General features: G+C 52.6%; 7 protein-coding genes across 16 annotated transcripts; 4 read left to right on the forward strand and 3 right to left on the reverse strand.

Moving 5' to 3' along the window:
- Positions 1–697: 697 nt before the first annotated feature.
- On the reverse strand, positions 698–39474 carry SGSM1 (small G protein signaling modulator 1). 3 transcript variants are annotated; one of them, XM_030501890.1, is made up of 25 exons: positions 39445–39474; positions 39320–39363; positions 29345–29420; positions 23599–23761; positions 22673–22825; positions 22073–22140; positions 21463–21608; positions 20907–21038; positions 20268–20392; positions 19837–19904; positions 19260–19423; positions 18684–18813; positions 16283–16421; positions 15841–15905; positions 15508–15653; positions 15040–15168; positions 13903–14085; positions 11735–11806; positions 10392–10976; positions 10140–10264; positions 8617–8699; positions 8191–8300; positions 7851–7947; positions 7292–7459; positions 698–6957 (listed from the first exon to the last, which is right to left on the reverse strand). In XM_030501890.1, exons 1-25 carry the CDS (start codon positions 39461–39463, stop codon positions 6869–6871), a joined length of 3279 nt encoding a protein of 1092 aa, XP_030357750.1. In that variant the 5' UTR covers positions 39464–39474; the 3' UTR covers positions 698–6868. The 3 variants fall into 3 exon arrangements, with proteins under 3 accessions (XP_030357750.1, XP_030357751.1, XP_030357752.1); XM_030501891.1 differs by having other exon boundaries at positions 6869–6957; positions 19260–19420; XM_030501892.1 differs by lacking the exons at positions 698–6957; positions 7292–7459; positions 7851–7947; positions 8191–8300; positions 8617–8699 and having other exon boundaries at positions 10146–10260.
- A 5103-nt stretch (positions 39475–44577) lies between these two features.
- Positions 44578–50825, forward strand: LOC115614461 (sodium-dependent serotonin transporter-like). Its single transcript, XM_030501405.1, has 13 exons — positions 44578–44773; positions 46142–46276; positions 46372–46591; positions 46820–46958; positions 47189–47323; positions 47895–47998; positions 48174–48301; positions 48394–48506; positions 48734–48865; positions 48980–49079; positions 49270–49370; positions 50061–50228; positions 50745–50825. Exons 1-13 carry the CDS (start codon positions 44578–44580, stop codon positions 50823–50825), a joined length of 1752 nt encoding a protein of 583 aa, XP_030357265.1.
- Positions 50826–54829: 4004 nt separating this feature from the next.
- On the reverse strand, positions 54830–67778 carry ANKRD13A (ankyrin repeat domain 13A). 2 transcript variants are annotated; one of them, XM_030501664.1, is made up of 17 exons: positions 67655–67778; positions 66911–67018; positions 65331–65384; positions 64565–64697; positions 64306–64430; positions 63865–63910; positions 63051–63194; positions 62439–62634; positions 61320–61386; positions 60470–60551; positions 60208–60266; positions 59439–59575; positions 58933–59090; positions 58344–58457; positions 57512–57663; positions 57228–57292; positions 54881–56476 (listed from the first exon to the last, which is right to left on the reverse strand). In XM_030501664.1, the coding sequence occupies exons 5-17, from the start codon at positions 64393–64395 to the stop codon at positions 56278–56280; spliced, it is 1509 nt and encodes a 502-aa protein (XP_030357524.1). In that variant the 5' UTR covers positions 64396–64430; positions 64565–64697; positions 65331–65384; positions 66911–67018; positions 67655–67778; the 3' UTR covers positions 54881–56277. The 2 variants fall into 2 exon arrangements, with proteins under 2 accessions (XP_030357522.1, XP_030357524.1); XM_030501662.1 differs by lacking the exon at positions 65331–65384 and having other exon boundaries at positions 54830–56476.
- Positions 67779–68292: 514 nt separating this feature from the next.
- On the forward strand, positions 68293–96444 carry GIT2 (GIT ArfGAP 2). Of its 6 annotated transcripts, XM_030501087.1 has the most exons (21): positions 68293–68414; positions 72588–72721; positions 73417–73529; positions 74265–74370; positions 74667–74753; positions 74883–75013; positions 75169–75263; positions 76028–76073; positions 76597–76602; positions 77635–77683; positions 78537–78609; positions 78931–79028; positions 79315–79426; positions 79932–80074; positions 80880–81029; positions 83860–84108; positions 85474–85563; positions 88391–88473; positions 88577–88759; positions 92423–92486; positions 92961–93439. In XM_030501087.1, the coding sequence occupies exons 1-21, from the start codon at positions 68363–68365 to the stop codon at positions 93171–93173; spliced, it is 2277 nt and encodes a 758-aa protein (XP_030356947.1). In that variant the 5' UTR covers positions 68293–68362; the 3' UTR covers positions 93174–93439. The 6 variants fall into 6 exon arrangements, with proteins under 6 accessions (XP_030356947.1, XP_030356950.1, XP_030356948.1 ...); XM_030501090.1 differs by lacking the exon at positions 85474–85563 and having other exon boundaries at positions 92961–96444; XM_030501088.1 differs by lacking the exon at positions 76597–76602 and having other exon boundaries at positions 77632–77683.
- A 276-nt stretch (positions 96445–96720) lies between these two features.
- Positions 96721–101529, reverse strand: TCHP (trichoplein keratin filament binding). Its single transcript, XM_030501407.1, has 11 exons — positions 101062–101529; positions 100896–100952; positions 100666–100734; positions 99718–99891; positions 99420–99532; positions 99177–99243; positions 98725–98897; positions 98151–98232; positions 97730–97915; positions 97493–97636; positions 96721–97248 (listed from the first exon to the last, which is right to left on the reverse strand). Exons 1-11 carry the CDS (start codon positions 101527–101529, stop codon positions 97216–97218), a joined length of 1566 nt encoding a protein of 521 aa, XP_030357267.1. The 3' UTR covers positions 96721–97215.
- Positions 101530–102777: 1248 nt separating this feature from the next.
- Positions 102778–105604, forward strand: GLTP (glycolipid transfer protein). Its single transcript, XM_030501093.1, has 5 exons — positions 102778–102980; positions 103725–103786; positions 103994–104127; positions 104384–104534; positions 104812–105604. The coding sequence occupies exons 1-5, from the start codon at positions 102878–102880 to the stop codon at positions 104992–104994; spliced, it is 633 nt and encodes a 210-aa protein (XP_030356953.1). The 5' UTR covers positions 102778–102877; the 3' UTR covers positions 104995–105604.
- A 636-nt stretch (positions 105605–106240) lies between these two features.
- TRPV4 (transient receptor potential cation channel subfamily V member 4) lies at positions 106241–114776 on the forward strand. 2 transcript variants are annotated; one of them, XM_030501094.1, is made up of 16 exons: positions 106241–106302; positions 108701–109113; positions 109955–110127; positions 110287–110439; positions 110733–110873; positions 110949–111247; positions 111738–111917; positions 111994–112152; positions 112281–112373; positions 112548–112621; positions 112705–112870; positions 113035–113101; positions 113288–113604; positions 113743–113870; positions 114049–114170; positions 114329–114776. In XM_030501094.1, the coding sequence occupies exons 2-16, from the start codon at positions 108740–108742 to the stop codon at positions 114469–114471; spliced, it is 2589 nt and encodes an 862-aa protein (XP_030356954.1). In that variant the 5' UTR covers positions 106241–106302; positions 108701–108739; the 3' UTR covers positions 114472–114776. The 2 variants fall into 2 exon arrangements, with proteins under 2 accessions (XP_030356954.1, XP_030356956.1); XM_030501096.1 differs by having other exon boundaries at positions 106284–106347.
- Positions 114777–117084: the final 2308 nt, after the last annotated feature.

Consider the following 117084-nt stretch of genomic DNA (forward strand, 5'->3'; position numbering starts at 1 on the left):
ACACGTTTGCGAGGGCTGGTTGAATCTCACCCTGGCACTTCACAAACTATGTGTGTTTGGGGAGTGTCTTCAGCAGCCTTTTGAAACCCTTCACTGTGAGCTCCGTGGCAATCACTGAGCCTGCTCTGAAGCCTGGTGCTGTGCCATGAGAGCAAACATGCCCCAAGAAGCAAACATATTAAGGATTAATTAAATACCAGGTTTTATTTAATTAAGCCTCTTCTCATACTCAGTATGTCGAGGCAGGAATCTGGAGCTCGCATCCAACCCTGCTTCACTCCCATCCCATTTTTAGAAATAAATGCATTGAAACTTGCTTGGTGCTGCTTAAAACATGACGTTGGGGCTGATGCAAATCCCTCCTGTCTTCCCAGGGCAGGCACAGGAGCCAACGGCACATCATGAGAAGGTGGCTGATGGCACCGGGTGCTCCTGAGGCCACCGTTCACACCTCCCCACGCACAGCACCCTCCCCAGGGAGCACCCAAAGACCTGCTGGAGGCTGCAGGATGCCAAGTGCCAGCCCCGTGCACAGGCAGGACCCTGCTGCCTTCTCGGTGCCCTCCGCATCCTCTGTGTGACCAGGGACCGGCGCAGCCGTAAAGAACCACCAGGATCGTATCGGTTTGAAAATACATCAACCATAGAGAATAGAGCTTTAATTCCTCTTTCTGAACAACAATAAGGAACAGTTGACATAAAAAACAAAAGCATGGATAAAACAATATAAAACAGATATTGTACCACAGAGTGGAATTCAAATCATCCAAGAACATTAGCAGCACTTCTACAAATATATTAAAAGCTATAGTGCTTGTTAAGCTCAATAGAGCAACTCCCAGAGACCAAAATGGCATCAACAGATAAAAGCAGCAATTCGGTGTAGGGCAACATAAAAGTCTAATGCCAGGACATCAGATACATTCATAACCCTGCTGTGGAGAGGTAATCCCGTGTCCCACAGAGCTTGGGATGGTTCCTGGCATCTCCCCAACGGCTGCAGCAGGGCGACAGCCCAGCGCCAAGCTCTGCAGAACACACCTTAGCACGAGGGAGGTGGCAATCGTGGGTCTATGACTGGATTAACAACACAGGTTCTCATGAATTCTGTTTGTGAGGAACAGCTCTCTCCTTCCCCGGCTCCTGGGAATTAACCTCCAAGAGCAGACTGAACTTCTGAGAATTTAAGTGGATCTTACGTGTTGTGAAAAGGAAGTTTTTAGTACCTCAGTGTCCAGGATTTGGCTTTTCAATCCTTTCTCTTCCTCAGCACTGCAGCCACACCTATTCTCAAAACTTCCAGGTATTTTAAACATCTTGTGCATAGTTTAAATTTTAGCATTGATTTATTAAAAACTAAAGTAATTCTTTAAATCATAATCGAGCCGCCGACCCTCGGTGCGGCAGCGGCTCCGGAGGCACCACAGCCTGACACGGAGCAGGGGCTGGGACCTGCAGCTCCATCCCCGGGCTCCCCGCTCGGTCCCCATGTGCAAAACTCATTTCAAAAGGGAAGTTATTAAAGTACTGAACGGGAATTTAAGGTTGAATATGCTTATCACTAATCTAAAATTAGACACATTAACAGACTGCTATGGCTATTCCAGCAACGCACATTCTCCAGGAAATTCGGGATTCGGACAAAGCTTAGAACAAATCTGAACACTCCAAACCACGGAAACGGCACCAGAACAGCTTAACTCAGCCCTCACTGCCAGCACCACACACAAAGGGGGTGTCAGTGGGACCACAAAGACTTCAGGTGCCTTCATCAGTGATAATGTGCTTACTTCAGGGCAAGCACCGAGGATCATGACCTTGAGAAGAGGATCATTGGGGTGCCTGAAAGCGCAGGCAGCAGGAAGCGGCATTTTATCTGCTCTGGGGTGTCTGGAAACTGGTTCTGGTGAGTTACAACCCTTCGGTCCCGCTGGAGAAGTGTCACTTCATCCGCAGGTTGTGCTCTTTCACTACCAATTTGTGCTCAGGCGATTGTAAAATGCTGAAACCCCCTCCCCAGGACTGCTCGGCCCACGTGGGAATTCCCAAATGGAGTGAAAATGTTGGACAGATGTTGGATGAAATGCCAACCATCTCAGCCCTCCTGACACACAGGCTCTGAACAGCAATGCCACAGGAGAGAGCAGAGATCTAAGACATTAGAAGAGATTATTAAAAGCAAATTTAGGTGATGAGGATCCTAAATTGGTTTCGCACCTATTTTGAGGACTGTCACCACAGCGGCTCCCAGTGCAGAGGATTAAATAGCTACTCCCAGTAAATGAGGAGAGAAAGGAAAACCAGCCAGCTGGATTCAAATAAGAAATAAATACACGAGAAAGAAGAAGAACCTCATCCCATAAACTGCTCTTGGCCACACGGCTGGTGTCTCTGAGGTGGGGATTTGGGATGGGCTCAGCTTGCCCACGGATGGGTTGTGGCAGAACCGCAATTCCAAGCTACCACGTCAAGAATGTCACTTCCCTTGATCTGGTTTTATCTTCGCAGTGATGGAAAGGTCCATGTGGGTATGTGAAGGGATGTTAAAACCATAAGAGGCTGGGTGAGAGCAGAACAGGGTAGCAGCAAAAAGTCCCCATGCAAAAAGCCCTCTCAGTCTTCATGAATCACACTGATAGCAAAGCGCTTCAGAGACCCAACACAGTGAGAGAAAAACTCCTGCAAAACCCACACATTCAGGAACAAAGACAACTTCTAAAGGGTTTACATGAGTAACACTGAAAGGGATGGGTACCAAGAGTTATTTGGTAGGTTGCATCAGCAGAAAGCTCAAATGCAGAAAGGGAATCCATTAGTAACTCCCTCGGGGAACACGGGGCTGGGACATTCACTGTATTTAAAGATACCGAGATGACTGAGAGCTGAGCAGCACATAAAGTGAATCCCTCATGCCTCTGAGGATGCTCAGCATGGGTGCAATGTGAGTTGAGCATCTCAGCCCATGTCCATCCTTCACTCCCGCTCGGTCTGGAGCCACCTGGAGCAGGGAATACGGGCTGGGACAAGCGGGATACTGTGCCCTGGGGCAGGATGCAGCAGTCTCAAGCCAGAAGGGGCAGCAGCTCCAAGTCCCTGGTCCCATAGACCAGGCTAAAGATAGTCCCAGCCTGAAGTGCCATTGCAGGGGGTGGATTTCAGCAGCACGGAGCCGCTGGGATGAGACATTCCTCTCCCCAAGGAGCCAGACAAGATGACTGTATATGGGCAAGAATTCCCCTGCCATGGGCTTCTCCCGCCGTGGTAAACACGATCCTGTGGCGGCACAGCTGGGAGATCTGCGAGTCCCACAGGACCACGGGATCCTCACTGTCAGGAGCCCACAATAGTGCTTTATCCCAGCAGAGGGGCAGAGCAGGACAGGAGAAGTGCTACAAGCAGCTGCACAATGAGAACCTTTGCTTAAATTTAGCAGGATTTAACCATCAAACAGACATGGAGCCCCAGGCTCCTGGTGCTGCTTCACTGGGGTATCCACAGGCACCTAAAGCTGTGGCTGGCAAGGAGCAGAGCTGCCACCCTGCCACTGCGGATCTGATGATCAAACCGAGCTGGGACCACGCGAGGAGAGGGGCTGGGGAAGGGCAGAGCACAGGGACTACCACAGCCTGTTCCTGCCCTGCCTGCTCCTGTGCGGGCAGCACGGCCAGGGCCCGGCAGGGTGGGCAGGGGGAGCCATCCACCACTGCAGGGCATGGAAACGGCTCACGTCTTCCCCTCAGGCCTGCACAGAGCTGCACCTCCGAGCCCAGACTCGAGCTCTCACAGGAGCACGGGGGAGCAGATGGTTTTCACTGACTTGTGTAGGAACTGGAGCAGAGCAGTGCATTTGGGCACTGCCTTCAGCCAGGAGAGCAGATCAACTCCCCAAGCATTACATGATCAAGTATGGATCACGTAATACTCCTTTCCTAACCAGAGGTATGATCAGCTGTGAAGCAGAATGACTTTACTCCCACGTTAAATGACATACCGTATTCTTTGGACTATCCAATTTCTTTGCAACCCACACCAAGCCTGGACCCTGCAACTGTCCTTGCACAAGCTAATCCCAGGGCTGGCACAGAACCCGTTCGAGCAGAGGTCTGCTCTGTGGAACTCAGCACTACAGCTCGAACAAAGCCTTTGCTAATGCTTTTTCCTCTTTTCTTACTTCTTTTCCAGTTTTAAGGTCAGAACTAAACCCAAGCCAAGCTGAGGTCGTGATGGTGGTTCTGCTCTGAGCTTCCTGTTGCTGTACCAGAACAATTCTCGCAGTACAGGGACAGTGGCAGATTGGCACATCATGGAATAGGTGCTATAGGAACCACACAGTTCTTAGAAGCAAAAGATTTCTTCTCCCTCCCTCCCCCCTCAAAAAATAACCCACTTAATTCACATATTTCTCTCTATACTGTATATATATTATATATAGACACATTTTTCTGGTAAACATTTACAAGATATTGTAAAGAACATTGAAAAGATAGATCTCCATTTGCATAACAAAGCACACCCACGTACTCCAGTGTACAAGGACACACAGTAAAGTACAATCAATAAATAAATACTTCTTTTCCCCCCGAAGTTACTCAAAAGACACTGCTATCGAGCGGCCCAGAGACACTCTCAGTCAACACACAGCAAATATTGTGCAGAATTTCTTGGCTGTTTCTGTGTAAAAACCAAGGAAAGAAAACCAGAAGCTTGAAAGATAAAGTGTCAGCGATGCTGCTTGGTAAGACTGTGTGTAAGCTGACCTATTGGTTCTGGTCCCTCTGAACGGGGAGGATGGAGCATTTCCCTTCCCCTCTGGAGAAGGGGATGCCCGTGCTGGGAGGCAGAAGGGAACAGGCACAGCCTGGTGGGGAGGGCAGAGCCTTTTGCTCTGCTTTGTGGATAGATGGAAGATTCCCACACCGACTGGCAGATCCAGAGCTCACGGGCCTCTGTTCCCTGTGCTGCTGCAGACCAAGCACTCTTTGGAGACTTAATGCAGACAACTGCTTCAAGGAATCTCCTAGATTGTTGGTACACCTCTGTTTGTTGGGGTTATGGGAAAGAAAAAGCTCCCCATTGCCCTCACCCCCTGCTGCAGCCTCCAGTGGGTTCAGTACGTGCTACTGGCCCCCTGTTTTTCCAGCTGCAGCCTCCATGTCCCAGCACTACAGAAGGACCAGCCGGTTTGCTGGGGAGCTGCAAAGCACTTCAGCACGCTCCACAGAGCTGCTCCGGAGCAGCAGTTTTCCCTGCTGCAGATTCACATCCCTCTTTACGCCTGCAAGCAACATCTGACACACACCACGAGTAAATACGGAACACGGCACAGACAGATGCTCCATAGAAGGGAGGGCCCCTTTCCCCTTCCAGCAGCAAGAGCAGGGCCTTACCTTGCAGAGGGGAGGAGGAGAGCACACACACACACATCACACACATCACATTGCATGGAGGGGGAACACGGATTTTGCAGCAAAACTTGAGAGCAAGTGCCCGTAGAGAGAGCTACAACCCAGCACCCTCCCCAGTGCTGCAAGCACGGCTCCTGGCAGCTCCTGTGGCCATGACAAAGCCCTCCCTGGCTGCACCAGACCTACCGACCACCCACCCCTCTCCTTTGCCTTTAGTGTTTTTACCTGAGTTGAAGAATGAATCCAAACCCTCCGTAGTGCAGCCTTAGCACAGTGGGCATCCCCGCGCTCACACTGGCAGTGCTGGAGAGGCACTTCATGCAGCGTGCTCCAGGGGCCGCAGAAGTGCATCTTCCAGCAGCAAAGCCCACTCAGGGACCTCGGGCTATTTTCCTCTTCACAGGCATGTGAAAGAAGCCCACCAAGACCTAACTGGAGACTTGCAGTGGACTTTAGGGGCTTTGCAGGCAGCCCCAGAAGCACACAGAAACCGCACAGACACCAAGGGGATTGGCTGCACTGTCCTGCTTGGAGCAGCTGGTCTTTAAATGAACAGAGGAGGAGACAGGCACCTTCAGAGGGACGGTCAGGACAGACACCCACCCGGGAGCTCTGACTTGCCCACTGAGGAGCTCTCCTCTAACAGAGGAACCAGACTCCTACCACGAGCAGCTAGAGTAAGGCAGGTAAGAAAACCTCAAGTCTGGAGTTCCCAGAGGAGGTTCGGACCAGACTTTCCAGTGTTCAGAGAGCATCAGACAGGCTGGATTTTGAAAGAAAAGCCCAATGCTGAATTTGGAGCGATTCTGAAAACCCACCCGGAGATGAAACTCTCGTGTGCTCAGATACTGTAGTAGCAAACAATGTAAAAACCCCAGGGAGAACAGAGCCCTAAAAATAATCCTACAGGGGATGCATCGAGGGACGAGATCAAAGGGGGAATCTGTGTGATCAAAGTCCCTCTCTGTTACTGGCAGAACCTTGTGATGTGGGTCACAAACTGAGCACTGGCAGCACCGGGCTTGTGGGGCTGGTTCCTGGTGCCACAGGGCAGCGCCTGCCCAAGGAGCAGCTCTATCCCATTGCAGCAAAGGCTGCCAAGCCCGAGGCAGCCCCAGGGAGGGGGGGAGCTCCCGGCTCCCCTCTGCCACACCCCCAGCTCTGACATGGATGCTGGTGGCTGCCTCGGCAGTTTTTGTGTGCTCTCAAAGCAAGTCCTCAGCAGTAAGATGCAATTGTACAGATCTTTGGTTAAGTCACTGAAGAAGGCTGCGAAGACGTGAGCCAGGACCACTGGACCTAACACTGAACACAGCACATGGAGAGCTAAGGGTACTTCCAGCTTAGACAGCAGCATGTGTCCCACTACCTTGTTTCCACAGGCACGGCACCTGGAGAAGGGGAGGAAGCGTTGAAGGGGAGTCCCGGCTCGTCGTCTGGATGTCTCGTCTTCCCCGTGTCCTTCACTTGTTCTCGATCAGAGTCTGGACTTTATAGACGAGGTCCCGAGCCAGCTTCAGGATCTGCTTGGTGTTGTGCCGCTCGGCCATCTCTGGAACACAGACAGGAGGAGGATAGACCCGAGCACTCTGCGTCTCGAGGAGCCCCCCAGCCCCGAGCTCCAGGCAGGAGTTGAAGCCACAAATCCCTGCCCAGGTTCCCAAGCACCATCCCTCACAGACACCTGACTGAGGAGCCATCACTAACAACCCATCTCAGGGTGATTACAGCCCGCAGGAAGCACAGCCTGCACCCACAGCTCCCCTGAAGCACAGCAAGGTGGGCTCTGTTTTGAACATCTACCAGTATAGCCCAGATACGACCGACTATAGTCAGACATGTGCTGCCTACATCCGAGTGGCTGCCCAAGAGAACACAAGCTGTACCATTGAAAAACTTGATGATGTCTGTAAAATCCATGTTGTTCTCCAAGATTATGTCCCGGTACATTTCCACCAACGCCAGGGCTATGAAGAGCACGTAGTGAGCAGAGGAAACGTGTGCAGCTGCCCAGATGGTCTCCCAGACAGCAAAGACATCGTCATACACCAGTTCTGTAACAGAGGAGAAAGCCCCGCAGTTACTGCACCAGCCTGAGTTCACAACCAGCCTGTCTCACAGGGCTCACAGCAGCATGGGGAAGACGCTGGTGGTTCCTTCCCACAAGAACCTGTTCCAGTTGGAAGCAATAAGCAAGTCATCACAGGGACAGATATCCTGGCCTGCAGCGGGTGGCGCAGGCTCAGGACGCAAGCCCAGCGGGGGCTTAGCAGCGGCTCTGGACCAACAGGTTCTGTATCTAAACAGAAAAGTCAGCCCCGGATCTAGCAGGGAAAAGCAGGACAGGAGCATGTGGTAGAGCTCAAACAACCGGGGCTGCAGAGGGCACACGGAAGCACGGCAGACCTTTGCCTTCCCTCCCCGTTTGGTGGGCTCGGCACACACCTCTCTTGAAGTCCAGGAGAAACCACCGGTAGCAGAAGTAGAAGTGAGTGTAGTCACCGTTCTGGTGCATCAGCTCGAAGAGCTCAGAGTCCAGAATCTGTCAAGAAAAGAGAAAGGAAAGTGAGCAGTGACTGGAGGCAGCAGCCATTCCCTGCCTGCTCTCCCCCAGTCCCACTGCAGCTTCCACCCAGCTCCTCCCTCCTTCGCAATCCTGGCACACGTTACTCCAGGCTGACTCTACAGCCTCCTGCTTCCCAGCACCGAATGAGACCCCCCCTCCCAAGAACAGCTTTCCCCCCTCTTGGTTTGAGGCTCTGTCCTCGTGCCAGGACCCCGTTACCTGGATCAGAGATCTCATGTTGGCAAAGTGGGTGTCCATGGCTCCTCCGTGGGGGAAGTTCTGATTCATCCTCTTCATCAGCTCAGTGAAACAGCTGAAGGCCAGAGCCTCTGTGCAGGGAAGAGACAGTCTCTGGGGCTGCAGGGACACTGCTGATTCCACCCCATCGCAACCCACCCGCAGCGGGGACATCCCTCCTGCTCCACACAGCGCCAGGGCCTCGCTGCCTTGGACAGACAGCTCAGGCTGCAACAAGGACACACTGGCCCCAGGCTGGGCTCCTGGGAGTCACTCAGCATCAAGCACAAATGGAATCCTGCTGCTCCACACCTCTGAGCACAGGACAGCTCAAAGGGTCACCACCCACCCAGCAGATCCCCCCTGTGCTCCCACACACGTACAGGGAAAGCAGAGGCACCCACTCACCATCATCCAGGATGACCAGGAGAGGGGCCAGCAGGTCACACATCCCCTGCACGTAGCCGATCTCAATGTGCTGCCAGATGTAGCTGTGTGAGAGAGCAGGAGAGGAGGCCTGTGAGCCCTCCCCATGCCACAGCCTCACACCTCCCCATGTCACAGCCTCACACCTCGCTTCCCAACTTGCCTCCGTTCCCAGGACACCAGCGTTTCCTACACGCTGCCATGAGCACAAGGCAGTGTTCAAGGCCAGGTTGGACACAGGGGCTTGGAGCAACCTGCTCTAGTGGAAGGTGTCCCTGCCCGTGGCAGGGGGTTGGAACTGGATGAGCTTTAAGGTCCCTTCCAACCCAAACCAGGCTGGGATTCTATGGTTAAGTTCCCATGGCGACTTTAATAAGCCATGCCTGGCACAGCCCATGGCCATGGCGTTGATCCAGGGCTGTGCCATGGCCATTGCATGGAAGTCGGTGTGGGGAAAAGCAGCATCAGAAAGCACAGCAGGGTGGGGTGGTTGGCCAAAGGGCAGAGACCGACAGAGTGTGTTAATTCACCTCATTCTCACTCTTCCCCCTCAATTCATCCTCTTGCCTCTCTCTGCACAACATTGCCTGTTTCCCCTCCCTGGACCCCATGTCCCAGGAAGCAACCAGCCTGTGGATATCTTCCCATATTTGGTAGCAAGTCAAAATGTGTTCAGAAAGGGCTCACATCCACTGCTGGCACAAGGGAACAATCTTTTCCAGCCTGCCCGCTAGTCCTCCAAAGTCTGCTGCATTGTAGCTCTTATCCCAGCAGAGATCTCCAGCGCTGGCTGTCAGATACAGCGACAGCCCTAATGAAATAGCAGCTTCTCTTCATATTTGCAAGATGAGTAATGATATTTCAGCTTTTGCTGCGCCAGCTGCTGAGCTGGAGCTGCTCTGAGCTGGTGAATGTCACACAGCAACCCCTTAGTCACAGGGACTGAGCAAAGAGAATCAGATTCCCTGGGATCGCTGTCTCTGGTTCCTGGGTAGGCACAAACCACTCGCTGCTTCAGGCACATCCTCATTAGCACCACAGCTCTGCAGGCTCATCCTCATTACAACGTTTTCCAGACATATTCCAGGGAGCAGGTGGGCTACACCGGGTTTGGAATGCCGGAGCAGCCCCAGGGAGCCTCTGCTTTGGCCAGGAGGCTCAGACACAGCAGTCACCGGGCAGAGCACAAAGGGCAGATGCTGGTCTCCTCAGCGTGGTAACTGTGAGGTCCTGGGGCTGTGGCCCAGTTCTGGGGTGGGGAGAGGATGGTCTTGGTCGATAAAAAGCTCCCCATGACCCATCAGTGTGCCCTTGAGCCCAGAACCCCCCCGTGTGCTGGGCTGCACCCGCAGAGCCTGAGCAGCAGGTTGAGGGAGGGGATTCTCCCCCTCTGCTGCGCTCTGGGGAGACCTTAGAGCAGCTCCAGTGCCTAAAGGGGCTGCAAGAAACCTGGAGAGGGGCTTTGGACAAGGGCCTGTAGGGCCCCCCGGCCCCGCAGCTCCCACCTGCACATGATGTTGCGCAGTTTCTCCAGGTTGGCAGGGGTGAAGTACCAGTAGTTGCGGTCGCAGCGCTGCACATCCTTCTCGATGCGGTGCAGGTTCACCGTGTACATGTCCAGGAGCTCTGGCTGCCCAAAGCAAAAGCCAAGTTGGTTTGTTTTCAAATGAAAACCAAGAAGAAAGTTGCAGGCGGAATGGGGACTAGATAGTGAGGCCCCCAGGAAGAACCCGCTCAGTGAACAAGCCCATACTCACCGAGTAGGTGACACCCGTTGAGGAGACAGCAGACGTTTCACTGTTGGCCAGATCAGCTACAGCCAGAGAATCCAGCTGTGGGTACAGGCTCTCCATCTCCGGCTCCTCGGAGAGGTTATCTTCACTCTCCACCAAGCTCTGCTTCTCAGCTTCGCTGTCTGCCCAGCTCTCTACCACAGTCAGGGCCACACAGTCACCATCGCGCAGGGCCCTGGCCGAGCTCTCACCCGCACGAACAAAGTCCACGTTTCCACCGGTGGGAAATTCCCCTTCCAGGCTGTCCTGGCCCCGCAGCTTCTCCTCGTGCCGGGCACCACCGGGGTCCTGTGGGGCTGGCACGTCCGAGCCACCCGCCTTTCCCTGAGAGCTGGCCGAGGACTTGGTGGTCTCCAGGGCACTGTCCTCGTTGCTGAAGCTGCGCTCCGAGAACCCCGATGCGATGGAGAAGTTCTGGGACGAGGGGTGGCCAGAGTCAGGGGAACACGTGCCGTTGGGCACCGTCCCGTTGGGGATCTTGCTTTGTTTGCCATCTTCCAGCTGAGCATCTGCTTCAGGCTGCTCCGCTTCGTCAACAGACTCAAACACCTGCAATGCATGAGCAGAGAGCCCCGCGAGCATGAGCAAAGCCCCTGCGTTCAGCAAACTGCTGGGAACATGGGCATTATGTCCCCAGGAGCTGCATTCAGACAACAGACAACAGTGGGGAAGGAGGGAAATCTGCTCTACATGTGCAGGGCTCCTACAAGCACCCAGTGGAAGAAAGCTCAGAGGACTTGAGGGCATTTTAATTTGCCAATGCTGTGCCTCGCTGTGGCTCCACATCTTTGCTATAATAAAGAGAACTCCAGGCTGAGCGTGGAGCTCTCTGTTCCATTTGAACCAGTCTTGGAGGATATCTGGGCACAGAGCCTTTAGGCTCCCCTGCCTGAATTTTGGCAGGTCAGTGACCGAGAGCACCGCTCAGAGCCCACAATCCCTGCTACAAAGGGCTGTGCTTTACTCAGCATAATATAGTGGGCAGAACATCGTCTACACAGGTTGTTAAACACATGGTCACAAACATACGGAGCAGTTAAGGGCCTTCAAGTGTGAAGGCCACATGGCGGTTGGTCCTTCAAGCCCAGGCAGAGGCGGCTGGTGAACATTAAACACACCAGCGCTGCGTGGTTCTGAGCTGGGTGTCCCCAACGGCAGGGCTGGGCGTCACTTACCTTCCCCACCTACTGCTCGGTTTGCCAGAAACCACTTTGGTTATTGACCAGTGACCTGCCCGAGCTGGGGCTGAGCGCCACAGGCTGCCGGGTGGCCTGGAGGAGCAGAGGGGACAAGGTGCTGCTGCTCACCTGGGTGCTGGAGCTGGAGTCGCTCTGCAGCCGGGCGTGATTCTGTCGGCCGGAGCTGCAGCTCTGCGAAGACTGCAAGAGAGGGAAAAGGCCATTGAAAAGGCAAAGAGCAGGGGGAGAGGCTCAGGCCACGCTGGCAGAGGTGGGCACGTCTGCATGTACAGAGCAAGCTGAAAATGCACCCCATAAACTCTCATATCTGATCCCTGAAAGCCGCTCACACCGCACAGCTCTGCCCTGCGGATGCATCCCAAGCACAGCGCCCTGCCCCAGCCTGCCACTGACTGACTGCTGGAGATGACAAAAGCAGAGCCCCCGGCCAACCCGGCACGTGTGGGTCTGGGGCTTTCTCCTGGCCCCTGGAGAGCTCACGCTGCCTCCCTGGAGTGCAGATTCCTACAAACCCCTGTCCTAATTTAGCAGCAGTACTGCTCCCCCATCCTGGTTTACATAAACCATGAAGTCACAGGCTGTAAAACCATCCCTCCAAGCACATTAATGGCTTTTTCCTTCTCTTAAAGGACAAATATTAATGTTTTAAGCCAGACTCAGCTGAGGCAGCCACTCTAAAAGCCAACAGCACCCTATTCTGGCTTCCAGCTGAAGCACAGCAGGAAGAGTGGGGCTTTGCTGTGACCAGTTCAGTGCTCTGCCCCATGGATTCCCTCTGGGCAACCAGCCTTTGCTCACAAGCGAGTCCTCCCTGTTATCCGAGCCATCCCTGTGCCAGGTTTATCCCAGCGCAGGAGCCCGTGGGGCTCGGGATGCAGGGAGCACTGCAGGGACATCAGGCACAAGCAATAGGGCTCTCAGCAAGCACAGCACTGCGAGCTGGACTTGTCCCACCCTCGTGCTGTGGGTGTTCACTGGGCAGGGCTCTGCTGGAGAGAGGAAGGGCGACAGTTTTCCTCCATTACCATGGGAGCGCTTTCTAACAGGAAATTTCGGGATGAGATGGGAAAAGGGAGAACCTTTGTGTGTGTGAACTCTGGCAGCTCCCCTCCCAGCGCCTTCCCACAACAGGCAGAGGTGGATATGAAAGAACAACAGCAGAGGTGCAGCAGGGATCATAGAATCCCAGCCTGGTTTGTGTTAGAAAGGACCTTAAAGCTCCTCCAGCTCCAACCCCTGCCACGGGCAGGGACACCTTCCACTAGAGCAGGTTGCTGCAAGCCCCTGTGTCCAACCTGGCCTTGAACACTGCCAGGGATGGGGCAGCCACAGCTTCTCTGGGCACCCTGTGCCAGTGCCTCAGCACCCTCACAGGGTGCAGCCCCCTCTGCTCATCCCGTGGGGGAGCTGAGCCATCAGTTCTTCCACACGGACCCTGGCTCAGACCCTCCATCTCCCCCTCCCTGCACACACATACAGCCTGACTGACGAGCTGAGCTCATCTCTTTCCCAAAGCATCCACACGAACTCCCCAGGGGACTCCAGAGCTGCACCTACTGAGCCGGTTTCAGCTTGGCCCCCCTCACAGCAGCACGAGGTCAATAACCCAGCACTGCTGAGCCGCGCTGTTCTGCTCCAAGGACAAAACCCACACGGAAACACTCCCTGGATTCTGTTCCCGGAACGGCCTTTCCTTTAACAGGCTTTTCCCTCCACACCCTTTGGTGTGGGCTGTGGATCTGACTCCTCACTGCACTGCTGGAAGCCAGACCCATGCAGCTGGGTGCCAGCAGAAAAGGGAACATGGAAAAGGGAGCCAAGAAGCCCACTGAGCTGTTTCACAGCCCCTCAGTGTCACACATCATCTTCCTCCCTGGCTGACCCCCTGCCCTCTCCTCCCGGCCACTCCTGCTTCCAGGCCCACTGTGCTCAGCACAGATGCAGAACTGGTCCGTGCTGCTGCAAGAACCAAAGCACATGTGTTAGACCTCCAATACACTACTCAGGCTGCAGACCAAAACCTCCTGGTCAGTGCAGTACCACACACCATGGAAACAGGGGCCATGCTGCAGGAGATGCCTCCTCCCGCTGCTAAACACTGTGGAAGAGCAGATGGAAGATGGATAAGAAAGCTCCAACTTGTTTACAAGGATTACAGTGAGCAATGAGGTGTGGAGGCAGCCAGAGGGCAGGGAAGGAGGCTGAGCAAGAACCACATACCCCATAGCACAGGCCATCACGAAGCTGGGTGAGCAGAGCCCGCCCCAAGCCCTCACCTCGTTGCTGATGGTCGAGTCCCTGTGCATCATCCTCTGGAGGTGGGAATCCAGGCTGGCCCCCGAGGAGCACTTGGCCAGAGCAGCCGCGTGCGACTCCTTCTCCCGCTGGCGGACGATGGCCTCGCAGCCCAGCCACTGCGCCATGGTGTGCTCGTAGCACGTGCGCGTCTGCTCGTCAGCCTGACGTGGGGAGGTGAGACACAGCATCTGGGAATGCTGTCCTGGAGGAGCCCAGAGCCAGCCCCTCCTGCACCCCCAGCAGCCCTGCACAGGGAAGTGCATGATCCCATGAACTGCGGCTACACGTGGCAGTCGCCCATCCCTGCTCAGGTTTGGTCCCTGCTGCACAAAAAACTTGTGGATGGGATGGAGAGGGCCCAGAGAAGGGCCACAAAGATGGCCCAAGGGCTGGGAAGCCATGTGAGGAATGGCTGGGAGAGCTGGGTTGGTTCGGCCTTGAGAAAAGAAGGCTCAGGGGAGACCTTATCACCATGTTCCAGTATGTAAAGGGCAGCTACAGAGAATACAGAGACTCTGTTTTTACAAGGAGTCACATGGAAAAGACAAGGGGTGACGGGCACAGGTGAGGTTCTGACTGGATAAAAGAGGAAAATTTTTCACCATGAGAACAATCAGCCATTGGAATAATCTCCCCAGGGAAGTGGTGGATCCCTCAACACTGGACACTGTTAAGGTTCAGCTGGATAGTGTGCTGGGACATCTAGTCTAGGTCATGCTTTGCCTAGAAAGGTTGGACCAGATGATCCTTGAGGTCTCTTCCAACCTGGGATTCTGGGATTCTATGTCTGCACAGTGCCAGCCAGAGCCTGACCCACAAAACCTTGCACAATTAGGATGGAAAAATGACCACTCAGCTCCTTCCTGCCTGGTTTTATTGGAACACAACCAAGCAGCAGCTGCACAGGGGAGCCCAAACTTGGTCCTATCAATTCCTGCTTATCCAAGCCCTTCTCCCACCTCCTACCAGCACATTGCAAAGGGGACACAACACCCAGTGGGTTCACAAGGTGGTCTCCAGCATAGAGACACTTCAAGCCGTGCAATACCCAGAGCACACCAATGCAATGCACCAGGCTGCTGAGCATCTCCATCCCCTCCTGTTCCCACACCAACCTCCTTCCTTTCTGCCTCCGTCATCCCGAACTGGTAATGGCCCAGCAGGAAGGGCCAGACAGCCTTCCTGATCTCGTGCTGGATCCCACCATAGTAGATCAGCCGCAGCAGCTCCTGGTCCTCATAGCTCTGTGGGAAGAGCTCCGAGTCAGTGCACACAGCCAGGAGCACAGCCCATCAGCTGCCACACACAGGGACAGCCCCAGCCCAGCCGTGCTGCCTTCCAGCACCCACAGCACTGCCCGGACTCTGAGCACCCACTGCCCATTCACCGCAGATGATCTCTCAGATCTCTGCTTGGGCTTAAGCAGAGCCAGAGGCTCCTGTGGGTGGATATTTTGGGAAAGACTGGCCACCACAGCCGGGAAGTGGCCCACCAAAGCCACCATGCTACAACCACTGAAGTGATGCTGCCCTAGACACCCCAAGGCCACCACAGCAGGTATGTCCCAGGAGTTCCGGCCCTACCGTGCTGTCCTGCAGGTATCTCTGCCAGATGTCCACGGTGAGCCCCGAGCTGGCGTTGCAGGGCACATCTGGAGACACGATGTTGTGGTTAACCAGCGCCGAGAGGTGGGTTCGCACCGTGGAGAGGTGCCTGCAATAGGCCAGCCCTGCATCGGGCAGAAGCAAACATTCAGCCACAGAACTCGGGGAGCCGGGAGGAGGAAGTGCAGGAGAAAGCTCTGACCTGGTTGGTCCCTGAAAGAGACCCTCAGCACCATTCCCAGCCCAGATCCCAGGACCTTGTCCCATGCCCATCACACATCTCAAGGCATCATGGATGTGACAAGTACTCACAGCCATAGAAGGCCCGGGAGAGGATTTGGTACTTCATGTTGTCACACAGGAGCTTCAGCGGAGCTCTGCCAACACAAACACATCAGTGTGAGGAGAGGAAATGCTCCATGTGCTCCCTTGGCCCCTGCTTTGATCTGACTGCTCCAGCTTTGCCTTCAGAGGTGACCACAGGCGCTCTGCTCAGCCTGAGAGCAGCAATTCTTGCTGTCAGGACATGGCCGCAGCACAGCTGAGACATCCCAGATGAGGGAACAAGCCCCACTTCAGCCTGGACACGTCCCACTGGCCCCTCAAATGGTCCCAGGACAACCAAGCCAAGCGTGAAGCTGAAGGCAGCATTTGCACCACAGTAGCTCTAGTCTGGCCACGAGCTGAGCTGTCTCCTGTAACCCTGCTCTGTGTCCCGTGTTCCCCAAAGCAAGCAGCAGCAGAGCTGCGGTACCTTTCGTGGCTGCAGCCGTTGGGAGGCCCACCATCGGAGGAGCCGCTCTGGGAGCAGGAGGAGCAGGAGGACTTGCGGGTGCTGGGTTGCCACATGGGAGGCAGAGCAGCGCCCGGCGTGTCCATCAGGTCCTGGGGCACTGGGAGAGGGCAGAGAGAGGAGCATCAGCTGCTGCCCGGCACGAGCCAGGCGAGCCACAGGAGGCCAGAGAGGAGAGCTTTGACCAGCACACGCAGCATCCCACACTTCCCAAGGAGGCTCCAGCCACCAGGTAGGACCCACACCAGCTAATCACAGCACCAGCACTGGTGAGCTCAGGAGAAAGGGAAGGAAACAAAGAGGATTGATGAAAGAGTGAGAGAATCATCTGCTAATTAACACAGTGCCTTCAGCAAGTTCATCTTGAACTGCTGGGTGCTGGTCCAGGCAGAGAACAACCACCCAACCCACAGAGACTCAAGAGAAGGGGCTGCAACAGACTGTCACAGAGATGAGGAAAAGCAGGACTGAAATCAACCACTATCCCAGGAAGAGTGGATCACTGGAGGGGAAGAGCCCCATCTCTCAAGGATTCGGATCCCATCCAAGATGCAGGGAAAGAAGGGAGCATCCAAATCACACAACAAGAGAGAAAGATTTGATGAAGAGGTTGAGAGGAAAGGCAGGAGCAAGTAGCTCTTCATGTTGTCACTTGCTAAATCCCTGCTTAAACTCAGCAGTGCTATTGCAATGGCCTTGGGCCCGGCTCAGGTACCGCCTCACACACTGGCCCTGCTGAGCAGCTTGGCTGCTGGCCCGTTGGAACAGCCCCTGCCCTTCAGTCTTGGGCCTCCCTAGGAGGAGGTGAACTGTGGGATGCAGAAAGATGAATGAAGAATAATCCTATTAACTCCTCCTCGGAAATTAAATCATGGCAGAAATTCCATCTTCCAGGTGGGAGAAGGGTTCCTCCCGCACCCTGGCTCTCACCAGCTCCCTGTTTGTGATACTGAATAACTGATCCTGGCACGAAAGATGTTGAGATATCCCTACGAAAGCCTCTTCCCTTTCCCTGTGAGCCGGTGCTGAGGGGTTGGTGACAGCCAGGACACCTCTGCAGGAATTGTCAAGTGACAACACAGGCGAGCAGCAGCACCAGACACGAACAGCAGCCGCATTACACTGATGCCGAGTGGTCCCCAGAGGGGCAAAGGGAGGTTGGGACGTGATGGGGAGCCTCAGAAACCACTTAGGGATCACCACCATCCTGCTCGCAGCTGCAGTCCTTGTGATCCTCCCTCTCATTGCACTGATGGAGATCACAGACACGAGGAATGGATGAAAATTACCATTAATGGGAACTAGAGACACAGAGAGAGGACAAAGGCACAAATCAAAGGGGATAAAGGCAGAATCCATTGAGAAGAAAGAACTGATGCAGTTCCACCCCCCTCTAGGAAGGTCCACAGGAACCTCACAGACTCGGATGATGCAGAGGAGATTGCAGCAGTTCATTTCACAGAAGACTTGGCCCCCAGCATGGAATTAAGGGGTAGATCAAAAGGCAGCTGCAGAAAGGAGCATCTCCATCTGGTATTTTAGCCTCAATCAGATTTTGATCTGACTCACTGAATAGTGTTAGTCAGCTAAAGGCAGGGAGAACTAAGTATAATCTTAACTGACGTTATGGAGGAGTCACAGGAGATGTGATTGCTCCCTTCTAGCCTCAAAATTATAGGAACAAGTTTCTGATCCAATTTGGTAGCTTTTAAAAAACCCTCCACAAGTTCTATCACACTCTTGGTTTCCCCCCTTATAAAGTCACCCACGATGTTCCCAGAAGTCAAAAATTGCTTCTTGGTATCCCACGGAAGAATGAGGACAAATGTACAGTCATTTCAGCAGGCACATTGCTCAGATCATTCCCAACCAGACAGCAGCATCCTCTCCTTTGCCCTGTGAGCCAGGGAGTGAAAAGACATGGCTCAAGCCTGGCAGCACACTGAGAAGGTGCTGTCACCTCTCCTTTGCACTGCAGAAGGAACACAGAGGGATCTAATGCAGCACTTGCCGAGCTGGTCTGGTGATAGCAAGAGAAGGATCAGCCCTGGAGGCTTGTGATGGTGAACAGTGACCCCCAAGGAACATGACCAGAGTGCACCTTCCTACTGAAATGATGTGCAAGGATTTCTTCTGGCCATTGGGGCAGTCGTGGCCTGTTGGGCAGCTGCAGGTGAAGGACTCACCAGCAAGTGAAAGGTTAAAACAAACCAACCCCCAACCCACACATGATTAAAGGCAGCAGTGTTACAAGCAAAGCCCCCTGCCCTAGAACCACCTCCTGGCATGATCTGCAATGTGCCTGTCAGTGCTGCCCATGCATCCCATGATAACCCACCCAGAACGCTGCCAACACACTCACCAAATTCAGCCTGTGTCCCTGGGTAGATGATCCTGAAAACATAATCTGTGGCTTCATCATCTTCCTTGTCGGAGGCAGACTCCGAGGAGCCCTGTGGGCTTCGCTTCCTCAGCTTGGGAAACACCTTTCCCTAGGAGAACAAAACCTGCTCTTCACAGGCTGCCCCAAGCTCAACCGCATGGGCCAGGGTGGTCACTTGCCAAACTCCTATCCTGAATGATGTCTGCACCTTCCCTGTGCTGCAGCAGCCTTTGGGTTGTGCACAGGGTGTGTATAACCCACACAGCACGGCCAGCTCCATGAGAACCAAAGCTATGAGGCCTCATGGCCAGCACCATCTCCTTCTGATTTGCCCAGGAGGGTCTGTTTAGCTGGTCAAGGCCATGAACTAAACCAAATGGACATTTCAAGCCCATCTTCCTTAGTTTCGGAAGGAGGATTGTTTAAGATGCTGCAGCCACTGATGTTGGGCCGAGGGTCCTCCCCATCATCCCTGCCCCAAGACACCCCACAAGGGAACACCAGCAGGAGCCGGCAGCGTCCTGGGCTCAGAACAAGCCTGTTTCGGGTGCCTACCTTTCCCCGCTGTGACCAGAGGGGTGGATCCAGCTGCCCATGGGGCAGGAGCCCGTTCTCCAGGCAGGACAAGAACTGCAGCAAGTGTCCTCCTCTGGGAAACCGCAGCGGAGGCCTCTGAATCCCGTCCTGGCTCACCAAGACAACCGTTCCACCGCTGTCTACTATTAACAGTGACAGCAGAGAGAAGAGAGACATCAGTGAGGGACACACGACCAGTCAGAGATGCAGAGGGCAGCCAAGGAAGTTCAGGGAATTGTCTTTTTGGTACAGAGAAGAAAGACTCTTCCTTGCCTGGATTCCTCTCTGAGTCCATTACAAGTCTGGGGGCCTGGAGAAGGTTTTCCTGGGACATCCCACCCTTGAAAACCACAGAGCATTGCTCTGCGTGAAGCACTCCCCAGCCAAGGAGCTGGCTTAAAGGTTCTTCTAGAAGCACTTACATAGCAGTGACCACCCAGAGCTCTGGACATCTGCCCTGGAGCTGAACTGAAACATCCCCATAAGGCACTCCCCAGAGATAACAAAGCCAGTGCTGGGGTACTAACACCCTCCAGCACCCTCACTCCAGCCTTACCTTGCTGGTGACAGTGCAAATACACAATCTCCTCCAGGCGAATAGTCATGGCATAGTCCCAGTACACACTGGAACAGAAAGAGAGGAAGTTGTGAGCTTCAGGGATGCAAGAGGCAGCTCCAGATCCTGCCTCCAGCTATCCTGGTGCCAGGGGAAGCCACAGAAAGGATGAGGTCCCAGCAGCAGCGCGACTGCCACAAAGCCAACCTGAGTGACAACATCCCTCCAGAAGAGCATCTCACACCCCCTCCTGCAGCTCACCTCTCCCACCACCTCAGGCCTCCTTCCCCATCCCCTGTTACAGACTCAAGGATGATTGTTTTCTCTGCAGTCAGTGGGAAAACTCACTGACGGGCTTGAACACCAGATCCAACCCCTGAACCTGGGGAACATTTCCCTCCCCTCTGCCCCACACACCAGGAACCAGTCACCTCTTCTCGTAGTCCAGATCCCCCACTGTGCCGTTCATCAGCTGGTTGGGTGTCCACTTCAGTGCCATGATGTCTGCAGTCTGGTGAAGGGACAGATACCCTGGGATTGCCTCCATGTCATCTCGCTTGAGGAGGGAAACACAGGGAGAGAAGGAGCTGGTGAGAGCAGGCTGGAAGATGCCAGAAGCACGAAGCACCAACCACCTCAGGCTGCCAGAGGCTGAGCCTCTGAGCTCTTCAGGTTTCCGAGTAAGAAACCCCCAGGGGCCCTGCAGAACCTCCCAGCAGAGCCAACAGGACACATCTGAGAAGGGTGAGGAGCAGCAGCCCAGCTGAGGCACAGTTAGCAGCCCCACCGAAGCCATTTGCGCCTCATTTGACTGCAATAGGCAGGCAGGGACAGGAGGAGGCATTTTGTGGCCTCTAGTCATGAGTGGGCAGGAGAGGAGCCTGTTTCTACTCAGACAGAACCAGAGCTCTTCCATTCCACTTGAGAGGATCCGTATCACCAGGACCTCAACAAACCCAGCCCAGTCACTGCCCTCCCAGATGAGCCTGTGCTTTAATCCATCAAAGAGTTACTTGGCATAGATGGGGAGCAGAGCATTTTAAAGCCCAGGTGCCCCAGCAGGTACTCACCGGCTGCACCAGGACGTTGTTCTTGCCATAGAGGAGCGTGGCTCGGGAATTCTGGTGCAGTGACTCCACGTAGTCCCTGGCAGACAGCGACGGCCGATCATCCATGCTGCCACTCGAATGCCTCTTCTGGATCTGGAAGAGATCCACCTACAAACATGAGCTGAGCACAGACACCTCTTGCTTTCATAAAGCTTCTCTTGAAGCTCATTCACTCCTCACTTATAAAGTCACCACTAGAAATCACAGAACTATAGAGCTGGAAAAGACCTTCAAGATCATCAAGTCCAACCTTTACCCCTTTACTTTTCCCCTGTGTCCTCTAAGAGGATTCCTGGCTCTGGCCAAGCTCAGTTCTATACTGCGAGAAACCCCAGGAGGGTGCTTTGTTTGCAATGAACAGAGCAGACTTCAGCTGCCTTTGGTTTTTGTTCACACATGGTGCTCTCAAAGGGCAGAGCCCCCAGGATGCAGTGCTGCGGTGCTCCCATAACCTCCCCAGGCCACGTTCCCAGCATTCCTGGCTGGAACACTTGCAGGGCTGCCCTGCCACACTCACGCAGAGCGCCGGGCGCTTGGTGGGCGAGTCCTGGCGGCAGTGGGAGCTGTGGATCCGGTGCCTCTGAACCAGCTCGTCAGCAGAGGGGTCTGTCCAGAAGTGGTCAGCGGTCTTCATCTTCGTGTACTCCAGCGCGCAGGGCCCCACTGAGCAGAGAAACCACAAACATGAGGAAGTCATTGGTGTTGTCCCATGACTGTGGTCACCTCTTGGAGCTGCAGAGCCCAGGGTGACCATGTAACAGCAGCAGAGAACTCAGAGGGGTCAGGCAGCCCTGGCAGTGAGCGGATAACCCACTGCGTGACAGGTCCTGTGCCTGCAGAGCCCTGCACTGCAGCACCACAGAGCTCCCTGGACCCCAGCCCCAGCCCTGCCTCAGGCCCATGAGTGTTACTGAAGCTTGTGCAAGCTCAGCCTTGCCACTCTCCATCTCTATGCACGGCTCAGCAGCAGCACACCAGGAGGTCTTGAGAAGTGCTCCCTGCCCAGGGCTGTGAAGTTTTCTGAAGTTCTTACCAGAAAACAACTGGATTTCACATCCCAGATCACAGAACTGGGAACACGGGTTTGGAAAGCAAGCTATCAAAGTAGGGCAAGACAAAAGTGTTACCCAATAAAGATGCAAGAATTGGCCCATCCACAGGATCCATCAGGAGAGCTTCTTTCTCGTAGAATTTACTAGAAGAAATAAAAGCAGGATCTGTAGCATTTCAATCCCCAAGGACTATGCAATGGTTTTAAATCACTGTGATGCCCTTCTCTTTCTGTATCATTCCTCGATGGTGAGAGGGCAAGAAGCCCTTAAGGGGCTGTTTCTGCTGGCTGTGAAACTCCTGGGGAACAGATGCCCACAGCAGCACACTGCAAGCACCACCATCTCCTAACAAAACACCCCCAGGACTGGAGATGACGCCTCCCCAGGACAGGACACCCCAGCATGCAGCTTCCAGAAGACAAGGACAACGCAGTCCCTGACGACCCAGTCACCAGAGAACAAGTGTGGCCTGTGTTTAACTGAGGGAGCGTATGGTGGCCACCAGCAGCAGGTATCAGAGCCCCCGTGATGGGCACAGAGTGACACAACTGGCCTGTCCCATTCTCTGGCCCACTCGGACACAGCTCAGCCAGCAGCACCTCCAGCCCCATCAGAAGGGGCAGATGCTGCTGTTGAGTTGGGACGGGCAAACAGTGGGTCTTTGCCAGCACTCACCTGCTGTTTTCTACCAAGTAAAGGACGATCTTATCCAGGACCTTTTCAAAGAGGGCTGTGCGGATCCAGAGGTGCTTGATGGCTTGAGGAGACAGGTTGGGCAGCTTCGGCATCTTGCGCACATTCTCCGGGATGCTCTGGACTTGATTTCGTCTTTAGAGGTACAAGGGAAAAGCCAACAACATCACTGAGCACTGCAGGAGCCCAGGGCACCCACAGCACCCTGAGGGACATGAGGCCAGGGTCTCAGTGCTGCTGACTGTGGTGCTCAGGGAACCGCAGGGGAACAGGGCTCTGGACACCACCCCTTCTATTCCACCCCCTACTCCAGAAGACCCACATCTGCCTTTGAAAACTGACTTCACTAAATCAGTTTCCTACTGTACAGGCACCTTCGAACAAGCCTCTGCCTCAGCAGAGTCCTCCAGCCCACACTCCTTTTCCACTGGTGCCTCAGGACAGTAGTTCACAAGCAAAACAGCTTATCTTAGGACAGCATTAAAGATTTCTGTCCCCGGGTAGCTGCTCCATCCATCTCCCTGGTTCCTGTCCAAGGATGAGTAAGGAATTCCCAAACAGAAGTTGAATTACCACAGGTTCAAGCCCTGCACACCAAGGCAGACCAAATTTGGTTCCAGCTGGCTTAATGCTCTGGTCCATCAACTGTGACAGTTCAGGAGCAAACAGGCTGAGCCGTCCCTGAGCATGAGGAAGTAAGAACTTGCCCATCCCAGCTTAAACCACAACCACAACTCACAGCCTCCTAGGAAAGCAACTACTTCAGTCAAGTTATCAAAAGCCCAGGACAGGGCCCTGCTCCACTGAAGGAGCAATTCCTCCTGCAGAGGCTGAAGTTGGACACTGCGATCCACAGCCATCCCCAAACCACAGCGACCTGAGGGACAGCAGCAGTGCTGGTGCCTTACGCGTTCTCGATGAGCTGCTCCAGGTCCTGCACTTTCCTGCAGAGCTCCTCTGCCAGGGGAAAGCTCTTTCCCACCTTCATGAAGAGAGCTGCTATCTTGTTGCTGCGCAGGAACCCCGCCGCGCGCCGCTTCAAGCCGAACAAGACACAGGCCTCCACCGCCGCTGCAACAGAGCAAAGGCATCACTGGAGCAGCAGGAGAAGCTGGAGCTCACACCACAACACTCGGTCTGTGCTGCAGCCGTGCCCTTACTCCACAGCAGACACGCTTCCCAAGAGGACACCAGTGCCATGTTCCACTCCCGCCTAAGCAGACAGGAGATTAGGGAACCCAGATGTCTTCTGGCCCAAGCAGCAGGCAGCAGCACGGCTTTTCTGCCTGCAGAGGCATCCGTTCTGCTGAACAGAGGCACCATTTTAGTTTTGCAAAACAGAAGAAGAAAACCTGAGGTTGGTGAAGCCTATTAGAAGTTCTGCTAATCTGAACAAAATAACTAGCTTGATGGAAGTAAGTGTGAACAGTGGATGTGCCAAGATCTAAGTACTTCAAAGGAGAGTTAACTTGTGCCTGCTAATGTAGATCCAGGGTCTCCATGAAATCACCTAAGGGACTAGTCAGGCAGCCTAAATTGTCTTGTATTCACTTATCTGACCAACCAACAGCTTAAAGAGCCCTTTCTGGGCCGGTGATGAAACGGGAACGTGCAGCTTTCAGACCACCTCCGTGCCACCAGCAGTGAGCAGCCTGGGTCAGGGCTTCTTGGGGCACTTTGCTCCTTCATAAAATCAGAGCTGGAGAAAGGACTCGGATCGCTGTGCTCCCAGCCTTTGTTCCAAAACACCAGGATCCGGCTCTGCTACACGACACCCTCAATGCAAACAGATCAATGCTGATGCTGGAGAACCTCAGCACACACGGAGGTGACATCCTGCTGCCAGGTCTGTGCCAGCACGATCGCTGTGGTGTCCCCAGCAGAGCAGGGACCAGCTCATGGTGTGGCCATAAGTGATCGCACAACCAGGAGCTGCTCACGCAGAGTCACTCAGGTTAAGCCTATGGGAATAAACAGTTTGTCGTTTAACAGCTTGAAGCTGAGTGGGGCCAGAGCCACTGGGCAGAGGGTGGCTTTCGCAGGGTCATTGTGGGGGACACCAGACTTGAGGTCCCTCTGCTCGCTCAGCACACGAGTCCCTCTGTTTCTCTCCAGCATGCACATCAGTCCAGCCACCATCCTCAATCAACATGCTAGATGGAAGGATGGGATGTGAAACTTCTCAGACATTTTAAGGCAGAGAACATCCCCACCTGGCCTTCAGGAAAGCATCCTCATCAGACATGCAACAACTAACGAGCAAGGGCACTGCCGATGCAGGGAGTTAGGCGAGGCCTTGCACTGGCACTTACCTGCGCTGTGGTTTGGGGAGTGCAGCAGGCACAGACCACAGCGAGTGCCCAGGAAGCACCAGCTCCCTGCCCGGCCCCACAGCGAGCAGCAGCCCAGGACCTGGCTCTGCTGGTGATGAGTGACGGCGATGACTCCACAGAAAGATAGGCACACGTCCAGGCTCCTCCAGCAGCCTGTTTGCTGGAGTCCCCTGGGATGCTAGGATGGATGTCTGGTGTCAAACACAGACTTATTAAACAGGCTGATCAAAGCCCTGGAAAATTACACAGACCCACAGCTCCGCAGGGTATTGATCTGGGTCTGACAAGCTCTCTGGTGCACCAGCACCCCTCCTTCCCCAGGACCAGGGCCAGACATGCTGAGCCTCCCCTGCAGCAGCCCAGCAGATGCTGATCACCTCTCGCCTGGACAGGCATTCTTCCTACAGCTGAACGACTCTGGAGACGTTAAAAAGAACCACTTCATGCAGACCCATCAACATCAGCTCCCAGGGCTGTGAGATGCTCTCATTATCCCTGCCCTGCTTAGTGCCATGCCCGAGTTCACCGCGGAGCAGGCAGCATCCGAGGTGCTGTGAGACACATCCTGATGGCCAAAAGGCCTCCCAGCTCGCTCCAGCAAGACACAGCAGCCATCAGCACCTCTGCTCAACACCATGGCCTCATCCTCTCCCACACTCTATTCCTGCTGGCAAAACAACACGCAAATGTGCAGTGTCCTTAGGAAAAACTCTCCCTGTGCTTTCCCAAGGCTTCAGCACATAAACAGAGCACCCTGTTCATGCTCAATGCAGCAGTAATGGTAGTTTCTTTCTTAACCCTGTGATTTTTTGAGCCTAGTTCATAACTCACTGTCATCACTGCAAACAGACACTGAAGAGATTCTCCCCATCCCGTAGGATACAAGTATAGCAGAGACACACGGTGCAGGGGCTCTGTGCAGCTACACATAGGTTGAGGTGGGAGTTTTGATTCCTGGCAAAAGACTAAAGCTATTTCTGAGAGCTCCCTGGCCCGGCACGATTCAAACCACTCGGATTGAGCAATAAGGCAGACCCAGCACGGATATGGACAACAGACCCCTCGGCTCACACAGGCTCCCAGCCCTGCCGCCAGCTCCTCGTCAGCATCCCAGAGCAGCGTGAACGTGACAGATGCCAACTCCTGTTTGTCTGCTTCAAACCCTTCCCTTGAGGCAGAGCGGGGCTGCTGGGGGCAGCTGCCCTTTCCTGCCACACCACTGGTCTCATCAAAGGGCTTTGCAGTTCACTGGCTGCGCAGAGGAGGAGGAGGAGGGCTCTGAGAGGAAGGCGGCTCTCCCCAGAGGAAAGGGCAGCTCTGCGCAGCCAGAGCCAGGCTCGCAGCACGCTCTGCTTGGCAGGGAGAGACGTTATTGATCTCTCATGGAGAGCCACAACACCGAGGAAAGTGCACAGACCATTCAAATGAGAGAGCAACAGCAGAAGCTGCAGACATCAGAAGCCACTGAAAACACAGCAGCATCATTAACAAGCCAGAAGGAACCATGGAGCCCCTCGTGCCTGGATGCCTCAGCTCCGTGTTGCAGGAGCCTATAAATAATTCCAGGCTGCGAAGCCTCGTGCTGCACAGAAAAGCAGAAAATGAGTCACACCTTGAAGCCTGTTCTGCTCTTTCGATGCCATTCTGCACACAAAGGCACATGGGCCTGAAACAAGCATCTGCATGTCATTTGTGTGAGGGCCCAGGAGAAAAGGAAGGTGGCAGCATCTCTGCTCTCCAAAGCAGGGAATGAGACCTCACAGCTCTCCTTCTGTTTTGTGCCTGTGTCTGTGGATGCTACAGCCTTACTCAGTGGTGACAGTGCTGCACGAGCCTTCTCGGAGCAACGCCTTCAAAAGGCAGTTATCATCGCTCCTGTCATTTTCCTCCCAGCCTCCACATCAGAAGCTGCCCTTCAGCTCTCTGTGAATTGAGGAGCTCTGGGCCCCTCCACACGCTGCTGGCAGTGTTTGCTCAGCAGCAGCCCCACGGCCCCAGTCTGGGTGTGCTGATGTGCAGGTGCCTGTGCCCCAGCAAACAGCTCTGCTGAGAGCGATGGGCACAGCAAGAGCATCAGGCTCCGGAGGGGCACATGCTGCCATCCCCTCGCCTGGAACCCAGGGCTCCTGGTGTTGGAGCAGAGGTTCCCCGGCAGCTTCGGCCTCAGGACAACAGGGAAGTTTCTTGCTTTGCCCTTTAAAGAAACTTGCTCAACCTGGAGCGGTCCCTCCCAAGGCCCTCTCAGGTTTGCAGGGACAGCCAGTATCCCTTCCTTAACACTGCTTCTCTTCAGAAAGCGGGGAGGGTTTCCCAGCAGCTCTGTGCCCTGCAGGAAGGAACACAGTTTGGTTCTGCCATCTAAGAGCTCTGCAGAGGCAACTGCTGGCCTGGGAAGGACCCTGGCCTCAGGGGTCCATATTGCACAGCACAAGGGACAAGGAAGTGCCTGGGATCTGCTCCAGGAGCACTCAGGCACATTGCAGTGCCCAGGAATTCCCTACAGACCTCCAGGACCAGGACAGCAGGAAGGCCGTGGCTGTTTGGAAGGCTCAGGCCATGGGAGAACACACCATCACCTGCACTCCATGGCAGAGCTCTGCAGCACCAGCACTGCAGCCTGCGTGCTCAGCCGTCGCCTGTGTTGCCATAGACACTACCAGGAGCCGGGAGCGCCGGCACCAGGCGGATAACACGGGAGCCACGGCTGGAAAACTGGTGAGCAGGCAGAGGGAACACAGCTTCCTCCAGCAGAGCTACAGGGAGGCCTCCTCTGGCTGAGCTCTCCGGGTCTCTAACTACTTCCATGAGCAGTCCAGTGTAGGATATTTGTCTTGCAAAATTCAGGGAACATCCCAAAGAGGGCAATTCCGACGGTTTTGGTGGCTAGAGCTTCATCTCACACATGCAAGCAGGGAAGCAGAAGAGGGTACAACATTTGGCCCTTCAGCAAACTGCCTCCAGCATTTGCCCAGTGCTGCCAGTGACCAGCAGTGACAGCTCCCACATCCACACCACCCCAGAGCAGCGCCTGGAGGGACAACCACCGTGTCTGGCAGGACAGTGCCCTGCAACCTGAGTGCTGCTCTACACAACATTGCCAAGGGAAGGGACTACAAACAGATCCAAAACCAAAGGCATCATTGAGCAAGGCTATGAGCAAGCCAGAGGACACCAAGGGACTTGCTCTTCTTCCATAGTGGTCATTTGTGTCTCCCAAAACCAGTATCCATCTCTCAGACAGCTTCAAGAGAGGAGGTAGAGGCAGATGGAGGGCACCATATGCCTTGTCAAAGCACAGTCTCAAGCTCTGGCTGAGCAGGTAAACACTTGACACTGCCAGAGCACAGAAATCACAGCTCACGTGTATGTTTTAATGTCCCCATGGCTCCAGCTCCATCCCACCTGCATCCATCCCCAAAGGGCTAAGGAATTTCCTTATCCATGCAGCACCTTACACAAAGGGCCTGTCCCATGCCCAGAGCTCCTGGGCTACAACCACCTCACTCACCCAAGGGACAGCAGGGTAAGCACTTCAAGCAGCAGACCCACTGGTTTGAATGCCATCACCCCCCCCAGTCTGACCCAGGCAGACTGGACGGCTGAACCTGCTGAAGAAGCTGCTTTACCTGGGCATTAACTATGTCTGAGGCAGACACTCACTCTGCCCTGTGAACGGTGACCAAAGCGCGCACAAGACACGTATCACAGGCAAAAGCCAGCAGCTCCTCGGGGAGGTTTTGAGAAAACATTCTGCCAAGATTTTGATGGATCCATTCTGAAACACTTCCACATTCACAAAACTGTCACATCAGTAGAAGAAACAGAGATGAAGAAAGCAGCTTAAGTGTGAAGCACAGCTGCCAGGGAACAAGCCTGAAACCGGCACAGTATCGGAGCACATCTCCCACCAACTCCACTTAAAATTCCTTAGCAGCCTCCAGCCCCTCTGCTCCTGCACTGAGGCAGACTGGAGGCTCCTTTCCATAAATTCCTGTTCTGTCACAGCAAAGAAATATTTAGACTTTCTGTTGAATTAGTTCTCAAGGGAATTAAAAATAAAACGTTATTTCTAGTATTTCCTAAGTGAGTGCGTACACTGCCAACACCCCACTCTCTTGTGACACATCTCCATGTATTTTAAGCACAAACCAAAGGCCTCAGGGACTCAGACCACTGCCAGGACAACAAACATCCTCCTCCAGCACCAACCACCTCCCCAGTGCTGGAGCGTGCCCCCAGGAATCACATGTACCACAGCCCTGGATCCCAGTGTGGAGAGGGTGCTCCAGCCCCTGCCAACATCCTGCCACCAGACACTCACCACAGAAGGAGATGATGTGGCTGCTGTCCTCATGCACAAACTTCCTCGTCACCGCCTCCTCCATGATCTGTTTTACCTGTTGAACAGAGGTCCCGTTAGAGAAAACATTGAAATTTCAGCCATAGACCAGAGTGAGGAGACGGGGTGGAGATGCTCTGCTTGCTTCGTGTCTGAAGGAAGCCTCCTCTGCTCTCTGACTTTCCTAATCGCCTCTAACAGCATGTGAGGTCTCATGTAAAACCAAAGCATCTTTACCTGAGGAGCGTCATTGGCTATTTCAAAAAGCCGAGTATAACAAAAAAGGGTTGTTTTGGGTTTGAGAAACTTCAGAGTAGGAAAACAATGAGCAGAGAACTAACTGTGGGAATCAAGCATCATTTAGGTAAGAGACGTCTTACCAAGGGTAACCAAATCTCATACTTAATGCTTTTACAGTAATGTTATATTCTTTCCTTTTACGGGGATTTGACAAATTCCACATGACAGCTCTCCCAAACGACTGCAACTACCCATCAATGCCAAATCCAGTGATCATCTGGCACCCAACACGACCAGGAATGCCATGTGCACAGCAGTGCCATCAGCACTGCCCTCCAACCGACCGGGCCTCCACTGCTCACACCACGTTACTGGCACTCATTTCAGTGCCATTAGTCAAACAGAAACTGTCACACCAGGGGCACAATGAGGGGAAGAAAATAAATAGGAACCCACAAAAATTGGGAGCTTAATTTTTGCACGGACAAGATGGGAGTTCGGATCAGCTGCAGAGGACAGACTGTAGCCTCAGAGGAGCTCCCAGGACTGCCTGGCTGCTCCACAGAGGAGCCTGAGGAGCCCAGAACCACTGCTCTCGACAGAAATGGCTTCTCCCAGTGCCCACAGGTTGGCGGAATTCTGGTCAGGGTGCTCTGACTTTCAGGGTGGGATTCCACATGAAACACCCTTAAAGCTGCATGATGGGGGGGAATATGGTCCTGTGATCAGGGCAGAGGTGAGCAGGGAACGCAGAGCAGCTCCGAGAGGTTACCCTCACACCTCTGTAGGATGTAGAGCTGCACATGAGAGATGCGGAGTTTAGTGTTCAGGGAGGTTTGAGCCTTGCTCAGAAAGTGCTGGAGAGGTAGGTGTTGCTAATGCAGGAGGCAGCTCTAAACTGATGGCCCCATGAACTGCCCTCGCTCTGCCCACCATGTTCAGTTCTCCACTGCTTCTCCTTTTAAATACTGAGCTGCTGGTGCGCCCGGACCTCATCTTCTGTCGCCTCTGTAACATCTTGCTTTTCACTCTTTGGTTTCAGAAATTACAGGGGAAAGGGTTCATGGTGCAGAGACGTGGGTGTAAAAGCAGTTCTGCTTATCAGGATGTTCTTTCTGAAGGCACAGGGAGGAGGGAAAAAAACAGCAGGTCCAGCCTTGGCCAAGCAAACCTTACATTTAATAGCATCATTTGGGGAATTCAACTCCTCTGCAAGATACAATCAAGGTCAGTTATGCACAGCTGACAGCTCAATAAAGGAAATCCTTTTACGAATATGGATTAAGGAAAAAAGTCCTGTCTAAAGCCAAAAGCATCTCCCCGCACGCCAAAGCCATCAGGGCAGCTCCCAGGGCGGCTCGGCTCCGGCGTGCTGGGTGAGGGACAGAGCCTGCCTGGGGGAGCAGGACTGGCACCATGACTTCCCCTGCATCCCGCAGCTCGGATGGGCTGACAGCGAGTCAGGAACTTGCAGCACTCCACGGGGATGCGGACCTCAGGACTGGAGGTAGCTCAGAGCACTGGAAAATTCCCCTTGGCACAGCACGATGCAGCTCCTGCATCCCGGCTCTGCGCTCGGAGCAGTGACTGCGGCTGCAGGAATGCTCCTGGCTCCGCTTCCATAAAGGTCCCTCTTCTACCTCAGTGCTTTAGTGTGGCAAGTGGCCAACAACTGAAGCTGTCCCTTACCAGAACACCCTCAGGCAAGGCGAGGTGAGAGCAGCAAGCTCTTGGTTTCGTTATGCCCAATGTACAGTTTTGCCCCTTGTACCGCTGCCATATGCTGAACACCATGGAAAGGAGTAACTGCAATCCTCATTCAGGCTTCACAGCTTTTAATTATGATTTGAATATTCTCATTTGAATATATTCCAATTTAAGCAGTGCAATATTTGCCAGCCACTTTTGGCACAAGCATCATCTCACTGTTGCAATGCAACACCCGTGCTCACAGCTACTGCAGGTCGAGGGACCAGCTGGTGAGTGAGTGCCCGCAGAGCACTTGGTGCCAACACAGCACAACCAACCTGTGCTCCCAGGGCAGTGAGAAAAACCTTCCAAGAGACACAGCATAGTGGAAAATTACCCACTGAAATTAAGAAATAGACCAAACCGCACTGTATTGACTGAGGTTATCACGCTAAACACAATAAATCAAACAGAGCTAAAGAAATAGAAGTGGAAGGAGCACTGCAACAAGGGCACTCACCAGACATGAAATCGTAGAATCATTTAGGTTGGAAAAGACCTTCAAGATCATCAAGTCCAACCATTCCCAGCACTGCCAAGGCCACCACTAACCCATGGCAGCGAGGCCTCGGCTACATGGGGTGTGAACACTTGCAGGGATGGTGACTCCAGCACTGCCCTGGAGTCAATGTTGGAGTCAAGTACCTGTTCCAATGCCTGAGCACCCTTTCAGCTGGCATCTGTAGGACAGCTCCAACCAGAGAACCCCAAAACTCCTGGCAGGTCTCCTACGCTGCTGTCTGCAGATAAACCCCAAAGGACTCTCCCACCCGGAAGCAGGTTTGTGGCAGTGTGGGGATGGAGAACTCCAGTGAACCCATGTTTGGCTCACTCCATAGAGAAGATCTGAACAGCCTCTAAATATGCTGCATTCCAGCATTTTAATGCTAATTCTCATATTCTAGCCAGAACAATCTCAACAAATGAGGCTGCCCGCTCTTTATCTAAAGCCAGCCTAAGGAAAATGAGATGTTTGCTCTTCTTTTATTAAGAAGGAAATTAAACCAGCAACTAATAATTTAGCTGTAGGTAAACTCCAGAGGAATATCATCAAGTATTCCACAACAACCAAAGCACTCCTCCTGGCTCCAGCTGTGAGCCCAGGACAAGCCACCCCTGCTCTGGAGAGGGGAACAAGGTGTCCACACAAACTCAGCAGTGTTAATTGCAGTTCCAAAACCACCACAGAAGATAAGCTGGTCTCATCATCACCCTCTGAGTCACTGGCTCGTGAACAAGTGAGCTCGTCCTTCTTCGCCTCATGTGCATGCCTGAATTACAAGGAAAACCATTTTCTCCTCCTTTCTCCGTCTCCAAACCTGGATCTAAGAGTGACAGGCATTGGGAAGAGTCCTTGAGTTATGGTGTTCGTCAGGGGCATCCGGAATCCTGATGCACCCACTTCAGAGCAGAGATTTGAGCTTGCAGCCCCACACCTCCAGCGAGGCTCCTGATCCTGGAGGTCTCAGCCTTTCCTTTGGATCCCCTTGGCCTCACCAGCTCCATCACAGCCAAAACATCGCTATTGAAGTTTTGTTTGACTAACTGCCTTTTTTTCCCTTCAAAGCCGAACCCAAACCCCTACCCACCCAACAGCCCCCAGGCCCCATGCAGGGTGCAGGCTTAGATGTCTGCTACAGAATTCCCAGGGTTACACTTCATCTGAAAGTCCGATTTTCCTGCAACAGAGCTTCACAACCGTACCCAGTCCCTGCTGTCATTTACATTGGTGAAGCAAGCCAAATATTGCATCAGTTACAATAACAGAGATAAGGAGCAAAGCAATAACTCTGCGTTTAATTAGTCTAAGGCAATATTGACTCCCAGCGCTGTTTCACCTGGCTGGATTTTGCCAGGCAAGTCACCATACACCCTGAATTCCAGATTATAGAGTGATGTTTGCAGACACAGCTTTCCTGCCACGCTTCTTGCAAAGCCTTTCTGTGGTTATTAAGGCATTTGTACTGAAGCACAGCATCTGCCACCAAAGGGGGCTGACAAGAAAGCTGGAGAGGGGCTTTGGACAAGGGCCTGTAGGGACAGGACAAGGGGAATGGCTTTAACCTGCCAGAGGGGAGATCGAGATGACCAGACCAGTCTGGGATTCTGTGATTTCCAGCTACACCCACCTCCAACCTTTTAGCTTTGTCACTGGAAGAGTTCTTTAAGCCTGACTTCCTTAAACCAGCCTTCTTTAAGCCGGCATTCCTCCTTCCTAAGCAGAGGAGCTCCCTTCCAACCCTGATGCCCTTGTCCAAAGCCCCTCTCCAGGTTTCCTGTAGCCCCTTTAGGCCCTGGAGCTGCTCTAAGGTCTCCCCTTAAGGAGCCTTCTCTTCTCCAGGCTGCCCCAGCCCAGCTCTCAGCCTGCCGCTTGAGACCACACAGCCTGTGCTGCAGCTAAAAGCCACTTTTTCAGCTCAAGCAGAACTTCTCAGTCTAATACCCCTCACAAACCAGATTTATCTTCTCATTTGAAAATGAAATGTCTGCCTGTTGCCTGTCGTGTTGCTATAACATCCTTCTTTAGCAGACTTGTTTATAAAATTCACATTATCAAGCTCAATGTGGCAAGATACAGTTTCTTCCCAGTGACAAACCCCCTGATTATTCCAAAAACGGGCGCCAGACAGACTTTTCCAGCACCATCACAAGTTGCAGCCAAGCTCTGCCATTTACCATAGAATCCCAGACTGGTCTGGGTTGGAAAGGACCTCAAAGCTCATCCAGTTCCAGCCCCCTGCCACGGGCAGGGACACCTTCCACTAGAGCAGGTTGCTCCAAGCCCCTGTGTCCAGCCTGGCCTTGCACTGTTTATACACAGACTTCCAGGACTCTCTTGATCCATCAGAATGGCTGGTCAGAGAACACAGTCCCTTGCACCCCAGGGGGACAGCACAGCACAGGGACAGCTCCAATGCCACCATCCATTTCACATGCACTTGGCTTTAAAGCCATTTATCAGCTCCAGACTCTTGCTGCCACAGAAACATCAATCACAACCCTACAAGTGGACCTCTGGCTTTTCTAGAAGTCTTATTTAATTATTTATCATCACTCACTAAATAAACCATAGCACCTCCTGCACCTCCATGTGGCACACGTGGGACTGCCAGGCCAGCCAGCAGACCTTCCCCAGGAACCACGTGTGCTCACACTGGGAACCAGAACTGAGTCTCCCTGGGGAAGAACAGCTCTGGATATTTGGGCAGTTTGCTGGAAAAGAAATCACTAAGATATTCAATGGAACGGTCCATAATGCAACATGGAAACCCTGGGGAAACCCTTGGGAATGATCCCAGCGATGTCTATTTGCTGGCAGTATTTTGCAACCAGATTTTTCTCCATAGGGCATCAACTTTTGGCCAAAAACTCCATCCATACAACACTAATTTAAGACCATGGTATAGCTGCTTCTATTCCTGTTGTGCTTGTCAAGTGCAGATTTCCATACCATCTGTTGGCACCACGAGCTGTAAGATGCTCAATAAACACACTGCAGCATTTCAGGACAAACTTTAGTCACTTCTCTGCTTCCAAGAGCAGAGCTTGAAGCTTTACCCTGTTTTGTTCCGCACCCATCACACCACCAAGCTGCTGTTTCCCAAGATGCTAAATGTTACACTGACAATCATTTGGGGTTTGATTAGCAAAGATTGACACTATTCGCACTGAAACCAAGTGCAACTTCCAGTCCCAAATTCCTTTGAAGTCTGGAATTTAAGCAAAACCAGGTATTTCCATGGCAGTGGCCAAGATGCCACAAGAGGATGACATTGTGGCATCAGAGAGGAGATGCTGGTGGGTATGAAGGAGCTCCTCTGGCACACAGATCTCATCTCCCTGAACACCAAGAAGGAAGATGAAGGCAGGAGGAAAGCAGCACGAAACCTGCTCTGGGTACAAAGGATCAAGCCAGGGGCTTCCGGAGCACGAGAGCACTTTTGCACATTGCTGCTTTTATCTCCAAAAGGAGAGAAAATGGTCCCCAGCGATTAGTAATACTCTTTTCAGAAGAGATCGATGCAGGCAATCAAGAAATGCTGCATTAAAGCCATCTGTTTACTTTTGATATAGGAACATTTGGAAAAGGCTGTCCTGGGTGCTTGAGAGGCATCAGAAGGTCCCTCTGCAAATAGCAGCTTTCATTACAAACCTGCAGCTTATCATCCTCATCTTCATTTCGCCTGAAGAGTTTTGACAGCTCCACAAAGGCCTTTTCTTTCAATTGGCCTCCAGAACATTTAAAGCTATCAGCATTAATTTTTCAAATCCTACCAACATTAAATTAATTTCCAATTTTCTACCAAAGCAGGGTGAAACCCTGGCACTGGCACCCACAACCTGAGAGCTGGGAAGCAGGGGCATACGGAAAACAAACCCAGGCTGCAGAAACACTGCTCTTCCCAATCACTCCGTGTCACTTAGCCACAACCAACCAATACGGCTGCGTAGCGGGGGCACAGCATTTGAAGGGTGGGAGGAAGAGAGGCTCCCTGTTGTCCCTATGATATATGATGATGGGATTAGTCAACAGCCAGAGAGTGACAACCATTTAAGCTATTAGAAAATAAACAATATATCAAGTGGAAGACAGTGGGACATCAGTGAGTGAGCTGGCTTTGGTCAACAACAGCTTTTAGCAATATTCTAAAAACAGGCAGAATACAGGCACAGCTGTTATTGATTTGGATTTGACAAGCAAATGTGGCAAGGACCAGCACTATCTGCCCTAAAACCAGGTGAAACTTCCAGCCCCAAACTCCTCCGAAGTCCTGAATTTATGCAAACCCAGGTATTTCCATGGCAATGCCAGGATGCCACAAGAGGAGGATGACATTTTGGCAGCAGAGAGGAGAGGCTGGTGGGGAGGAAGGAGCTCCTCTGGCACACAGGTCTTTGTCTCCCTGAATGCCTTGTCTCCTATTTAAGACTTAAAGCTACTTGCAGAATGGCAAGCTAAATATAAACTAAGGCTTTTGCAGGAGAACAAGCAAGACAACTGTTTACTTTCCTAGCCCATTCAGCTTTTCACACTACTCATTCTCCAGGCAGGGCGCAGAACAGTCTGTATTTCATGGGTAATCCCTGCTCCCCCACCTATTCTTGTATGCAATCACCTGGAGGAGGTGAAAAATGTACCACAGGATTCTCCTCTATTAAGAATGAAGCTTAAAAAAGAAGGGGAGGAACTTGGGTTGAGTATTTTTAGTTGAAAATCCAACACCCTTTCAAAGCAGATAGTTTGGTCTTTGGGTTTTTAAAGAAGCCTCGTTCCATCTGATAAAAGCTCTGAGGAAAACAGGGAAGATTTGGTTGTGCTTCTTATCCTGCATAACAGGAAATGGGATTCCTCAGAAAGTCATACTTCCACTCCTTCCCCTGCAGCCTGCTGACAAATAGTCAATCTGGCAGCTTTCAGGATTAGTTTGATTTATTATGACCATATGGGGGAGCGAGAAGGAAGACGACAGTGACAGCACAACTCATCTCAACCTGCAGCTCTACTGCAGAGCAGGACTTCTTAAAAATAAAAATGCATTAACCATGGCAACAACCAAATATCAAAACCCATTTGCTCACTGCAGCGCTTGGGGTGAGTTTCATTTATTGTTTATCTACCTTCTCTAATCAGCCCTTGTCTTCACTGACTCACTCAGCTGCCTACCACATGAGGATGATAGACGTGGTGTGGCTTCCCAAGCCTGATCCATGCTGTCCCCAGCCCCAGAGGAGCTCTCCTGCCCCTGAAGACCCAGGAGATCACCCAGAGCCAGGGCTGAAGCAACCCAGGCACGAGCTAATGAATGAGAATATGCAGGTTTATGAAAGAGATATATTCCAGTGGGAAAGGGGGAGAGAGATGTCGGCAGTTGGCTCTTTCTACTATTCCTTGGAGCTGGCACAAGCTCCTCATTTAACCTGAAGTCAGTCCAGGAGAGGAAGGAAAACCAGAGCACAAGCAAAATGGGCCTAATGAGCAGGGAGCACCAGGCAAAAGAATGCCCCATCCGCTCCAAATTTCAGTTAATTACTGCTAAATAATTAACTGTTAACTAATTAAATAATACAGAACCTGTTGTTCCATGTCATAGAATCCCAGCCTGGTTTGTGTTGGAAGGAACCTTAAAGCTCCTCCAGCTCCAACCCCTGCCACGGGCAGGGACACCTTCCACTAGAGCAGGTTGCTCCAAGCCCCTGTGTCCAACCTGGCCTTGAACACTGCCAGGGATGGGGCAGCCACAGCTTCTCTGGGCACCCTGTGCCAGCACCTCAGCACCCTCACAGGGAAGAGCTTCTGCCTCAGAGCTCATCTCAATCTCCCCTCTGGCAGGTTAAAGCCATTCCCCTTGGCCTGTCCCTCCAGGCCCTTGTCCAAAGCCCCTCTCCAGGTTTCCTGCAGCCCCTTTAGGCACTGGAGCTGCTCTAACGTCTCCCCTTAAGGAGCCTTCTCTTCTCCAGGTTTATTCTACCAGAAGCCAGCAGAAAGGCACATCACAACGCTCAGCTCTCCTCCCATCAACACAAGCTGCACTTTCTTCTATGATTCTATGATTCTATGATTCTTCAAGCACACAGCCCCTGGAGGAAGAGCAGAGGGAGCAAAGCTGAACACCAGCACAGAAGATGTGCAGTTGCAGCTTGCAGAGGCCACAGTGGTCCCTGCGAGGAAGCTGCCATCCATGGTTTAAGCAGCACACGGCCGGGCAGCCCTCGCCTCCCGCCCCGCAGCGCAGCCGACGTGCAGCCAGCCTGCTGTTTTGTCTCTCTCCGCTCAGGGGGAGTCGCAGACAGACACTAATAATGAGATGTCAGCTCCATCCACCACGCTAAATAAATGTCATACCCTTTCTCTGGTTTAATTGCTGTTGCCAAGGCAACATGTAGTATTCCTTACCACCGCACCAGGCACAGGATTAAAGGTGGGAAGTGGACTGGATGAACAGCCAAGCACAGCGTGCTGTCACCCTCCCCAGACCTACCACCCGTGGGGCTTGTGCACCCAGTGTCTCCAAGCAGGGACGTTCTGCTCTGCAGAGCCCATAAGCTGGATACCAAGATGCTCATAAGACCAGAAGCAGAACGTCACACATCACACCCTCCAAAATCCCAGAGGAGGTGACCTGCAGGGACAGGCCACAGGCAGGAGATGACAATAGCTCCCAGCACTCCACTGCACAGCAGAGCAAGCCCAGGTCCCCCTGCAGCGGGTCCCAGGGTGTTCAGTGTTCCAGACCCCGCAGCCATGGACAATGGGAGGCTTGCATGGGTCGCTGAGCAGCTCTCCCAGCCCAGCTCCATGCGTGGACTGCGTAGCAGAGCAGCAGCCATCCGCTCACTGTGCTAACACACTTAACACTACACACACAACAAACACAGAGGAGCTTGAGGCAGCTCAGTATAAACCAACGGAGAGTTAAAGATGCCGAGAAGAGGGACCAGAGCAGGCCGATGTGAAGCGCCATCGCAGCCCGGACACACAGACACCCATGTGTGTGCTCCCCGTTTTCTTGGCTCCCCAACACCCGTCTCCCTCCCACCCTGGAAGGGGCACTTTCTGCAATGACGGATTTGTCCCATCCCGGCTCCCAAGGGAAGCAGCGCCGGGAATCATCCTTTTTTCCCTGCGGAAATCACAACTTGCGAGAGCAGCTCTGCCACCACCGAAAGGCGATTGCCGTAAGACACGGAGCACCGGGGAGCCGTGCTGCGGCAGAGATGCTCCTGCACCCCGGGACCGGGCAGCCCAGCCGGAGCGCGGCCCCAGGTCTGGGGTGGGATTTTAGGAGAGGGAATTCAATCCACTGCAGCAGGAGCCAGCGGGCAGCCGAGCCCAGGGACGGGGCTCCCCTCGGGGACGGTCCCACCGCGGACGCCCATCACCGCGTGCTCGGGTCACCGCGCCGCCATAGGGAACCGGGGGGACGGGGCTGCTCCCGCGGGGGCCGCCGCGGTCCCGCATCCACCTACCTCCTTCTTGACGGTGCGCAGCAGCCGCTGCCGGGTCTCCGCCTCTGTGGGGACAAGGGGAGAGCCCGTTAGCGCGGCCCGGCCCGGTCCCGCCGCGCCCGGCCCCGCTGCCCGCCCAGCCCTACCCGCCGGGGCCGCCGCCATGGCCGCGCTCCTCCGCTGGGCTCCGCTCCGCAGCGCCCGCACGCTCCGCTCCGCGCCGGGCCGAGCCGGGCCGGGCCCACCCGCGGCCACCGGGGCGGAGCCGCCGCCGCCGCCGCCAATCCGCGCCGGGCGGGGGGAGCGCACCGGGCCCGGCCCTCAGCGGCACCGCGGCCGCGCCCCGCGGCCCCCGGCGGTCACCGGCACCGGGCACCCCCCCGGGCCCTGGGCGGGCCCCGGGCAGGGTGAGCCGCGGCTGGGGAGCGCCCCTTCGGGCCGCACCGCCGGGGCCTGCGGGGGTCTGGGAGCTCCGGGGGCCTCTGAGGGGCGAAGGCAGTGTCCTGGCAGTCCCCCATCACCCCGGGGTGTCACCCCGGGGTGCCCCCGTGGGCCCTTGCGCACCGGGAGGAGATGATGGAAGAGAACAGGGGTGGCAGAGGGGAGATTGAGATGAGCTCTGAGGCAGAAGCTCTTCCCTGTGAGGGTGCTGAGGCGCTGGCACAGGGTGCCCAGAGAAGCTGTGGCTGCCCCATCCCTGGCAGTGTTCAAGGCCAGGTTGGACACAGGGGCTTGGAGCAACCTGCTCTAGTGGAAGGTGTCCCTGCCCGTGGCAGGGGGTTGGAGCTGGATGAGCTTTAAGGTCCCTTCCAACTCAAACCAGGCTGGGATTCTATGAACACCCATTCGCAGGAGATCCAAGTGTGCCCTGTCAAAATCACAGCCCCTCCAGAGAACTCCCTGCCCGGCAGCTGCCGATAACGTATCTCCTGTTTTTCTGCTCCCTCATCTGCTATTCCAGGACATTTCCATAGAAACAGCATCCCGGCTCCTCCGCAGTCCGGTTTCCAATAACTACAAACCGCATTAGCGCCGGGGCAGCGGCTGAGCCTGGCTTGGTCCCTTCCAACCCAAACCAGGCTGCAGCTCTGTGATTCCTGAGGAGCCAGGGCACAGCACAGATGGGTCACACAGCACCTTGCACGCTCTGGTCTCTGTAAAGCTTCTCCAGCTCAGGATGAGACTGATCTGACTTAAACCAACAGCATCTGCCAGCCAGGAGAGCCTGGCAAAGCTTTGAGCTTGGTCTCGGACAGGCAGCTGAGTTTCTCCTGCCCTGAGCTGAGTTTCTCACTTTTGCTGTTGTGAAAATGATGCTGGAGATGCCAACTTGCCTCTTGAATGGCAGGAATTGGTGACTGGTCTCACACTGAGTGAACCCAGGGAGGCTGAGGTGGTTGGTGGTACCAAGAACAGCATTGGAGAGGGACCAGTGATTTGCCTGGCTGCTTCTTCCCAGGAACAACAGTGCTATATAGGGGGTGGGAGCTACTGCTAATTTATAACCTTCCTTTGGGGAGAAATGAGCTCAAACAAGCACAGGGACAAGCTCTCCATAAGCCTCGCCAGATCCTTCTCCTTGGAAAAGTCTGCTTCTCCCTGGATTAAAGATGGGTGGGAGATGATCGGCTCCTGTTTTCTGGAGTCCGGAGAGCTTAAATGAGAGTACGTTGATCTATCCTTAATGTGATTAAGTTACATCTCTGAGTATCATGCTAATTAAATTAAACTCCCCACTGCTGCCTCTGCGGCTTAGACAGGATAGCTGCTTTCAAACCACAATTCACTCCTCTGCATTTCGCTGCATGGATGAGCAGGTAGGATAAAAGCAATGTGCTAATCAAATAATCGCCCTGTTTAGAAACAGCCTCTAACTCGATGGGAATTCACATTTAAATCTGATTTGAGCTTGATTTAAACTCTACATTTGAAATCTAAAGTGATTTGTGCTTTGAGTGAAAAAGTAACAGGGAAAAGCAAAATAAAGTGATGAAGGGAGTGCACAGAGTACATCTGACTGTGATGTGGCTGATGTTTAGACAGCACGAGGGATGACGTGCTGGGGACCAGCCAGCTTTCAGAATAAGGAAAGGCAGAGACCCTGTTGTAGATGCCTGCTGCTGCCCCTTCCTTTTCACAGGCCAAGGTGAACACTTGGATCCAGCACCCCTGATATCAGCTGTGTATGATTTCAGATGCTACGTGGCCTCTGGAATGCTTCTAACCGAATGCCAGATGATGGGCAAAAATATTTGCCAATAAAGTTGGCAAAATAACAACATTTTACCCAGAAATCCCTCCCTGTCTGGTGTGTTGCACTGAGCACATGAGCCCTGATGATACCAGTGATGGGGCAGGCTGGACCAGCACACACAGCCCCTTACACAGGGGCTGGGACATTGTGCTCGGGGGGAAACTCCCCTCGCTGGTGGGTTGCAGAGCTGGGATCCCACCTGGAGCTTGGCACTTGCAGGGTCCCAAAACACCGGAGCTGAGTGTTGGCAGCACAACTCCTCGCAGTGAAAACCATCTCTGGAGACCCCTCTTCCTCTGCCCTCCTCCACCTCCATCAGCCCTGAGAACCTGCGATGGCTTCTCCAGCTTCCAGCTTCTAAAATAAAGAAATAGGGATTTCAAAGCTCTCTCCTCATTGATTTGACAGCAGCAGCCTTGCCCTGATGCTGGAGGACAGGCAGCAGCACGGGCGGGCGATCGGGCGCCCCAGGAGAAGGTGGGAGCAGGATGGGAGCGGGATGGGAGCACTGGGTGCATTCATGGCTCATTCACCAGCGAGAAGCCCGGGGGTCCAGCTTGGATGGAGCTGCTGGAACAGCATCAAACCAATGGCACATGGGATCAGCTGGAGCGGAGCACATCGGTATGCTGGGAAATGATACCGGTCAGTGCCTCAGCACAGGGAGACAGCAAGGTGCATGTTCCTGCATTGGAAAACCACTGTGCAGCTCTGGCTTGGAGCTTCTGTGAGAATTCCTATAGCCATTCCTGGCTAGTGCCAATCCCAGATGCTCAGCTCTGCCCAAGGTGCAAGTACAAACCTCTCAACCTATAAATTAACAGATCAATGTGGAGAAAACAGGAGCTCTTCAGGAGAGCAAGTAGCTTAGTTTATAAAGGTGATAGTGTTTGAAGAGCTGCTGCTCCAGACCTGGGAAGTGGTCTTAGGCTGGTGCTACACTCTGAGGGATGCTGCAGGGGGTCCTGCTCCCCACGGACCACCACAGAGCACCACAGAGCATCCTGTTTCTGCTGTTGGGAGCAGCTCTGAGCCCATCTGCTGAGGCTCCTGAGCAGGAAGCAGGACCGGGATGCGGGAGGGTCTCCACACTCAGCACACTGAGCCATTACATTTCAACTACCTGGAGGAAAGAAGGGTCAGCTAAGAGAAAGAGCTATTGCTATTTTACAGTTGCTATGTCACCAGCTCTCTCTGCTCTGCCTCTTATGCCCTTAGGATGGGCTTTGGTCGGGGGAATTAAACCTTGCTCCCCCCAGCACGCTCCTCAGGCAGATCACACCAGCAGCAGGGATTTCCCACCTCCATCCCTGAGGATGCCTGAACCAGCCCCAGCACTCCGGTACAGCCGTGCCTTTAATTCCCTGTGGCTGTGCCCACCCAGTGCTGCACGGATTGTAGCTGGAATTCTCGGCTTTGCAGAGTCCCAGGAGTGACACAAATCCTGTATAAACCTCCAGGAGATTAATTGTCCCGCTCCTGTGTGCTGGGCTCGGCTCAGGGGAGCACATAAGAGGAGTTAAAAGGGTCAGTGATTTCATGTTTCATAAGCAGAGGGGAGAAGCCATGCACGGGGACCCACAGCACCCATCACTGCCTGCTGGGATTGAGCATCCAGGGCTGGGCACCCCAGTTCACCCCATTCAGCATCCCCTGTTGTGGTCCCTGCCTGGGGTGGTTGTGCCACTGTGGATGGACTGAACCCACCAGGGCACAGCCTGTCCTGTCACCTCACCGCAGCCACCCAGAGCACTGGGATGTCTGACCATGGACCAGCACCAGCCCCTGAGCTGCTCCGGGCCAACAGCCTGGGCAAACACACCAAAAAAACCCTAAATGCGTTTTTAATGCTGTTTCTAACAGGTCTCTGCGTGTGTCTGGAGGATTAACAGTGTCCAGAGGCTCCGGGTGCCAGGCAGAGGCTGGGCGCTGCGTCACGTCGTCACAGCAACCTGCCAGCCATGGCCTTGAGAAGCACAGATCCTGGTTTGATCTCTTCTGTAGCTTCTGTTAATTACAGATGAGGTGTCTGCAAACCCAGTGCTGGAGCACCCCGCAGCACCCACAGCACCCAAGAGCCCTGTGCAAGGGCTCACTCAGCGCCAGCCCTCATTCAGGGACCTTGCCATGCTGTAACCCTGCGCAGGCACCTTTCAATTGCAATGACATCTGCTGTTAAACTGTTAAACTGAATAGTGATGGTTTTCCACACACTGCCACCCTGAACACACCTGAACTGCAGAAGCTGATTCACTCTCAAGTGGCTTATTCACAACAGAACAACCCAGCGAGGCCGTGCGATGATGGGGTGATGCGGGGTGGCTTCAACCACCTCTGTGCGAGTGGTGCCGGCTCTGGGCAGCGCATAGAGGTGAACCCAGCACACAAGTGGGCTCACGGTGAGTGCGGGTCAAGTTTGTGCCCTGCTTTTGCCTCCCGGCATTCCCATTTCCCATTTGCTCCACAGAGCTTCCCCTGCAAGAATGAGCTGTTATCCCCTTGGTGGGCCCAGTGCCATCACTCACAGAGCACTCACTGCAAAATACACCAAAGGAGAAAGAAATAACTGTTAGTCAGGAGGAAGGAGCATCTCCTCTGTGTGCAAACACAGTTCCGTTTCACCAACCCCAAAATCCACGGATGCCAGGAGCAGAGGGGCTGGAATCCCACCGGAGCACCGCGCTCCCCCTCCTGCCTGTGACCAGGGCTGGGTCCCTGGGCTCACCCTGGCACCCTTCACCCGGCGGGCAGCCCGTGCAGGGAGCTGTCACAGTCACTCCTGAACCCCGAGCAGGGAACTGTCGCGTTTCCCAATGAGAGGAGTTAAAAGGATCAATAACTTCGTGTGTCAGAGCAGAGGGGGAAGCCGTGTGAGCAGGGAGCTGCGCGGGAGCCCTGGCTTCGGCAGGAGGTGGGGAAGCGCAGTCAGCCTGACCCTCCCCTCCTCGGATCTGTCATCAGCCACAGAGAAAACCCTTCCCAAGTTACTGAGCCTGAATCCTGCAGGATCCGCCGGGGCACCAGCATGGCAGAGCCCTGCCCGGTGCCCACCGCCAGCCCTCCGTGGCAGGACACAGCCCTGCACCCGGCCCCGGGGCCACAAACCCGCCCCAGGGACAAGTGGAGCAAAAAGATGGATTTCCTGCTCTCGGCCATCGGATTCGCTGTGGATCTGGGCAACGTGTGGCGGTTCCCTTACATCTGCTACCAGAACGGAGGGGGTAAGGACACTGCAAAGGCTTCTTGTCTCCAGAGAAACCTGGTTTTCATCTTCCCAATGCTGAAAAACTCGTTGTTGCTTTCCTTTCTTTGTCTGCTCTCTGGACAGGGTGGTTTAGAGACCGACCCAACTCCTCCTGACCTCTGCCTCTTTTCTGTTTTGTGTCTTTCTTCATCCAAAATCCTCCTCCATTCACTCCTTCCCAGAGCTATCCACTCCTTCCCAGCGCCATTCACTCCTTCCTGGGGTCATTCACTCCTTCCCAGTGCCATTCACTCCTTCCCGGTGTTATCCACTCCTCAGAGGTGCGTTAGCAGCTCTAGGATCACAAAGAGCAAACTACCATGGTCCAAACTGCATAAAAGGATTAAGAATCCATAAATCTGGGCTGGGAGGTTCATCCACTTTACGATCTTGAGGCTTTGTGAATGCAACCTTTATTCTAACCTCACCCTTGTCAGCATCCCACCCGCCTGCCGCTGATCCCAGCTGATCCCATGGAGCAGGGACACGCAGCCCGTGCTCAGGGGGTTCAACCTGTGAGTGATCAACACAGAGCTGAGACACAAAAGCTTTGTGAAGGGAAAAACACCCCGAGTAAATGACAACTAAATAAGTTGCTGTAACTGGAGCAGAGCAGAACCCCCTGTGTGGAAATTAAAGAGGAGGAATTCCGGTTTTGTGCTGTTTGCAGAAGCACAGTGGAGTTAAATTGCCCAAGCCGGCACTCGGGAAGCATCCTCTGCTGCTTGGGGAATGAGGAAGAGATCATTAGTACCACACTCAAGGCTATGATGGGGATCCCGGGTGCCCACGCTGAAACACAGTTATTTGGGATTTACTCCTGTGGGACCGGGAGCGAACTTGAGCTGCTCCGTGTTGGTGTGGTTCAGGGATGTGATTTCCTCACTGACCCCATGCATGGAGGAGAGTTCCCAGAGCAGCTCTTGGTCCACATGGAGTGGGAATCCTCGAGGGATATCAACAGGAATGTGGCACCGCTGGGCCAGCAGCCCCACCGGGCAAAGGGGGTGTGGGAGGATGCTGGGGGTGCCCCACCAGCACACAGGGGGCTCTCAGGTAGAAGAGCCACTGGGGTTCAATTAACTAACCCCATCAGGGCTCTCCTGAGCGTGGAGAGCAGCTCCAGATCCGAAACATCCGCGGGGTGCAAGTGTAGCCTGGTAAAGATGCTGGAGGACAGAAAAAGGGTGAGGACAAAAAGAGGAAGAGGTCAAAATTCAAACTGAGAGGCTTTAAACTGAGAAAGTGTAGATTGAGATGAGCTCTGAGGCAGAAGTTCTTCCCTGTGAGGGTGCTGAGGCGCTGGCACAGGTTGGTCACTGTCACTTTGCTCCTCGCCCCGCAGGAGCCTTCCTCATCCCATACACGCTGATGGCTGTTTTCGGAGGGGTTCCCCTCTTCTACATGGAGCTGGCGCTGGGGCAGTTCCACAGGATGGGCGCCATCCCCATCTGGAAGCGCATCTGCCCCATCTTTAAAGGTAAGAGACCCCCAGGCCATGGCCACACACTCGGGTTGGACACCGAGAGGGCTGAACCAGCACCGGCTCCTGAGCCTGCTGCTCTCTATTCCCAGGCATCGGCTTTGCCATTTTCATCGTTAGCCTCTACGTCTCCTTCTACTACAACACCATCATCGCCTGGGCTCTCTACTACTTGTACTCGTCCTTCTCGGGCTCCCTGCCCTGGGCGAGCTGCGACAACCCCTGGAACACACCCCAGTGCACCAACTACTTCGGGAGGAGCAACGTGACCTGGACCAACTCCTCCAGGTCCCCCGCAGAAGAGTTTTATACGTAAGTAAAACACATTGTGTGCGGATGATGTGTTTAAGCTGGGACACATCCCCATGGAAGCACTTGGGTCCTGGGGAGCAGGACTGGGGTGCAGGGAGCAGAGTGTCATGTGGAGACGCTCTTGGGGAGCTCATGGTCCCCATTATCAGCGTGCCAGGGGAGAGATGAGGTGGGACTTGCCTGTTCCTGGCTGTGCTGATCCCCAGCTACGGGGATCCCATCCCGCAGGAGGAAGGTCCTGGAGATCCAGAAGTCTGGGGGTCTGTATGACGTGGGGGGGATCCGCTGGCAGCTGCTCCTCTGCCTCTTCCTCATCTTCACCATCGTCTACTTCAGCCTGTGGAAAGGGGTGAAAACCTCTGGGAAGGTAAGAAAGAGAACCCAGCTCTAGCCCTGGGCTCACAGCCTGGCATGGAGCATCCCCACCCCGGCCAGGGCAGGAGGCACCGAGCCCTGGTGGGGTCCTGCAGCTCCCGTGGCTGCTCAAACACGGGCTATTGCCTCCTCCCCACGCTCCCACCCCTTGGCCGTGCCCAACATGGGCAGTTTGGGTGCTCGATGGAGCAACTGCTTGTGCCACGGGCCTCCTCTCTGCAGGTGGTGTGGGTGACGGCCACGCTGCCCTACGCTGTCCTGCTCATCCTGCTGGTCCGAGGGGCCACCCTGCCCGGGGCATGGAGAGGGGTCGTCTTCTACCTGCGCCCGGACTGGGGCAAGCTCCTGAGCACCGCGGTGAGTGCACGGCGGGACCCAGCACCCAAACCCTGGCACAGACACCCCCTGCCCATGGGTCTGGCCTCACCACGAGGCGCTGGGGCCCTGGTTCCTACAGAAACAAGAGGCCCTGGACAGGCTCTTGGAAATGTAAATCTATAATTGAATCACCCATCTCATCACCGCTGGGTTTTGTTCGTGCCCTGGGCTCACAATGGGCTTCCTGTGGGTAATTACCAGGCAGCACTTGAGAATTCTCATTAAAGGGAATAAGAGCCCCACTGCCAGCACTGAAACTGCCCGGGCAGGAGCGGGCATGGGGGGCTCGGGGCTCCCCTTGGCTTCATCCCACCTCCAGACATGGGCACACACAGATTCCGGTGCTTAACCCTGCTGCTCAGGAGCCCAGGGTGGAAATGAGCCCCCTCCATCCCACAGCAGCTTCCCTGCTCCAAGGACAGCTCCTGGGGGAATGGGGCAGGCAGGAGAGGAGGTTTGGCAGCATGTGCCAATGCAGGCCCCATCCCTGCGCCATGGGGTGGGCACACCGTGGGGTACCCCCAGCCCTGCCTGTTGCTTCTCCTGCCAGGTTTGGGTCGATGCTGCCACGCAGATCTTCTTCTCCTTGGGCCCTGGATTCGGCGTCCTTCTCGCTCTGGCCAGTTACAACCCTTTCCACAACAACTGCTACCGGTGAGCTCCTGGTGGGATGCTTGGCTGCATCCCGCAGCTCCTGTGTGCCAGGCGGAGCATCCTGCCCCATTTACTGGTGGTTTTGGTGCGTGGGGCTGGAAAGGGAACCCCTGGGGGTGCTGATCCAGGGTGGGATGCTCCCATGGGGCTCATCTCCCTGTTCTCTGCCCTGCAGGGACGCGCTGGTGACCAGCGCAGTGAACTGCCTCACCAGCTTCCTCTCGGGCTTCGTCATCTTCACCGTGCTGGGCTACATGGCTGAGATGAGGGACGTGGAGGTGGAAGATGTCGCCAGAGATAAAGGTTCAGCTCCCTCCATCACAGCTGCCCCATCCTGCCCCTGTGTGCGCCAGAGCAGCCGGGGAACAGCAAACCAAACCCGTGCCCCCTCCTAGGGCCGAGCCTCCTTTTCATCACCTACCCTGAAGCGATCGCCAGCATGGTGGGATCCACCTTCTTCGCCATCATATTCTTCCTGATGATGATAACGCTGGGGCTGGACAGCACGGTAGGTGCCTCCATGCAGCCTGGTGCCCCATGGCTAGCAGTGGGGTGGCAAAGGGAGCTGTGTCCTCAGGGAGGAGGGCAGCCTGCCTGAGCCCCCTGAGCATGGCAGGGATAGAGGGGACAGGATGGGACACAAGCAGAGGGGCCATGGTGGGACCAGATTGTCTCAGGCAGCGGGACAGTCCCTACAGCCCATCTCTCCACCCCACTCCCGTGTTCCCTTTGCAGTTTGGGGGCTTGGAGGCCATGATCACAGCCGTGATGGATGAGTACCCACAGGTCCTGGCCGGGCGACGGGAGCTCTTTGTCCTCAGCCTCATCACCATGTGTTTCCTGGGCTCCCTGAGCACCCTCACCTACGTGAGTAGCACCGGGCTCCACTCCCATCCCACCACATCCCTGCTTCTATCTCCAACATCCCACAGTGCAGCACTTTCCCAACAACCTGCAACCGCCCCCCCCGTGCTGTTGCAGGGGGGAGCCTACGTGGTGAAGCTGCTGGAGGAGTTCGGAGCTGGCTGCTCCATGCTGGCAGTGGTGCTACTGGAAACCATAGCTGTGTCCTGGTTTTATGGTAAGAAACCTCCTCTGTCCATGACCCCCCCACCCCGCAGGCACCTACACGATGTTCTGCCTCATGCACGTGAGTAAATGCCAGGGGACCCAGGGGCAGAAGCACGTGTGGGATGAGGCACAGAGCGTGAATGTCCCTGTGCCCACGTCCCCCATGGGCGTCCATGCTGTCACAGCTCTCTTCTCCGCAGGGATACAGAGGTTCTCCCATGATGTGAAAGCCATGCTGGGCTTCACCCCAGGCATGTTCTGGAAGGTGTGCTGGGTGGCCATCAGCCCTGCCTTGTTAGCGGTGAGTACCTGTGGCCTGGGTTACAGACAGGGCTGTCCCGTGCCAGCTCCCTGTGCTGCTGCTGCTCCAGCCCCTGGGACAGCGGTTTCACAATGGAACAAGCTGGAATTACATTTTCCAGCCCCTTCTGCAGCTCCGGGGCAAAGCTGGGAGCTGGCAGCTCACACGGCACAAGTGCAGCATCGCTTCACCCCCCTGGTCCCACACTTGCGCTGGCACCGCCAGCCACGGGTACAGCACCGGGCTGGATCCATCCCCTTTGAAATGCAGCTCCCCCAGCACTTCAAAGGCTGCTGAGGGGCAGAGGGGTCTAATCTCACCACATCTGCGGGAGAAGAGGCCTTGTGAGGATTAATTAGGGCTCTGAGCGCTTGGCCGTGGTTATTAAGAGGGAGGAATTATCATCAAAGCAGACAGCAAGTGATGCTGTTCAGCACAGGGGACGTGCCGCTTGCGCACGCCACGGTCCCGGGGGGGTTTGTTAAATGAAGACCTCCCAGCCCCACACCTAGCGAGGGCTGGCAGCTGGGGAGTGTCACTGCAACGTCCCCAGGAGGTTTTGTGCCACCCATGTCATGTGCATGTGGGTTTTGGGGGCTATACAGCCCTGCTGCTCCCTGTGCCTGCTTCCCACCGGCAGTGGGGTGTCTCCGGCCCCTTGAGCATCCCTCTTTGCTCCATTCATTACAGCTCCTAGTGATCAGCTCCCTCCTGGACCAGCCGCTGCTGACCCTCTTTGACTACCAGTACCCTGAGTGGAGCATCTCGGTGGGGTATCTCATAGGAGCATCGTCCTTCATCTGCATCCCCTTCTACATGGTGTACAAGCTCATCTGGACGCCAGGGTCCCTCAAGCAGGTCAGGGTGATGCCACGGCCCCTGCGTGGGCTGGGGGTGTGCAGGGACCCCCTGGGGTGAGCTGGGACCAGGAGATGGGCAGATGGTTGACACGTCCTCAGCATCTTTGTTCACATGGCAGTTAAATCACACCCGAGGAGCAGGGCTGGGTGGATAGAACAAGGGGGAATGGCTTTAACCTGCCAAAGGGGAGATTGAGATGAGCTCTGAGGCAGAAGCTCTTCCCTGTGAGGGTGCTGAGGCGCTGGCACAGGGTGCCCAGAGAAGCTGTGGCTGCCCCATCCCTGGCAGTGTTCAAGGCCAGGTTGGACACAGGGGCTTGGAGCAACCTGCTCTAGTGGAAGGTGTCCCTGCCCGTGGCAGGGGTTGGAGCTGGAGGAGCTTTAAGGTCCTTTCCAACACAAACCATTCCACGATTCCATATGATTCTGTGGCTTGGGCACGCCGGGGCAGGCAGCCCTGCACATGGCACCAGGCCCCAGTGCGGGAAGGAAACCCATTGCCTCTTCTCTCCAGCGCCTCGCCGTCTGCCTGCGGCCGGAGAAAGCCGCACGAGCCCCGCAGGCAGAGGCCGTGCCCATGACTCCTGTGCTGTAGCCCGGCGGCACGTCCAGGGGATGCAGAGACTGCTCCGGCTTCCTGCCCCTGCACCATGTGAGCCGTGGGGCAGGTATGAGAGGAGCTGCCGTCACCCTGCTCACAGCAAACCACCCCCCGCGTCTCCCCCAGCACCGCACGTGCTGCTCTTGGGTCCGCAGCAGGGACCACAGGACCCGCTGCTGATTCCCAAGGGCTGTAAGTGAAGAGGCCAAACCAGCTCCTTTGGTTTGAGGGATCCCTGACCCCGGTGAAGACAGAAGCTCTGCCCAGCAGTGCACATGCCATGCACAGGGAACTCGTGCCCATGCTGTGCTGTGGCCGGAGCAGTGCATGCCTTTAGCCGTGCGTGAGCGACCTGGGAAATAAAGCTGCTGTCACTTGTTGGGTCACTTGTTGGATCAGGCGAGGTGTGAACCAGCTGCACGCTTCCCATTAACGCCACATCCCTTCCAGCGCATCCCTCAGCGCTTATTATGCCCGTTAAACACTTCCCAGCAGCCACGTTCACCTCCGTGCGGGCAAAGCAGCAGCTCCCAGCGTGTGCTGCTCTGCGGCCATGACCATCGCCGTCCCCTCCCGCAGGCTTCCCCTCCTTCAGGGTGACCCAGAACAGCGCAGGGGAGCGCAGCGAGAGCTGGGGTGGGCATGGGGCTGGAGGGGCACAGGGAGCTTGGGGTCACAGGGGACTAGGGGAGCACACACGGCTTGGGGGGCACATGGAGCTGGAGGGGGCATATGGAGCTGCAGGGACCACCCGGTCTCATTGGATGCTCCCGCTCCGCGGCCCCGGCTGGCCCGGAAGGTGCGGCCGGTCGGGGCGGGGCGGCAGGAAGAGGCGGTCCCGGTGCGGGCGCACAAAGGCGGGCGCTGTGCGGGTGCGCGGGCCGGTGCCGCGGGATGCCGGCGGTGCGGCGCGGGGCGCTGGCGGCGCTGTCGCTGCTGGGCCCGGCGGAGCGCGGCCGCCCCTACGCCGTGCTGCAGAAGCAGAACCTGGGTAAGGGCCGCGGCCTCCCGCGTTGTGCGTTCATTGCTGCGTTATCTGCGCGCTGATGGGGGGGTGCCGGGGCGGGGGCAGCGCTCGGGCCCTTTAACGTGTCGCCCTCCCGCAGTGCTGCTGGGCAGCATCCTCAGCGCGCTGCTGCTCACCATCATCCTCATGGCCATCTGCGTCTACAAGCCCGTGCGGCGGCGGTAGCGGGGCCGGAGCCAGGCCCGGGGCTGGGGCCATCCTTGGAAGAGCTGCTCATCCCGCCTGTTATCCCGCCCGGCACCCAGCCGTGCTGCTCGCTGCAGTTCCTGCCAGCCATGGATGCCCTGATGGATCAGGCGTGTGGCTCCAGCAGCAGCAGTATGGCCGGGTGCGGGAAATCACAGCGCTGACTCCTGGACCTCCCGCACTGAACCTGGTTGGGTTTGAGCAGCGTTGCGGCGAGGCTGATCCATCAGATGTGCTGGAAGGATCCCTGGGGGTGTGATCGGTGCCTGGAACCATCCTGGGTCGGCAGGAGAGCACAGCCAGCTGCTCACAGCACGCTCGATTCCACCACGGCTAGTTCTGCTTCCAGTTAATTCAGTTCCTTGCTTGAATGATGAGTCTTGAGGGTTGGATGGGGCTTGGAACAACCTGTTCTAGTGGAAGGTGTCCCTGCCCGTGGCAGGGGGTTGGAACTGGATGAGCTTTAAGGTCCCTTCAACCCAAACCATTCCATGACTGTAGCGTGGCAACTCCGGGGTCTGGTCCATGTTTCCCTCCGAGCAGAAACACCAAAGCAGGAGCAGCTCCTGGTGTAGCTGCTCGGGGGCAGGCTTGTCATTCCCCATGTTATTTGCTTTAACTCTTGGCTAAATAGCCACAACCAGCCTTGCACCAAATGTCCATGTCCCACGAGTCAGGAGCTGGGATGCAGGTGAGGGTTTCCACCACTGGGACCTGGCTCCAGCCAGCCCTGTCCCCTCAGTAACAGATTCAGGTGTTAACACTGGAATCCCACTTGGTATGAATGCTGCTATTTTGTTTTGCACTGCTACGAGTAGTAACTGGATTTTGCTTCTTAAGTATAACTCTTATTTAACATAGGGATGTCTGGCTAGTAATTTATTTAGTGTGTTAAAACTTACCTTCCAGAACGATTGTGTTGACTGTTCCCTAACGCCTTGTGCTGCATCTGACGTGTTCTCTGTTCAGCTTCTAAAGGATGCTGCCCGCTGGCATTGCAGGCCAGGCTGGATGTGGTTCTGAGCAGCCTGGTCTAGTTGAAGATGTCCCTGCTCACTGCAGGGGGTCGGACTAGACGAGCTTTGAAGGGCCCTTCCAACCCAAACCATTCTATGATTGCGATGGGGAATTTGCTTTGCTCATGCTCTATCAGTAAAATAACAGTAGGAGGCTGGCCTAGAACAGGTCCAGGTATTAAGTGAAACATGGGTGAGGAAGCAAGGTAATGCTGTCTATTGCTTTCTGATCCTTTCCTTTCTGATCTCTGAGACCTCATCCCTGGTTTCTCTCAGCCCTCACCCGCTGCAGGCCCTGCCCTGTGCTGTTCCTGGCGGGGTGGATGCAGCTCCCGGCTCCAGCTCTGCATTCCCTGGAGCTCCGTGCTCGTCTGCATTCATCCCTCACTCCCTGCCATGTCTCTTTGTACAAATAAAAAGCTGAGTAAACAACCCGAGGCTCTTGTTTATTCATGGATGTTCCGTTTGTTATTAACTGTGGAGCTGGATGAAGGAGGAGGCTGTCCCCTTGTCATCTCCCAGCTCTGACCAGGATCAGGACCGGGTGAAGCCCCTGTTTTCATGGGGGTTTGGCAGTAAGGAACTGGTAACAGGGACCTGGGAGCTCACCCTAGGAGCGTGGTAGAATTACCAGTGACATTAACAGGTAAAGTTCAGTTAGGAAGAGTCTAATTTGAATTAAAAGGCAGCATAAGAAGGACTTCCACATTAAGCCCATCACAAATTGTTGCTGTACACAGCCCATACGCTTAAAATAGCCCAAAAGCACAAAAAAAAAGCATGTGCTTATATCTGAGAACCAAGTACAAACAGCACCCATCTCGGGAACTTCAAAAGATAGTTGTAGTTATAGAATGAACCTCGAGTTTCCTGCGAAAGAGGTTGGACCCAGCTTTTACACAGTGTTAACATCACACGCGCTGTGCACCCTCTGCTGCTCCTCTCCTGTTGCACAAAGGCAGGCACAGAAATGAGGGAAGAGCTCTGGAGCCCCACTGCTGCTGCCTTTCATTGCCATAGATCCATCTGCTTCCAAACAAGGGAGACTCAAAGGCTGCCTGAAAAGGGCAGAAACACAGTTGCAGGGATTATGTCTCTGTTTCAGACTAAACCAGAGCTACCTTTCATAATTCCATAGGCATAATGTCACCTTTGATGTACAAAAAGGCAACCAAAAGACAGGTAATTATTTCAAAGGACTCCAGTTAGGGTGTAAGCAATGAAATACTTGTGTGTGCAGCATAACTTGTGCAGAACCTTTGCTCTTCCAACACACACAGAGGAGCAGAGGCCACTCTCTGCACATGCAGCGGCAGAGGGAAGCTGGGGGTTAAGAAAAGCAGCTCCTGTTCCAGGGAATGACCTTCCTGGTCAGGTGGAAGGACGCAAATGTCGCAGAAAGATAAAGCAAAGCCAACAAAAAACCTCAAACCCCCAATTTTCAATTACAGGCCCAGACTAAGAAGCAAGAGTGCAACAAAACAAACTGAAACTGCTCTATTGAGCATCTCAGTCTCAGACAGATGGTTTTACGGAGGCAACAGCACTCTGTTTCTGCTGGAGGGAAACCCCAGAGTTCCACCTCCTCCCTCACACCTTTGCCAGGAGCTCAGCAAGAGGCTTATTCCCTTTCTTCCAGCTGTGAAACTCACAGCAATCCCCTTTTCAGGCCCCCACCACCCTCAAAAGCAACGTTCCCCCAACCACCCCCCAAGCCATTCGGATGGGAGCTGGATCATTGAACACAAACAGTGCAGGTAAAGCAGATGTAGTGTACACTGAAGGAATTTTAATCATTTGCTATGTAAAACAATGGATTATTGGTTTAAAATAAGGTTCCAAGTCACCAACCATCGCCCTGGTTACAATCGAGTCCTTTTTATAGTGATTTTATACTGGTTAATAGTTGGTCACACAGAACCGCCCTGTTCTGCCCAAGGAACAAGTGCAGGATTAGGTAGCAAGATCAGACCATAGGTACCATAGGTTCTTCCCACTCTGCCAGCCAGAACAGAGGAATATTGCTCACATTTAACTACTGTAAGGCTTTCCTGTGGATGTACATCGTGTACTTGTGGAGTGCACTTGAGAGTCACAGTGTGAGTACTGTAAACACCGACAGAAGTGCAGATAAAACAGCTACAAATAGATCGTATGAGGAAAAGACCTGAGGAAAGCTGGTGAAAACAGACCTGCGAACCCTTACACTGCCACTTGGGGGAGTGGAGGCCTATTGGCTTGCTTTAAAATCAATAAAAATACTCAGATAAAAAAATAGATGTCTTCACATGAAGGATGAGCCTTTGAGTTCTAAAAAGCAACACGCGCTTCCCTTTCCCATGGCAGGTTAAAACTTACCTTCCACTAAGGATACATTAAAATTCCACCTGATTTGTTTTCCTGCTTGACTTTAGCACCCACGCCCAGGCACACGCTCGTGCACACACCGAGGGACTGCAGAGAAGCACCTGTATCTAGCACTTATTTTCTTGCTATGGGAAGGAGCTGGTTTGGAATCACTGCAGAAACTGCTGCTTTACTTGGCAAATGGTCCCAGTTTAGGATCTAGTTTTACTGGCTACTTGTTTTGTCCTTTTTCCAGAAAGCACTAGTTTAATCTTGAGCTTGGATTAGCTGTTCAAGTATAAAATTATCCCTCTGAAGCAGGAGCACATGCTAAAATCTCAGTAACTAGAGGAGAGAGAATCACATATAAACAAAGCTAACAGAAAACATCTGTCAGCACAAAGAACTACCCTATGTGTGTGTATGCATATAGAGACTCTTCCATGTCACAGCTGGAAGAAACAGGCAATGGCTTTGAATTACTCAGAAATGACTAAGCAGGTGAATATTTCTTTGGTAAGTAATGAAGTTTCCCTCCTAAACTCCCTGGAAATCAGGTTTTCAAGCTTTGCTGCGATTCTATATCCTGATGCTAAGCAAAGTTTCCATCTGCTCTTCAATAAATAAGTTTAGATAAAAACCTTTCCTTCAGAGCCAGGACTGCAGCGCTGGGGAGCCACGTGCAGAGTCCCACGGCTTGAAAGTCCCTCAGACAAATATAAATCAGCTTTTGGTAGCTGCTGGTGCCAACCTCGAGGGCAGGTGAAACATGTACTTAAGCAATCCAGGAGTGGTCTTCAGCCTGACAGCCCCGAAAGCCTTCAGCTTTGTGCAGATTTGGTCACCCTCATTGCAGGAGGTCACTGAGGGGTTATTTCTCCAGCAGAGAAAGCTGTAGGACTTGCTGCAGCTCTGCATCCTCCTCCTCACGACGCTGCTTCTCCCGCTCCTCCTGCTCTCGGACAGACAACTCCATGGCGAGCTGCAAGTCCTTCTCAAAGCTGGAGGGCTCACTAGGGCTGCTGCACTGGGAGTTACCTGAGCTGGTTAGAAAGCTCTCCTGCAGCGCCCTGGTGGAGACAAAGAACTTCAAGAAGAGAGACAGAGCCTATTTCACAGTTCCTGCCATGATCCTTCCTAGCCACTGTTCTCTAACTGCAGAGCTGACAATCACTCGCAGGAGAGCAGGATAAGAGAGCGGTTGTTCCAACATCCATAAAATTCCCAGCATAAAACCTGTTCTCTGAAGGTTCCTTTGAATCTTTCACACATGCCAACAAATTTTCAACTTCTAAAAGCATTCTCACCTGGTTCAAAGGCAACATGATCTCCCACCTCCAAAAGAATCAAGAGGATGCGGTTGTTGGCATGCACATGCAGGAAGACCCCCCAGATACCAGAGCATATTCTCAAGGGTCCATTAAATACATGTTGTTAAGGTTTTAAGGATTACACACTGATTTAAAGAAGAGCTTCCCTGAAGTGTGCAGCACCTACTAAACATTCACCCCAGCGGGACCACATGCACAGCTTAAAGAGCAGAACAGAAGGACAGTGTTTATTTGTTGGGTCAGGACTCTTACACATGCAGCCCAGCCCCACAGCTGACCTACAGAGCTGTACTAGATAAGCCAGGGAGGCCTAGTTCAAAGTCTTTGCTTCTTGGAAAAGTACAAGTTAGAAGAAGCACAAGAAAAGAGACTTTGAGTTCTGTGCATCTGCTACCTACACACACACACGAGTAGCAAAATTGCTTTATGCTACTGTTGGGAGTATTTCTGCTCTGTCACTGCATGGCTCCATGTGAAAAAGATTAGTTACCTCTGATACTGTATGTTAAAGTCCTGTGAGTATGCGATGGCTCCATTGGTGTGCACCCCCACTTCCTAAAATGGGGAAAGACAGACAATTCCACAGCAATAATGGATCTGCAACTCACTGAAAGGTAACTCTTAAATCACTCTTATTTCTTCTTTAAAATACATTTCTGTATTTTTCTCTTCTGAGGTTCTTACAAAAATAGGTCCTACATTGGTCTAAATCAAAGTTTTGCACAATCCTTACCAAAACTCAGCTCTGCACTGCACAGATTACAACACACTTACTTTATTTCCACCAGATTCCAACAAGCTCTGCTGAATGGCAAACTGCATGATCTCATTGTCTTCATCCTGCACATGTATGTTCCTGCTGTCATCTTGGACGTGGTAAGATTTGGGGATCTCAAACACCGACTGGTCAACCTCAAAATTAGCACCTGCAGAAGCCAAAGAGAGTTACAAACATGGCACTGTCTATTTTTACAAGTTGTGACTTGTTCTGATGAATGTTCATGCATGAATAAGTTTAACTCTAAAAATTCAGATAAACCACTTGGTTAAATATACCAACAGCCTTTGAAAGGCTTCTGTGGCAAACAAGCACACAGCAAGACAGAATGTAGGGCCTTTCTTTAGGGTGCTGGCAAGCGATAGAAACACAACCAGTGGGCAGCAGAGCTCTGAGGTGGCTGAACTCTGACAAAACCAGATGGAGGATGAAAAAGGTTGCAAAAGATAAATACAACAGTGGCTCTTCCGAGGTTACTCCTCGTGAACGGGTCTGCAGCAGCTCATAGGACAGAGTATCACTGGATATACACAGTCAGGGGCATCCTACTCAAACATAACCCACTCCTTCCCGAAGGAGCATGCAGACCTAGCTAGCAATAGCTTGCACCAGAATTTAGACCTCACAATACTTGGGAAAGCTTGCGCGAGCTCAGTTTAGGCAGGCAGGCATGGAAGGGGCAGAACTGGTCAGTATGATCAGCATCACACACTCCAGCTTCCTCTCGCCTGTGAATGCTTCAGCTCTGCAGTTAACCCATCTCTTTCCTGTGCATCCCACCGACAGGAACGTAAAAAGATGCAACCACTGCATCTCCCCACCCCTCACCTGACTCATACAGTGCACCTCCAGCCATTTGGGATGAGGGTCTGTCAGCTGTCCTGCAGCCATTGACATTCTCAAACGTAATCCGGGCATTCAGCACGTGGAACAGGGGAATTTCTGTAAGAAAGAGCACGAGATTTCTGTCAAACAGGGAATTCCCTCATTCACTCCACACCTACAGCCACATTTACTGAATGCATTCCACAATATATATATATAAAACATATAGTAGCATCCTGTTACAAAAAGTATACAGCAACTCACTTCAAGAAGTTGCCCTTAGTCATTCTCCCTCAATCTCTTATTTTACAACAAGATTTGCCAAATCTAAGGCACTGAACTAAGAGGAAAGGGCTAGAAACAGCTCATTCCTCCTGAAATGATGCTGTCTTTACAGTGATACTTCTGATCATTCAGAATTTGGATGCAATGACCCCAGATGTACAAGACAATGTATGTCTGGGTTCTCAGTTCTAGATATCAGTGAGATGACTAGTAAAAAACTAACATGAGTTCTGCAAATATGTACTGCAAAACCAATAGGAAGACTGGAAATGAAGAAGATGCTACAACAAAAATGGCTAAATTTTACCAATTTTAACAGGAAATCCCGGTGGAAACTCCAGAGTGATGAAATCCCTAAGTCTGGCAAAATGAGCACTAGTTCTGGCCATCAGATCGATGATTGGAGTGACTTGTTCCATAAGCGACAGGGGAAACTCTTCACTCATCCACAAGGTTGCTTTAAATCTTAAAGAGAAAGTTGCACAAAACCACCCTAAGTTTACAGTTTAGGAACAGACGTAAAGGAAAATGCAGAGCTCTGTCACCTGCTTCACACACTTCAAAGTGAGAACAGTGACTGCTGAGAAACCAAACCACATTCCTGCTCAGACCAAAAGCAAAGGAGGTTACTAACAAGTTACAACACTAGTCCAACTGTTTTCTTTAACTTAATGGAAGAAGAATTAGACTATAGCTGAATACTCCAAGATCCCTCTTTTGATTAATTTGGAAAGCTGGGGAAAACCACAGTGGTTTCCAGAGATGAGGTGACTGAGACGAGAAACCAGAAATAGTTAAAAGTTTATGTCTCACTTCTGTGTTCGGATGGTGACTTCTTTTGGTCTTCCTATGTCTCGACCTCTCAGATCAAATTCTGGGTCAAAGTATTCCTCCAGAGTAATAGCAGTGGGATTGTTGGCTGCAGCATACTCTGTTGTCTTGGTTGTACTCTACAAGAGAGGAAACAAAACCCAAACTAAAAGTATGGAACAAATAGTGGCTACTGCAACAAATATTTAAGTTACCTCTTGTGAAGTAACTCATTCTCTATTTTAAGACACCAGTAACAGCCATAAATCCCAGCACACACATTCAGACTGCTTTCTGCTGAGTGTAAAGATCTCCACACATTTTAGAGACAGGAAAAATCCACTTAAATACTTTAAAGCTAAAACCCAACCAGAATTGCACACACAAGCTACAGCATTTCTAGGCTCCAAATCCCTTACTAAAGGCAAAACTTTGATGGGGTATTTAAAACAAATGGACTCTTCTTCCCAGATTACTACTGGTGGGTTGTCACTAAGATCTGTGCTTGCTCCGATTTACTGCCATTGCTCATACCTCAGCTCTCGCTGCACTACTGGATTCTATGTGATTTCCATTAGAGTGTTCAGAAGAGGGTACCTGCTGCTCATACAGAACACTTGAGGGCTTAAAACAAACAAAAACATCCTCAGGGAAAGTTTAAACCTCATAAGCAAAATTCCTGCCAAGCTAAGGAAACAAGAGATGATTCCACACACTTAGAATTCCTACTGGCACAGATCTCTGTTCTGCAGTGCCCTGTTTCAACACTCACCTGAACACCATATTCATGCTCCACTGTACCCAGAAATGATTCCAGGGGGTTCCTGTCAGCTTCAAATAACAGCAGGGAAACAAAAATAATCTATTACTATTAATTAACAACAAAACAGACTCGCAACATGTGAAAGTAAAGCAGGACAAAGCCAGCAAGATCAGTATTTCCCTTGTCTACCTGCCCAGTCCTGCAGTCACACAGAGACAGAATCAGAGCTAAAAGGTTCTACTTATTCCCAGTTATGCTATAGGAAAACTACCTTTGTATCTTTTCTTCTCCTCCTCTGTTAAGTGTTCTGTGCGGATTTTGGTGACCACATTCACGTTGTTTGCCATGTAGACCTTAAGAAAAAGTACAAGGACAAAAATCAAAAAGTCACAGGTTAAAAAGAGAGTTCTCCAGTGAAACACCACACACAGAGATCTAAAGAGGGAATAAAGCAGCAGGGATCTGCCTCTCACTGACAAAGCTCCTGATCTTTTAACATACTGGTAATCAACAGGAAATGCTGCACTTGATCTTTCTGTTTGCTTTGCTATAGTGGAAATCCCACACAGCATGTTCTTGACAGACCTATGCTAAGGCTGACAGCACATGCCACCTGCTGGGCAAGCTGATGAAACAAGAAACCCTGCAAATGATGCAGCACAGAGTGTTCAGCTCACAAACATCTGTGCCAAAAGAACCGTGCAGGAGTTTGGTCATCAGCTTTGACAGCAACAGAAGTCACCCCTTCAGTTTACACAAGATTCACACACTTCTTTGGTAACTAACTAAACCAACCTCAAAACTAGACTGGCATCTCCAAGCTTGCTGGGGAGAATCCCCACCTGGGCAAAGATGTTAAAGAACAGGGAAGGGAAGTCAGAGAAAGCTATTTCTGAACAGAAGGCACTTGTAAGGCCTTTCAAGTGAAATTCAGTGAGAGTTTAATTCTGCAGGAACACTAGTGAACCCCGTGTCCAACTCACTCCTGCCCAGTTCTTCTGGCAAGACAGTAAAGCTCTTGATGGGAAGTTTAAGACCTGAAATATTCAGGAAATAAAGGCAAAACACGATCACACTTAAGTTGTCTGTAAGATCTCTTAAGAGGACAGAATGGGATTTACCTTTGCTTCATAACCATTCACACCTTCTGCTTTTTCTGTCCTCCATACCCAGAATCCAGATGTGGTTCTGACAAAAAGGGAACACCACAAGTGTCTGTACAGTTGCATCTTTACACAACCCCCAGCCTGCTCTTCTAAAGCTGATTTTAAACAACATTTGATAGATTATTTGATTATTAACCCCAGACAAAAGCACAGGTTGACCTGCCCTCACACACATGTACCAGGGCTGAGGAAGTCACACCGCTTCTGCTCTTACTCAGCCCATGGCCAAAGCACAAAGGCTCTGACAGAGGTTTTAGATTGAGATGTGGATACCTGAGCCACAGAGAAGGGCAGCCTAAAAACTTACCCAGTTATAATTAAACACATAGTTTAATTTCAAAAGTAACTTGTCACTGCAATTTGGGGAACTGGATAGTGGGAATGCTTCTGTCTAAGAAATCCAAGTTTCTGGATGCATAGATGCTACAGTTACTAAGGCTCAGTGAACATCACAGGGACTAGCTCTGGGCAGCTTTGGAAGGGTACTAAATATTCAGGAGAAACGCTGGAATTAGACACCTCACTTTGCAGACACATGTTTTATATGATGATGGCAGTGGTTTAGTGCACCACAGAGCACTGCAAAAGGAACCTCATAAAAAGGGTTGTTTGAACTACGCTGACAGGTACTGGGATAAAAGCACAAACAAGGAAGACAAATGTGTGTCTGTGGCAAGAACACACTATATACGTCTTTCTGCAGTATTAATGTGAGATTTGACTGACTTAGCTACAAGATGCAGGTTCCTCCCTGTTAGTTCCAGCGCTACATACACAGATTTGGGTGAAGTGCAGACTTGTAATGAGACATTAACATTGATCCCACTAATACAATAAACTGGAAGTTTTCTGTACATCAGTTCTTTCAGCCGGAAACTCTTTGCCAAGTGACAGTGGCAAGCTGACCAAGCCAAATTCCATTATCTAATGTTATATGAAGTTTAAAGTCATTTCAGCTCTAGCCCTAAGAGTTTTTATTATCAGGGTTTTTAAGAGTTTGCCTTTAAAGCTTTATTCCAACTATGACCATCCAGAACCTTGAAGTGTTTATCGAAGAGAAATGTTGTATCTTACCTCTCAAAAGCAATGTTTTTGGTATCAAGGCACGTGTTAATAATGGGAGATGTAAGGCGTCTTTCCACGTCTCTTCTTTTGGGTGTCATAGATCCCAGCGTCAAATGCTTCATCTGCTGGGAGATCTCAAAACGCTCCGTGGTAACAAACTTCTCATCATGATTGATCTCAATCAGTTCTGCCCAGCCTCCAGTGTCTGTTGGAAATGGTACAACTTAATCTAAAAACTTAGCAACAGCATTCTAGAGTGAAAAACTGAGAATACGCTGTATATCAAATCAGGTGGATGCTAATTCATTGTATTTTGCACTCAGTTGAGATGAAACTTGGAGCTATATCCAAGATTATTTTTATTTGGGGAGTAGGAGAACAAAAGGGAAAACTAAGCAAAAGATTGAAGTAAAATTTTAGCCCTGTGACTAAATTTTGACCTCAAATTTACTCACAGGAAAGAAATGAAGCCATTATGTTAAACCACAAAACAGTATCTATGAGACACTCACGGAATATGTGTATAAAACTCTTCTAGCACTCAGCGCTCAGCCTCAACTGGCCAAAACTCAGGAGTTCTCATTGTGGCTCACAATGGTGCAGACCTGCAGAAGCATTTACCTTCTCCCTTGAAGATTAAGCTGCGCCTCCCTCTCTCCCAGCTCATGTTCTCAAAGCCCAGTAACGTGATGTCCACACGCAGCTTGGCTCCGCTCTTCCAGATGCGGCAGACGTCGCTCGGGCAGACCCTGGAAACCAGCGGGACTAGGAAAGAGGAAGATTCTCTTGAGTGAGAGAAATGTAGCTAGGAACTAAGTGCACAGGGAGCCTGAGCTCAAGCAGCAGCTCTACCCCTGGTACACGACTGTCAATACTGCGATTGTTATTCCAGAGGTGAGATACTGATCTTTAGCTTTCAGAACAATCAGCTTAGGGATAAACCCCACCAACGTTAAATATGACCATGAAAAGGAAGATGACATCAATTCAGACTAAAAGGTGTGGAACAGCACAAAGCCCATCCCCTCGCAGTCTAACAGCTGTTTGGAAAATGAAGTCAGCTGTAAGGCCCAGTCTTCATTCCTTTAAAAGAAAAGCAGGTTCTTCCCAAGTAGCCTGTGCCTCTCTATAGCAGATGTATCACTGTCTAAGTCAGCAGCAGCCAGACAGGAAAACAAAGCCCCAAGAAAAGGCTTCAGCAACTCTAGCGATAGCTAAACGCTGTTAAAAACCAAACCAAACCCCCAAGAAACAACCCAAAGAAACAGGAAACAAAGAATATTTGTGCAACAAAAATACAAGAGGCTATTTTAAGATGTGAAGAAAGATGTATTCTGGGGAGCAGACATTTCTCTGTGCATCTTTTGTGACATCTGTACATAAGCAAGTCCCTTCGTTGACAGTTAGAGGTGGTGACAAGGACCAGGATGCTCACCCCAGCTCGTGAACTCCCACTTCATTTCCACGTAAAAGTCAGGAGTCTGGAGAAGGAAAATACTTGATGAATACTTCAGGAAATAGTTTCAGTCCAACATTCAGTACAGCATTTCTTGTGAACATTTTAGATAAAGGAAAACAAATTAAGACAGAACTCGAGACACGATAAATGAACGTTAAAAACTGAAACTACAATGAGCTGTTCATCCTTATTTTACTACAGGAGCAGTAACACCTTCAAGATTCAGCCTCCAACGTTGGAGTTCATGACTAAGGAATTCTAAGTGAAGGCAAGGAAAAGGTCTCCCTCTCCCACAGCACTATGGATTATGCAAGTTGAGACAAGGAACACAACTGCCCATCTGATTTCAGTTGACTCAACTGAACTACTTGAATGAGAACTGCAGCCTGGAGTAAGAGGTTTAAACTAAATCATTACCTCATTAATCTTCTGGAGTAACTCAGGAACTCCTCCAAGTGTCATGGAGGTCTGCTGGTAGTCCCGGTGCTGCAGAATCATTTGTACCATCTCTGGATCCCCCGTACTGACAGCCTCGTTTAGAACTGAAAGAAATCCAGGCACAAGCTGGTTTCAGCTTCATTTCTGAGCAAAACACATCATGGAAAAGCAGTCCAAATATAACACCTACAACTGGAAAGCATCAGCATGTGACTTCTGTTTCCCAGGTTATCCTCACCTGTCCATCCCTGCGCATTCTCTTTGGTTACATCTGCCTTGTGATGAAGAAGGACCTTGGCAGATTCTATATAACCCAAGGAAACAGCGAGGTGCAACAAGGTCCGGCCTCGTGGATCACATTGATCAACATCCTGTGGGGTATCCGAGAGAGAAATAATGCTGAAGCTGCCCTGCCAAACGCATCAGAGCACACTGAGAAGAGTTTATGTGAGCAGAGCTTGGCAGCAGTAACCCAGGAGTCAATATTCCCACATATGAGCCCGTGGTGCACAGCTTCAAACACCATCACCCTGCACTCTGCAGGGCAGCCTCACTTCCCCACTGACATACAGAGAGGAGCAGAATGGGGCCTATAAAACAGACGCAGTAAGAGCTGGTATCACTGTAAGACACGACTGAGTTGGTGCTTCTCATTTCTTTTTGTGTAATTATTTCCCCCTCTGTCTCCCTTTACAAGAAGGTTGGAGTTCTACTCTGTGCACGCTGCACCATGGACAGCCTGAGACACCAAGAGAGGGGTTAACACACACAACATAAGGGGGGAAAGGAAAAACCAAACCAACGGGACACACAACACCAATTTCGTGTATCACTTTTGAAAGCAGAGAAGCAAATGGTATTGTACAAAGCATCCATCTGACTGACACACACAGCACAATGAGGAGTGAGTGCATTTTGTACAAGTCACTAAAAAAATGAAGAAAGAAAGAAACAAACTACACAGGCATAAATATCCAAAACATGCAAGCACAGCATACTCATACCTTACTTATTTTTCACTATTAGCTTAGAGATTTGAAACAGAAGAGCATCTATAACTAAAGGAAAAGGGGAAAGTCAATAGCAGAATAAGAAAGGAAAGTTATTATGCAAGTTAACACGGTTATCTGACAGTGTTAAAGTTGGAAACATCACCCACAGAGTAGGGAAAGCTCTGGACTAAAGCATCCTCTTTCCACTTCTATGGTTGGATACTGATGGATTTGCTTCCCCATCCCTACGGACAGGTGAAGGACTCTGAGGTGTTCCCCCCATCATCTTTGCTGCTGTTAAGTGGTAACCCCACATTGCACCCATCATCTGCCACACCGAGTGCAGCTGGCAAGCGTCTGATTCCCTCACGCACCCCTCCAGCAAGGAGCTTATCCCAAGGAAGCAGGAGGAAACAGATCTTTGGAATACTTTAAAACACCAGAAGTAATTTAACAGGAGATAAAGGAAGGGACAGACACATCCCATCCTAACAGGCTGCTCGTTTGAGGTGGGGAGCAGCACTCCACAATCATGAACTGCAGCCTCATACTAACGAGAGCAGATCCTGAATCAGTGACAAACTTCCACACGCAGGAGCGTTATTGGAACAGAAATAAATGCACAGAAGCGACGTGCCAGTGAGTTAAAGCTTTGGTTAAGGAAGATCACTTGAATGAGATAAAAAGTAACGGCATTCCAAAGATGCTCCCGAAAGTAGGAGAGGAGCATGCTCTGAGCAAGCATTAGTAAGTCGTGGCGTATCGTTAGAGTTGCAGATGACAGTGAGTACTCAGGAGGTGGCACAGCTCATTGTTGGCTCATACACGTGTGGTGTCAGGTACAATGTAATTAACATCCTCTGCTTCTGCAGCCTGAACCCCACTGCGAGCAGCAGAGCACCACAGCACCCCGGCGAGGAGGACGTATGCTGCTCGAGCCCTGCTGCAGCTCCTCAGCCCCTCTCCTCACACCACGGCCATGTCTCACTGAGCAGTCCCCGGGAGGGAACAGTTTGTTATTTTTCTACTCCACAGCATCAAACAATGATCCATTTTTTTAACCAAAGATGCTGAAAACATCCCAGCCCGTATTAAAACGCTGCCCCCACAGCCTGGGACAGCAACGAAGAAGAACTGCTGGTGCTCAGCAGGCTGGAGGCTGGTTTCATCTCCAGCAGCCACCGTCTCTGCATGCTGATTTCCCATTAAGGTAAGCAGAATTTATTGCTTATTTATTGCAGAATAAAAAACCTGATGTCCATCATATCTGCTGCTCTTGACCTAATGTCTCCTAATCCTTTGAAAGAGCTATTCTGCACCCACACTCGAATGCTCTGAGCACAGCTCTACATGTAAAAGGTCGATGTTTAGTATCATACATAACAAAAAGCATATTCCTACCCCTCCTTACATCACTCCCACAACCACAAATCAACAGGTAAAGCAGCACAGCAACCCCACAAGCCCTGCAAACAGACCTGGTGGCACCATCAAGGTTATTTCTCCCTAGAATCGACAGGCACCAAGCCCCGGACCGGGCACAAGCTCTTTTGGGGCCACCAGCCCCTCTGCCAGCCTGGTATGGCAGTTACCTTGTCCTGCAGCTCCTCGTTCAGCCGCCTGTAGTCATTATTCCAGACCAGGACGTGCAGGGGGAACGCGCTGCTGGCCCTGCCAGGGGAACTCATCATGCCACACACCTGCAGGAGCGGGGAAGCAGGGTGCCTACCCTCACTGCCCCCCCTCTTGACCTGGGAGGCCCCAGGTTAACCAGGCCCTGACCCCTTGAGCTTCTCCTCTCCCCCAGCACCCCCCTGCCCCAGGCGCTGGGGGAACACAGGGGCACAACCCCCCCGAACCCTTCGCACTGCTCCAAGGGGTGCCCCATGCAAAATCCGGCTCTTGGGGGTCCCTGCTCCCTGGATCTTCCCACAGCCCCCCCGCTCCTGGGGGTCTCCCCTGCTCCTGGGCACCCCAGACCCCAATCCTTGGGGTCCCCTGTTAGGGCTTCCCCTGCAGCCCCCTACCCTTGAGGCTCTCCCCTTCCCCTGGTGCTCCCTACAGCGCCCCACTCCCCTGCTCCTGCTGCTCCCCAGACCCCCACATCCCTGGCGACCCCACGCTCCGGGGCTCCCCAAGCCCCCCCCCCCCCCAGCCCCACACTTCTGGGGGTCTCCCACACTCCCAGCGCTCCCCACAAGCCTGCACTGCTGGGGTGCCCTGCCCCTGGGCCCCCTGCTCCCGAGTACCCCCCTAGGGATCCCCACGTTCGGGTGTCCCCCCGCTGCTGGTTCCGCCCGGCCCCGCGGGTCCCTCAGCGGCCGCCGCCGCCTCACCCCGGCCGCCGCGTCCCTCCTTCCCGTCCCTCCAGGGCAGCGCCCGGGACGGCCCACAGCACGCCCGGTGCAGGGGGGGCACTCCCCCTCAGCCCACCAGCCGCCACCGGCGAACCCACGGAAAGAGGAAGTCGTTGTTCCCCTCCCACTTTACCCCCCCCCCCCCCCCCCCACCGCGGGCGGGCAGATGGAGCGTCCCGCCCGCGAGCTGCCCCATCGCCCTCCGCGCGGGGGGGGACACACATACGGCAGCGCGGCTTTGGGGTGGGTGAGGCGCTCAGCGCTACCTGGTCCCCCCCATCCATCCAGCGTTGGTTTCGCCTGCCCGCTCTGCCGCCGCCATGACGGGTGAGGGCAGGACTCGATGGGGAGAAGCGTGCTCCGCCAGCCCTGCGCGGGCGGGCTTCCAGCGCCTTCGCCCCGGCTGGAGGGACAGCACCGGGCCCGGCCAGCCGCACCCCGCGGAACCGCCGCGCTCCTGCGGAGCGCAGTGCCGCCTGAGGCGGGCGGCTGCCCGGAACAAACATGTCCGCCCGCGCTGACTGCCGCCCCTTTGCCCGGAGCAAACATGGCGGCGCGGAGCCTCCCGCTGTGGTACGGCGGCGGCGGCGGGGCGGGCGGGGCTGCCCGGCGCATGCGCGCTGCTGGCTGGCGGGGCCGGCGCGGGGCCCGTTGCGGCGGCGGGAAGCGGGCGGCGCCGCGCGCGCCATGGCGAAGCGGCTGAGGAGCAGCGAGGTGTGCGCGGACTGCAGCGCCCCGGGTAGGCACCGGCACCGGCACCGGACCCGCGCACGGCGGATCCCCGCGCAGGGGGCGCGGGCAGGTGGCGGCCGGGAGGTACCGGGGCGCGGCGGGGGGCTCCTGTCAGCGGAGGGGTTCTAGTGGCGCCGCCGCAGCTGCCTTGGAGCGGCCCCTCGGCAGCGGAGAGCCGGATTCGGAGCGCTTTCGGTGGGCCTCTTCCTGAGGGAGCTTCGGCTTCCCCCCGGTCCGGAGCGCACGGTCCTGCTACTGGCGGGGCCCCCGGGCCCTCGGGGGGCGCCCTGCGGAGGGCAGGCGGTTGGGAGCAAACCTGGAGCTCCTGCGCTTAGGAAGGAGAGGGCTGTGCAAAGCAGGCGGGCTTGAGGAACTCGGGTGTAAAGAACTCTTAGAGTCACGGAGGTAAAAGGTGGGAGGTGGGTGTAGCTGGAAATCCCAGCCTGGTCTGAGTTGGAAGGGACCTTAAAGCTCCTCCAGTCCCAACCCCTGCCACGGGCAGGGACACCTTCCACTAGAGCAGGTTGGTCCAAGCCCCTGTGTCCAACCTGGCCTTGAACACTGCCAGGGATGGGGCAGCCACAGCTTCTCTGGGCACCCTGTGCCAGCGCCTCAGCACCCTCACAGGGAAGAGCTTCTGCCTCAGAGCTCATCTCAATTTCTCCTCTGGCAGGTTAAAGCCATTCCCCTTGTCCTGTCCCTACAGGCCCTTGTCCAAAGAGCATGTAAAAACAATGTTTTTTGGTAAAACACATATTCTTTGTTGATGTGCACCTTGTCAGTCTCGCACTGTGGGTCAGTTTGGGAGCTTATTGAAATAAACCTAGTTTTTAGGAAGTCAGTTGCATCTCTTCTGACCATCTCTGGTTCTGCTGTTCTTATATTTAAAACTGCCCTTTTTATTTTTCAGCAGCTATGTCTGTCTGTTGTCTTCCCTTCTCAGAGTTACATAGTTCTCGTTTGTGTTCTGTGCCTGTTCTCCCAATACAATTACTAACGTACATACTGAAATGAGTTAAAACGCTGTAATCTAGATAACGTGAATGGGCAGAAGATAGGACGTGGGAGAGGAGATAACGACGTTTGTAAAACAGGACTTTTGTTTAAAAGTAATGAAAATCCGGAATTAACTCCCAGGGAGTTACTTTTATCTTCACGGAATGTTGGTTTTGTGATAAATGGAGCTGTGTATCTCCTGTGGGCAGTTGTCCCTATCTCACACGGGGCAGTGTGTCTGTGCTTGTAAACATCAGTGATGTTCTGATGCTGAAATAAAGCTGTTTCTGTGCTTGTATTTGTTGAGCTCGCCAGGACAATGCAGTGTGTTGGAATCATTACTGGGGTAATCTCATAAGATGGCCTTTGATTTTGTTGTGTTGTGACATTATAGCACTGTCAGGTATTTACTTGATCTTGGTGGAGGAATCTGCTGCCTTACCCATGTATGTAAAGAACTGTTGCTCTGGGGTGAAGCGTGCGTGGTTTTCTCTCACAGGAGGTGATGTTTCGTGTCCTTCTTTCGTACTTCCTATTCTCAGGCAGGAGTTCATGTTCAGGCTCATGGCTTGGCCTTGCCTTCATCACACGCTTCCTGTTTTGAATCACCCTGCGTGTTCCTGAAAGCAGAGCTGACCCATCCTCTGGCATCTCCCCTCCTGCATTTTGGTATCGGCTTAAGCATACCTCAGTCGTGTCCATCATTGGATCTCTTTAAAATGACTCAAATTCCAGCGCAGACGCTTCATTAAATTCAAACTTGAAATAATGATTTTCTCATAACCTGACAGCTTGCTCTCTGTTCCTGCAGACTAACACTGTGTTCCTTCTTCCTTCCCATGCCCATCTGTTACTTGGGAACCAGTGAATGGTACTAAGCCAGGTATGGATTGAAGTAAGGAGCTACAAATCATTTTGCAGTTTCACTAACAAAACCCTCTTTCAGTTAAACCAGTGTGACTCAAAACAGGTTGCAGTGCTGAACTTGCCAGTTCCATCGTGCCTGCTGTCAGGTCTGCTCTGCTGTGTATCGTTTAGGCACCTAAACTGGGCCCTGAGCTGCTCTTGGTCCTTTCTTCAGCTTCCCCAGTGTTTAGTAGGAGCAAAGAGCGTTCTCTCGGCTCACTGTGGTGAAGTTCTCAGTTCCCTTGTCAAATTCCAGCCTGGTTTGTGTTGAAGGGACCTTAAAGCTCATCCAGTTCCAACCCCTGCCACGGGCAGGGACACCTTCCACTAGAGCAGGTTGCTCCAAGCCCCTGTGTCCAATCTGGCCTTGAACACTGCCAGGGATGGGGCAGCCACAGCTTCTCTGGGCACCCTGTGCCAGCACCTCAGCACCCTCACACAGAAGAGCTTCTGCCTCAGAGCTCATCTCAATCTCCCCTCTGGCAGGTTAAAGCCATTCCCCTTGGCCTGTCCCTACAGGCCCTTGTCCAAAGTCCCTCTCCAGGTTTCTTGTGAGCTCCTTCTATTGTCTTCCTTTTGTTTTTCTTTTTTTGTCATCTTTATTTTGCATCACACCATCCCCTGTTCTAATGGTACGAGGTTTTGTCACAGACTGGCCAGATTCCACATAAACGTGGACTGTCATCGATGTGATTTCTTTAAGGCAGAATGCACAAGCCGAAATGACAAGCAGTGAGGTATCGAGGTGGATGTAAAGAAACAAACCTGACGGTGACTGTTAGTTAAGGCAGAGTGAGTACTGGCTTCCAGAAGAGTCCCATTAGTTTATGAATGAGCGTGTGATAAGGTTGCATGTAATGAAAAGGGACGAGGCTCATTAGTGTGGAAGGCTGCCTCCAGCCTCCGTGGGTTAGGTTAGCACCAATGCATCTCATTTCAGTGCTATTTTTTACCTTCTTAGAAGGGAAAGTTAAAGTAATGCGGTGATTTAGAAGGAGGTTTCTGGTTGTTATTAATTTGGTTTTTAAATGAGGTTATTTTTTCCCCCTCAAACCTGTGCTTTAGTTTGGCTCTGGGCTGTGATGGTTATCAGCTCTGAGTGGATGCTCCCATCCCTCATGGTTTGAATAGGTTTGCCCACATTGCCTTCAGCACACACACAACATCAACTCTGCTTAAAACCCCCAGCAGTGATCGGATCTCCTGTTCAGGGAGTCAGTACGTTCATTGCATGGGTCAGAGAAGACTCTTGTGATGCACACTTGCTCAGATATATTCTGACAGGATGCAGGAGTTCTCTCATCACATACCAGGCTTGGGTTGTACTCACTTTTTAGCCTCAAACTCATCTCTGCATTTGAAATCAAGAAGAATTTTCCAAAATAGAAAAGATATTGGATTCCCTTGGCTTTTTTCCTGCGATGGGCCGGATCTGAAGCTCTGTCTCACTACTCCACTGCCTGTTCCTGCAGGGTTCTTGGCACGTCCAGTTTCATGAGTCACTGACAGAAAACTGGAGTTTCTTCTGGAGATGGAGCTGAGAGCACTGGAGGGACATCACTGCAGTGTCCTCAGTGTCAATCTGATGTAACATTCCTACTCAGTTTTACGCTTTCTGATGTTTGAAGCTACATAACAGCTAATATTATTATTTACTACTTCATCTCCCTCAGTTGTCTTTCTGGTTTGCTTATGAGATGGCTCCAGTTTGGATCTATCCAGAGTTGAAGTGAATTAGCTTGACAAGTTTTGATTTTACTGACCCTTTACTTGGCACATGCATCTTTCTCTTTTTTTTTTTTTTTTTTTTATACTGTGATACTCTTGGGTGTTTTTATTATTTAATGTGGAAATTAAAAATCATTGAATAATACAGAACTGAAGACTGAGTAGTATGGGAAAAAGCATGACTACTTTACCTCTTTTTACTTACGGTCTTCGGAGTTTTTCCAAACTCAGTAGGTAGGTGCTTTGTTAGACTGTACTTCTGCAGGACTGCACAAAATTACAAGTAAGCACTTGAAGGAGGTAGTAAGTTGAGCATCCTGTTACTCTCACAAAGTATTGTCACAGGAAGAACTACTCAGGCTGTTCTCAGAGTCCCACATCCCCACTAAGCACAAGAACTGGTATTTCCCCAGCACTCACAGCCCATGTACAATGCTCATAGCCTGGCTAAGGAGTAAAGCTGAGGTTAGAAGGCAGGGCTCCTGGTTTTAGACTCTGGGTTTGACATGCGTGTTGCCTTCTGTGTTGTAATTTGTGTGTTCTTTTTCAGATCCCTGCTGGGCATCGATAAACAGGGGGATTCTGATCTGTGACGAGTGCTGCAGTGTTCATCGAAGTCTGGGGCGTCACATCTCTCAAGTGAGGCATCTCAAGCACACCCCATGGCCTCCAACACTGCTGCAGGTAAAGAGTAAAACTGTGTCTTCCTTCAGTAAAACTACATATATGAATGTTTTGTGGAATTCATGGGACTTTGGACAAGGGCCTGTGGCGACAGGACAAGGGGAATGGCTTTAACCTGCCAGAGGGGAGATTGAGATGAGCTCTGAGGCAGAAGCTCTTCCCTGTGAGGGTGCTGAGGCGCTGGCACAGGGTGCCCAGAGAAGCTGTGGCTGCCCCATCCCTGGCAGTGTTCAAGGCCAGGTTGGACACAGGGGCTTGGAGCAACCTGCTCTAGTGGAAGGTGTCCCTGCCCGGGGCAGAGGGTTGGAGCTGGAGGCGCTTTAAGGTCCCTTCAACCCAAACCAGTCTGGGATGCTGTGAATTTACATGGAAGGTCACCTTCGACTTTTCTTCCAGACTTTTGCAATGCATCTGCTTCAACCTAAATTTTGAATATATAGCAAGCCTCTCTTCAGTAGAGCTGCTGTTGGGAAGAGGAGAGAGTTTTAAGGGGGTTCTTTTTACGTTCCATGTAACAAGCTCCTAAGCCTGTGCCTGGTTCTGATACCCCAGTCAGATATGGATGCTGGCACATGGCGTGTGCATCTCTTGGCTTGCTGTCTGTGTGAAAGTAATTACAGGCAGTTGAGCAGTCAGTCTGTGCAGTTAGCAGCAAAATGCCTTTCCTGCCTGTTTGTGTTCCCTTTGGATTTCAGATGGTGGAAACGCTGTATAATAACGGTGCAAACTCCATATGGGAACATTCCTTGCTGGACCCTGCCTCTGTTATGAGCGGGAGGCGCAAAGCAAGCCCACAGGATAAAGTGCAGTAAGTGCAAAATGACAAAGGTTGTATCCTTGTAGAAGTGGGATTATTTTATTCAGCAGTGACAGAGGCAGCAAGTTATCCATGGGGACCTGGTGATAGTTGTATTGCAGGAAGAGAACAGGAGTAAACCAGTCATTTGTTCACCTATTGACTTATTTTCTACCTTTTTTTTTTTAATTTACAATGATTAATTTTTAAAAATTTATTGCAAAAATGGAACTAAATTGCTTGAATTCTCTGAGCTATTGACTCCTGACCTCTGGCTTTGGATAGCGAGCACCTGTACTTGTACTTGAATCAAAAGATGTTTTAATTCTCACACCATGTGCTTCAGTTAAGTGAGCTCTGCTGATGGGATTGAGATTAGTTGATGAATTACACAGAAGTTAAGGTTTCTGTCACTGAATATGCTGCTCCATTTGAAAATGTAATGGCTGCATGTAGTAATTATATATCTTAAGTTGGCATGATGTTAAGTTCAGTGTTTACTTGTAAGAAATACGCTCTGCGTCCTAGACTCTGCAGATGTTTTGATGTTTGTAACAGAAATGTGTTCTGTATAGTTAACCAAACTGCACTGATTGTGCTTTTCGTGGCTCTAACGTTCCTACAATAGCAAGCAAAGATTTAATAGTCTTCACTTGTGAATCTTCCTTTTCCTAGACCATCTGTATCAATGGGAAAGCATTAATATATATTTTCTCTCCCTTCTGTTGCTTGGGTTTCTCTTTACAGTCCCAATAAAGCAGAATTCATTAGAGCTAAGTATCAAATGTTGGCGTTCGTTCATCGCTTGCCGTGCCGTGAGGATGACAGCGTCACTGCCAAAGACCTCAGTAAGGTCAGTGCGGGTGTTCTGGCACGCTGCAGGGGCTACAACTTGGGTGTAACAGAGCAGTGAAATCTGACTGAATTCAAGCAGTTTCTTTTGACTTAACTGTTGCTGTTCTCCAGCACTATACTGGAGATGTTGGTGGTTGAGAGGCACCAGTTTAGATTAACCTGGAGAAAAACACTTACACGAAGGAGCTATAGCAAGAATTCTTGCATACCCGTTTCTGTAAGCATGGCTGAAAAAGCAAATGCTGAATTACAGTAATTGCTGCTGAATTAAGTACAATTCTGCTTCTCTTTCAGCAACTCCATTCCAGTGTGAGGACAGGGAACCTGGAGACGTGTCTGCGACTGCTCTCCTTGGGAGCTCAAGCCAACTTCTTTCACCCTGTATGAACACTTTCTTTGTTATTTTGATATACAGTCAGTTCCTGCAGTTTGTGATAGTTACATTGATTTCAGCTGATGCACATTGTAATTCAGACCTGTTAAGTGAGTATTTTCCTTACTAACTTGTAGGAGAAAGGCAACACCCCGCTCCACGTGGCTGCCAAGGCAGGGCAGACTCTACAGGCAGAGTTATTAGCGGTTTATGGCGCTGATCCTGGCACGCAAGATTCCAATGGGAAAACTCCGGTTGACTATGCAAGGTAGAAGGCTCGGAAATACACGATGCTCTCATATATTCACTGATGTCTGTAAATCACATGATAAAAAAAATCTATATCTCTGATCATTTTTTGATGTTTTGTATGTCTCAAAATGAGTAACTGATGTAACTTGTGTTTGTATGTGTGTGAACCAGGCAAGGGGGGCATCACGAGCTGGCAGAGCGCCTGGTGGAGATCCAGTATGAGCTCACAGACAGGTTGGCTTTCTACCTCTGTGGCAGGAAACCAGGTGAGAGTTAAAAACTGCGCTCTCAGAGCTTTCAGTGTTAATTATAGGATGGTTCAAAGTATGGTGTGCAGTCCTTGGGTCAGTGTCACTACACGTTTTATAGACATTTCAAATATTCTAAGTTTGTATAAGCTGTACTGGAAGAACTCAAGAAAGTACAAGATGTAAAATTAGCAATAACACGTTTAAAATTCATTTACGTAACACATTTTTCACAACTATGTGTTCTGTAAATGGAATACCCCTGGAAATGTGGAGGAACCTACGTGTGAGGTCAGCTGAGTGCTGTTGAACTTCAAGGAGTGAATTGCAGGGAAATGACAGGTTTTGTGCATGGTGAATAGTCTGCAAGAGATGATACAGGAACTCTTTCAAGTCGTTTCTTCTCACTGAAATTCAGTTAAGTGGGTGCCTATTGAACACAAGCACACTAACTGATTTTTAGCCATTAGGTGCCATAAAGACTCATGTGATAGAACTTTTTAATGGAATTTTAATATAGTTGATAAGCCTTAATTGGAAGCTTTGATAACACCAGGAAATTGTGATAGAAGCTTTCTTTTAAGACTTGCTAGCTTCCTGTAATTGGAAATTGATGAGTCATTACATGCAAGATAAATTGCTCTGTTTGCCTGTTGCATGTATTCTTGGGTTTCTCCTTGCTGTGTCTTTTAGTAACGCTGAGTACCGGCTGTATGTCCACACAACATTAAAACTATAATCCAGTAACAACCTGTTAAAATGCAATTTGTTTTACCCTCTAGAGCATAAAAACGGACAGCACTTTGTGATACCTCAGATGGCAGACAGGTAAGTCCTTGATTCCATGGCATGGCTGAAACCAGCAAAATAAAACCCCCTAATAATTAAGCTTCCTTTCCTTTCTGAAGCAACTTTCAGGCTTCTTGTTATTCTCCCTCTATAGTGTGTCTTTTGTGCCACTATCACTCTTGGAAGCTTTTTTTCCCCTACAAAGAATATTGTCATTTAAAAAAAATCAGAAAACTGAAGAAGTTGAGTGTATTTGTTAAAATGCAGGGGAAGGTGGGACAATTATGTTAAGGAAACACACATGGGGATTCCTGGGAAACAGATTTGTAGATAATTCAAGGACCAATTGAGTTAGTTTCCTGATACTTATAGTTTCCTGATAGCATTTTGAAACTAATACTTGCAAGAAAGCTGCATTTTTCTTTGAAAGTATTTGTAATTTAGGTCATCTGAGTGCTTTTAACTTTTGGTTACAATCAATGAAATCATGTTTGTACAAAACATATCAAGTATTAATCCTAAGTCCCTGTTTCTCTTTCATTGCTGTGCAATTGGGAATAAGGCGGCTGTGAGTAAACTACTGTTCCATTTATTGCTTGCAAAATTGCCATGAAAAACTAATAAAATGATGGAAACTGTGTAATGGTTGGTAAATACTTAGTGTTAACATCTGTAGTTCTTTTAGATAAGCTGTGTTTAGCTGTTGGATGAATTACTGTGTATTTTCAGCGCAGTGTTTTGCAGAGCAGAGTAAGTATCATTTGCCTTGTAGCACAGAGAGGAAGTTGACGTGCAGAGAAGAGGGCTTGTTCAGAGATGCTGCTGAGAGCGCAGAGCCTGCAGTACAACCTGCCTTACCTCTGCATCGTGTCCTCTGCTCTGGTCTCTCTCTTTTCCATCCCCTTGTCTAGGTGACTGCCTACACAAACTCTCTGTGATACCAGTTAATTATACAGAGGTTTTATTTGAGCCTTTCCAGCCTTGTAGGTCAGGGGAGTCTTCCCCTGGGTGGTATAAATGTAGACTCACAATGTATCAGCTTCCTGATCTGTGGCTCTGATGATAAATTCTCTTGAACTGCACAATTTTCATCTTGTGCCTCATTTTTAAGGCTGGAAACCAGTAGAAGAGATTATTTCCTGAAGAGTACAGAATAATTTTGAGTGTAGCCCTATGGCTGTGGCCATTTGCCAGCCTGATGCTCCCCCACCTCCCGCACAGCCCAGTGGAACAAGTCCCATGTGTTTTGTGTGGGCTGGAGTTGTGGTCAGAATGATCATATTGTTCAGATGCCTCACAGAAAGCATTTTGTTGCAGCACAGCTTGACTGTGGCTTGAGCTACACAGATGGGGATATTTGCATGCCAAAGGGTCTTTGGGATTCTTTTAAGTTGTTTAGAAAAAGCTTAAGAACATGCTAATTATGATGTTAGCAATATTAGTGAGATCAATGTGTTAAAAACTTTATTAAAATACTAAAAGATTTAAGGAGTTTCAAGTAAAAGTGACATTTAATCATTGAATTACCAAAATGTAGAATCTGTTTAAGCAAGCTAGTAGATGCTGTAGATGTAATGATCACTTCTTGTTTTCATAGCAGTCTAGATTTATCAGAACTCGCAAAAGCAGCCAAGAAGAAGCTTCAGTCTGTAAGTAAAACTTTGTCTAAATGTAGCAAACTCTGCTCTTCATCTTTCAGGCTAGTTTCAGCTTCTGTTAATTCCTGCATCAATAAATGTCAACTCCAGCAAGTTAAAAGTCTGGAGAAGACCATGAAAATAGGCAGAGATGGAGGAGCAGAGAGGATGACAAATCCATGACAGAGATAGTCTTGTGTGAGGCAGTATCTCAAGGTCTGTCTCCCCGGTTCAGAACCTTGAACTTTGTTATTTGTCTTGCTGTCATGTGTTTTATATCAATCTCTATGTTAAATGTTACTGTTTGCCTTTAGCTTTCTGGAAAGCCAGACTAGTGCATTAGTCTCTGCTAATTAGTTGCTAGCAATGCCAGCTCACTATTTTGACTGAAGTGTGGGTGACCACATCCTTGTACACGTTAGACTGAGGATATGTTTTCCCTCTACTTAAAGGTTTTTGCTGTCACACAAGTAGCTCTCTTGACCCATCCACTGTAGGAGCAGAGTTTGAAACACACAGGCATGTTGTGAGTCCTCACTGGTCAGTTAAAGCCACATCGGCAGTGGCGTTTGGATACCTGGTTCCCACAGTAGGTCTGCGTCACCCCGAATACACGAGGTCTTTTGGGGATCAGATAGGAGAGAAAAAAATCCTTTCACCAGTACAGGAAAAGTGTGAACAGTGCTGTTGTCTGTATCTAGCGATTGTGTGGTTGTGTATGTCTGTGTCATGGATTACTTTGCTACGCAAGCTAAGAAACAAGCAGTGACACAGGCTGAAAAGCAAGAGCAGGGTTCTGCCTTTATATTTTCTGTTTAAAGATTTCATTTATGTTCAAGCTGTAACTATTCTCCTCTACCCTTAGCTAAGCAACCACTTATTTGAAGAACTTGCCATGGATGTCTACGATGAAGTTGACAGGAGGGAGACAGACGCAGGTGAATGAGGCTTTCTGAAATGTGTATAAAATAAATGTGAATTCTTGCACAGAAGATCCTAGGGCAAGCATGTGTTCTGTTTAAAGCACTGCTGTATTCATTAATTAACCATAATGGTGGTTTCTTTGTCTTGCATTGTCTGAATGTGACATTAGTTGAAGAAATCTTATGTTCTTTACCAAGTAGGGAACCCTCTGGGGGAAAAAGCCTCCCTCTGAATTGATGGTGTTGGGGTTCGAGACTGTGGCCTTTTATTCTTTGACAAGAAACACTGTCAAATAGTACAGGAAGGTTATTCCCTCTTTTCTCTTCCTTGAGCAGTGTGGCTTGCTACTCAGAACCACAGTACGCTTGTGACAGAGACCACAGTGGTCCCTTTTCTTCCTGTAAATCCTGAATATTCCTCAACCAGGAATCAGGTAAGCAATCTTCTTAATACTGTAAACTATATTTAATAGGCCACGTATTTGATGTAATATTGCTTTACTGCACTTCATTACTGTAGAAGAGTTGCATCTAGTAAAGAGGTTACAGTAGTTTTACACTTCTGCCCTGGAGTGTGCAGCTGGATACTTTAAATCACACTCTTTGCAATAAATGTAATGAACAATCAGCTCTCTGTAAGTGCTGGTGTGTTTTACCTGGAACTCTGCTCCTCATCTAACACACTGTGTGCTGCTTTTTCTCCATTATTCTGTGATTTAGGGAAGGCAGAAACTGGCTCGATTTAATGCCCATGAATTTGCTACGTTAGTTATAGATATTTTAAGTGATGCCAAACGGAGGCAACAGGGGAATCCTCTCTCTGGTTCAAAAGGTGAGAACACTTTTGGTTGTCAGCTCATCTGTATATCAATGAAGAAAGAGATAGGGACTGGTTTTGTAAATGATAACTAAACCATGTGGCCAGCAGGCTATTGACAACATGTGTTAGGCCAGCAAAGGAATGCCCAAATACAGAAGATTTGTGTGTAAAGGGTGCTATTTGTGGGGGTTTTTTTCTCCCCCTTATGTGAATTTTATTAAGCTGTTAAAGCATGATTCTCACCTTATTTTAACTTGTATAAACTCTTACAAGAAGTGAAAAGGCAAAACCATAAAACTTGCAGGTTTTGGGCAGTACTAATCCACACCTATAAGCTGGATCTAAATTAGTTTTTTTGAACTGGGCTCATCAAATGACACTTTGTGCCATGTCTTGTATTGTGTGTCTGGATGAAAACAAAGTAATTAGGAAAATAATAATCAGAATTAAAGTCTGCACTTCCTTTTCTTCTCCAAGCTCACTGGTATGTTTTTCAATGGTGTATGTTGATCTACAGAAAATGTGGAACTGATTCTCAAATCCATCAGCAACCAGCATAGTAGTGAGAGTCAGGACAATGACCAGCCTGATTATGACAGCGTTGCTTCCGATGAGGATACGGATCTGGAAACAAATGCAGCTAAATCAAACAGGCAGAAGGTAGGTTTGAAATACTTATACACAGACCAGATTTTACTCATAATCTGCAGTCTGACTTTCCCCTTGTGAGGGGATTTAATGTGCATAAATGACCAGAAAATGAGTATTTTAGTTCTCAAATTAATTTCAGAGTCATGCCTCAGTCTGTGAAGCTTCTAACAACATTAAGTGTTATGACTTAAGGAGTTTTTACTGTGAATAAAATGCTCCTCTAGAAAAGTACCACTGTGTGCCTCTGTGCCTGTCTAGAGGTAAGATACAGACCTAATTGCACAGATGAAATAATTGGATCTACCAAAACACTATTCATCAGGGATTCCTTGGTGTTTCACAAAGATTTACTGCTTCCTACTGCAGAAGTATTTGCAGCAGACCAGTAGTGACTGAGTGGTTTAAACCATTCCTGAAAATAAGGCAGCATGGTAAAAGAGGGGCAGTAAACCTTGTAGTACTAGTGCAACATTCCCTGGTGATGTGCACACTGGATAGTCAGTGATCTGTCTCTTAGGACTGTCCAGTTTATTTATTGCATATTCTTAAATGCTTCTGAAACAGGATTGTGTCACTGTTCTGCTGAGAGAAAAGGTTTTGTGCATTTGTGCTTTTGAGCTAAGACCTTATTGACATCAAATTTCATTTATTATTGGACTAAAATTATTCTAATGAGTGGATCTTATTTATTTGACCTTAATTTGAACTGTGATTCCTTTAAAGCAAGTACATGAAACGCTGTCGAAACCTCATTGTCCTGTTTTCTTTGGGTTGTCTGTTCCTCAATGGTGTATTTTCCTCTTCCTGCTCACAGAGCCTGGATTCAGACTTGTCGGATGGACCAGTGACAGCCCAAGAATACATGCAAGTTAAAAATGCATTGGTGGCTTCTGAGGTGAAGATTCAGCAGTTAATGAAAGTGAACATCAACCTGAGTGATGAGCTGAGGATCATGCAGAAAAAGGTAACAGACCCAACAGTGCAACCCCTGCATCTCTCAGTGTATTTTAAGTTGACCAGGATAAAACTGGAAATGCAGTAACCCAAAATCCGGGTAGAGAAAAAACTCATTTTAAATGGAGCTGCTTTGGAATCAGATATGAGACTATAACTGTGGAAGTGCAGTACAGGCTTTGAATGTCTTATTGTGGAGATAATGATCATCTGCTTGGTTTTTTGACACAAGTTTTCCAAGTGACAAGACAGTTGTTACAAGTCTTGTATATATTTTTGCTGTCTTGCTTCAAGATAAGCAGTTTTCAACACTGAGGAAGGCAGTGCTAGCACACATCTTACCTGTGTGCACGCATAAATACCTAAATACATGACGTACTTCCAACTTTTCTGGTAAATATGTTGGCGTTTTTCCATTAATAAACCAAGTTGGAATGAAGAGAAATTAGAATCCCAATGCAATAGAAAATAGTCTGAAATGTGGCAGTTTGGAGGCCAGACCTTCTAATCCTTACACAAACAAATCAGCAAGTTGTTGAATGCTTTGCCAGTGTTCTGGTCAATAGAGATTTTTGTAGGGTAAAGGAGAATTTGTGTCTCTTGCATTCACTCTCCTGTCTGTCATGCTAGCCTAGCAAGGGCTGGCTGCTTCCTCAAATCCATCCCTTCACCTAGGGTTAAACATCCTGATTTCCAAATAATTGCAATACTGCAAGGCTCCATTATGTGCTGCAGAAAGCTCCCTGCCTCTAGAGAGAGTTGTTCAAGCTGTGCTCCTGCCAAGGTGAACCTGTGCCTGTTGTCTTGGGGCAGAGAGGCTGATGCTTTGGAGAGAGGTGGGAACTGTGGAGCTCTTGGCATTTGAGGTTGAGCTAGTTCAGCAGATCCAAATATCCATGTCTGTTAAGTGCCATCCTTACAGTTGTGTGCAGCCTTTCAGATCTATTGGGATGGTGAATACTGGGAGGAACCTGGGAGATCTGAGGGTGTTTCTCTGGTCTGTTAACAGCTTGTACTGGTTAAGCATTTCTCTGCATCAATTGAATTCACTTTTCACTTATATTGAGTTTCTTTAAACAGTTAGGATTAGGGCCTATGAATTAAGGAAGCTTTAGTGTATTTATGTGGTGTAGCAGAGGAGAGATCGTGGCTGTGCTGCAATTGAAGTTGTTTTGAAGGATGGTGTAGGCAGGGCTCTCACCCTGGAGGTGAGTTGCGCTCATTCTGTGTCCTGGTGCTGTGTGTGGCTAAGGGGCTTTAACTCGGTGGTTAATGGCTCAGCTTGAAGCATCAGTGCAGCTGTGGGACACTGCAGAATGTGAGGAAGGGCTTGGCTCAAAGCTCCTGGGAGCTCTGGTACAACATGGCAATTCTCTGCTGGCTTACTTGTGGTGAGACAACAGTGTATGTGTCCTGCTTCAGCAATTCCATTGCAATAGATGTCATTCAAGAGTCTCTTTGGGTTTGGTTGGTTTGATTTCTAACCAAGAGCTTAGGTCATATGAAAAAATCTATCCACTTATTTGGCTAATGAGGTGATCATCTTTTGCATGGAAATTACTAAGCAAAAGATGTTAAAGAAGAGGCAAAGCTACACTTGGTGAATGCCACTTCAGAGCAGGTTCTTCCTAAATGAAGATGAAAATAGTTTAATTACCTTAATGGACGTTCTGTTGGAAAAAGCTGAGGGGTTTTTTTTCCTGCCTGCAGATTCTTTTAGGTGCTTCTAGGTGGTTGAGTTTGGTGTGAGTTTACATTAGCTACTGGCTAAAACTGCACCAAAAGCATGTTCATAATATGTGGAAGATGTTTGGAAGAAGGAGACTGAAGTTGACCTATTGAATTGTCTCTAAAGTCAAACTTTAAAGGGGCATCTTGGCTCTTGGCTGATCCTTACATCTTAAGACTTGATGCATCTTACACAGAGCCACAGAAAGTGGGGAGAAAAGCCCTGAACAGAAGTCAGCACCTTTGATGTAGGGTTCTGGGAAATGCTGTAGGCACAATAGCATTTTTCTGATGGGGTAATGCTCTTGAGGCTCATATGATGCAAAGTAAATGCGAGTAGTAAATATGCACTTTCCTGTTTAGGCCATCAGCTGTTGGAAATATACTCAGTTATTGCTAGAGAATTGCTGACACTGCCTTTTTTACATCTCTTCTTCATGATGTGTTAATATAGCAAACTTCAAGTAACTCCACCAAAAAAAATCAGAATTGTTGCATTTTCACTATGCGTCAAATGCATAATCATAAAAAGCTTTAAAATTATTCCCTGTTGGCTTCTTAGAAAGCAGTAGCTGATCCTTGATTTCCATAAGCTAAACTCTCCTCTTGCTTTGCAGAGCAAGCTCCAGTCTCCTTTGCGCTGCCTCTGGTGTCTGTGCTGTAGTTCTGGTGTTTTCAGATTTCATGGGCCTTATGTTAAAGTTGTCTTTGAAGTTCTGATATCGGCTGCTGAAATGGAGCCCTTTGCTTGAAAACCTGTGGTGTTGGCAGTGCTTCCCCCCACAGCCTCATCAAGCACATGATCCATGTGCCAGTACAGCCAGGCTGGAAGAAATTGTGTGGGTTTAACTACAACAGCTGATTTTCCCATTTAATTTAGTTTTCTTCCCTGCAAAAAGTGCTGGGAGTCAGTACATTAATATTTCCTGATCTGGAACATCAGTGTTTCTGTGCTTATCTAAGCAAATCAAGTAGATTTTGAACAAAGAAACCAACCCCCAGCTACTAGTGACTGGATTTACTAGTAAAGCTGATCGCGTGTTGTAGAGTCAGTTTGCTTTTGACACTTGCTGTTAGAAAAACAAAGTCCCACTGCTAAACATTTCTTTCAGCTTCAAACGCTACAGAGTGAAAATACCAACCTCAGAAGACAGGCCACAACCAATATATATCAGGTCCAAAGTGGTTCTGAGTACACAGACCCCACCAACAATTCTTCTTTAAAGCGGCGACCATCTGCACGCGGTAGCAGACCCATGTCCATGTATGAGACTGGATCGGGTCAGAAACCCTACCTCCCCATGGGAGAGGTCCCATACCCAGAAGAAAGCATAACACGGCTGCAGCCTTTCCCTCCACATGTAAGTAAAACTGCTGATGCTTCTGCATTTCTTCTCATGTTCAGCCTTTCTGCCTGTTCCAGCTATGCTCATCTGTCTGCTGCAGAGTGAATTTGAACTGTTGTTAATGTTTGAATTTGAACAAATATTTAATGTTTGCTGTATTAACATGTCTGCAGGAGCTTGAGGGTTTGAAAAGGAAAAGCTATAACAATCCTGGAATATGTAAACTGGAGCTTTTGGCTTCTGCTCAGCTCTTTTAACCACAATTTGTATACCAAATATCAATGTGTGGCTGTTTGAAAAGCAGAATGGGGAGGGGGTGGAATAGCATTCCAGGAAGGTAGGTAAAGTTCCTGGATTCCTTTCTTGAGATATACAGGCATATGCCCATTTGTGGAACTTCAGAACTACCTTCCGAACATAAAATTAAGCTAAATTGTCACTAAGCCACCAATTCCTTATTCTGAGTTTGGAACTGGAGGCTGAAGATGGTTTAAATCTATTAGTTGAACAAATTCTCCTGGTTCAGTACCCTCCTGTACGATGTGCTAATAGCAGGGGGACAGTTCTGTGTTAGCCACAAGGGCTTTGCACTGATGTGCTGGTCACACTCTGGATAGGTGACAGAGCACACACTAGTGCTTATTAAAGTTGAGTTTTGTTGCATCTTTTGAGATTGCCCTGGGGGTGGGAACGTGAGACAGGAGGTTTTAGGCACAGATTTACCATTTGCGGATCTGTTTCAGTACGTTTCCCTGTTGGAAGCACTATCTTCCAGTTAAACTGAGCCCTTTAAAAACATATTTGGAAGTTAATGGGGTTTTTGCCTGGCATAAAGGAGGGCAAATATTCTGGGCACATTCCAAAGAAGACAGTTGAGTGCACCAGGGAATCTGTACGCGGGGTTTCCCTCACCTTCAGATGCATGAATAAGAGCTTTAAGCTATGAAATCTGGATCATTTGAAATTCTATTGGCATGTTGAGATAGAGGCAGCTCTGGCAGAAGAAACGTCACAGTTCTTTTGTATGTGGTGATGCATGCAAGACGTGGCAGCACTTTGTAGGGGTCCTTTGGTTTGAGATCTGGGTAGAAACAGCAGTTCTGAAGCATTGATTCGTTATGTGGAATTAGTTAATTCACGTTTGTGGTGAATGCGTATTATTCTCTGTGGAATTCAGCACCTCTGGAATATCAATATTAGAATTAACATGAAGTCAGTTGTATTTTGAAAGAGTTAAATCCACCCAGGCTTAGCCAAATTCTCCAAATCATTCTTGCTTGGTCATCTCCATGGTTTTAAGAATGTTCCTTGATTTCAGTTAAGAATTTATTTGTGTTTTGGTTTGGTTTTCCCGAGTGTTTTTCTCTTTCCCATTTTTAGATCGGGAGGAGTGCGTTTGTGACCTCCTCTTCATCTCTACCTTCCTTCCCCTCCACGCTTTCCTGGTCAAGGGATGAAAGCACACGAAGGGTTAAGTACTTTCCCAATTGGTCCTTTTCCTGGAGGAGGTGGCCACCTCCCCGGAGCCATCATGCCTCTGTCTTCTCCCCTTTTGGGCTGACTGCTTGCATGAAGCAGTGTTGCATCCCTCTCTTCCGCCACATGCTGTGGATACTTGCCTCTCTCTAACTTCAGCAGCTTTAACACCGTGCGCAATCACTGCAGATCACTTCTTCAGCTGCATAACACTGAAAGCAGCCAGAAGAGAACTTGGTTGCTGTTTGGGAAGTAATTTGGCAGATGCTCACTGATGTTTCCTAAGCCAACGTGTAACTCTTCCTCCTGACTAAACGCACTGCATGCGGCCTCCAAAGCTCGCTGGGCCCTGCCTTTAAACTTGCTTTTCTCTGGGGGCTGCCAGTTTGCACCAATCCAGCCTGGTCCTGATTGACTGTTGATCTCGCAGATGTTCCTTAATTTGTTTGAAGTGGGTTCTTTAAAACCTCTGAACAGCCATTCCTGTTGCCCACCAATACACTGTGGGTCACTGAACCTTCTGCTGCTCTTCACAGGTGAAAGACTGAATGGGCACAGGAATTGTTTTAGCAAGACTCTTTTCGGGGCAGGATTAAAGACACTGAGACTGTATAAAGGAAGCTCATACCGGTATTCCTTTGGATCTGCAGAACTTTGCTCTTAGGGTGTTTGTTAGTTACAGCACTGGCTTAAGAATAAAACTGCAGTGTTACCAAGAAGCATTAAATGCATCCTGTAAGCTTATGTTATTCCAAAGACACTGCCTTTGCTGAGGCCTCATATGTGAGCTATTAGCTATGTGAAGAAGCCTCGTCCAGTTTCTTAAACTGTTCTTTTTTTGTAGTGGAACACTTAAATCTAGTTTTTATTCAAATGAGTCTGCTAGAAATGCCCCCTTGCAGAAGGACACATTTAGCAAGGCCAGCAGTTTGATAGACTAATCTGTCCATCACAGCTTCTTTTCAAGCTGTTTTATTTGAGGTCCTTGAACTAATTGCCAGTCATATATTCAAGAGAAGGGGAAAGCACTTTCCATTGGCAGCTCTGGAATGACACCTTTGGTTGAAAAGGGGCTGTGACTGGAGTGCCAGACCCCGAGCAAGTACAGCTCAACGTGTCACAGGCTCATGAGCACTGAAGACGAACAGCCCATGGTCTTGTGCTGCTGTTTGAGCACCTGAGCTTGCACTGCTTGCGCAAATGACCTTCACCATCAGGATGAGTTGAACACGTTTCAAGGTCTCTCTCTGGTAAACCTCTCTGACTTTGGAGCAAATATAAATACAAGGTCCTTTGGGCTGGTTTTAGATGTTTGTCTCATTTCTTAGAAAATAACAAGTAGCTTATACCTGTTGTGTTGTATCACGTGTTCAAGACTTAGGCTTTGCTTATTTCTGTGTTAAAAGAAGACTTTCCAAGAGTAAACTTGAGAGAGGTATTTGCATTTCTTTGTGAGACTTAACCTGAGTTTGAAAAGGTCTTTCAAGAAAAGTTCTCTCTTTTTGCTCTGCCCTTTCTGTGTGGTTACTGTGAGGAAATCAGCACCATCTCCTTCTGTTTCTTGGGCAAGTGTTACAGTCTCTCATCAGATCTTCCTACATCATCCTAAACTTCTCAAAAACCAAATCTGTGTGTTTAGATGCTGAATGTTCACACATTGGCCTCTTCCTGCCAGGACACAGAACCTGCTTGTTAAATTCTTCTGTCCCCATTTTATTTTGACTGTACAGCATTTGGACGTGTCAGTCGAGAAAGCATCAGAGTTGTAAGTAGGGCTGGATGATAAAACTTCCAAGGGAATATCCTGCTTGGTCAGGTGCAGATGTGGGTTTGGCTGCAGCTGGGACCAGTACTGAGTAGTACCAGAAACCTGCAGAGGTTTTGTTTGGTTGTATTGTATTCTGCTTCTATACCCTATCGCTGATTCCATAATTCTTGTAATCCATTGCTGTCAGTTGTGTTTCTACGTGGAGCTTTGCCACTGGTCGTATTGTTCTGCTCTGTCGGGGAGAAGGGAAGGGTCAGATTCAGCATATAATAGTTCTGTATCTTCAAACTATGTGTCACTTTTACAGCTGATCTCCACGAGCCTGAGAGGTGAGCGTTCCAGAAAGTGTTTGTCCTTTCCTTCTCTGCAGAGTAGCTTTAAAGTGGATGGGAAGTGGGAAAGTGTTCATACTGCAGGTGCTTCAGAGTTAGGAACTTCTGGTTTCAACATTACATGAGTGCTTAACACAAGTACTGGATCTTAGCCAAGGCAAACCAATTCCTGGTCACATTTTTGGTCTGTCCTCGAGGTAGAAGTATTATTTCCTAAGTGTCTGGACCGGGGATGCAAATCAAAGGTGTCTCTTAGTCGAACACTTGAGATTCCCTCACCTTGACGTCAGAGTTTCTGTAAAGCTCCAAGGCTGGTTCTTCAGTGGGGATTGTGGAGGACCCTGTTACTGAGCAGTGTGTGTGACCAACGCAGGAGCGGATGCAGAGGCTGCTTGTGTATGGCGTGAGGCCAATGTGGCGCATTAGAAATGGCTGAGCTGTAGTAGGTGCTTCTGATGAGCTTTGCAGTTTCTAAGACAAGAGTAGGTGGATGTGTGCTGGTGCTGGGGCCTGGCTGAGGGACGGGGGTGTGCCTGGCTGCCTCCATTCTGCAGCGGGCCTCAACTCCCCCTGTTTTGGTCTTGCACCCCCATTTCAGCCTCCAATTTGCAGTGGGTCTCGGCATTCCCAGGCCCAGGGGCTATAGCAGAGTCGTGGCACTGGCACAGCGTGGGGCTCATCTTTCTTAACCAATGCCAAAGCATATCTGTATTCACTGCAGGCCTCCAAGCTGGAGAAGCAGAGCAGCGTGTCCGAGGGCGACTACGACAACCCCACCACCCCCCTGGAGCTGGAGGAGCCGGGGTAGGTGCCGCAGTGCAGAGCTGGTGCCGCGGTGATGTGGTGCTGATGGCACAGCCCCGTGTTGCTGGGGCACCAGGGCTGACCTCTGCGTGGTCCTTTGCAGGTCGGGCAGGAAGGGCCGGCAGAGGAGCATCATCTGGCAGGGGGAGGGATCCATCCCTGAAGACACGGACACAGCTCCCAGCTCCAGTTTGCCCAGTACAGAAGATGTGATTCGGAAAACTGAGCAGATCACTAAGAACATCCAGGAGCTGCTGCGGGCGGCGCAGGAGAACAAGCACGACAGGTAAAGTGTGAGTGCGGAAAAGCTCTGGGGTTTGAGAGAAAACCAAGACAGTTTTTGGGGCATATTTGGAAGGATGCTCACCACACCCCACACTAACACCAGAGGTGCCAAATTCACCACTACAACACGTGCAAGGCCACGGGGTGAGCAGGGGTGGGTAACACAGGCAGTGGGAACACATGATCCCATCCAAAAACCTATTGTGTGCTCCTGTGTGCAAGTGGATTCTGCCAGCAGTGCTGTCTGCCCATCCTGCCCACAGCTGGTGGGTGCTGGTGAGCACAGCACTTGTGAGGTCCTGCTGTAAAATGGTGGGTTAGATATAAATCAAACGTGTTGGAGAGAACTTGGGGCTTTAGCCCTCCGTGTCCTTAGGCAAGGACACCCACAGAAGTGTGACAGCAGCACCAAGCCTTGTGTCAGGCAAAAATCACCAAGGCAGGGAGAATTTGGCTTTCCTACAGAAAGATTAGTATGGGTAACATACCGGGGAAGGTAGTTTGAATTGTGGGGTTTAGGCTCAGAGCTGAGTCAGCAGGACTGTGTCGGGGCACATGGCACCAGCTCCCACAGGAAGCTTTGGCCCAACTGAGCAATTAATTTTCCAGGTAATGAGGAGCCAGTAAAAGTGATGCTGCCCTTGACCTTGTGAGGGGCTGCTCCTGCCCCGCTCTTCTGGAAGGCTGTAAACAGGATTTAGGTCTTCCTGGGTCTGGAGCAGCTTTGGGCTCCAGCAAGCCCAGAGGCAGCTCTGGTGTTCTGTGCCCATCTTTTCCCATGGGAGGTGGCTGGCGGTGCACGCCTGGCTGGGAGGTGCAGCGGGGCCGCTTCTGCTCCGTGTTTTTCCCTTCTTGTTCTTTTCTATTTTTGGAATGCTCTCCTCACGCTGGATGGCGAATCCTGGCGTGTTTGTGCTGAGCTCCCTGCCCTTGGCCGTAACCTTTTCCACTGCAATCCCTTGTTGCTTGTTTCTCACACAGAAGCAACAGTGAGAGGAGCTTTAATTGCGTTTGGGGTTTATGTATATCACAGTTTACAGGATTGGATTTATTTTTTCCCCCCAAATCATTGACACTTTCACTGTTAAATTGAATAGACTTTTAACAACCTGTTCCACTCCTTTTTGTCTCCTGTACCACCTGTGGAGCTGTTTGTCAGCACCACAATGAGTGGGAACGCTGTAGATGAAAATCACACAGTGCATAGATAATCAAAGAGTCATAAGTGATGCGAGACTATCACCTCTTAATAAAACACCTTCTTCCTTGTTCCTTGCTCTTTTCCATTCCCTGCACCGGCTCGAGCAGACCACTCGAGCACGCAGGGGCTGTGCACAGGCTCAGACATGGCCTTGGCTGCAGCAGCACGCGGCCCTCCTGCGCTGGGAGAGCTCCCCTGGCCGACCAGCAGCCCCGTCCTGCCTCCTGGTGCTCCAGCCTCTGCCCCTGCCTCCCAGGCACAGTGTCCTTTCTCTTGCTCTCTGCTGCCTCTTTCCCTCACGCACTGGCTGCACAGGGGTCATTGAAGGCCATGCATGAAGTGCTGCGGGTGGTAGTGTCCAGCTCTGGGGTCCCCAACACAAGAGGAGGCGCCGGAGCTGCTGCGAGGGCTGGAGCAGCTCTGCTCTGGGGCCAGGCTGAGAGAGCTGGGCTGGGGCAGCCTGGAGAAGAGAAGGCTCCTGAAGGGGAGACCTTAGAGCAGCTCCAGTGCCTAAAGGGGCTCCAGGAAACCTGGAGAGGGGCTTTGGACAAGGGCCTGTAGGACATCTCCAAATGCGTGTAAACTCCACAAACATGTCAGCTTATTTCCTGAGCTTACAGGGAGTGTTCAGACTATATAAAGCCGTTCCTCAGACATACCACCAGCTCTGCAGCTGACCTGGAGAACATACTATGACATGCCTGTTGTTAATCTTGCTCTCTTTCATGCGTGTTGTGACTGGGGCTTTCTCTGCCTCCTTAGCAAAGGGTTTAATCACCGAAGTGGCTTTTGTATGAGGTACGGTGCTGGGCAGTGCTTGCAGGGAGCAAACTGATAGTTAACCCAAGAGCAGAATGGGAATTCTAGTGAACTTGGAAGACTTCTCTCTGCTTTTAGTTTATTTGGAAGAACTCCTGATTTGGGACATATGGAAGTATTCCTTTTGAAAGCAGATTTCCTGCATTGCCAAAATGACCCCGGTGTGTTGCTGCTTTCTCAGTGCATTTGCAAGTGACCTGTTTTGGCATCCTCGGAGTTAATAAATAATAAATAATATGGAGCATAAATAATGACTGGGGGTGCTGGTTTGGGGGTTTCTTTGCTTGAAAGGGCAGTAATCTACCATAACCTACAGACGCTGAATGTTTTTCTTGAATGCTGTTACTTTGGGATTTTTTGAGGTGCTCTTGCCTGAGGGTGACTCCTGTTAACAAACAATGCTAAAATTGAGTCTTTAAAGCATAAGAACAAGTGTTCTGCAATGAGGCTTCTGACAGGCCACACTAACACAGCTTCACAGCAGCTTGTGGTGAAGATGTAAGATCCATGTTGCACAGATGGCTCAGAGGGGCTCAGAACTGCTGGGTTTTGAATACAGTTTTTGAGTACAAAGTGGGGTTTTTAAGGCTTCTATTTTAACTTACGGATGGAAAAGAAGAGCAGGCAAATCCCATTGCATCAGAGGTGTAGCCAAGACAGTTCTGTGCACACCAACCTTTGGCTGTCTAATTATGTTTCAGAGTTTGGCCAAAATTCTACTCCGAAACTAAAATAAATTGTAACACCTTTGGGTTTTTTTAACTTCCACGATTACTGGATATTTTCAGCTGCTTGGATCTTGAGCACTTTAAAAACTTCTAGTTCTTTAGTTTTGCAGTCTCTTGCCTTATGGAGGAAGAGCTCTTTCAAAACAAACCAACAGGGATTTCCCTGAGGTGGCAGCAAGTTAAACTCACTCAGATTCCACATACAGAGTGGTTTGGGGTTTTTTATCCACTTTTGATCATCTGCACTGAGGAAGAAAGTTGCTTCTTCCCCCCAAACCTGTGTGTCACTGGATTTTGTGTAAGTGTTTTCAAGCTGCAGAATCTGCTTTGTGCCTGGCTGACATGGACGGGTTTGCTTGGCCGTGCTCTCCCACACCTCACAACAGAACATCCTTGTGCATGTGCTGAGCAGAAGGAGCTGAGCAGTTTTCTGTGTGATGTGGATGGTTGGGCAGGGCGAGGTTTGGAAACCATCTGATTCATTAGTGTGCTGTTAATATTCCTGGGCACGTTTCCATAATTGCAAACAAATTAAGACCTTTTCTGAGAACATTTGGTATCATGGCTGGGGACAGTCATTCCTTCAAAGAAACTTTGATCAAAGAATAATGAAAATTTAAGAAATAAGTCCATAGCACTGGTTAAGTTCTTGCTTTTCTCTGATGCTGTGATGCTCTATACAAGTGCGTGCTGCAGCGTGCAGGGCAGTGCTGAGGAGCCACCAGGAGTCACCATGCTGTGTGCTGCACTAGCTGCTTGCATCGCCCTCAGTGCAGCCTACAGACAGACTTGTAGAATATATATTAGAATATATATGTATTTTTACTCAGTTTTTAGAATAATAGCCACTGAGCAGTGGGATTGAGGAGGAAGGGGAGTCTTTACATAAAGAATAATACAGCACATCTTTTTGCAGCTATATACCGTGCTCCGAGAGGATACATGTGGCAGTAACAGAAATGGCAGCCTTGTTCCCAAAAGTAAGTACCATCCAGCATTAATTCTGTGATTCACAGCAAATTGAGGGAGTGAAATCTCCATGACTTCAGTTTTGTAAAGCCTTACCTGCCTCTAAGGCTGCAGGGAAAATCTAACACCGCTGAGCTGGGTGTCCTGTACACACTGTGCCCCGATGTGAGCCAGGAAGTGGGCTGGGTGGCAGTAAACAGGCACTGGAGTGAGTAACTTCCTAAATGAGAGCATGAAGCAGTATTCCCTGTGTGCTGCCTGGCAGCAGTTTGAAATACCCCTGAGATGAGAGAGGAGAAATTCCAGGAACTTGTTTCATCCAGCCCTATTCCGCATCTCTGCTGCAGCGGCAGTGGAGTGGAGCCTGTGTGGAAAGCAGCACGTCCTGCGTTACGGATCATTTATGAGCCACTACCAGCTAATTAAAACGATCCTGAAAGGATTTGGTTGTTCTGTGCAGTTCAACTTCTACTTTCCTTTCCCAGAAACCCAAGTCGGAGCTGGTCAGGACTTCTTTGCGCCTGCTGACATCTAGTGCCTACAGACTCCAATCCGAGTGCAAAAAGACGCTCCCCGTGGAGACGTGCCCCGGCACCGACATCCAGCTGGTCACGCAGCAGGTCATCCAGTGCGCCTACGACATCGCCAAGGCAGCCAAGCAGCTGGTCACCATCACAACCAAAGAGAACAACAACTGAGTCACCCTTGGCTTTATAGTCCTATTTTATAAAGGTTGGATTGCAAACATAGGTGTGGAACTGTTCCCGTTTTTATGAGGAAGAACTAAAAGGGGCAAGAAACTTATTTTAAGAAACCCTCAGTATTATTTTTGCATGTTTTCTAACAATTTTATGATTAATTTAACCCACTGCCTTATTTTGTGCCTGTGTTGCCAGTTTAGTTACAGGTAATAGCATGTTGCAACTAGCTGTCGAGCCAATACCGCGTACCAGCATCGTCTCAAGCTCTCGCTAGATGTTTCCTTGGGGGCCACGTTCTGCTTTCAGATAGCACTTTGCAAAACTCCCACTGGAGTCACCACGTGCACCAGCGGGCCGCATCCTGCCCCTGGGGCTCTCTGTCCTGGAGCTGTACATGTCCTGATGGTGCTGACTGAGAACCCTGCAGCAAAAGAGGCTCCGAAGGCTCCAGGACTGTAACTGGCTGCCGTCCCGATGGAGGAGTATGAGCCGAGTAGTATCTGTTCCCATATCAACTGTTGTGCAATAATACGTTCTTAGTCTGCTAAAACAAGGAGTAGTTGTGGGCATCCAAGCTTATGACATGTAACTATACAAGGTCTTTGTCACTTTATCTGTTTTTTGGAAGGAATTTGAAACTTAGTAGTTCTTTCTTTTAGTTGTCACTATGCCATTAATATATATGTTTGATGTTACTTTAGGGCATTAGTGGTTAAAATATTATCCTTTGTTTCTGATTTAATAATTGATTCTTCAGTTTCCTACAGAATTTTACTGTCAGCTTCAAGCACCCTCTGGTTGGCAGCAGCATCTCTCAGTGACTCCAGATGCAATTTCACTAAAGATCTCTGTACTCATTGAGAAAGAAAGGAAGTTAGAAGAGTGCCAGTGCAAAGCAGCTGTATCTGCCATAGCACAGAACCTCCGTACCTCAATAGCCAAATGTGAAAAGAGCTCTTCTATCCAGTAAGTTTTATGCAAATCTTTCAACATTTTGGGAGCTAGATACGGAGTGCCCCGGGTGGGCTGCGTGTCAGAGAGGCAGCGGGGTCACAAATGTCACTGTGTGTTTTGGGGCTTTTCATTCATAACAGTTCACAAAGCTTCCAAAAATGTGTCAGTCCAGAATTTCAACAATTAAGAGGTTTTTTTGGGAGTCTAAATTCCATGGACAGGGGAAATATCACTAATTTTCCTCTGCTGGTTCCCATTTGTCTCTAAATTGGAGAGACATCAATTTGATAGATGGACCACTTGGTGGATAAAGAACTGGCTCGATGGCCGCATGCAAAGAGTTGTGGTAAATGGCTCGATGTCCAGTTGGAAACCTGTAACGAGTGGTGTCCCTCAGGGATCGGTGTTGGGACCGGTCCTGTTCAACATCTTTGTCGGCGACATGGACAGTGGGAATGATGCGCCCTCAGCAAGTTTGCCGACGACACCAAGCTGTGTGGTTCCGTTGATACGCTGGAGGGAAGGGATGCCATCCAGAGGGACCTTGACACGCTTGTGAGGTGGGCCGATGCCAACCTTATGAAGTTTAACCAAGCCAAGTGCAAGGTCCTACACCTGGGTCGGGGCAATCCCAGGCACTGCTACAGGCTGGGCAGAGAAGAGATTCAGAGCAGCCCTGCAGAAAAGGACTTGGGGGTGTTGGTTGACGAGAAGCTTAACATGAGCCGGCAGTGTGCGCTTGCAGCCCAGAAAGCCAACCGTATCCTGGGCTGCATCAAAAGAAGCGTGGCCAGCAGGTCAAAGGAGGTGATCCTGCCCCTCTACTCTGCTCTTGTGAGACCTCACTTGGAGTACTGTGTACAGTTCTGGTTCCTCAACATAAAAAGGACATGGAGCTGTTGGAGCGAGTCCAGAGGAGGGCCACGAGGATGATAAGGGGGCTGGAGCACCTCCTGTATGAAGACAGGCTGAGAAAGTTGGGGCTGTTCAGCCTGGAGAAGAGAAGGCTGCGTGGAGACCTCATAGCAGCCTTCCAGTATCTGAAGGGGGTCTACAAGGATGCTGGGGAGGGACTCTTCCTTAGGGACTGTAGTGGTAGGAGAAGGGGTAATGGGTTCAAACTTAAACAGGGGAAGTTTAGATTAGATATAAGGAAGAAGTTCTTTACAGTGAGGGTGGTGAAGCACTGGAATGGGTTGCCCAGGGAGGTTGTGGATGCTCCATCCCTGGCGGTGTTCAAAGCCAGGTTGGACAGAGCCTTGGACCATGTGGTTTAGGGCAAGGTGTCCCTGCCCATGGCAGGGGGGTTGGAACTAGATGATCTTAAGGTCCTTTCCAACCCTTACGGTTCTATGATTCTATGATTCTATTTGGAACTGTCCCAGTTGTCACTGCCAAGGAGCTGAGGTGGCAGCGGGGTTGGGGAGCTGTGAACGTTCAGAGCTTTCACAGACCCCTTTGGGTCGGAAACGCTGTTCCACAGCCCGGCTGCAGCGCAGGATCTGCCCAAACCACGCACCCCTGCAGGCCTTCCAGTGAGAAACTGCCACAAACTCAACTTCAGAGGTTGGTTCCTTCTCAAGTCGAGTGTGTTTGTATTTTCTCTGAACACTCAGTGCCATAACACTGTTGGACAGCAGATACTTGTAAAACCTACTTCAGAGTTATGTTACTGGCAATTAAATACAGGGATAACCTTGTAGGAGCTTTTCATTAACCTGGCACCGTTGCCAGGCAGGAGGTGGTTCTTGAAGCCTCTCAGGCCACTGCTGTGTGCTTCTCTTAAGCATATCCTGCCTCATTTCCAGGCCAGGGAAACACTGAGTTATGTTGTCATCTATCAGCTGTTTAAACTTGCCTCTGGACCGAACCACACGGACACTCTGAGAGCTGCAAGCCCTTGTTCTTGCTACGCCAGCTCCAGATTTTATAAACCCAACCATTTAGCTCTACCTTTAGCTATAAAATCATGGTCAACCCATAACTGATGTCCTGTTCTGTCACCTAAACCCCATTTCTGGCCACTTCCCTGCCTCCCAACAAACCTTTGTTGCAGGTTGGTGGTGGTCACACAGCACTGTGCCTCGGATTTACAACACCCCAAATAACAAAGGTGGTTGCATCTTTTATGACTAGATCTCCCCTTTTTCCCCTCTAAACAAACTTTGCTCTTTCTTTACAAAATGCTGCATAGGAAAGTAAAAAATTTATTTGCCTTTTTTCCAAAACTTGTATTTATCAGTGTCATTCTGTCTGTACAATATTTTGACTTACTCTTTTGTTTACAGTATTACTATAAAACGTTAAAACCCTTTCAGAGTGCAGAATTATTTGGGGTTATGTGACTGCTGGCTCTGTGACAAGACCTTGGAAAGGGTGTCTCCTGCAGTGCTGCGATGATGCCTGTCTGTGGCAGGGCCCTGTAACAGCTCCTCTTGCACTGGGCAGGACCTGACCTGGCCACACCAGCTGAAGGACCAATCTCAAGCACAGTCACCAATGATAAAAGCAAGGAATGAAGTACAATAATCAACTAAAACCTCCTCCTGTTGTTGCAGGAGCTGGCTCCTGTAAAGAAACAAACTGCTTGTTCAGGTTGAAGTTATTCATTTTTTGTGAAACAAGTGAAAACCAACATTTACTGGAGTCGTTGGTGCCTTCTGGAGAGGAACATGTTAAGGATTACAGCTGCAGCACACATTATGAACCAACTCCAAACACAGTGAGTGGCAGTTCCCATCCTGGGGGAAGGATGGATCCTTTCACTCTTCAGATCCAAAGGGCCTGTTTATTTGCTCTGTTGCCCCAGCATAGCACCTACTAAAATACATCAGCACAGCTCCTGCAGCAGTTCAGTCCTCCGAGGATGCTCACACCTCCACCTTCTCAAAGCCAGTAGCAATTTGCTGTTTAACAGGGCCACAGCTAAATAGTTTCAGCAATGCACGGCGTTGAGTCTTGATATCACTGTAGGTTATTCCAAAGCCACCACACTTCCAGGAGTTCCTTGATTCTTCCAAGTTTTCTTTCTGTAGTCTGCAGCCACATTTACTGCCCATTCCTCAGGCACGAAGGACAAGAATCCTCAGGTCCACGCTGCTTTGGGGTAACTGTAGAGCTAATGGGGTCAAAACAAAGACAGTAACTACTTGATGGGCTCTAGAATTAACAGCCTGCACACAAAGGAGGGAGACTGGTGTTAGAAACAGTGCCAGGGAAGGAACGGCCCAGTGTTCTGCCCTGGTGCTGTGTGATAACTAAGGGCAGATAAGAGGCAATGAGGATTGTGTCTGTGTGAGGCCATCACCCATGTGCCAGGGCAGACCCAGGTGAACAGGCTGCCCCACAGCTCTGCCACCTACCCTGGGGCGATAGCCCTGCTCCGCCATGCGCTTGGCCTCCTGCTGCACCAGCTCCTGGCAGCGCTGCCGGGCTGAGCTCTCCTCCTCTTCCTCCTCTCTCCGGCGCTGCTGCTCCTCCTGCTCTTGCAGGCGCCGTTCTGTCAGCTGGGCACAAAGAAAACAGGGCGGTTACAGTGAGACCAGGCACAGACCAGGCACCTTCAGCAACCGGGAGTGCTGCTGGGGAGCACGCAGTACCTGCGCCTCCAGCTCCCGCCTCCGTGCTGTCTTCAGTTCCTCCTCCTGCTCCTTCTCTCGTCGAGTCAGCTCTTTTGCCTCTTCAAGTTCTTTAATCAGCTGCTCTCGATACTTTATAGACTCTTCTTGGGCTCGCCTGTTTAACTCCATCTTCTCCTGGATCTGGCGCTGACGGCCCACAAGGACCTTTGTGGAACGAGAAGATTAAGGGAGGGCAGTCAAGAAAGAGGCAGCTATAGAGGCAGAACTGGGGAAAGCTCAGGACAGATGGTTAAACAGGTCTGAGAAAATGTGTCAGACAAGTATTTTGTCTGACTCACCCAGAGAAAAACTCTGCCCTGGGAAGTGAAGGCTGTAACCCACGAGAGGGTGGAGAGTTATAGCTGGAACCAGGAGAGATCTCATCAAAAAAGGTCCTCACCTCATTCATCAGGCGATCTCTGGCTGCCTTCTCTCTTTCCCATTCTTCTTCCCTCTTTTCCCACATCTTTCTAGCTTCTTCTCTAAAAGAGAGAGGAAGAATTATCTCTGAGGTTACTACTTAAACCTGTATAGTCCATGGGCAGAGACGAGCTACCCTGTGCTTTAGAGAAGCACATCTGTTCCCAGGAGCTGGTGTGTCCACCCTGGCTATGCCTATTGCAGAGAACTGCTCTGACCTCCCTGTCACTGAACAGCAGGAGGGTCACACTGCAGGACATACTGCCTTGTAGCAGGACTTCCTGGACACCCAGCTCTGCCCTGGGCACAGAAGGGCCTCGGGAGGAAGGCTGCCTCTTAACAGGGGTATTACTTCACATGGGGACAGGTAGTTAAGGGCATTGCTGGCAAAGCTGGGGCAGCTACAGCTGAAGGTCTTGCCTCCACAACAAAACCTTCAACTAAAACATGATGGCAGCACATGCTATCCTGTCAGCAGAGAAGATGCTCTCTGCACTGGTGTGCCACTCAGCACTGGGTCTCTTCAGATGACCTTCAGAGGTGGGCAGACTCACCTGAAAATAGTCTGCAGCTCTGCTTCCCTCTCCTTTTCTAACTGGAGCTGCTCCTCAATGACACGTTTCATCCAGGCAGCATCTGCCACAGCCCGTTGCCGTCGCGCGGCCTGGCGGCGCTGCTCCTCGTCGTCTTTCTCGAGGAGGGCTGATAAGATTTGCCTGTCTATCTCCTTGAGGAAAAACCACAGGATTAACGAGTATCCAGCGGGCTTCCAGCCTGTGTGCAGGGCTGCTCTCTACAACTACGGGTGCTGAAGGTGTACTCAGCAAGACAGCCAGTCTGCTGGCTTCCCTGTGATCCTTTTGCTCCAGCCCTGCTCACAAGCTGGAAGGAGCTTCCTAACTAATTACCTGTGGGTGTCAGAGCAGACACATGAATGGAACACAGACAATGAGGTTTTCAGCACACGGTATCTATAAAGTATTAGTCAAGAGGTCCTTTCTCTTACCAGCTCCTCTTGTATCTGCTGAGCTCGTCTCTGTAACTGGGCATCACACTGATGCCTCAAAAAGCGACTGCAAGAGGAAAATGAAGACCATTCAATCTGACTCTAAAGCCTGATGTGTTACACACCAGCACTCAGGAAGGTGCACCTGTGACAACATAACTTAGAGGCAGCAGAGCTACCTGCTATTGCTAACGTGAACCAGAAAGCAGTAACAGCACCAATGCATTTGCTCGCTCTTCTTACCCAAGCTCTCTCTTCTTCCTGTGCTCTTCCATTTGTTTCCTTCCTTCTTCCAAGCTCTGCAGCTCCCACTGCTGCTTTAATAAATTCTCCTGTTCTTTTTTCAGCTTTGTTGCCTAAAAGGAGAAAAAAACAACCAAGAAAAAGCACATCAGAGAGCTAGGACACCCAGAGGGTGTTCATACCGAGTTTGTACGCCATCCTGCTCCTCTGCAGCAGTCAAAATCCTCGCTGCAGGAACTATTCCATGTTAATTTCACTTGTGGCTCAGTGGCTCACATGAGGAGGAGTTAAGGATTACCTCTCTCTCCTGTAACTTCAGTTCTTCTATTTGGTGCAGCAACATCTCTGCTTGCTGCTTCTCCTCCTGCCGCCGCTTCTCCTCCTCCCATCTCATTCTTTCCAGCGCTTCCCTTCGCGCAGCTTCATACTCGTTTTCATAACGCTGCTTCTCTTCAAGCTCACTTGCTTCTCGCTTCCAAGCCAAAAGTAAACATGGCATTTAAGGTTAGGCTAAAGTAAAGAAACAGCCTCTGGCTCAGGAAATCCACAAATTAAACTCCTGCAAGTGACTCGTATTGGGAAAATGCTAGGAATGAGCACAGAGACAAAGCAAAACTGTGCTGACCGAAACCGGTGCGTACACTTCCTCTGCAGGGCCCTGCATGGGTCTGACGCCAAGCACGGTGGTCAGATTTCCTATTACGAGCTAGATCATTGTTATAGTTAACGCTGAAATCTGCATTTGAAGGACTTTATGATTCCTTCATATCAAAATCACTGTATTCCCAGATCTAGCATGTACACATTTAACTACTGAGCTCTTGCAGCTCTGCCCTGGCTCACTGCTGGTGAGAGGAGCACCACACTGAATCCTGCAACAGATCTCTCAGCAGGTAGCTCTGAATTTTCTAGGGGATGGATGGTGTGTACTTGTTAGATAGGAATGACAGCTCTTCATTAAAAGCATCCTTCCTGACAGCAGCTCCTGTCATTCTGCAACACAGGACTCCCCATCACTAAGGGGATGAGCGTGGCGACCTCAGTCATGATTTGGTTCAACACCGGCATGAGAAGATGAACAAGCAGCCAAGTCCTGTCCCTTCCACAGCCGAGCTGTGTCCACAGGAGAAGGCAAGCTGTATGCCAGCGGGGTCAGAAGGCACGTGGTGTCACACCTCCACATGCTCACCATTTTGGGAGCCCGCCCTCGTGACCAGTAACACCGGGGCTCTTTCCCCCAGCCTACCTGGGATTTTTGCTGTAGCTGATCCCCCCAAGCCTCTCTCACGTGCTGCTTGTGCAGCTCCGACTCCACCTGGGAAGACAACGGATGCAGCATCACCATTAGTGCCAGAGGCTCTCCGGGGATCACCCCCAGGATCTACGGGGCTCTTGGGGCCATATGATGACTCCCAAGTTAAAAACTGCTTTAATAACTCCAAGGCAGCAAGGGGCTAAGAAAGAATCCAGCATCACCTCCCGGAGCTCCGCGTTGTTCTTCTTCCAGTGCTCGTACAGCAGCTGCTCAGCGACCTGCGAACAGGGGAGCCGGATCGTGCCGGGACACCGGAGGGTTCCCAACCCTCCCAAGGCTCGCGGAGGGCACCGCAGCCCCACTCCGGCACAGCCGAGCCCCGCTCACCTTCCTCCGCCGCTCCTCCCGGCCCGCCCGCAGCTCCTCGCTCCGCTGCCGCGCCCCGGCGCGCTCCGCCCCGCGGCCTCGCCGCAGCTCCGCCGCCAGCGCCTCTCGCTCCTCGCCCAGCAGCCGCCTCAGCCGCTCCCGCCGCTGCTCCAGCCGCGCCGCCGCCTCCTCCGCGTCCCGCCGCGCCGCCGCCGGGCTGCCACACACCGGCCCGCGCGTCACGGGGAGCGCCCGCGGGCCCAGCGCGGCCTCCCCCCCCGGCACCCGGGCCCTACCTGCGCGGCGGGCCGCGCGGCTCGCTCCACCGCGCCTGCTGGGAGCAGCACACGGCGGCCTGCGCGAAGGAGCGGCTGGCGCGCTCCCACTGCTGCCGGCGCCGCGCCTCCCGCTCCCGCCCGGCCGCGCAGCGCTCCGCAGCCCGGCCCCGGCCCCACAGCGCCATCGCCCGCCGCCCGCGCCCGCTGCCATGGCAACGCCGACGGCCGCGACGGGCGCCGATGAGGGACAAGGTTCAGCGCGCTTCGCGGTGAGGGCCGAGCTCCGGGCCAGCCGCTCCGGTTCATGGTGCTGTAAACACTTTAAGGCTCCTGTTCCTCCCGCACCGCGCCCCGCCCGGGCTGGTCTCCGCGGCTGCCGACGGGGATCGGTGTCGCCGCACGACCGGTTTTACCAGAATATCCCGTAAAAACACCGGGTTTGGAGCCCGGACACCGGTAAATCCCACCCCCCGCGCTGCCTGCGCGGAGCCCGGTGTCGTTTAACACCCGCAGCTCCTCACAGTGTTTAATTCATTAATCGCCGCGGCCCCGGGTCGCGCTTTGTTCGCTGACGCCCTGACCGAGCCTCCTGCTCCTCCGAGCAATTGATCCCCACTAAATAATTAACAGCGACCGGAACGAGCACCCTGCGCTGCATCCCCACAGCGTGACCGGAGCTCATCCTGCCCCTCTGCTCTGCTCTGTGAGACCCCCCCTGCAGCACTGTGTGCAGTGTCCTCAGCATAAGGACATGGAGCTGTTGGAGCAAGTCCAGAGGAAGCCATAAGGATGCTCAGGGGCTGGAGCAGCTCCCGTATGGAGACAGGCTGAGAACATTGGGGCTGTTCAGCCTGGAGAAGAGAAGCTGCGTGAGGACCTCAGTATCTGAAGGGGAGCTGCAAGGATGCCAGACTCTTCATCAGGGACTGGCAGTGATAGGACAGAGGGGAATGGCTTTAACCTGCCAGAGGGGAGATTGAGATGAGCTCTTAGGCAGAAGCTCTTCCCTGTGAGGGTGCTGAGGCGCTGGCACAGGGTGCCCAGAGAAGCTGTGGCTGCCCCATCCCTGGCAGTGTTCAAGGCCAGGTTGGACACAGGGGCTTGGAGCAACCTGCTCTAGTGGAAGGTGTCCCTGCCCGTGGGAGGGGGTTGGAGCTGGATGAACTTTAAGGTCCCAACACAAACCAGGCTGGGATTCTATGATCTCCCCCCGCTGCAGGCGCCTGTGCACCTCTAACCATGCCGGCGCTGAGCCGGGGGAGGATGAACCGGGGGTCGCCCCGGCCCCCTCCGGTGCCCACGGGGCCAGACACCGGGACCGGGAGCCGGGACCGCCCGGCCCGAGGGTGGGGGGGGACCGGGGGGGCGGAGCTCTGCTCCCCTCAGAGCCCGCCCCCGTGCTCCGATTGGCGGGCGGGCCGGTGGGCGGTGCGCGGCCATTGGCCAGGGCGGCGGGGGCGTGGCGCGGTGGCGGCGCGCTGCCGGCTCGGGCGCCGGTGCGGTCCGGTCCGGGTCTCGGTGCCGGTGCGGTCCCGGTGCGGAGCGGGCCGGGCCGGGCCATGGCGCTGCTGCTGGAGCACGAGTTCAAGCCGCTGCCGGCCGACAAACAGATCGAGACGCTGCCCTTCCTGGAGGCCGTGGCGCACCTTCCGCCTTTCTTCGGTGAGCCCAGCCCGGCCGTCGGAAGGGGTGGGAGCTGCGGCAGCGACCGGCACTGGACCGGCCCCGCCGCTGCGCCCAGCTGGGGCCTGCTGCAGGCAGCGCGCCCGCTGGCCCGGCCGGTCCAGGTGCCCCCCTGGCCCTCGGTCCCCCCGTTCTGGGTCGTTCCCACGCCCCGGTCCTGGGTCCCGGTGCCCACCCGGGCTCCAGGAGAGCAGCGTGGCGGAGCCGCGATTGCATCACGGGCCGGTCAGACCCGCCGAGCAGCCCCGTTGGGAAAGTCCCGCGGTCCCCGGGGCCCACACCTTGGCAGGGCCGGGCCCGGCGTCTTTCCCCCAGTACACCCGGGGCCGGAGGCACTGCTCCGGGCCGGCCCGCGGGTCCCACCCGCGATCCTCTCGCCATGCCGGGGCCGTGGGTGCATGTTGGCATGGCACCCTCATGCCACGCTGGCCCGCTGCCCTCCACAAAGCCGGTATTGTGTGCCGGCTCCGGGCAGGCCGCGCTGGACACGGGGCACTGCCCGGGGCCGTTTCCCGGGTCAGCGGGTTGCCGGCATGGCCGCGGCGGAGGCCGAGCTCTTGCTCCCCGTGTCCTTGAGCAAAGCCCAAGGAGCCGCTCCCAGGCTCGCCTCACCTGTCTCGGTGCTTGGCTGCGGTTAAGGTGAAACCTGTTGGTTATGACTCGAGTTCGTGTTGTCTCCTGTGATCCCTCCTGCCTGATCGTCCTCCCCCCGTGCTTCCGCAGATTGCCTGGGCACTCCCATCGTGTACTCGCCCGTCAAAGCCGACCTGACTGGAAATATCAAGGTAGGAGTGGGCATGGGGTGGGGCTCGGGAGGGGTGAGCCCCGGGCAGAGATGTGGTGGGATCAGAGAGGCAAGATCTGGAGGTGTTTAGAAGGGGCTTTTCTTCCCATGGGGGTTTTGTGGCTCATTGGTGTGTTTATTAACGGGGTTTCTGGTGAACGCTCCATCCGGGCATCTCCCGGGATCCATCCCCCTTCTCTGCCCTCAGAAAATCCGGGCGGTTTATGACTCCAACCCCACCAAGTTCAGAACGCTGCAGAACATCCTGGAGGTGGAGAAGGAGGTGCACGGCGCAGCCTGGCCCAAGACGGGCGCGACGCTGGCGCTGATGTGGTTGAAAAGGTGACTCACAGCGTTGGGAGCTGCTCCGGCACGTGGGGAGCCCATGGGGACATCTACTGCAGAGAGCATGGGTCTGGCTGGTCCCTTTGGGCTGGGGCATTGCGGGGTGCTGTGTTTTGGGGACCGCATCAAGCACCAGCTCTGTGTGCTGTGGGGCTTTGGGGGGACCTGGATGCGCCAGGCTCAGGGGGTGCCTTGCTGGAGGCTGGGAAGCAGCATCCCCATCTCCACCACAACATCTCCGCTCTTCTCCCAGGGGCCTGAAGTTCATGCTGGTGCTGCTGCAGAGCATCTCTGATGGCGAGTGGGATGAGCAGCATCCGAACCTCATCCGGGTGAATGCCTTGAAGGCTTATGAGATTGCGCTGAAGAAATACCACGGCTGGATGCTGCAGAAGCTCTTCATGGTGAGTGTTCACATCTCCATGGAAGGAACAGCCCTTCCTAAAGCCCATCTGCCCCGAGAAGGGATGTGCTTTAGGGAATAAGGGCTTGGAAACATGGGAAGCTGAAGATCTAGTTTGAGCTAGGACCCTTCCTGTGCATCCCTGCTTCTCCAAGGGTCCAGCCACCATCCCTAAGGTTGTTCCCATGTGCCTCGGGAATAACCCAAGGTCCTGTATGTGGGATACGGTTAGCTTTGGGTTTCTTGGAACCTTACAGCTTCTTCCCCTCTTTTTTTAGGGCTCAGTCTATGCTCTTCCATACAAATCAGATCTACTGAAGGCACTAGAGAAGGGTAAAGAAGTCAAAGAGGAGGAAAGCATCGAGAAAATCCATCAGTTCCTGTCGCGGGCCACCCCCATCCTGGATGCAATCTATGAGATGTACACGAAGATGAACGCCGAGCTGAGCTACAAAGCCTGAGGCTCGCAGGGGGCTGGCAGGGCTGTAGTAAGGTGTGACGGGTGCTACTTGTGTTTTACTCACTGGGGCGGCTCCTGGCTGGCAGGCGACTTTGCTTCGTGTCTGGATCTGCAGTGGATAACCTGTTTCCTAAACAGAATAAGGAATTTTCTAGTGAGGATATGGCAATAAACCAGTTGTACCCCGCGTCACCGCAGGATTCCTCAAGTTTGTGTACTAAAGAGGGAAAAACAAGCGTTCCTAGTCCCAGCTGCCGGGTTCACGTCTGTTATGGTGCAGGGAATGAAGCGTGGCTGGTGGCAGCATCCCAGTCGAGCTGCCTTGGCTCTGCCCTGATCCTCTTGGACTGCTACCAATACCATTGGACTACCACAACTGCTCCGATCAGCACCCAGGTGAGAAGCTTCCCAAATGATGCCCATGGAGCAGGAGCCGATGACTTTCCCAGGGAATCCCAACTCCTCCAGTGCCTGCATGGAGCGAGGCCCCTCTGCCGGTGGCTGAAGCCAGGATTCCAGCCCCTTGTGGGAGCACACGTTGCCTTATTCACTGACGGCCTCACGGTGCTGCCGGCGGGATGTGATTGTTAATAAACACTGACGGTAACCTCGGCCTGGGTGGATGTTTTGGGGGTGCTCCGTGGAGGGGGCTGTTGGGAGGAGGGTGTTTTAGGGGGCTCTGCCTTGGGGGGGGCTGTTTGTGGGAGAGTTTTGGGGGAGTATGTTTTGGGAGGCTGTTTTGGAGTGGGTATTTTGGGGCTGCTCCTTGGGCTGTTTTGGGGAGGGTGTTTTGGCGAGTGTTTCAGAGGGTCGTACCTGGGGGGGCTGTTTGTGGGAGAATTTGAGGGGCTGTTTTGGGGAGCATGTTTTGGAGCTATTCCTTAGGGGGTGCTGTTTGCAGGAGAGTTTGGGGGGCTGTTTTGGGGCTGCTCCGGGGGGGGGGGGGGCTGTTTCAGGGAGGGTATTTCAGGGCTTGTTCCTGGGGGGCTGTTTTGGGGAGGGAGATTTGGGCGGGGTTCCCGGGGGGGGGGGGGGGCTGGTTTTGGGTGACTTTTGGGGCTGCTCCTTGTGGGGCTGTTTCAGGGAGGTTGTTCTGGGGGGGGGGGTGGTTTTGGGGGGTGTTTTGGGGCTGTTCCTGGGGGGGTGTCCCGGGGCTGCTCCGGGCCGGTGCCCGGGGGCGGGCGGAGGCGGATCCGCGCCCGCGGGCGGGTCCCGGCGCTGGAGCCGGAGCAGGGGCCGGGGAGGAGCCGCTCTCCGGGACCGGCCCCGCGGCGACTCAGCGGCGCCGGAGCCTGCGGGACCCTTCGCGGTACGGGCCGGGAGCGGAGCGGGGCGCGGGGACCCGCGGTAACGGGTACTGGCGGCACCACCGGGGGGGGCGGACGGGGCGCGGGGACCGCGGCGGGACACGGGGACCGGGTAAGGACGGAGCCCCCGGGCAGGACACGGGACCAGGGCAGGACACAGGGACCGCATAAAGATGGAGCCTCGGGGCAGGACATGGGGCCGGGGCAGGACGGAGCCCCGGAGCGAGGAGGGAGCTGCGGGCTGAGCTGGGCAAGGCTGGATACAGCCCCATGGGCTCCCCCGGCCCCGCGGGGTCCTGATCGATTGGGGTTCACTGTCCCGAGGAGCCGGGTGCGTTCCCGCTGGGTTACCCGCAGCTCCGGCCCTCACGGGCTGGACCACACCGAGCTGTTGCCCAGGTGAGCGCGGCCCCCGGTGCCGTTCAGTTTGGGAGGTGGTTGTTTCCCTTTGGATGAGCGTTTCCAGCGGCACCGAGTGTCAGCGAGATGAGGTTTCGGTGATTCACCCCTACCCAGAGCCCTCCGTGCTTTACTTTGAGGAACTTTCATGTGGCAAAGTCTGTCCCAGCACAGGGCATCCTCCCTGCGCCTGCCCTGGGCATATCCCTGCACATCCCAGTGTCAGTGCCCCCACGGTGGGCTGGAGCGGGGGACTAACGGGGGATACTGGGAGGTGACTTGGGGAGAGGTGGGAGTGCATGTGGGGCATGGAGCGGGAGGGTTTGTGTTGGATACAGGGCACAGGGTGAGCTGCGCCTTGACTCACTTATTCCGTGGGGTGAGGGAGTCTGAAAGCTGCAAACCCAAATAACGAACGGGCCAACTGAAAGCCCACTGACGGCACCTTTCCTGGCAGCGGGGCCCGGGTGACGGCACTGCCCTCGAGCCCGTTTCCGACACGAGCTTCCTGCCCCGGTCACCAGTGGCAGCGCCTACTCCCGGCCCCACCAGCCCCTTCGCTTGTCCCCTTGCTTCTGCCCCATGTCCCCATCAGCATCCCCACTGCTCCTGCCACTGATGTCCTTATCTGCTTCCAACGGGGAACCGTGTCCTGTGCCGGTGGCTCCCTGGGCTCCGTCTCGGTGTCAGTTTGGGCTTTTCTCTAAAGCCATTGCTGGGATTCCCAAAGCTAGAAGGGTCAGTCGTTCCGTGCCCATGCATAGCCCAAGGGTTGGCTTGGCAATTCCCTCCTCTCTCTCTGTTGTCCAAGGACAAACTAGCCATGCAAAGGACAGTGTGTGCTCGGGGTCGGGCCGTGGGACCTGTGGGCTTTGGCAGGTGCTTGTGGAATGTCTTGCAGAGATGGTGATGGGAGGAAAGTCGGCGGAGAGGAGAAACCGCGTCCGATCTGTGGCTTTTCCTGCGCCTCCTGGGGCTGCACCATCCCCTTTGGGTGTCCCCATGGTGGCAGGGAGGAGGGGACTGCTGCCCCCTGATTCCCGCAGGGATCCAGGGATGTTTGCAGCCCTCATCCCCGCGTCCATGGCAGCATCCTGGGGCAGCCATGGGCGGCTGTGGGGCACGCTGCCTGGTTAGAAGCACGTTATGGAGCAGAGATCCGAGCCCGCCCCGGCAGGGCCCTGCCTGCCATTGTGGCTTGTTGGACAGAAAATGACACGTTTCCCGGCTGCTTTTTCTGTCCCGGGACCCGCAGGGAGGGTTCAGCTCCCCAGGGGCTGGAGCTGGGCTGAGCCTTAATGCTGCTGTTCTGTGGGTGGAGAATGGGGCTGGGGGAGAGCCCGGGGTCACTCGTGTGCCCGTCCTGCCTGTGGGCAGAGCATGGCAGTGCCCATGCCATGGTGCAGCTTCACTGTCCACACTGGTAGCGTGACTCTCCTGCAGCCCCATTTCTCTCTGGGCAACCTAAACCCATAATTTCTTGCCCTAACCACTGCTCCTGCGCTCCAGCGGGCTCTGACCCCCCTGTGCCGTGGCTGTCCCCATCCCCATGCCCAGCGTGGCTGTGCCAGCACCGGGAGCACGCAGAGCCAGGCCCCCCCAGGGCTCACGGACCAGCCCCATCCCTGCTGCGGTGGCAGCTTCCCGCTGCTTCTGGGCGCTTCCCAAGGCGCGGGGTGTATCCCAGGAATGTTTTCTTTCCCTGGGCGGCACACGGGAGCGCACAGGGTCTGCTCTGTGCCCTGTCCTGGGCTGCACCCAAGCCGACCGCAGCGGGGAGAGGCACCGGGGCCGGGCTCGCCCTTGCCCATTCCCGCTGCGCTTTGAAGCCGGCAGCACCGCGGCCAGCGAGGGGTCCCCACGGCCGTGGGGTGCCGAGGGGAGCAGCCGGGAGACCCCAACTGCTGCAGGGTCGGTGTGGGACCCGCTCCCACCGTGGCGGGGGAGAGGAAGGGGGGGACAGGGGATGTTTGGGGGTGACACTGTGTTTTCCTCCGCCAGGTCTCCTGCTCTCGTGGGGGTCACAGCCGTCCCTGCAGCATGGCAGACCCCGAGGACCCACTGCGCACCGCTGGTGATGCCGGGGAGGGCCCAGGAGATGACGGGTCCCTCCAGAATGATTCCTTCCCGCTTTCCTCACTGGCCAACCTGTTTGAGAGCGAGGACACCCCGTCCCCCCCCGAGGCAGCCCGGGGTCCCCCGGGAGCCGGGGATGGGAAGCAAAACCTCCGCATGAAGTTCCATGGGGCCTTCCGTAAGGGCGCCCCGAAGCCCATGGAGCTGCTGGAGGCCACCATCTACGAGTCCTCCGTGGTCCCCGCGCCCAAGAAAGCCCCCATGGACTCCCTGTTCGACTACGGCACCTACCGCCACCACCCCAGCGAGAACAAGCGCTGGCGCAGGAGGGTCGTGGAGTGAGTACGGGGATGCTGGCGCGCCCCGGTGCCGGCGGGCGGGGACGGGGCGGGGGGCAGCATGGGGGGTACGGGGATGCCCATCAGCTGGGGATGGGGACAGGCCTCCCCCGTGGCTCTTTGAGGGGTGCTGCGGGCAGGGAGCAGCTCCCGGCCGGTCCCGGTGGCGGGGCCGCGGGGCCGGGAGCGTTGGCTCCGCTTCCCCCTCACCGGCCCCGTGAAAGAGGCTCTGTGCGCGCCGCCGCTCCCTGGCCGGGGCGAGCGTCTGGCTCCCGGCATGAAAGGCCTTTTCAGGAGAGCCTCCGCCCTCCCCACGCCAGGAAACCGGAGCCGGGGGGGGGCAGCCCGCGCCCGGGCACACAATGACCCTCTGTGCCGGGCACCTGGGGCGGGTGCAGCCGGGATGGGGCAGCGGGTGTCCCTGTGCCGCGCTCGGCAGGGGCGGAGGTGGATGGAGGGGGCCGGGATGCCCCATGATGCCTGAAATCCCCAGTGGAACGGCCACCGTCCATCCTGCCCCCATTCCCGGTGCTGGCTGGTTGTCCCCAGCCTGTCCCGCTGCTGCCAACTGCTCCAACCGGTCTGGCTTTGCCCGTGGCACTGGAGTGTGGCCAAATCCGCATCCGGTCACGGTTGGGGCCCAAAATGCTGCAGCTCCCGGCGGGAGCCAGCAAAGCACCCGCCAGTCCCCATGGGTGATGCTGGGAGGTGGGATGCAGAAAGCACTGGGCTGCCGTGGGTGCCTGTGTCCTTCCCCACCTCTGAGCATCCCCAAACTCATTGCATGAGTGGGAAACCGAGGCAGCGGCTCCGATTCCCAGTGCTGGTGCTTCTCCCACAGGAAGCAGTCGCCGGGTGTGAAGGGGCCGGCTCCCAACCCGCCCCCCGTCCTCAAGGTGTTCAATAGACCCATCCTCTTTGACATCGTCTCCCGGGGGTCCCCAGCCGGCCTGGACGGGCTCCTCTCCTTCCTCCTCACACACAAGAAGCGCCTCACGGATGAGGAGTTTCGAGGTGAGGACCCCCGTGGTGGGTGGTGGTCCCCATGTCCCCGTGGGGATGGGGATGCTGAGCCCTGGCACGGGAACTGCATCATGAGGAAGCTGGGATTTGGCCAGGGGTGTGGGTCTGGGCACTCCCATGTCCTGGGATCTCAGCACCCTCTGCTCTCAGAGCCCTCCACGGGGAAGACCTGCCTGCCCAAGGCGCTGCTCAACCTGAGCGGCGGCAGGAACGACACCATCCCGCTGCTCCTCGACATCGCCGAGAAGACGGGCAACATGCGGGAGTTCATCAACTCACCCTTCAGGGACGTCTACTACCGAGGTAGGGGGGCACAGGGCTGCTGTGGCCTTGCCTGGGCATGGGGACAGCGGGGCAGTTGGGGGACCGGAGCAGTAGGGGGATGGAGGATGGAGGATGCTGGGGAGGTTGGGGACTGGAGCAGTGGGGACCCTGGGGAAGATGGAGAACCCTGGAAGGGCTTAGGGACCAGAGCACTGAGGACCCTGAGGTGATGGGTGGCTGGGGAGCTTGGGGACTGGAGCAGCAGGTACCCCAGGAAGGCTAGGTACCCCGGGGGAAGTCCTGGGGCAAGGCGATGGGTGCCCATGGCACAGGTCAGACAGCCCTGCACATCGCCATCGAGCGCCGCTGCAAGCACTACGTGGAGCTGCTGGTGGAGAAGGGGGCAGATGTGCATGCCCAGGCCCGCGGCCGCTTCTTCCAGCCCAAGGATGAGGGTGGCTACTTCTACTTTGGTGAGTGGGGAAGGAGCTGGTGCGTCCCCCAGGGGTGGCGTGGGGAGGGTGACACCAACAGCGATATCCCCACAGGCGAGCTGCCGCTCTCGCTGGCCGCCTGCACCAACCAGCCCCACATCGTGCACTACCTGACGGAGAACGGGCACAAGCAGGCGGATCTGCGGCGCCAGGACTCCCGCGGCAACACGGTGCTGCACGCCCTGGTCGCCATCGCCGACAACACCCGCGAGAACACCAAGTTCGTCACCAAGATGTACGACCTGCTCCTCGTCAAGTGCGCCAAGCTCTTCCCCGACACCCACCTGGAGACGCTGCTCAACAACGACGGCCTCTCCCCGCTCATGATGGCGGCGAAGACCGGAAAGATCGGGGTACGGTGACACCCCCACTCTTAGCTGAGCCCTGTCGCACTCAGTGCATGTCCCTGCTGGAAGCATCTCTGTGGATGCTGTTGGAAACCTGGATGTGCAGCCTATTAACCTGACTAATTAACCCCCTATTCCCCCTATTCCCTTCCATCGTTACCAGCTGGGCTTAAATCACAACACATCCCTTCTCTAATTAACCCCAGGACCTCAGCACATCCTGTCCTTCCTCTTGGCTTCTCCTTGTCCTCCAGTGGTGTGGGCGGAGGACTTACTAATAATGCCAAAACTGGAGCATCCTGGGGGCCTTCCTGCTGTGATGGTGGCCCTGCACACAGGAGCATCCCAGGAGCACCCTGGACCCGCTGGGGTGGGTTGGGATGCTCGGTGGTGGCAGGGGAAGTGCCTGGGGTGGGATGGGAGGACAAGTGGGATGCCCCGAGCAGCAGGGACCAGGCACAGGTCTGCCCATGGTGAGTGGTCCTCCCTCCATCAGATCTTCCAGCACATCATCCGCCGGGAGATCACGGACGAGGATGCGCGGCACCTCTCGCGGAAGTTCAAGGACTGGGCGTACGGCCCCGTCTACTCCTCCCTGTACGACCTCTCCTCGCTGGACACGTGCGGGGAGGAGGTGTCCGTGCTGGAGATCCTCGTCTACAACAGCAAGATTGAGGTGCGCAGGGGCCGGGTGGGGGGACCGGGAGGACCGTGGGGCTGTGTCCTCACTGGCAGCATCCCTGTCCCACCAGAACCGCCATGAGATGCTGGCTGTGGAGCCCATCAACGAGCTGCTGCGCGACAAGTGGCGCAAGTTCGGGGCCGTCTCCTTCTACATCAGCGTGGTCTCCTACCTCTGCGCCATGGTCATCTTCACCCTCATCGCCTACTACCGCCCCATGGAAGGCCCCGTGAGTGTCACAGCACCGGGGCACAGCCCCATGGGCCAGCACCTCCTGGCCGGGGGGTTTGCTGAGTGTCTGTCCCCAGCAGCCTGCCCTGGGGTGGTGGAGTAGCTCGGTTCTATCCTTTCGCACAGCCTCCCTACCCGTACACCACCACCGTGGACTACCTGCGCCTGGCCGGGGAGATCATCACCCTTCTCACCGGCATCCTCTTCTTCTTCACAAACGTCAGTGCCGTGATGGCCGAGCCCTTGTGGTCTCCATGAAAGGAGCAACTTGAGGGCGACAGCCCCGTGTCCCAAGGCATCAGCTCCTTCTGTGATGCCCCCCTAGACACCAGGGCCCTGCCAAGCAGGGGCTTGCTCCCCCCTGGCCCCTCCAACCTCTCCTTCTCTCCCCAGATCAAAGATCTCTTCATGAAGAAGTGCCCAGGCGTGAACTCCTTCTTCATAGATGGCTCCTTCCAGTTGCTCTAGTACGTGGGGGACCCCTGGGCTTGCAAGGGGCAGTAACTGTTGGTGTCTGTCAGTGCAGGGTCTGACCCCGCTTCTCCTCCAGCTTCATCTACTCGGTGCTGGTGATCGTCACAGCGGGGCTGTACCTGGGCGGCATTGAGGCGTACCTGGCTGTCATGGTCTTCGCGCTGGTGCTGGGCTGGATGAATGCGCTGTACTTCACCCGGGGGCTCAAGCTGACAGGGACCTACAGCATCATGATCCAGAAGGTCTGGTGGAGTTGGGGGTCTTCTCCTTCCTGTGGATCAAAATGAGGCTCCTCCGTGCTTTCTTCAGGGATTTTTTGTGGCTCTCAGCCCAGCCATCCGTGCTGCATGGCCAGTCAATGGTGCCATGGTCCCACATGTCTCACCCCACTCTCCATCACTTGCAGATCCTTTTCAAAGACCTTTTCCGCTTCCTCCTGGTCTACTTGCTCTTCATGATCGGATACGCGTCAGGTGGGTGCCTGGCTGGTGAGCTGGGGTTTGGGGGAAGGATGAGCCCTGTGGCACAGCACGGCTGGGCAGGGGACTGCAGAGCCTCTCCTGCAATGGAGAGGGGCTCGGCCAGTGTGGGGTCCCATTGTGAACCCCTTCCTTGCTGCTGCCCCCATGGACTCACCATCCCTGTCACTTCTCCCCCAGCCCTGGTGTCCCTCCTCAACCCATGTCCCAGCAGCGAGTCCTGTGATGAGGAGCAGTCCAACTGCACGGTGCCCACCTACCCCTCGTGCCGAGACAGCCAGACCTTCAGCACCTTCCTGCTCGACCTCTTCAAGCTCACCATCGGCATGGGCGACCTGGAGATGCTCGAGAGCGCCAAGTACCCCGGCGTCTTCATCATCCTCCTCGTCACCTACATCATCCTCACCTTCGTGCTCCTCCTCAACATGCTTATCGCCCTCATGGGCGAAACAGTGGGCCAAGTCTCCAAGGAGAGCAAGCACATCTGGAAGCTGCAGGTACCACCCCAGAGCTGCTGGGCAAGGGGTGCTGCACCACTGTGACACCCCAAGCTCCATCAGAGCAGCATTACCTGGGTGAGGGACCCCCGTGCATCCATCCTCATATGGCTGAGGGCTCCCTGGTGTGCCCTGCAGTGGGCTACCACCATCCTGGACATCGAGCGCTCCTTCCCGGTGTTCCTGCGGAAAGCCTTCCGCTCGGGAGAGATGGTCACAGTGGGGAAGTGCACTGATGGGACACCTGACCGCCGCTGGTGCTTCAGGTAAAGGCAGGAGCTGGGGACCGGGAACAGCCGAGCTTCTCCCACTGCATCCAGCAGCATTTCGGGGTGCTGGGGCCATGTGTGTTTTTGCTAACCTGGAGCCAGGCGGCATTGCTGGTGGTGGGATGGTTCAGGGATACAGGAGCTGCAGCCCCTCTGGGTCTGACCATCCCCGCAGGGTGGACGAGGTGAACTGGTCCCACTGGAACCAGAACCTGGGCATCATCAGCGAGGACCCAGGCAAGAGCGACACGTACCAGTACTACGGCTTCTCCCACACCGTGGGCCGGCTGCGGAGAGGTGAGTGCGATGCCGCAGGCTGGGAGCATCCCTCGGGGTGCTGCTTCCAGCCTCTGATGAGCCCAGGACCGGGTGGTGTGGGGCTGACCATGGCGTGGGGAGCATCCCCAGGATCCCGGCTCTGCCACCACCTCTCACATCCCACATCTCCTCCGCAGATCGCTGGTCCACAGTGGTGCCGCGCGTGGTGGAGCTCAACAAGAGCTGCCAGCCCGAGGAGGTGGTGGTGCCTCTGGGGACAATGGGGACGGCAGAGGCGCGGGAGCGACGGCACGGCCAGGCCTCGGGCTCCCCACTCTAGCACCGTGGACTGGGCTGGATGGTGCTTGTCTGCTCCTCAGGGATTTGTGCTGGTGTCCAGCCCGGACGGGGGGGTCCTGGCCCTACCCCGGCGGTGCTGGGGGGTCTCCAGCTCACACAGACGAGCTCCAGTGCCACTGCTGCGCTTTGCCACACCGGGGACGTTGGCTGTGCCATGCTGTAAACCGCTGCCGCGGGCAGGGGCGGGAGCAGGGCCCTTCCACCCCCCCATGGTTTTTGCCACAGATTTTTGCACAAGATTTATACGACTATTTATTTAGTAATAAAGACTGAGCTGCCACCGCTGCTCCTCCCGGCACTGAGGGACTCACTGCAGGCAAGGAGCCGGAGGGAGGCAGGAGCCTGCTGCTCCCCATGATGTGCCATGAAGCCACCCAACACACTGAGCTCCCACTCCTCTGCCCACAGTGCCCAGAGCCTGCTGCCAGCCTGGCCGGGCACTGTGGTGGTACCATGGGCAGGGCTGCGCCAAGCACCACGGGGGTCATGACTGGCTGCAGTGCCCAGTGTTGCCATCCCAGCCTTGGCTGCTCTGCCCAGGAGATGGGAGATCCTGGCCCTGGCAGCACCACGTTCAGCTGGTGGTGTATGTGGAAAGGCTGTGGTGCATGGGAATGGTGCATGGCTGCAGTACACAGCTATGGAACACGGCTGTGGTGCGGGGCTATGGTGCAGGGCTGTGGTGCGTGGCTGAGGGGTATGGATATGGTGCACAGCTGCAATGCAGGGCTATGGTGCAGGGCTGTGGTGCAGGGCTATGGTGCATGGCTGCAGTACAGAGGTGCCATGCACGGCTGCGGTGCCTGGTGCCAGCGCACAGCTGTGGTGCAGGGCCGCGCTGCTTCCACTGGAGGGCAGCACACACCGCGCAATGCCCCCCCGGCCGGGCAGGCCGTGTGGCCGGGCGGCTCTGGGCTGGGGGGGTAGGACCGGGGGCAAACCGAGGCTCTGCTCCGATCTGGGCACCCTCCCCGGTGTCCTGCTACCTCCTCACCCCGCCCTTGGTGGGGAGCAGCCCATGGGGTGCGGGTCTGCGGGGTGATGCTCCTGCTGATGGGCAGGGGATGGGGACAGAGTTTGGGGTCTGGGGGCTGCTTGGCAGGTGCAGGATGAGCTCCTGATGGGATGGGCAGCGAGGCCTTGGTGGGATGCACCACATCCCTCCCTACTCCATCTCATCTCGTCCATCCCTATTCCATCCTGCCCTCATCCCATCTGGATGTCGTCCCATCCCACCCCACCCTATCCCATATCATCCTATCCCATCCCACCTCATCCTATCTGGATGTCATCCCATCCCACCCACCCTATCCCATATCATCCTACCCCATCCCATCGCACCTCTTTAACCGTGATGCTCCCTTTCTGCTCACCTCCCTTCACAGCCAGCTGCCACACCATGGTTTCCTTTTGCACTGGGACATGGGGTAGGTCTGAGGGATGGATTTGGGTGGACACCAGTGTCACAATGGCACAGTGGCACAGTGCATGGTGGCAGAGACCCTGGCCAGGGCCCTGGAGGCCACCCAGCTCACTAAGCAAATGATACAGCAGAAAAGGGGACACTTCATCTTCAGACTTGATTACTCGCCGTTAGCTCTAACTGCACTGTCTCCGTTTAAATGTGATTTACATATATCTCTCATACTGTGGTTTAAGTATTTCCCCAGGGGGTGGGAATGAGGAAGTTTCATTATCACTACTTAGGAGAGGCTGAGGTTCCAGCTCTCACTGTGTAATCGAATGAGGAGCTGAGCAGCTCCACCTTCACCCCAGCTCTTGTTTGGAGATGATAAACTTGCTTTGGCCCATCCGCAGTGGGTATGTGATGACCAACCCTGGCCGGGCAGTGTGGGGTGACACAGGGAGCCCCAGCGTGCTGGAGGTGGGCTCTGCATCGCCACTGCCCCAGGCTATGGGACCAGAGATGGGATTTTTCCAACAAAATTGGAAATGAACCAATTTTTCCCTGTCCTGTGCAAATTCCAATGCCCCAAAGATGAGGAGCTGTGTGTGAGCAGCGTTTAAAGCCATCGGGATACAGGAAGAGCGGATGTGGCTGTGCCCTGTGCCATCAACCTGGACCCCTCGGTGGGGCTGGGGACACCGCAGCCACCTTTGGGGCTGCAGGGCTTGTGTTTGGCACTTTTACCCCCTGCAAAGCCCTGAGTTATCACACCTGTGTCTTCCTATCACACCTGCTTCATAGGAGAGGGCTGGAGCAGCTCTGCTCTGTCGCCAGGCTGAGAGAGCTGGGCTGGGGCAGCCTGAGAAGAGAAGGCTCCTGAAGGGGAGACCTTAGAGCAGCTCCAGTGCCTAAAGGGGCTCCAGGAAACCTGGAGAGGGGCTTTGGACAAGGGCCTGCAGGGACAGGACAAGGGGAATGGCTTTAACCTGCCAGAGGGGAGATTGAGATGAGCTCTGAGGCAGAAGCTCTTCCCTGTGAGGGTGCTGAGGCGCTGGCACAGGGTGCCCAGAGAAGCTGTGGCTGCCCCATCCCTGGCAGTGTTCAAGGCCAGGTTGGACACAGGGGCTTGGAGCAACCTGCTCTAGTGGAAGGTGTCCCTGCCCGTGGCAGGGGGTTGGAACTGGA

Source organism: Strigops habroptila, chromosome 11 (genome assembly GCF_004027225.2).
Source record: "Strigops habroptila isolate Jane chromosome 11, bStrHab1.2.pri, whole genome shotgun sequence".
In the NCBI taxonomy this organism is placed as follows: domain Eukaryota; kingdom Metazoa; phylum Chordata; class Aves; order Psittaciformes; family Psittacidae; genus Strigops; species Strigops habroptila.

Excerpts from the sequence above, each read along its gene's own strand:
- GLTP (XM_030501093.1), top strand. The coding sequence starts at position 102,878 with ATGGCGCTGCTGCTGGAGCACGAGTTCAAGCCGCTGCCGGCCGACAAA. Across the intron at positions 102,981-103,724 it reads GCACCTTCCGCCTTTCTTCG|ATTGCCTGGGCACTCCCATC; the intron begins GTGAGCCCAGCC and ends GTGCTTCCGCAG. Across the intron at positions 104,128-104,383 it reads GCGCTGATGTGGTTGAAAAG|GGGCCTGAAGTTCATGCTGG; the intron begins GTGACTCACAGC and ends CTCTTCTCCCAG.
- GIT2 (XM_030501087.1), top strand. The coding sequence starts at position 68,363 with ATGGCGAAGCGGCTGAGGAGCAGCGAGGTGTGCGCGGACTGCAGCGCC. Across the intron at positions 75,014-75,168 it reads ACTCCGGTTGACTATGCAAG|GCAAGGGGGGCATCACGAGC; the intron begins GTAGAAGGCTCG and ends TGTGTGAACCAG. Across the intron at positions 92,487-92,960 it reads TGGCAGCCTTGTTCCCAAAA|AAACCCAAGTCGGAGCTGGT; the intron begins GTAAGTACCATC and ends TTCCTTTCCCAG.
- LOC115614461 (XM_030501405.1), top strand. The coding sequence starts at position 44,578 with ATGGCAGAGCCCTGCCCGGTGCCCACCGCCAGCCCTCCGTGGCAGGAC. Across the intron at positions 48,507-48,733 it reads CGCTGGGGCTGGACAGCACG|TTTGGGGGCTTGGAGGCCAT; the intron begins GTAGGTGCCTCC and ends TTCCCTTTGCAG. Across the intron at positions 49,080-49,269 it reads AGCTGTGTCCTGGTTTTATG|GGATACAGAGGTTCTCCCAT; the intron begins GTAAGAAACCTC and ends TCTTCTCCGCAG.
- ANKRD13A (XM_030501662.1), bottom strand. The coding sequence starts at position 67,009 with ATGATGAGTTCCCCTGGCAGGGCCAGCAGCGCGTTCCCCCTGCACGTC. Across the intron at positions 59,576-60,207 it reads AGCATGAATATGGTGTTCAG|AGTACAACCAAGACAACAGA; the intron begins GTGAGTGTTGAA and ends CCTCTCTTGTAG. Across the intron at positions 57,664-58,343 it reads AGGTGCACTGTATGAGTCAG|GTGCTAATTTTGAGGTTGAC; the intron begins GTGAGGGGTGGG and ends TGGCTTCTGCAG.
- SGSM1 (XM_030501890.1), bottom strand. Across the intron at positions 11,807-13,902 it reads ACTCGACCATCAGCAACGAG|TCTTCGCAGAGCTGCAGCTC; the intron begins GTGAGGGCTTGG and ends CCTCTCTTGCAG. Across the intron at positions 7,948-8,190 it reads ACATGAGATCTCTGATCCAG|ATTCTGGACTCTGAGCTCTT; the intron begins GTAACGGGGTCC and ends TTTTCTTGACAG.
- TCHP (XM_030501407.1), bottom strand. The coding sequence starts at position 101,529 with ATGGCAGCGGGCGCGGGCGGCGGGCGATGGCGCTGTGGGGCCGGGGCC. Across the intron at positions 99,244-99,419 it reads AGGAAGAAGAGAGAGCTTGG|TCGCTTTTTGAGGCATCAGT; the intron begins GTAAGAAGAGCG and ends TTCCTCTTGCAG. Across the intron at positions 98,233-98,724 it reads GAGCTGCAGACTATTTTCAG|AGAAGAAGCTAGAAAGATGT; the intron begins GTGAGTCTGCCC and ends TCTCTCTTTTAG.
- TRPV4 (XM_030501094.1), top strand. The coding sequence starts at position 108,740 with ATGGCAGACCCCGAGGACCCACTGCGCACCGCTGGTGATGCCGGGGAG. Across the intron at positions 111,918-111,993 it reads TCTACAACAGCAAGATTGAG|AACCGCCATGAGATGCTGGC; the intron begins GTGCGCAGGGGC and ends CTGTCCCACCAG. Across the intron at positions 112,374-112,547 it reads TCCTCTTCTTCTTCACAAAC|ATCAAAGATCTCTTCATGAA; the intron begins GTCAGTGCCGTG and ends TTCTCTCCCCAG.